The 144179-nt window shown below is 43.0% G+C and overlaps 1 protein-coding gene across 1 annotated transcript; it reads right to left on the bottom strand.

Moving 5' to 3' along the window:
• Positions 1-24786: 24786 nt before the first annotated feature.
• Positions 24787-103257, bottom strand: LOC124616407. The gene is made up of 4 exons (XM_047144711.1): positions 102937-103257; positions 81640-81861; positions 54509-54814; positions 24787-25161 (listed from the first exon to the last, which is right to left on the bottom strand). The coding sequence occupies exons 1-4, from the start codon at positions 103255-103257 to the stop codon at positions 24787-24789; spliced, it is 1224 nt and encodes a 407-aa protein (XP_047000667.1).
• Positions 103258-144179: the final 40922 nt, after the last annotated feature.

Below are 144179 nucleotides of genomic sequence, written 5' to 3'. Positions count from 1 at the left end.
AGTTCATATTCACTTTCGTTGAGGGTAGCAACGTCTGCCGCAAAAGTTTGTAGTTGGTCTCCTTTTTCCCTGAATTTTAATCAGATTCTCGAACCATTACTTTATTCCTGTTAATGCTTCTTCGGTATATACAAAGAATTGTAGGGGTGTAAGACTGCATCCCTGTCTTATACCATCTTAAATCCGAGCACATCGTTGGTCTTCCATTCTTACTGTTCCTTCTTGTTTCTTGTACTCAATGCACAATACCCGCCTTTCCTTTACTGCTGTGTTTTCCACAGTTTCGAGTATCTTGCTTCTTCTTACAACGTCAGACGTGTTTTATAGTTCCGCAATCCTATGTACGTATCTTGGTTTTTCGTGAGTCTTGCTTCCATTACCATCAGCAACTTAAGAATTGCATCTCTGGTGCCTTTAGGATTCCTTAAAGCCGTACTAATCGTCATCTAAAGACCGTCAATTTTTTTCCCTTTCTTCCGTATACATCATCTTATATCCTTTTTTTTTATTCTTCTGTTTGATGATTGTGTCTTACCATTTCCTTTTCCATTTATTCACATTTTTCTTGCAACATTTTACATTAGCTTCTCTGTGTATCCTACATATTGCATCCTAAGTGATTTGTATTGCTGTATTACAGTCTTATACTGTTTTACTTCTTTCTTTGTGACGTTATCCATGGTACCTAGGCAGTTAAGTCCCTATTACCGACATTAGTAGCTCCAAAAATTGTGATAGCTCTTTTTACAGCTGTCCATTCAGTTCAAACTAATCGCTTATTGTGGTATTCATTGCCGCAGTATATATAGCATTAGAGAACTTCAAATGAATCTCATCAGTCTTCGTAAACTTAAAACTCCGTCCACATTCTCATCATTCTCGTGTCATCGTCCGCCACTTGCGTCATTGGATGTGGTGTGTGTGTGTGTGTGTGTGTGTGTGTGTGTGTGTGTGTGTGTGTGTGTGTGTGTGTTTGGGGGTGGGGGGCGGATGGGTGGGGGGGGGGGGGGGGGCGTTGGATCAGCACGCCGTCCTCTCTGCCGTTTCAGTTTTTGCGACCTGGAGCCGCTTCTATTCTACTGAGTTGGTGATCAGTTGCTATCATGAGGCTGAGTGCACACTGCTCAAGCTCTCCCACCACGGAAAGACCCCTGGAAGTAATAGCAGTGGAACTCGAGATCTCCCCAAGGCAGTCAGCCGCGCTGACCACTCAGCTTCAGAGACGTACCTCATCTTTTGTCTGCTATTTACTGACGACGGTATACATTCCAGCTATCAAATCTGCCTCTGAGGCGTATTCAGCGCATAGTGAAGTTAGCTGAAAGCAGCACCTCAAGGCACAAGAATACACGGACTGAACGGGCTCGATAAAGCAGAACCAAGAAATTTAGGCGACACAGGGCCAGGGCAGAAAACAAGTGGACAGAGTCAGAACATCAAGAACTGCAAAAACAACAACATACAGTCACACAACAATAAACTGATGTACGGCGTAAATTCGTTGTCTTCTTTTAGTGGTGATGTGGAGTGTGGTTTATTATCCCCGAGATCTGTATATCTTCCAAAAGGTTCAACTGGCGGCCTCTTGGCACAGTGTATACGACTTGTATGTTGTAATGTATTTTGTTTGCAGTAATGTTGTATTCAGTCAGGTGTTATCCAAATGTAGTTTTTCTCTACAGATGTGAATGCCCCCTAAGCCAAATATATAACTTTCTGCCTGTCTATTCAACATAAAATTTATTACAGTCATCGTAGTATATTTTATGGATACGTGAATTTCGAAATTTATTATATTGGTCACCTATCTTGTGTGTAAGCCGCAGTTTCAGTGCTCTATTTATTTGAAAGCCGCATCCGATGGTTGGTTTCTTCAGTTGCTTCTCTAGCAGCTGAAAAGATTGTCCATAATAGGCTATTCGGACAATTATTTTTTTCGTTGCTTCCTGTTCTCTATGGTGTTCTTGTTCTCCTCTTCCCTTTACCTTATTGTTTGATCGCACGAAAAAGCTATCTGAGTAGGCATTTGGTTATTTGTTTGAATATGTGTAGTTCATTATGTATTGTTTGACTGTATAATGGCTGGCGAATAAGTCGGTAAATCATGGAAGTAATGAAGACTCTTTTATACCGTACTTCGTGACTGGATTTGGCGTGAGTAATGTTATAAGTGGAGTTAGTTTTCTCTATTTATGAAGTAGATTTAATTTTAGGATGCATAGAATAAAACCCTTGCGCGAAGACATCGATCTCTTCTGCGCTACCTTTTAGCATCACCAGGGTCTCGCCTACATAAGGTGTTAGCAGATGACTTGATCTCTGCACTCAGAGAATTTCTTTAAAAAGTTTGTTTCTTAGTCATAAATAAAAATGACAGCCAATGCACCAACTAAGTTACTTCCCATCGAAAAGTGAAATACCTGCAGGATAGCACGAATTCAAGCATCTCAACGAACTCTATGGCTTCTGCTTTCCTTGTGAGACTTGAGATTACGTTTCATAATCTCGATAGTTTCAATAATGGGGCATTAGTGTAAAAGTTAGTCATAATGAGTGATGTCAAAATTGCATTATTTTAGAAATAGTCACGTCTTTAATAGCATCAGTGAATTCACAACTCTTCTTAACTCCGAAGTTTTCGTGAAATTTATATGCTGCTTTAATATTGTGTTTACTATATTATTAGATTTATAACTAGGGCTTAACCCGTTGTTCACGATCTGACGGATTAGGCTGCCATTATTTTGTATTTTTGCTTGAGACCTCGGTGATACTATGGCTCATCATTTTAAACGCGTCTCTATCTTTCTCAGTAAGTAAAAATGTGTAATTCGTAATTTATTATGCATGTCTGCTTGGAAGTTTTTCTTATTATTGTTGAGGCACATAATGACCCTGTTTTTTGCAAAAAAGTTTCAATTTTGACAATGCTACCGTGATATATTATGACAGTGCCATTGCCTTATTGGCTGTAGTGTCTATAGTGAAACGCAATAATTTTTCATATTCAGGCGTCTGTGAAGTACGTTGTGTTGAATTTAAGAATTCTTATGCTGTAGAGACTGGCAGAAATTTTAATATTAGCGTAAGATGTATGCACATGACCACAACAAATCCTCATTTGGACAACAACTGACTGAGCACAGCCACACAGTAAACAAAATAGATTACATCAAGCAAGTCGTAGACACTGCCCGAAATTGCCGCCTATTGAACCTATTTGAAGAAATACAGATCTACGGGAATAAGTAACGCTACTCTACAAAACTGCTGAATGAATGGAACGGATTAACGCCGAACGGAAATTTATCATGGTATCTCTCGAGGAGGCAGTTGCCACCTGGTGCTCCATAAGAGATTCGATCCCGTTGGTGATCCAAGATTCGTTACAGGAGAAATGAACTTTCTTTCGTTGCTCCTTTACTAATTCTAAAGCCGAATTCAGCGGCGTTCTGAGCTGGTATCCTGCTTCCCCGTTGATCAGGTTCTCTGTCATCTCGATTTCGAGAGACTCCGTCACCACACCATCCCAAAATCTGGGGGACTGAGCCAGGATCCTGGTTTTATCATAACGCATGGCGTGCTCAAGTTGCAGGCAGTGCTCTGCTACCGATGGTTCAGCTGTCTGCCGCAGCCTGCTATGTCTGTATGTCTTTGGTGCTCTTCATACTTCATGTCAACTGTTCTGATGGAGTGACCGAGTTAGGACACACCACATTCATACAGTATGAGGTAGATACCGGCATTCCTCAGAGTATCTTTGATCGTTACAACGGTCTGATCTTTTTTGGCGGACAGAACACACTTCTGACTTTGTGTACTATTTTCCAGAATCCTCCTGATCTCAGCAGATACCGGCTCTACATACCGTAGAATGGTTACCCTTCAGGTCTATTCTTCTTGTTCTTCACCCGTTCTTTCAGGTTGTCTGGTGGGATGTAGCGCTTTGCGGGCGTCCGTGATTGAGTACCCCTTGTCTCTAAGTTGAGTACCTGTTATCTGTAAACGCTTGCTGTAGATGTTCTAACTCTGCTGTCAGACTATCTGAGTCGGAAGTGTCTTGGCTCGGTGTAAAAGTGTTATCAGTTCCCCATTCTTTTGCGCCGGATGATGGCAGCTGTCAGCCTGTAAATAAAAGTCGGTATGTGTTGGTTTCATATACACAGTGTGACCTAATGTTCCGTCTTTCTTCGTTTTCGTCAGGATATCCAGGAACGGCAGCTGATCATCAGTACCCCGTTTGAAGATATTGGGGTGTCTCGAGTTCATATGGTCAAGCAACACGTCCAGTCTCTTCCGACCACGTGGCCAAACAACGAATGTGCCGGCAACATACCTGATGAAACACGTCGGCTGGCAGGCAGGAGTCGTAAGTGCCTCAACCTCTAATCTCTCAGTAAACAGATTTGCCACAATCGGAGGTAAGGGACTATCCACCGTCAGTTCATAAAACTGGCCTCCACACAGAAAGTAAGTCGATGTTAAAATATGCTTGTAAAGGTCCAGCAGAGCTCAATCGAATCTCTCAATGATTAAACTGTCTCCCACGGTCCATAAAGAGGGTATACCACTTCACCCAATCGTAAACAATATTGGTACAGCCACCCACCTTCAGAATATATTAGCAACATGTGTGGGAAAGTGCGCCTATTACATCCGCAACTCCTTGCACTCCTTTGATGTTGCGTTTCTGCTCAGCAGGTACCACTTCAGGACACATTGAATCATGGCTCAGAACCCCAGATTTTAGGGTAGTGGTATTACTGGATCTATCGAAATCAAGATGACAGAGAACCTGATCTACCAGGAAGCAGAATACCAGCTCAGTACGACGTGAAATACGGCTTTAGAATCGCTAAAGAAACAACGGAAGAAATCCCTTGTCCAGTGACGAACCTCAGACAAATAGGGGCGTTATAAACGGGTCGAATCTCTTGGAGCACCAGGCGGCAACTATCTCCTCGGGAGACAACTGAATCGCTCACGGACAAGAGAGGGAACAACATCAATCTTCAGAAACATGAGGCACCACACAAGAGTGGACACAGTACAGAACTCCAGACGGCGGCCACCGCCAAGTGATATTGCTTCGTGGTGCACGGACGGAATATGCAATTCCCACAGCAACCTGATTCGGCAGGAAGCGCACCTTGCAGGGGCGTACCGAACCCACAAGGCCTGGAGAATGACAGGGGCACTATAAAAAGCCGTAGCGGTTCCCAACAGCATTAAAAACGCCTGCAGCTTGCCGACAGAGCTGGAAATGCGCCTCGCGGGCGCGGACCCAGTACGGAACGCCTTTCCACTGCCGCCACCAGGGAAAACAGCAGAAACGGGAGTGAAAGGAAGACGGAACCTCTAGGGATGAACAGCACCGCCAGAAACAGCCGCAAGGGTCGCGGACAGCGTGTGGAACACCAGACACTTGACAGGCATAGATAAAGGACAGGATCAGTTTGTCAACCAGTCGCAGGAAACATCTGATGAAGGCGCCGAGTTATGCCGTCGAAAAGTTGTGTTGGGAAGACGCAGACTACCGGCAGTACATGCAATTGCACGAGATTACAGGTAGGTTGTTTGCTATTTTCTAAGCAGTAGCTGCTTAGAGTGTTGTTAACTTCTCAAAATCCTCTTCGTCTTAAATATTTTCGTCCGTCTTAGATCATTCTGAAGATTATCAGTGCGTAGAAAACCGGTAACAAAATAAAGCAAATACTTGGGATCAGACGCCGTATTGCTTCTCACATTTTGTCACAGTAGGTAGAATAGCACGAAAGAATTGTTAATGCTCCCAGATCATACAACAGCATAAAACTAATAATGAAACCACAGGTAATCTCAATTGAGGCCTGTAGTAGAATAATTGCCCCTTTGCTGTTATAAGACACAGTGACGCCGAGTACCTCCAAAAGCGATAGAAAAATAAGCTGATGGTGTTTAAGGGAAATCTCACGAGAAAGATTTCTTGGCCAGTGGAGCCTGAAATATAAATATATGCTATGATGAATCGGCACAATACTGTACAAAAAGCAAAGCTTGAACAACTACAATGAGATGGACTGGTGCGCTGATGGTAGCTGCTCCAAATGTAGTGCTGGGTGGAAGACCACAGGAAATGTGCTCCCGGGAAAGACCACGAACAAGATGGGAGCGTGGAGCACCGTGGAGTACCTGCAGTATGAAGGATTTACAGGAAACTGAATGAAGGCTTCACAGGACAGGATTGGCTCGATGCAGGTTGTAAGGTCGGGGCATCATTTCCTAGGTCACAGATCGCCAGTTAACTAACTTCTTTCTTTCTTTTTAAATTCAATGTATTCTTAATTTTAAAGTACATTGTGAGAAAATTTTTCATTCATTGTAACTGAAAGAAAAGAAATAATATACTAAATTCCCTCACTCTTACAATGTATGAAAGTTTCATCTTCTTTGCAAATCTATATAAATAAAAAGTTTCTGCGTCATCACCCGAGTACGGCTTGACCGATTTGGCTGATTCCGCTTTCTTGGGTCCATCACTGTCAGGACAAGCTTTGTATTAAAGAAAAATTTCGGAAAATCCTACAGAAAAGTCTGAAATTAACGTCAATGTCGCATGTATGAAATCTCACCAATTAAGAGCGACTCGATAGATTTGTTTGTCTTTGTTGTGTTCGTAAATATAAAAACAAGGTTTGTATTAAAGAACATTTTTAGAAAATTCACCGAAAAAATCGGAAATTAGAATCACTTAAGAAAGATAGTTACTTGAGAACGGATCGATCGATTTGCTGCTTTTATTCGTTATGGAAAGGAAAATTTAATAAATTCTGTGGTCAGTTTGACGGTTCTGCTGTCACATATTTTCATAAAAAAACTGTTTGTCAATTATGTGTTCAGGGTGCCTCATTTCAGAGCAAATATCTTTGGAACAATAGGTATTGAAAAACGACTTCCACGGTACGAATGTAATGAGGGGTTTCATGGAAGTAAATAATACAAGCAAATATTATTTTCAACACAAACATGAGTTTTAAAAGGACACCCAGCGTAATTTCTTACGCCATCGGTAACATGATAAATCACAAAAAGAATGGCATAGTTTGCATCACAGTACGTCAAATAACTCCCAAGAAATTGCGAAGCAAAGCTGACGCTCGAAATAAAGAAAACGGGATGCCATTGCACATCCCGAGATGCAAATGTGTACCCCACGTTGGTCGCAACCGCGATGTGTTTGACATAGAAGTGTGTTTGTTTTGTATTTACTACTGTCCGTTTGTATTGTCATTCCATCATTTGCAGAAGTCTATTTGTAACTTAGTCATTAAGAACATTCAGTGACACGTCGTGTACATTTCACGCCACATTACATAATTGATGTTCAGCTACGTACAACTAGCATCTATCATTCTGTTAGATCTTACGTCAGCCGTTAATTATGTTTACCATTGTCGGTGATATTGGGTATTTCGTTACCGTTATACCCGTTCTAGTAGCGTAGTAAAGATCAATAAAGCACGGACGAGTAAACCCTTTCCTTATTTTTCTTTATGTGTGACTGATCATTTGTACCGTTTCCAGTCCGCATAATAACAGTGCAGCGTTTGTCGTGTCTCGGTACATCAGTCACATTACCATTATAAACTACGTGAGGTTCACGCTTGCATCTTGGGATGTGCAATGCCGGAGCGTTTTGTTTATCTGAAGCGTCAACTTCGCTTTGCAGTTTCTAGGAATGTAATTCTCGTATTGCGATGCAACCAACGCCATTGTCTTTGAGATTTTTCATGTTATTGAATGCCTAAGAAATAATACTGGGTGTCCATTTAGAAAAACATAAGTGTGTGTTGAAACAAATATTTTCTTCCGTTTTACAATGACTCAAAGGATTTACTATCATGAACCCAATCCTTACATTCATACCCATGGAAGTCGTTTTTCAATATCTGTATTCGTTCCAGAGATATTTGGGCTGAAACGCTTAAGTGGGCCACTCTGTATAGTATATAAATAAAAAACTAAGCTCAGTACTAACAGATACTGACAGACCACCGTGTCATCCTCAGCCTATTAGTCTTACTGGATTCATATATGGAGGCACGTTTGGTTAATACACTGCTCCTCCGGGTGTTGTCTGTTTTTGTAACCGGAGTCACTCAAGTGGCTCCTCAATTTACCTCAAAATGATGAGTGCAACCCGTTTGTGAACAGCATTTGACAGATCGAACGATCAACCACCCAAGTGCTAGCCAAGACCGACAGCACTTAACTTCAGTGATGTGACGTGATTCGGTTTTACCGCTGCGGCGGTATTACACATATGTAATATATACAGGGGAAAAATTGTTACCAGAAATCTCGAAAACTTCTTAATCTATTTACTATAAATTTTTACACGACACTCTAATGAACGTTCGGACGACAGTGGCCTATATATTTTTGTACTATGTGTAAAATGTATATAAGTAGTATATAAAAGGGAAGCGTAGTTACCATAAATCTCGAAAAGTTCTTCACCGATTAACTTCCAATTTTTACACGATACTCTAACATTCGGACAAATATAGTAAGACAGGCTTTACATTTTTACGTGAGAAGACGCACAGAGAGACAGGGGGGGGGGGGGGGGACAAGGAATTTAGGGTGTATACGCAGTTCCTATACATGTTTAGAAGTTGCGACGCATTGCGTGTTCGCATGTTTCTGAAAATAAAAATCGTCTGGACCTCTTTGACAAACCTGTTGGCAGACTGTGATTGACTTCTTACGCCGGAAGTCATCGACCGACATTGTGGAGTATTTTTATTTAGAATGTAAGCAGTAGGTGGGTGCGAAGCAAGGAGCGAGGGCGTTTAGATTACTAGCCAAATTCACTAGCTCAGGCCTCGGGTGCTTCCAGAATTAGGCTTCTGTATCTACCCAAAGCTGATTTTGGCGCATTTGCTGATGGTTCTTATGAGTGGACATGCCTCTCTGCTGCGAGGGGTAGCCGCGTGATCAGAGGCGGCCTGCCACGGTGCGCGCGTCTGCCCCCTTCAGAGGTTCGAGTCCTCCCTCGGGCATGGGTATCTGTGTGTTGTCCTTAGCGTGTTTAAGTTAGATTAAGTAGTGTGTAAGCCTAGGGCCCGAACACCTCAGTATTTTGGCCCGTTACGAATGTACTACCACCCCCTTCCCTCTGTTTTCTTGATCTTGCTGAGCTTTTAGGCCGTTTTTTACCCTTTATTGGTCGCACAAATTTTTGTAACACCAGTAGTCACGTGGTTGACTCTGTCAACCAGCCATCGTTTTCATTACAGATGTGAAACGTTCTACCATATTATACCTGCTTCTGAAAAATAACAAGTTCATTTTGCTTTTTTAATTAATAAAAATACAATTTTAAATATTTTAACTCTATTATTTCTAAAGATACACTTACAAAATCTTATTAAAGAATCCTAGTTTTCCATTTAACAATACATTCCTAATACACAGGATAAACTTAAATCACATTCGACCTGCATTTATTTTTCATTGCATGTTACTCAAAAGTATTTATGGGATTATACTCTCTTTATTGAACATGACTATATTGTTTCTACGTAAAACCAGAGTTTACTCATCTTGCTTCTGTACCTCATCCACAGTGCTACATGCACACTTTTCACACACAACTGCATAATGGCAGGCTGCTGTGGCCGAGCGGTTCTAGACGCCTCAGTCCGGAACCGCGCTGCTGCTACGGTCCGAGGTTCGAATCCTACCTCGGGCATGGATGTCTGTAATGTCCTTAGGTTAGTTTGGTTTAAGTAGTTCTAAGTCTAGGGAGCTGATGACCTCAGATGTTAAGTCCCATAATGCTTAGAGCCATTTTTTTTTTAACTGCTGAATGCTTCTTGTATACAAACATCTTACACTGACTACAACGAATTGTGGTGACAACATTGTTTTTTCTGCCACACATAACGCAGTGACTCTTCATTTGTTTGGAGGTTCTTCTGGTTCTTGAGGTCCTTGCAATTTATAAGGCGCCAAAAATATTTCGAGATCATTTGGAAGCATCGAAATGTGGGATCTAGTAACTAAATGATCTTGCATAAGTTGTTGTATAACTGTTTCCAAAATAGCCTGCTTGATTCTTTTGGGTTTTCTGCGTTGCAGTGAAACGGTACTTGGGCATTGATACCATTGTATGTGAGGGTGCTCTAACGAGCAACCGCAAGACTAGCTATCACCAAGCATGCGTATTTTGTATCTATAGAAATAATTTGTTGTATGTAACTGTATTTTGGGTGTTTGTATGGAAAATTACCTTGTTTGAAGGTTTTTGTTGTATTTCTTGTAAAGATTTATTGCGTTGCATGTGAAGACTTTTTTTGTGTAAAGTCCCAGCCGTGCGTGGCCCGTGTTCCCCCATCATGTATTTCACACCCTGTTTTTAACGTACAGGGTGTTTCAAAAACGGCCGGTATATTTGAAACGGCAATAAAAACTAAACGAGCAGCGATAGAAACACATCTTTTGTTGCAATATGCTTGGGATAACAGTACATTTTCAGGCAGACAAACTTTCGAAATTACAGTAGTTACAATTTTCAACAACAGATGGCGCTGCAAGTGATGTGAAAGATATAGAAGACAACTCAGTCTGTGGGTGCGCCATTCTGTACGTCGTCTTTCTACTGTAAGCGTGTGCTGTTCACAACGTGCAAGCGTGCTGTAGACAACATGGTTTATTCCTTAGAACAGAGGATTTTTCTAGTGTTGGAATTCCACCGCCTAGAACACAATGTTGTTGCAACAATACGAAGTTTTCAACGGAGGTTTAATGTAACCAAAGGACCAAAAAGCGATATAATAAAGGATCTGTTTGAAAAATTTCAACGGACTGGGAACGTGACGGGTGAACGTGCTGGAAAGGTAGGGCGACCGCGTACGGCAACCACAGAGGGCAACGCGCAGCTAGTGCAGCAGGTGATCCAACAGCGGCCTCGGGTTTCCGTTCGCCGTGTTGCAGCTGCGGTCCAAATGACGCCAACGTCCACATAATGTCTCATGCGCCAGAGTTTACACCTCTATCCATATAAAATTCAAACGCGGCAACCCCTCAGCGCCCCTACCATTGCTGCACGAGAGACATTCGCTAACGATATAGTGCACAGGATTGATGACGGCGATATGCATGTGGGCAGCATTTGGTTTACTGACGAAGCTAATTTTTACCTGGACGGCTTCGTCAATAAACAGAACTGGCGCATATGGGGAACCGAAAAGCCCTATGTTGCAGTCCCATCGTCCCTGCATCCTCAAAAAGTACTGGTCTGGGCTGCCATTTCTTCCAAAGGAATCATTGGCCCATTTTTCAGATCCGAAACGATTACTGCATCACGCTATCTGGACATTCTTCGTGAATTTGTGGCGGTACAAACTGCCTTAGACGACACTGCGAACACCTCGTGGTTTATGCAAGATGGTGCCCGGCCACATCGCACGGCCGACGTCTTTAATTTCCTGAATGAATATTTCGATGATCGTGTGATTGCTTTGGGCTAACCGAAACATACAGGAGGCGGCGTGGATTGACCTCCCTATTCGCCAGACATGAACCCCTGTGACTTCTTTCTGTGGGGACACTTGAAAGACCAGGTGTACCGCCAGAATCCAGAAACAATTGAACAGCTGAAGCAGTACATCTCATCTGCATGTGAAGTCATTCCGCCAGACACGTTGTCAAAGGTTTCGGGTAATTTCATTCAGAGACTACGCCATATTATTGCTACGCATGGTGGATATGTGGAAAATATCGTACTATAGAGTTTCCCAGACCGCAGCGCCATCTGTTGTTGAAAATTGTAACTACTGTAATTTCGAAAGTTTGTCTGCCTGAAAATGTACTGTTGTCCCAAGCATATTGCAACAAACGGTGTATTTCTATCGCTGCTCGTTTAGTTTTTATTGCCGTTTCAAATATACCGGTCATTCTTGAAACACCCTGTACTTCCCCCTCACTACGTTAATTTAAATTACTACTGTCACTGAGTTGCTGCTTTGCCTAACGGTGACCGGGGCTAGCAGCGCATATCGATATATCCCCTCTCGTAGTATCTTTGCGCTACTGCTATTACTTCCCGGTCGTTGTCTGTCGTAAGCGAGTTCGGGTGGCGAGTTCGGGCTGCCAGTCAGTTGGAACGCGTCTGGAGCGCAGTCTGGACCTACCAGTCGGGGCGTTAACAACGCGGCACTAGTGCAGTCGGGTTGGAGCTGTGAACTCTGCGCCGAATGGCTCGCCCGACCTCTGCCGCCACGCATCACTTGAGCCGGGTCACGGTCTGGCTGGATCGTCGGTCGGTCGTCCTACCGGACCTCTCGTTTTGACTCTTCGATAGTTCATGAGTCGGCTGTGTGTGTGTGTGTGTGTGTGTGTGTGTGTGTGTGTGTGCATCTACTCGCGATTTGTCTTCGTGCGTGCTTAGTTACTGTTGGATATCGTTCAGGTCTTCGTTCAGTGTTTGTCAGGTTGTGTGTAGTTGGTGTTATTTCTACTGACGACTATTTTAGATGTTGTCGTCATTCTGAGACGAGTGAGTCAGAACGTGCGAGGAGGAGAGTTCACGGCTGCAGTTCGGGTCGTGAGTTGTGCCCTGGCAGTTAGTTGCAACGCATCTGGAGCGCAGCCCGGGCCAGCCAGTGGCCGGCTTGCAGCAGCAAGGGGCCCTGTGTGGACATCGCCTGCCCGACCGTTGACGCCACGCATCACACAAACCGAGCCTGACTTTTGGCGGATTGTTGGTCTGTCGGTCCGTGACTGTCCCTTGGTTGGGTTCTGACGAATTAAGTGTAGTTGGACTCACCACCTTTCTCGCCTGAGTGAACGAGGGCAGACCAATCCACTGGAGACTCCTGAATGCCGTTCTCTTAATTATCCTTTTGGCAGTGTTAATGTTGTTGTAATTTAACTGTATTTTCTATTTTTAATTTGGCAAGGTTAGTTGTGGGCCTTCAGCCTTGGAAACATGTTCTCAGAGTTTCCTTCAAGTCCAGACATTATCGCCTTCTGCTCTTGAAAGGTTATTGTAATTTCCTCTGATAGATTTTACAAGTTAGTGTGGGCCTTCCGCCGTTGGTGTTGCAAAAAGGAAATTTTTACACTCAATGTATTGTTTTTACCGATTGTTGCAATATATATTTCCTTAATTTGCAGAATTTAACTTTGCGGCCTTCAGCCATCTTATGAAGTTTGTTTATCTCTTTCTATGCACCTTGTGGGCCATCAGCCATTTCAGCATCTTAAAACATTGTGGTCTTCTACCTTCAGTAATCATCATAGTATATTTGGAATTTTGAAGATTTAATCCAGCGGCCTTCAGTCACTCCTCATGCTGATGTCATCTTATTCGTAAATTTAACGCTGTGTCATGTCTTTTCAAAATAGAACTTATGCTAAAGCATCTGTCTGGAGGCCTTCAGCCGCGAAGCAAATTTAATTCTTTCAAAAGTGCATTTGTGAACTAAATGATAATAAATTACAATTGTGAAATGAATCCGACCGCAATTCCCTTGGCCCTTTCCACAACCCTAATTACCTGTTAGCCCTGCGTGATTTAGTGAGCGTTTCAGAGTCGTTTGCTGTGAAGTAGATTTTAGTTTCAATTCTTGTATTGATGGATAGTGTCAGCTGCGTGCAGTCTTTAACGGAAGAGTTCTCCATGGAATTACAAGCGTATCGGATAGCATCAGCAACAATTGCGTTGCCAGTCATCCAAGGTACTAAAGCTATAGCGAAATATGGCCGAAGTAGCGAAATTCGCAAGACAGAATCGTCATTTGCACAGAGCAGTGAAAATTTAGAAAGCATGGGAGATATCCCACTATGGGCAAAGCACATGCTAGAAGAAGCAGAAATAGACGGGAGAAAAGCAGAAGAGGGATAGACAGAAGAAGCAGACAGGGGAAAGACAGACGAGAGAGATAGGAGATGCAGACAGGAGAAAGAGAGAACGAAGAGAGAGAACGGCAGCAGCTGAAAGGAAAGAAAAGGGAACAGACACAGAAGTTGACAGAAGAAAACCAAGAGAAAGTGATGGGATAGCCGATTCAGACTTGGAAAGGCAGGAGCAGACGCAGAGGCACACAGAGAAAAGAATGAAGCAGACGGAGAGCAGTTTACAGAGAAGATGACGTCGCTGCTTGAAGAATTTAGTGACAGAGCAAAACTGTTGAGGAGAAGTCTGTTGAGATTTTAAAGATAGTAGTAAACAATGTGCCCGACGGCCTGAGGCAAATTTGAAAATGTAAAAGTGGCAAACACTTCAATTCCTGGGAGAATGCTGTCTTTGCAGGAACTAAGTGCGCCCGAGAACACAGAACCACTGCGATTTCCCCAAACTGAGGAGTTAGTCACTTAAACAAAGTATGGAAACCACAATCAAAGAAACAGAGTGGCCGCGAGTCATGGAGTCCTTAATTCTCCTAGCAGAGAATAGAATACAAATAAATAATGTGCAGCATATTTGTGCGAATGCATTTTCTATTGGTGCGCCGTCAGCCACACAAGACAGGGTTCCTGCGAGAAAATCCTGTCCGACATCGTGATCTGTGTTCATTAGTCGGGACATTGATACTAATCATTTTGCTCCCTGTGAGAATTCCCCAGCTATTCCACTGGTACATCAAAACATGGGTAGGCCATTTAGAGACAGTCTGCTTAACTTTTCGCCACTACAAAGAAAATTAAAGTCTATGAGTAGTCATATCAGTGGAGAGATCACGAGACACTGTATCGTCGGATTAAAAACAGAAATTATGAAACTATACTGGCCGTCCACTGAAAGAAATAGCGTTCGATTTATAATGGAAGTGTCAAAGCTGGTAGAAATGCTCTTTCAAATATACCCACAGTATCCAGACGAGCTCATAAAGTGGAATCAGCATCGCATCCATCCGTACACTCGTGGAGAACTGATTCAAATTTTCATCACTACAATGACGCAATGACAACTGAGCACAAAAGATTCTTGATTTGTTGTAGAAACAGTGATGTGGATGCTTTTAAGCTACTGTTCATTGGCCTCAGCCAATACGTATGAAAAGATAGGAGAATGAGCTCTACTTGTGACAGGAATCAGTAGAGAAATTCACGAGAGAAGTAGTGGGCAAATGGCAATGTCAGGGAAAGCAGTAACTGTAAGATCAGAGTAGTACTTGGAATAACCAGACACCACAGCATTATGAAGAGAGGCCACATCTAGGAAACTACGTACAAATACCACCAAGAGACCGGAACAACACGAGAATAGAAATTATTGACATAAGAAATCCTGCCCAATATCGTAGTCAACATGTTTGACTATTTAACGAGCAGAAAGCTAGTGGAGGTAAGGGCCAAATCCTCTCCCTAAGTGTAATTACAAGTACCATTAGTGATTAGTATTAAGTATATTTTACTTCTTTGATTAACTGTCAGTTTTCTTGCGGCTACCGTTTCTGTGCATATGTATGTAGTATTTTTAGCTGAGACCTAAACGTGTAAACGTGAAGGGTATTGGAGAGAGACACGTCTAGCAGAAATCACTTTCCTTCGGTAATAGTTAGAGTCACAAACGATGGCGTTCGAGATTAGGCTAGTTCTGCCCGTCTACGTCACGTATTCTCCGACAGCCAATGAGTCCTCCGCTGTGGATGTCGTATCCAGTGAGAGCATTAAATGCGAGCGTAGCGCGTTATTTAGTGATTTTTTTTTAAATTACATTTGTTTCATGGGTGATGATGATGTTGAGAGACAAATCCTACACAATGAAGTGAGAGACATAACTGCGGGATACACTCTTTCATCAATCGAAAAGCACGTGTATGCGCGTACCGCAACTGTCGCTTGGGACCAACAACGATGCAATGGACGTCCGTTTCTACACCTGCGCAAAATGCCATATTTCGTATATCGGAGTGTAAAAGTGCAGACACACGTCTGCCTGTTGGAAAACCTTCTTGTGCAACCATTCAGTATTGCGCAAACATAATACTTACATTGGAAGTTTTCCAGAATAAGGTGCATCCAACATGAACGAAAACCAATAGCAGATCTCTACGTAATATGTTTCAGTTTTCTTTCAGAAGTGCCTGTGAGGTAACAACGCACTGTATCATTCCTCTAAAGTGTCATTTTGTATGTCGTTCTTTTGATGTCTGATCCCTGTCCTGTCTCATCATAATTTTAATGATGGGATGGCAAATTTTCTTTGTGGAAAGCTTTTAGTTTCTGCACTTTTGTTGGTTTGAAATGATTTAGCAATATTTGGAAAAGTGGTAGGATAATTTCGAGTACAGCTTGATAAGGAATTACAGTCTTCTCGTGTTTCTGCGTAGTCAGTATATATTACCGATTTTATAGTTCTGGGTGGAGATTTTAATTTGCCGGACATAGACTGGCAGACTCAAACGTTCATAACGGGTGGCAGGGACAAAGAATCCAGTGAATTTTTTTTAAGTGTTTTATCTGAAAACTACCTTGAGCAGTTAAACAGAGAACCTACTCGTGGCGATAACATAGTAGACCTTCTGGTGACAAACAGACCCGAACTATTTGAAACAGTTAACGCAGAACAGGGAATCAGCGATCATAAAGCGGTTACTACATCGATGATTACAGCCGTAAATACAAATATTAAAAAAGGTAGGAAGATTTTTCTGTTTAGTAAAAGTGGAAAAAAGTAGATTACAGAGTACCTGACGGCTCAACACAAGAGTTTTGTCTCAAGTACAGATAGTGTTGAGGATCAGTGGACAAAGTTCAAAACCATCGTACAATAGGCGTTAGATGAGTATGTGCCAAGCAAGATCGTAAGAGATGGAAAAGAGCCACCGTGGTACAACAACCGAGTTAGAAAACTGCTGCGGAAGCAAAGGGAACTTCACAGCAAACATAAACAAAGCCAAAGCCTTGCAGACAAACAAAAATTACGCGAAGCGAAATATATTGTGAGGAGGGCTATGCGAGAGGCGTTCAATGAATTCGAAAGTAAAGTTCTATGTACTGACTTGGCAGAAAATCCTAAGAAATTTTGGTCTTATGTCAAAGTGGTATCTTATGTCAAAGTGGTAGGTGGATGAAAACAAAATGTCCAGACACTCTGTGACCAAAATGGTACTGAAACAGAGGATGGCAGACTAAAGGCCGAAATACTAAATGACTTATTCCAAAGCTGTTTCACAGAGGAAGACTGCACTGTAGTTCCTTCTCTAGATAGTCGCACAGATGACAAAATGGTAGATATAGAAATAGACGACAGAGGGATAGAGAAACAATTAAAATCGCTCAAAAGAGGAAAGACCGCTGGACCTGATGGGATATCAGTTCGATCTTACACAGAGTGCGCGAAGGAACTTGCCCCCCTTCTTGCAACGGTGTACCGTAGGTCTCTAGAAGAGCGTAGCGTTCCAAAGGATAGGAAAAGGGCACAGGTCATCCCCGTTTTCAAGAAGGGACGTCGAACAAATGTGCAGAACTATAGACCTATATCTCTAACGTCGATCAGTTGTAGAATTTTGGAACACGTATTATGTTCGAGTATAATGACTTTTCTGAAGACTAGAAATCTACTCTGTAGGAATCAGCATGGGTTTCGAAAAAGACGGTCGTGTGAAACCCAGCTAGCGCTATTCGTTCACGAGACTCTGAGGCCCATAGACACGGGTTCACAGGTAGATGCCGTGTTTCTTGACTTTCGCAAGGCGTTCGATACAGTTCCCCACAGTCGTTTAATGAACAAAGTAAGAGCATATGGACTATCAGACCAATTGTGTGATTGGATTGAAGAGTTCCTAGATAACAGAACGCAGCATGTCATTCTCAATGGACAGAAGTCTTCCGAAGTAAGAGTGATTTCAGGTGTGCCGCAGGGGAGTGTCATAGAACCGTTGCTATTCACAATACACATAAATCACCTGGTGGATGACATCGGAAGTTCACTGAGGCTTTTTGCAGATGATGCTGTGGTGTATCGAGAGGTTGTAACAATGGAAAATTGTACTGAAATGCAGGAGGATCTGCAGCGAATTGACGCATGGTGCAGGGAATGGCAATTGAATCTCAATGTAGACAAGTGTAATGTGCTGCGAATACATAGAAAGATAGATCCCCTATCATTTAGCTACAAAATAGCAGGTCAGCAACTGGAAGCAGTTAATTCCATAAATTATCTGGGAGTATGCATTAGGAGTGATTTAAAATGGAATGATCATATAAATTTGATCGTCGGTAAAGCGGATGCCAGACTGAGATTCATTGGAAGAACCCTAAGGAAATGCAATCCGAAAAGCAAGGAAGTAGGTTACAGTACGCTTGTTCGCCCACTGCTTGAATACTGCTCAGCAGTGTGGGATCCGTACCAGATAGAGTCGATAGAAGAGATAGAGAAGATCCAACGGAGAGCAGCGCGCTTCGTTACAGGCTCATTTAGTAATTGCGAAAGCGTTACGGAGATGATAGATAATCTCCAGTGGAAGACTCTGCAGGAGAGACGCTCAGTAGCTCGGTACGGGCTTTGTTAAAGTTTCGAGAACATACCTTCCCCGAAAAGTAAAGCGGTATATTGCTCCCTCCTATGTATATCTCGCGAAGAGACCATGAGGATAAAATCAGAGAGATTAGAGCTCACACAGAAGCATATCGACAACCCTTCAATCCACGAACAATACGAGACTGGAATAGAAGGGAGAACCGATAGTGGTACTCAGGGTACCCGCCACCACACACCGTCAGGTGGCTTGCGGAGTATGGATGTAGATGTAGATGTAGATTTTATTAAGAGTTTTTGGGTGTACCGACACCTTCTGAAAATGCCCTGCGGTATTTACTAATATGTTTCGGGTTTCTAGACACTGCTTTTGTCGAGAGAGCTTTGAACGATTCTGACTGTGTGTATTTGTTTGTATGATAACTTGCCCATGTGGATTGATAATACAGATTATCTGTGGTACGAAAATCACTTTGAGCTTAATGCTGATCTCACTTTTAAAAATGGTTCAAATGGCTCTAAGCACTAAGGGACTTAACATCTGAGGTCATCAGCCCCATAGACATAGAAACTACTTGAAACTAACTTACCTAAGGACATCACACACATCCATGCCCAAGGCAAGATTCGAAACTGCGACCGTAGCAGCAGCGCGGTTCCGGACTGAAGCGCCTAGAGCCGCTCGGCCACAACGGCCGGCGATTTCGTTTTTAAACATGATGTAGGTAGACATGTTTTAGTGCAGCAATGTAATCTGTTAGACTTAAAAGGTTTAGAGGTAACAATAGTGTTTAATATGCGAGTAACGAATTTTTTAGACGCATGTGTAAGCAAGACATATGTTAGGTTTGAAATTAACTTGTCAATAGAAACTGTGATAAGTTTGAACTTCTTTAGAAAGAAAATAACTTACAGAAAATATTCTGCTATTGCCCATATTCATTCATATTAAATTTCACTATAGAGTTATCTAGAGCTTGCTAAAGAGGTTGTACAGTCACAAAGCTTTACTCATTGAAGCTCACGCCCGTTATAGAAGCGGACTGGCCAAGGCAAGAAACGACAAACTGTCAGCTAGGCAGGTATAGAGCGTTGTCTATTCTTTCTCTCTGGTGAATGTGCCGATGTCAGCAGACATACTGAGTCATATAAAGACAGCAGCAAACTGCACTTGCTCGTGGCAGACGTCCTGGTGCCTCACAGGTGTTCTCAGGCACAGGAGTCAGCGAACCGAACACCACAGGGTGGCAACCTGTGCGATACAGTGTCGTTGTCTGCATCAACTTAATGCAACTGTGCCACCCATCAGAGATAAGGAAACTTCTCGTGGTCAAAGGGCAACGTGAAGTCCTGCGAAGATATTATACACTCATGCTCATAAATTAAGGATATTGCTGATACATGGTGAAACAACGCTCTGGTGGGCGGTTTGCGGGTTTGAATCACCTCGGGGTATGACTATGATGTGCATTTGAGCGCGGTCGTCGCACGGTGGTGCTGGCAGCAGTCCACATACGCAGAGGTGTGTTGGTGCATGTCAGAGTACGATGCGGCGAGTAAGTGTGCAGGCGTTTTCAGACATGCTAATGGTGACTGTGTGTTGAAAATGTCTCAAAGAAATATTGATGACGTTATGAGGGCGACTGGAGGCTGGTCAAATACAGCAGGTCGTAGCACGGGCCCTTTGTGTGCCACAAAGTGTGATCTCACGATTATGGCAACGATTCCAGCAGACAGGAAACGTGTCCAGGCGCTACAGTACGGGACATCCACAGTCTACAACACCACAAGAAGACCGATATCTCACCATCAATGCCAACAGACGGTCACGGAGTACTGCAGGCAGCCTTTCACGGGACCTTACCACAGCCACTGGAACAGTTGTCTCCAGACACACGGTCTACAGACAACTGAACAGACATGGTTTATTCTCCTGGAGACCTGCAAGGTACATTCCACTGACCCCTGGTCACAGGAGAGCCCGTAAAGCATGGTGTCAAGAACATAGTACATAGTCATTGGAACAGTGGTCCCAGGTTATGTTCACGGACGAGTCCAGGTATAGTCTGAACACTGATTCTGGCGGGGTTTTCATCTGGCGTGAACCAGGAACCAGGTACCAACCCCTTAATGTCCTTAAAATGGACGTGTGTGGAGGTAGTGGTTTGATGGTGTGGGGTGGAATTATGATTGGTGCACGTACACCCCTTCATGTCTTTGACATAGGAACTATAAACTGTAAGGTGTATCGGGACGTCATTTTGCACCAGTATGTCCGCCTTTTCAGGAGTGCAGTGGGTTCCGCCTTCCTCCTGATGGATGATAACGCGCGGGCCTAACGAGCTGCCATCGCGGAGTAGTACCTTGAAACAGAAGATGTCAGGCGAATGGAGTAGCCTGCCTGTTCTCCAGACCTAAACCACATCCAGCACGTCTAGGATGCTCTCGGTCGACGTATCGCTGCACGTCTTCAAACCCCTAGGACACTTCAGGAGCTCCGATAGGCACTGGTGCAAGAATGGGAGGCTATACCCCAGAAGCTGCTCAACCACCTGATTCAGAGTATGGGAACGCGTTGTGCGGCTTGTGTACGTGTGCATGGTGATCATATCCCTTACTGATGTCGGGGTACATGCGCAGTAAACAGTGGTGTTTCGTAGCACATGTGTTTCGGGACTGTTTTCTCAACTTATCACCAATACCATGGACGTACAGATCTGTGTTGTGTGTGTTCCCTATGTGCCTATGCTATTAGCGCCACCTTTGTGTAGTGCCCCGTTGTGTGGCACGAGATTCTGATGTTATCCTTACAGTATGAGAATGAGTCTACTTGTAGATCTTCTAACTCAAACACATGGCAGTAACCAACACTTAACAATGAAACTTGATGCTCACTTCTCTGTAGTCACTGCAATCCATTTTTGAATAATTTGTTTTGTTTGGTGTCTTTTAGTGATCTTGCTATGGTATTACTCCTTAGATAGTTCAAGATACACTTGTTGGAATTGCCAAGACATCCCAATGTGGGAACAATTTATAAAGTTTCTAAAGGTCAGTTTCTCTTGTTTTTTTGAAATGAACCATTCTATTATATTAACTTAATCATGATATGCGGATGTAGGAAAAGATTATTCTTAGTTCTCATAAAAAGAAATAGTTCCTATATCTGTATTTTCTCCATTTGAATCTCCTTTTTTTATTATGCATACAATATTTTCTTCAAAGAAGGAGACGGCATATTGGTTATTAACTTCATACATAATACTTCATAGTTGCTAGATGCCATTTAGATTAATTTCCTCTACAATGACATTAATGTACGAGCAACTCAAGAAAAAATGTTTCTGTAGTTATAATACGCGAAAGTGTGAAACATTTCTTTTATTCTGCTAATCAGAAATAGTTGGTATGTCAAGTACTCTCAAATACATTTGTATCACTCACATAAATTCTGTTTGATGAAACGTGGAAAATTATTTAGTTAATTCAATCAATACTGTGTCACTGTATCAAGACTACGCTGTACCCAGACTAAGAAGAGTTAATACTGTAATCACTTTTATGGGATGCAGATTCCTACTATGAAGTTGCAGTTGTTCGTTAATACGCACGCTCCACGTACGAGGTTACACTATCATGTCCATCTTCATATTGTGTTTATTAACTAGCAATCAATCAGCCAAAATTATTTTTTACCATGCCCATGATCTTGAAGGAAGATGGAGTCACTTTATCGGTTATGAGAATGTGTGAATTACTTAATTTTCTGGAATATGAAATCCATGTGGTTAATAGGAACTGCTGCTAGGGAGTTTTCCTTACGTTTTGAGTCAGATAAGAGGGTGATGTGACGACACAACTGTCACATATCACAATGCAGTATCAGTTTGACCACTGTTTCGCTGTTACATTTATAGGCACTGGAAATCTGTACCTGGTGAATAAGCTTCACGATCTCCTAACCTCCAGATGATTCACAGTATGGTCTCGGGTCCTCTTTGTCAGTCTGAAAATCTCATTGGGTCACTTTTCTGATCTTGATCAGATGTACGTTTTGCAAGCCGTGATGTAGTTGTCCATCATTTGAGCAGCTTTCTTCTCCTATGTTCCGGGTATTTGACCTGAGTTTCTAATTTAATTCCAATTTGCATTTCGTTTTATTATTTATATCTGAAATCTGCACAGATCGCGATATCTCGGTTCTTCGTTCTCCCTGCAATCTTCCTTCCATTTCGTACCTCCTACAGTACTAGAGCCACTTTTTGCTACCATAATTGATAACTGATTTCTTATTTTCATTAACATTTTTGAAGCCTAAATGTAAATTTAATTATTTTAAAGGTAAACTTGGCCTCTAACTCGACATCCTTAACTTTTACTGCAGCTTTCCTGTTTAAGTGACCCACTAAAAAATAAATATAACCTGGTATATTTGCAAGTAGTGCTTTGCTGTGTCGGGATTGTCCTTTGTGTACAGTGGCCTGATTAGACGAAAGGTTGTTAACTACTTCGTTTTGTAATAGAAACCATCATGGCATTCCATTCTACATCACGAAGATATTTGCTTCAGAATGTGATTAGAGCAATGCGAAGGAAGGAAGATGCTTTAGTAGTACTTACCTGAAAAGGTATTACGGCACGGTGAATATTGCACTCAGTAATTATTATAGTACTAGCAATTTAAATTTTAGGAATAAGGTAAGAAGATCAGGATATTTACAAATTATTTGAAGTGAAAACTGTATTCTAGATCGGCGTAGAATCGCACATCAGTTCCAGTGGTTGGGGAACTACCAGATAGGAAGCTTGAACATAGGTGTGTGTGTGTGTGTGTGTGTGTGTGTGTGTGGTGTGCGTGCTTGTGTGTTTTAAATATGCCAGTACTTTCAGAACATGTCGAGAAGAGATTTATAAAATCCACCTCTATATCTTAAAAGGTGGTATGACACACTATTACATGTAGCCTTCATTATGTCTGTGATAATTACTATTAACAAAATGTCATTTCAGCGCATATATGATAACACAAATAAGATCTATTAAAAGTGGCTTCCTCTTGATTGTACACCAACCACGTTGCAAAACAAATGAAACTGTGTCCACTGGTATTTTACGTCCTTGACATGTCTCATTATGCCGTGACAACTTCCACCGAAGGCGATTATCTCAGCTACAATGCATGAGCAGTTTTCCAGTGGCGTGTTACGGCACTCTGCAGAAAAATACTGTGACGACGTATGGCGTACGGGAAACTAGACGTACGCTACAAAATGGTTCAAATGGTCTGAGAACCATGGGACTCAACTTCTGAGGTCATCAGTCCCCTAGACTTAGAACTAACTAACCTAAGGGCATCACACACATCCATGCCCGAGGCAGGATTCGAACCCGTGACAGTAACAGCAGCGGGGTTCCGGGCTGAAGCGCCTATAACCGCTCGGCCACAGTGGCCGACTACGGACTCTACAAATCATATACTTACCCAATGCTTTCAATTAAGGGTTGCCTGTTTTAAAGTCCACAGCTATCTCTATACGTTTCTTACACTACTCAGAATACCATTGCTTGTATTTCTTGCATATGTGTGCAGAGTATACATTTCTTCTTTGCCGATAAAGTTCAGTAACACGTCTGCAGTAAGTAACTCATCTACTGCCACTACTGAGTTGACAATATTCATGCAACTTGCTTAAGAATGCAGTTAAAGTAGGAAAACTGCCAACATCGTAACAATAAAGAGTAATGCAGCATATAATGTTTTGTGTAAGTGTCACCGGATCAGCAAAAATTCATTGATTCTAGTGGGAGCTAGCTTTGACGTTGGCTTCGGTTAACAAGTAGTATCGGGTCATTGATAATGAGTAGTCCGTTGAAAGCAACAACAGCTTATGTGTGTGTTATCTGAAACAAACTTTGTAGTGAATACTAGCGAAGAGCTAAGGAACGACACAACTTATAGCATTTCCGTGCGTGACAGGGGAACATTGTTCGACATTACGGCTGTTGAAGTTTGTATTTTTAGTTTTTTTCCCTAGATCGTAGATAGAAATAGCCAGTATGACTCCATTGAAAAGGAAACAAAAAAAATTTCCAATTTTTTCCCAGTCCGTGCCTGTCCTTTTCCATTGACCTCGTCGACTATGAGATGTAAAGCCTTAAATACTAACAACACGATGATCAAGAGCACTTGTAACAACTTCCGAAACAATGGTCTGTGTTACGAGCTCTTATGCGCAGAGAAAGCTTTTGGAAACAGACGACGGTCACGAAAGACTAGCTTTCATGCAGGTAATAGTATGTTGCGACGTCGGCTATTTCCAGTCCAGAAGCTCTTCAATATCTTCCGTGAGGATTTTACTGTAGACGGGATCAGAAAGGAAGACGTGGCGCAACTCCTGGTCGCGGTCGCGGACCATGAAGTGCTGGAAGTCGGCCGCCGACACGTACTTCCTGGCGACGTCACCGGTCATGGCGGTCAGTTGATGGTGGGCGGGCGCCATGACGACCCCACCGAGGCGCAGCTGCCGGTAGCTGCTCACCAGCTGCGGCCACGGCAGCTCGCGCGCCGCGTCCACCCCGCCAGCCGCCAGCCGTGACGTCAGAGCGCTGTGATACTCGCGCAGCAGGTCCTCGAGGTGGGCGGAGCGCAACTCGCGGGAGGTGGACAGGTGCAGGAAAAACCCGATCTGCGGGACAAACAGCTACGTCACACTCAGACTGTCAGAACCCTAACCAAGCATTGCTCACGGATATAAGTCATTCATTCGTTAAGAACTGAATAGATTACTCCGTTATTTATACTTTCTGTCGATCTTAATTGCGGCCTCTCGAAGTTATATGGAAAGAGCCAACATTACATTCACGGCACACATTCTGAGCAAAAAATAAGCCGATACACTCATATGACTTCTAAAGGTTTTTTTCATGTATGCAGTGATTAATATTTCGTTTATTGTATTTCTCTTATCCTCTCTAACACACGTACGCAACTTTAATACTACGAACTTAGTAATTCGATAGCGTAAAAGAAGCTCTTAGGGAGACAGAATATCTGTTTGCGTTCCAAGATAATTCTATCATCCATTAACTTCTTCATATTACTGGGTAGATGGCCAAAAATCCTTTCTCGTTACAATTGTATGGGGTGATTCAGTGTGTCTACCTACGGCCTTTATGCAAACCGCAACAGCTTTAAGTGTGCTTGTATGTGTGTGTGTGTGTGTGTGTGTGTGTGTGTGTGTGTGTGTGTGTGTGTGCGTCTGTGTGTGTGTATTCCCAAGAGACCAAACTGCTGAGATCATCGGTCCCTAGACTTACACGCTACTGAATCTAACGGTCACACACTCATGCCCTAGGGAGGACTCGAACCTCCGGCGGGAGGGGCCGCGCAGTCCGTGACATGGCACCTTAAACCGAGCGGCCACCTTTAAGTACCATGCACATGATTTTCATATTTTCTCACTAGACGCAGACTATTAGCCCTACAGAAAAAAAATATCAATGAGAACCTTTTTGTAGGACATTTCATGTAGTTAAGTTTTGTTATAGGATTCGTTTCCGCTGGAGGCATTTATTTTCGAATTATTCATCAAAAACGTTCAAAAGTGCTCTTCAAACACGTTTTCCTTGAATAACTTCAAAACGGCGGCCTCCAGCGCAAACTTAGCCCAGTACAAAATTTAACTACCTTAAATTTCCTACAAACTGTTTCTGTTCATTTTTTCTGTAAGACCGATAGTTTGCGCATAGTGAACAAGAGAAAATCAAAATCTTGCGCATCGTTTTTGAAGGTGTCGTAAGTCGTGAGTCGCGTAAAACCAATAGGTAGGGGCAGCTGACTCACCTGTACAGTATGTTTCAGGAGGAAAAGTAAATTTTTTTCTTGGTGTTAGTATAAACTACTTCATTAGTCGCCCTATTTAACATGTGTATAATTTTTATCACTTGCTATGATGCTGCTATTGAACGTAACCCAGAACCTATTCTCACACAAGTTGATAAACAGAGCAAATAGAGTAAGTCATTGCCGGCTGGGGTGGCCGAGCGGTTCTAGGAGCTACAGTCTGGAGCCGCGCGACCGCTACGGTCGCAGGTTCGAATCCTGCCTCGGGAATGGATGTGTGTGATGTCCTTAGGTTAGATAGGTTTAACTAGTTCTAAGTTCTAGGGGACTGATGACCTCAGAAGTTAAGTCCCATAGTGCTCAGAGCCAAAGTAAGTCGTTGTTTCTTTTCATGAATTCCACCTCCGACGTTAATTCATTTCTAAATTTCCTTGAAAAAAAAAAAGTTTTCTTCCTTTGGAGCCGTGACGTTCCATTTTGAGGCCAGTACTATTCATAATATGAACGACCGATTCGTCTTCTGTATCTACGTTTACTTTGTTGAGTTCGCCTTCCAGTCACACTTGCAGGCAAAACTTTACTGGAATAATGTTCGGGGACATCGGTGGCCAAATATTGTGATAACTTCTGTATAATGGTCTTGTAGGGAACATCAGAATGTAGTAATCAACTGGTGACTAAAATGTGCAGAGGCTCTCTCATGCTGGAAGAACGTACCCATCCTTGAGGCCAAAGGAGCTCCTCCCAAGAAAGCTGGGATCTCATTTCCAAGGTAGTCTAGATACCGGGCCTACGTAGGACGATGTCGTGAGACATTAGTGACAGTCCCCATCATACCACGTCACACATTTACAAAGAAACGTTCTGCGAAGTGTTTCTCCACAAAAACGTGGGTATTTTCATCGGACCACCAATGTGAGTTAAGAGTGTTATTGATGCCGTCATAAGTGAAAGTGACCGTCAGTAAACATTGTCAGTGATTCACCAGTGATTTCCGATTATCCACCTGTAAAACTGCAATCGTCTACTAACATCTTTGTCTTGAAGGCACTGAATCCGCTATAAATAATGACATACCCTCATATGTGCCATCCGCCGTATTATTGTAAGTGGGATACCGTTATATAAACAGATTTTGCGTGTGCCTGTTGGAGGTCCGTATTCTAACAACAGAATAATTTCATCAAATTGATAAACAATTTGCTCATGTGCACATTCAGATGAGAAGTAACTGCTGGGCACCTCACAATCCTCTCTTCAGTCTGGTACTCATCAATTATGAAATCGTCTACAACATTCTCTTCAAACAGTAGCTGCGTTCCCGTTACTAAGACCACGCAAATTTAACGTCGCGGTACACTCGTCATTTATAAACACGTGTGCAAATAAGAAGATGGATATTTCACGCCCAGCCAGGCATTCCCCAGCAAGCTCTACAACAAATACAGGAACACCTTAATGAAGCTTCAGAAGACAATTCTCAATATACAGTTTAATAAAAATTTCCTAGCAAATAATGTATTTCCAGATTATATCAAAAACTCTGTGAATAGCATGTAATCTGCACCAAAGAAAGTGAAAAAAAGTGGAGATTTTGTGGCTAAAGCAAGAAATTAGGGAATTATATGCTAAAAAGCAATCGCTCAGGATGGCCAATAAATTTACAGTACCAGCTCACTTTGATTAAATACAAGAGAGAGAAAAGGCATATATTCAGAAAGTAATGCAAGAAAAGCAAGAGAAACAAAACAGAAAACTCAACAGAATAATCAACAGCATAAACACACCCACTAAAAACAATCTCAACCAACAATATAAGTTCCATGACAGAATCGTTAACCTAACTGACATAATTCTTATCAAACAAGAAAAGACCCTACTAGAAAAAGGGCCAAAACACAACATTAACAGCCGGTCGGGGTGGCCGAGCGGTTCTATTGGCTACAGTCTGGACCTGCGCGACGGCTGCGGTCGCAGGTTCGAATCCTGCCTCAGGCATGGATGTGTGTGATGTCCTTAGGTTAGTTAGGTTTAAGTAGTTCTAAGTTCTAGGGGACTGATGACCTCAGAAGATAAGTGAAATAGTGCTCAGAGCCATTCGAACCATTTGAACAACATTAACAGAAACATATCACACAAAACAATAGAAAACCTCATGACGGAATCAGAACACATTATTCAGGAGCAAGAAATACTGAGCACACCAAATTTTAATGTAAAGTTGACAAGAGAATTAGTAGCTGCAGAAACAACACAGATAATCAGAACACACTAATCCACAATTATCTCCAATCATAAAACATCACAGGAAATCACTGCCAACAAAACTTAAAGAAAAATTAAAAGAGAACAATCCCGTAGTAACAAGAGTAGAGAAAGGGAATATTACTGTAATTATGGATGGAAAGGAATACATAGGGAAAACACTAGATTTTCATAGAAACAACAACATCACAAAACTGATCAGTGACCCGACAGCAAGATACCAGAAACACATTCAACAGACACTGAAAAACATCAATAATACATTCTCAAAAGGCCAAATAAAGAGGATGACACAGAAAAATCCAAAAGGACCCACCCTAAACGCACTACCAAAGGTCCACAAGGGTAACGTCCCATTAAGACCCAACATTAACTTCTGACATGCTCCATCCTTCCCACCTAGGCCAACAAATACACACACTACCGAAAAAACTCTACACGTTTGATAACAACGGGAACCTGGAAAACTCAAAAGAGTTATTAGGCAGAATCAAGAACATACACACACCGGACACAGCAACCCTCATATCATTCGATGTCACATCAATGTACACTTGCATTCCAATAAATGAAACAATCAACATCATCACGTTGTTGTTGTTGTGGTCTTCAGTCGTGAGACTGGTTTGATGCAGCTCTCCATGGTACTTCATCCTGTTCAGCTTCTTCATCTCCCAGTACCTACTGCAGCCTACATCCTTATGAATCTGCTTAGTGTATTCATCTCTTGGTCTCCCTCTACGATTTTTACCCTCCACGCTGCCCTCCAATACTAAATTGGTGATCCCTTGATGCCTCAGAACATGTCCTACCAACCGGTCCCTTCTTCTAGTCAAGTTGTGCCACAAACTCCTCTTCTCCCCAATCCTATTCAATACCTCCTCATTAGTTATGTGATCTACCCATCTAATCTTCAGCATTCTTCTGTAGCACCACATTTCGAAAGCTTCTATTCTCTTCTTGTCTAAACTATTTATCGTCCACGTTTCACTTCCATACATGGCTACACTCCATACAAATACTTTAAGAAAAGACTTCCTGACATTTAAATCTATACTCGATGTAAACAAATTTTTCTTCTTGAGAAACGCTTTCCTTGCCATTGCCATTCTACATCTTATATCCTCTCTACTTCGACCATCATCTGTTATTTTGCTCCCCAAATAGCAAAACTCCTTTACTACTTTAAGTGTCTCATTTCCTGATCTAATTCCCTCGGCATCACCCGACTTAATTCGACTACATTCCATTATCCTCGTTTTGCTTTTGTTGATGTTCATTTTATACCCTCCTTTCAAGACACTGTCCATTCCATTTAACTGCTCTTCCAAATCCCTTGCTGTCTCTGACAGAATTACAATGTCATCACACAAAGATTAAAACAACAAGGGAACATACCAGACACACAAATCAATGAAATAACAAACATACTCAAGACCATAACATCACAAAATTAGTTTGCATTCAACAAAGAATTTTATTCTCAACACGAAGGACTCCCAATGGGATCACCTGTCAGTGGCCCCCTAGATGACATATTCATGAACAACCTGGAGAGCTTGATTTTCAGAAACATAAAATAACCAAAGAACTACAAAGTTATATACTGGTACCGATATGTCGATGACATAATATGCCTGATTGTTGAACCACATACACACACAGAACAGCTACACAATGAAATAAACAACTTACACCCAAAAATTAACTTTACATTAGGAACAGATACTGACAACACACTACACTTTCTAGATCTCACCTTACAAAAAACAAGCAACACACACAACTTCACAATATGCAGGAAACCGACTACCACAAGCATCACCATTCACAACCTATCAAACCACCCATTGACACATAATCATGCAATCTTCAGATTCATGCTCCACAGATTAAACAGAACACCCGTGAACAAACAGAACTACACACAGGAACTAAACACAATAAAACAAATAGCAGTAGAAAATGGTTATACTACCCATATGGTAAACAAGTTAAATCAAAAAATATGCAAACAGTACAGAAATGAACACATCACACACACATAAATCCTCATCCACCACAGACCAACACAAAACACAAACAATGACCACACACAAGACACAACAGGGCAACAACACACACGCAAAACGAAATGGTACATACTCACCTACGTTAACAAGATTGTTCCCAGAATAGGCAACATATTAAAGAAACAGGGACTCCAGATAGGATACAGGACGGAGAACACAACACACAAAAAGATCAGAACACAAGAAACACCCATGGATAAATTTTACAGGTCAGGAATATATCAAACTCACATGCAACACTTGCCAGTCAGTATACATAGGACAAACATGCAGAAACTTCAAAGCAAGATATTCGGAACATGTCAGAGCTTTAAAAAGCAACAGCTCCCACAGCACATTTGCTGACCACCTTACCAACAACCACCACCCAAAGACAATAGAAACAGACTTAAGAATACTAAAACCCAGCCACAGCCTATACAGCAAACTGACCATTGAGGAAAACTTCCATATATAGAAGGCAATAGCGGAAGAAAAACAGGTCTTAAACGAATACATTACACTCTGCTAGGGCACACCTTTTAACACATTAAAGGAACTCTACAAATAAAAACAGCACAAACAGATAAGGTCTACACACAAGCACACGCACGCACGCATGTACACACACACACACACACACACACACACACACACACACACACACACACACACGCACGCACGCACGAAAAATAAATACACTAAAATGTGCAAAGACGCACCATTTGCTCACAAATAGGAATACCATATAAAATACAACACACACAGCTAAGAAACACACAGAAAACACGCACACACATTCGCGCACATACTCACACACACACACACACACACACACACACATAAAATGCAAATAAAATTCAAATTTGGCGCCGAACTCCCTGGTGAACAAATGAACACTGACAGGGCTTGGACACAACAAACCACATTCACTCTGTGTTCTGGTGTAGTGAAAAGCGTTTTACTACGTTATTTGTGGAAAATACTTGCTATAGCTACGTATGCATCACAACCAACATCTCAGCATGATGCGGAGAGTGGAAGTACTTGCCACACTAAAACGTAAGTAAATACGAAAATAGGGACGAAAACGTTGCGAGAAGCAAAAAAAAAAAAAAAAAAAAAAAAAACAACTTTCTCATCAACATCGTTTGGTTGCAGATGACCAGCTACCTGTAATAATTAACACAAGAGTGGTCCAGAAAATTCATGCTCACCAGATGTATAGGAGATCTGTTGTTTGAACAAAAAATGCTCATAATTTTATAATCATGTAAGACAAATGTTCACATTGCAGAATAAATAAAAACGAAAACCCACAGATGATGGCACAGTGGTGCCGAAACATGTTTGGGTACTGAGAAAAACGGTGTTTTGCGTAGCTGGCGGAACACAAATCCCAAAAATTTTAACTGCAAACACGGCCAATACAAAGAGCTGCAAATCAAAAGATGGATAATACGTGTGACATGCTCAAGAGATATTATATAAACGTCCAACAAATCAGAATCACCGCTGAAAAATACAACATCACAGTTTGAGTCTAAAGACAATAATGAGGATCAATAAATAAACTGGAATACTAAAACGCGAACTGAATACAGCAATCGCTGTATCCATGTAACTAATAAAATTAAACCACATTATCGGGGAAGTTTCACTCAAATTGGTCACCACTAACAAATCTTAAAGTATTTACTATTCCTCCTTAAATGCCATGTTTATATGAATGTTACTGTTGATTTCAAACTGTTATGATTATTAACAGCAAATTTAAAAGTACGTGGTTCCTGAAAAAGAAGCAAACGCTGGAGGTGTCATGGATGAAATACAATAATTAAATATACTATGCACAGCCGTTAACTGGTTTTCTGAGTGTGCTTCTAAGAATGCTGTAAGCAGGATGGCTGTGTAGTTTCCAGCACACATATTGCGCTCCAAACATCTCCAGATGGGATCCTCAAGCCTCCCCCCTTCCACATACACACACACACACACACACACACACACACACACACACACACACACACACACCTCCTGTATTTTATGCCAAGTTCAATGGCTTCTGATCTACCTGTATTGGTTCAAATGGTTCTGAGCACTATGGGACTTAACATCTTAGGTCATCAGTCCCCTAGAACTTAGAACTACTTAACCCTAACTAACCTAAGGACATCACACACATCCATGCCCGAGGCAGGATTCGAACCTGCGACCGTAGCAGTCGCACGGTTCCGGACTGAGCGCCTAGAACCGCGAGACCACCGCGGCCGGCTTACCTGTATTATTTAGCAAAAATATATAAGCTTCACCTCCAGTGCGTAAATTGGCATCATGTTCAAAAGTATTTGACTAACATGAATACTTTTGGCAACATTCTAAAAAGTACCCAAACAATCAAAATTATTTATCTGTAACACAGAAGGATATTGACAATACCATAGTACACCCACGTATAAAAAGCATACGCTTCACCTGATTTGCATAATGCAGCTCCATGTTCAAAAGTAACCAAATAATCTGAATTGTGCATCTTAAATCGAATGTAACAAAAGAATCAAAAATGGCTCTGAGCACTATGGGACTTAACATCTCAGGTCATCAGTCCCCTACAACTTAGAACTACTAAAACCTAACTAACCTAAGGACATCACACACATCCATGCCCGAGGCAGGATTCGAACCTGCGACTGTAGTGGTCACGCGGTTCCAGACTGAAGAGGCTAGAACCGCTCGGCCACACCAGCCGGCAACAAAAGAATCCAAAGGGCCTCTATTATCAATTAAAAGTACAAAAAAACGCTTGTGTCAAATTTGATGTAGAACTTTATTTCACCACACTGTGTTTTAAAATATTTTATTTACACAGGTTTTTGCTAGTGAAAATTTATTTTTACACATTTGGGCAAGAAAAGTAATTTAAAACACAGCCTGATGGAGCAATCCTCCTTCAGATTTCTCGAGGTTATGGGGCCTACAGAGAAATCTCATGTGTACACACAGCCTCAAAGAATACCTAATGGATGTAACGTACAACATTTCTACATCTTTATTAAACGATCCAGTTACTTCAATGTGATCATTGCCTACATTCGATGTTAACGTACAACAACCACATACAAACAGCAGGGGCCAGCACTAGCATTGAAGAATATATAAAGTGTATCCAGGGGGACATGGAACACAGTCATTAAGGTAACGCTGAAACGGAGCGATTTATTTGACGTCCAGAGGGGCTGGAATATTGGTTTTCGGACCATGGATGGAGGCATTACCGAAACGGCTAAGTTTGTAAACGGTACGCATGCCACCGTGGTTAAAATATACCGTGCGTGGAAAAATGACCTTATCCAAAACAGGCGCCGAGGCAACTGTGGAGCATAATGGAGAGCTGAAGAATGGCTGTGGAGATACACGCAACTGTTGAGCAACTGACCGCCCAGGTGAACCAATGGCGACCGTTAAGCGTTCGCTGCTACCTATGGGCCTCTGCAGCAGGCACCTAGTTCGTGCACACAAGCTGACTGCTGTTCATCAGTGATGAAGGCTGGGATTCCCACGCCAGTAACGCAATTATCATTCCGCTGAGTGCCGACAGGTGGCTTTTTCAGATGCTCCATCGTACAGATGGGCGTTGGTGTGTACGGCGTGAAACGTCTAAGACAAAACACCCTAAATTCGTTATCATCTGGAAAGTCTTTTCATAGCTTTCGTCATTCTGGGAAAAAAACTGTTTACACCCATCCATCCTTGGCGACCATGAAACCCATACATGCAGCTTGTTCTCCTTCGACACCATGGCATCTACCAGCAAGACAATACAACATGTCACATGGCTCGTAGAATACACGAGTGGGTTTGAAGAGCACCAAGATGAGTCTGAGGCACTCCACTGCCCACGAAACTCCCCGGACTTACACCAAATAAAGAATCTGTGAGACTACCTGAATCGTGCTGTTCGTGCCTTGGTTTCTCAACCGAGTAGCGTAGTGCAGTTGGCCAAGGCAGTGGAGTCGACACGGTTCCACAACCCTGTCGGTATCTTCCAGTACCTCCTGCACACTCTTTCTGTGCGTATCACAGTGATCCACGCTGGAAAGGATCTCACAGTGATCCGCGCTGCCATGGGCGGTGATTCAGGATTTTGACAAGTGACCACACTCAAGTGACTGGGTAATGTATGTATTAAAAATTTTTAATTACCTAAAATTAAGGATCACCATATGTCATCTTTTTATTTCTGTTTGATACTTAAGACTCGTTTATTTCAAATAGTTTACTGCTTAGTTGGCAGTGACTTTGTGTAAGAGTACAAAACGCATCTGACTTCAAATAATACGCTAATCAGGCAGCTGGCACTTCATTTTAGCCTAAATGAGGCTATGTTAATAAAAAAAAAGCTTTGGAGGAAGGCTGCAACATTCACTGATTGGAACTATGGTAACAAAGTTCTCTAAAACCTTTATAGATTCTGTTCCCTTTCCTTTCCATAATGAACTACCAAATAATACGAAAATATAAATTTGTTATGTTCTAAATACACCATGTAATAGCATAACATTGAAAAAGAAAATGATAAAGAAGCTTTGACTTGTCGAAAACACGACATCTGAAAAATTCGATCTTTGCAACGTAGTAAAATTATGTATCAGAATAAGTAAGCGTTTCAAGTGCAAAACACGTGTGGAACTACAGTTACAAATTTAGCTGTAACGCCCCTATGTATGGGGAAATTCATTCAAAAACTGCTGTAAGATGGCGACGTACGTGTATTATTTATTGTGCAATAACATATATTAACATTATCAGCAGAAGATGACAAACGTTTTTCACTGCGAGATAAAGTTTTGAGTAGTGCCACGTGTGTTTTGGCAAAAATGAAAAAATCTTTAATTTCCTTATAATGCAGTTCTGTAATCAAACTATGCCCTTCGACATCCGTCTCTCCCTATGGCTTACCCCTATTTTTGTCAGAATTTCGAACATTTTGCGGCATTTTATATTGTTGAAAGCTTTTACCAGATCGACAGATCCTATGAATGTCTCTTGATTTTCCTTTAGTCTTGCTGCCATTATCAACGGCAAAGTCAAAATTGCCTCTGTGGTGCCTTTACGTTTCCTAAAGCCAAACGGATCGTCATCTAACACATATCTAATTCGCTTTTCCATTCTTCTGTAAATTGTTCTCGTAACTTTGATACTTGATCTGATAAGCTAATTGTGCGATAATTCTCTCACTTGTCGGCTCTTGCAGTTTACGGAACGGTGTGGGCGATATTTTTCCGAAAGTCAGATGGTATGTCGTCAGACCCATACATTCAACACACCAACATGAGGACTCGTTTGGTTGCCACTTCCCACAATGATTTTAGTAATTGTGATGGAATGCCATCAATCCCTTCTGCCTTATTTGATAATTAAGACTTCCAACCCTCTCTTAAATTCTGATTCTAATATTGGACCCCCTATCTCTTCTCAATCGACTCCTGTTTCTTCTTCGATCACATCGGATAAATGCTTCCCCTCTTTTGGGCCTTCAACGTACTCTTCACACCTACCTGTCCTCTCACCTCTCCATTTAACAGTGGAATTCCCGTTGCAATCTTAATGTTATCCTCCTTGCTTTTAATTTCACCGAAGGCTGTTTTTACCTCCCTATTTGCTGAGACAGTCCTTCTGACAGTCATTTCTTTTTCGATTTCTTTACATTTTTCATGCAGCTATCTCGTCTTACCTTCCCTGCAATTCCTTTTTATTTCATTCCTGAGTGAATTGAATTTCTTTATTTCCGAATCTCCCTGAACATTTTAGTCCTTCCTCCTTTCAACGATCAACCAATGTGTTTTTCTGTTACCCGTAGGTTATTCGCAGTTACTATCTGTGTACCTATTTTTATCTCTGAAAAATTATTATTTCCCCTCCTTAACTGAACTTCCTACTGAGATACACATTATCGCAGTACCTATAGCGTCGTAGAACCTCAAGCGTATGGCGTTATTTCTTAATACTTCCGTATCCCACTTCTTTTCGTATCGATTGTTCCTGACTAATCTCGTAACCTTCAACTAACTCTTCCTCACTACTAAATTGTAATCGGAGTCTATATCTGCTCCTGGGTAGAGCTTACAGTCCAATATCTGATTTAATCTACATCTACATCCACATCTACATGGATACTCTGCAAATCACGTTTAAATGCCTGCAAATGGTTCATCGAAGTACCTTCATAATTTTCTATTATTCGAATCTCGTGTAGATCGCAGGAAGAACGAGCACCTATATCTTTCCGTGCGAGCTCTGATTTCCCTTATTTCATCTTGGTGATCGTTTCTCCCTATGTATGTCGGCGTCAAAAAATATTTTCTCATTCGGAGGAGAAAGTTGATGATCGGAATTTCGAAAGAAGATTCCTCCGCAACGATTAACGCCCTTGTTTTAATAATGGCCATCCCAAATCCTGTATCGTTTCAGTGACACTTTCTCACCTATTTCGCAATAATACAAAACGTGCTGCCCTTGTTTGAACTTTTTCGATGTGCTCCGGCAGTCCTATCTGTTAAGGATCCCACTCCGTGCAGCAATGTTCTAAAAGAGGACGGACAAGTGTAGTGTAGGCAGTTTCTTTAGTTGATCTGTTACATTTTCTAAGTGTCCTACCAATAAAACGCAGTCTTTGGTTAGCCTTCACCACAACATTTCTGTGTGTTCCTTCCAGTTTAGGTTGCCAGTATTTGTAGTTCTTAGTTATTTAATTGAATTTACGGCCTTTAGATTTGACAGAAGTTTAATGGATTCCTTTTAGCACTCATGTGGATGACCTCACACATTTCGTTATGTAGTATCAATTGCCAATTTTCGCAACGTACAGATATCATTTCTAAATCGTTTTTCAATTTGTTTGGGTCTTCTGATGACTTTACTTAGTCGTCAGAAGATCAAAATAAATAGCAGAACGACTTAGAAAAAGTTTTACCTGTTGATAAACGACAGCGTCATCTGCATAGGCCTACAACCTAAGACGGCTGCTCAGATTGTCTCCCAAATCTTTTATATAGATAAGTAACAGCAAAGGGCCTATAATACTAGCTTGGGAAACTTCTGTCTTAATCGATGACTTTGTGTCAGTTACTACGAACTGTAAATCCCTGACAGGAAATCACGTATCCAGTTAAATAACTGAGATAATAGTCCATAAGCATGCAATTCCACTACAAGCCTCTTGTGTTGTACAATGTCAAAGCTTCGGGAAAGCCAGAAATACGGAATCCATTTGAAATCCCTTATCAATAGCACTCAACACTTCATGCGAGTAAAGAGCTAATTATGTTTCAACGGGCGATGTTTTCTAAATACGTGTACACTGTGTGGCAATAGACGGTTTTCTTCGAGGTAATTCACAATTTTCGAACTCAATGTATGTTCCAAAATCCTGCTGCATATCTATGTTAATGATGCGGGCCGATAATTTAGTGGATTGCTCCTATTATTCTTGAATATCGGTGCCACATGTGCAACCTTCCAGTCTTTGGTTACGGATGTTTCTTTGAGCGAACGGTTGTATATAATTGTTAAGTATGAAGCCGTTGCATCAGAATGCTCTAAAGAGAACCTAATTGGTATACAGCCTGGACTAGAAGACTTGTTTGTACTGCTTTAAGTTGCTTCATTACTCCGAGGTTGTCACTCGTGTTACTCATGTTGGCAGCTGTTCTTGATTCTAATTCTGGAATATTTATTTCGTCTTCTTTGGTGAAGGAATTACGCAACACCGTGTTTAGTAACTCTGCTTTGGCAACACTGTCTTCCATAGTACCTCCGTTGCTATCGCGCGGAGAAGGCACTGATTGTGTCTCGCCGCTAGCATACTCCACATACAACCTGATTCTCTTAGGATTTTCAGCCAAGTTTCGAGACAATTTTCGTTGTGGTAATATTATAAGCATCTTGCTTTGAAGTCCGTGCTAAATGTCGAGCTTCTGTAAAAATGTGCCAATCTTGGAGAGTTTGCGTCTGTTTAAATTTGGCATGCTTTCTTCGTTGTTTCTTCAACAGTGTTCTGACCCGTTTTATGTACCGTGGGGTATCAGCTCCATCGTTTGTTGATTTATTTGGTGTAAATCTCTCAATTGCTGCCGATACTATTTCTCTGAACTTAAGGCACCTCTAGTCTACACTTACGTTCTTAATTTGGAAGAACTGAAGATTGTCTCTCAGGAAGACGTCAAGTGAATTTTATCTGTTTTTTTTAATATGTATATATTTCGTTCATTTTTGGAGGATTTGGGGATTACAATATTCAATCTCGCTACAACGCCCCTGTGTTCACTAATCCCCGTACGCGTTTTGTTGCTCGTTATTAACTCAGGGATATTTGTTGCTAAGAGGTCAAGTGTGTTTTCACAACCGTTTACTACTGGCGTGGGCTCATGAACGAACTGCTCGAAATAATTTACAGAGAATGCTTTTAGGACAATTTCGGATGATGTTTTATGCGTAGCTCCGGAATTAAAGGTGTATTTTCGCCTAAATAAGTCACCAGCAATTACAACTGTGTGAATCGGGTACGTGTTTCAAATCAAACTCAAATTTTCTTTGAACCTTTCAGCAACTGTATCATCTAAATGGGGAGGTCGGTAAAAGGATCCAATTATTATTTTATCCCAGTTGCCAAGAATGACCTCTGCTCGTACTAACTGAGGAACTATCTACTTCAATTTCGCTACAAGATAAACTATTTCCAACAGCAACACACATGCCACCGCCAATTGTGTTAAGCCTGCCCTTTCGGATACCGTTAGGTTCTTCGCAAAAATTTCGGCTGAACGTATCTCCAGCTTTAACCAGCTTTCAGTGCCTATAAAGATTTCACCACAAATGCTTTCTATTAGCGCTTGGAGCTCTGGTGCTTTCCCAACACTTCTACGACAACTTACAACGGATGGTTCCTCTATCTACATTCTTCCTGTGTTTGGCCTACACCCTTTGTGACTGAATCCGTTTTTTCTGGAGACCCTCTTTCCTAAAAAACCGGTCACTCCACGCCACACAGTCCTTCCTAACCGTGTAGCCGCCATCTGCGCGTCGTGGTGTCCTGACCTACTCAGCGGAACCTGAAACACAATCATCCTATATCGCAGGTCGAGGAATCTGCAGCCTACACAGTCTCAGAACCGTCTGAGCCTCTGATTCAAACCTTCCAGTCGGTCTTTGCAGCATAGTCCTCTCCAAAGTGACACACATCATTGGTACCGACGTGAGCCCTGTGCTCTTCATGTCATCCAGATGGACCCGTTCCCCGTCTGGACTGACTCCACCCGGTATGCACACAAAAAGCACATGGTCTTCTTTCCCTTTCGTGGGAGCCATGTACCTAAGGACCCTCGTAACGCGCCTAACGTTAGAGCTTCCAACTACATCCCACCATCTGTGACTGCCCCGATCTTGCAGGCTGAGAGGTTTCTTCCGAAGCAGGATAGGCAACTGCATTTGGCTGAGCGACAGTGTCAGCCAAAGACAGCACCTGGAAGCTGTTTGTCAGACTAACCGGGGAGGCCTTGCGTTCGGCCCTCTGGGAAGTCTTTCGCCGCCTGCCACGATCCGGGGTGACCTCACACTCGACCACAGATGAGGGTTCAACCACAGTGCAAGCATTAATTATACTAGCTACCGGTGAGGACCGATCGGAGGACTCAGACGTGCTGTACGTCCGTTGGATCCCCACGGCCAGCCCACAACGGTGGTGCCGATCCACTGCAGCTTCAAGCTGTGTAACCGAAGCCATAGCAGTGTGGAGCTGAAAGTGGAGTGTCACCAACTGTGTTCGCATCCACACAGAACAAACACAGTCTCTGTTCATAATAGAGATAGTGGAAAACTAAACTACTGAGATATACGGACTATCAGCATGTGTAGTGGCAATCTTCTGTAGACCCTGATGGAAATTGTGTCTAATTCATTAGATTGATACGGAGAGATTCAAAACCCTAACTACCAAAGCACTCAGGTGAAACCAAATAATTCACCCCGGGCTAGGAATTTGCAGTATGTCACAAAATCGGTTTACTTTCTGACACAAATAAAAATGCGAGAATTGTGCAAGATAACTACTTTCTTTTTAAATCAGGACGTCAATAAAAATGTCAGGGTAATGTTAATCAGAACAGATGAGAAGTTGTGATCCAAACGACAGTAGATTTATTCTTTCTTAACATCACAAGACAAGAAAAAAATAACTAAAGAAACGTCATGCAAACATTTTCATTCACAAACGCTTTCACTGATATGGGGTCTATGGTGGACAAAGTGATCAGTTGCGGATCGACATACGACACTAACCAGAACACTAATCGCTCTATCTGACTTAATACACGTGAATGCGGGGTATGGCACAAATACTACCCCACAATCAAGCATCTATACTCTACTACTCCAAGATATGCGTTCAGCGAATGAAGTCATGGACAGCCGCAATCTGTTATGGAAGTATGCAGTCTCGCAAACGGTTAATTCGTAATGCAGGTACTTCCCTTTGAGCATATGAAACCCCAATGGATTCCAGTGTGCAGGTGGAACCGTTTGATGGTCTGCCAAACCAATTTTACTCTGTGCCACGACTATGCGTGATGGAATATGTCAAATGTTTAGACAGTCGACTCAAGACAAATAAGTACACCCACACATCACTCGTCATGTGCGTGATGCTAGAAGCAGTACCTCTGAAGGTTCAGAAGGTGACTGGCACTGGCGCTAAGTGGCACACAAGCAAAAGACACACCGTATAGGTAGACACCTGTAGTTCTTTACAAGCAAAGTGCCAGTACAAGAGAGATCTTCTCATTCTGTCCTCTTTCCTCCTCATCTCGGTAGCAAAGCACATTTACATCTTAGACTTCCCCCACTTTAGCACAAGCCAATCACGAGCTGGAGCACGGCATTTAAAGCTCGGAGAGCGCCCCTTGCTCTCTTTTGACCAATCAGAGACTTTAAAGTTAATTGGAAGAAAAGGAAAAAAGTTTCAGCTTCCCAGCCTCTTTCCCACGCATTATTTTGTTAACAGCATGAGCAAGATGGAACCACATCCCTCCATAAAAAGCTTATCCCCTCTGTTGCATCCGTTTAGAAGTTTCCAAAGAATGGCCATAAACTCGCTAAAAGACTCATGCTTTCACCACTATGTTTTGTAACAGAGTCTGGACGTCTGGGCGCCATTGACCTATCCCACGGAAATGCGGAAAACGCTCACAGTTGTCTCGTCGGCTTCCTGCCTAACAAGGGCCCATCCTCTGCTTTATTGACGTTCTACAATGCGCTTGGCATTGCAGCGGCGACTTCGCAGCGCTAGTCAGTCTACCTGGACACAGATGCCGACTTATTGGTGCCAACCAACGTGTCTGCACAATCAGGCTGCGGAACTCAGCCGTCTGGAAATGTTTCCACCCAGCTTCCGCAGAAGAAATGCGCTTCCCTCGGCTCACAGTCGCAGTGCGCCTTTACTGCAGTCGTTTAAATCAGCACCCTATTCCTTTGAATACAGGTAAAGCTTACCATTATTCCTCCCTAGAGCATGCAAGCAAGAGCATTAACTACTGCCCTCCATTTCATGTATGATGTCAAATCGTAATAAAGATAGTCTTCCCTATGAACATGAAGTGGTATAACACCAAATCAGAAGTGAGAGTCCCCTGCAATCTTTCAATTGTTGCAATTAAATATTAAATTAACAGGCAGAAACTCAAGAAACTAAACTATCAAAGCACACATACGAAATTATACAATTACCGCCTGGTTAGCAACTCATTAAAGTCAAAAAAATGTTACTTCTCTGTTACTGCGTCTATCTCGGGCAGTCGCTGCTGCCTAGTTCGAAATCTCTGCCTCACCATTATGTAATCCAACAAATCTTCCCGTATCAACCGACCTTTTGCAAGTATACCTCCTCGTGCTGTGATTCGTGAACAGAGTATTCGCTATTACTAGCTGAAATTTATTACAAAAGTCAGTTAGTCTTTCTCCTCTCTCATTCCTCGTCCCAAGCCCATACTCTCCTCTAATCTTATCTTCTGCGCCTTCCCCTACAACTGCATTCCAGTCTTCCATGACTATTAGATTTTCATCTTCCGTTACGCGCTGTATTACCCTTTCAGTACCGTCATGTACTTTCCCTATCTCTTCAACTTCAGCTTGTGACGCTCGGTGTGTATGCCTGAGCTATCGTTTTCAAGGTTGGTTTCCTGTCGATTCCGATAAGAACAATCCTATGACTGAACTGTTCAGTGACGTACTCCCTGCCCTACGTTCCTATTCATAAAGAATCCTGCTCCCCTTTATACCATTCTCTTCTGCTGTTGACATTACCCTATAGTCGTCTGATAACAAATCCTTGTCTTCTTTCCATTACACTTCACTAATGCCCACTATATGTAGATTGACCCTTAATATTTCCCATTTCATATTTACTATTTTCCCTACGTCATTCAAAGTTCTGACATTCTGTGCCCGACTCGTAGAATTTTATCATTTAGTTAGTTATTCAATCTTTTCTCTATTGCCTTCCACAGCCATTTGTGCCGTGAAATAATATTAAAAATTAAGTGGGACACAGAGGATCAAATGAAGAAGTGCTAAAAGCAGTAGGCGAAGACAAATGGCTGTTGAAGGCAATAGACGAGGGATAGATTAGTGACATGTTTGCTACGGCATCCAGGGAGAGCTACGATTCCTCTGGAAAGAAATACTATGCCTGCTCAAAACAGTGAAGCACCAAAATATATGGACGGATGTCAATGTAGCTTGATACACATACACACCATTGGCGGTTATGTAATAGATTATACACTGCTGGAAAAAAAAATTACTGCACATGGAAAGACAACGTCGACTTTGATCTGATGACGGCATATTCCACCTGGAATATAGCAGATGTACTGATAACGGTTTCAACGTCGTCCCACCATGTAGCGTAGTGGCGTAGCTATCAGGGCGCAATGTATGTGTACCCTTTAATACGAAATGCTCAAAGTCAGATTACTCAGTGTGGTGCAAACGTGTGAAACAAGCGGGCAACCATCCAAAAGAGACACAGTAGTGCTTTCTACAGCCAACTGAGTGAGTTTGAAAGAATTCAAAAATTGTAATCTTCTGTGCGTCGGGAGGGTTTTTTGAGAGAATTGCCACACAAGATGGACGTGCTGCGTTAGTTGTTAAACAATGCTGGTATGAGTGGTCACGTGAACATTCTCATACCCACAGACGAGGTTTTGGATGTTCAGTCAGGACAGACACCTTTCAGAATCGTCGTATTGTAAAGTCAGCAGTGGCAGATTGTACAGCTAGCAAGGCGTGGATGATAGCGTGTGTGAGACCAGATGTGTCAACACGAAACTGTTGCGGTTATTAGTAGTGGAACGACAGCCACGCACACTTCTAGCCTGCCTCCACTCAGGCCACGCTACTGACATACGCGACTCGATTGGTGCCGTCGGGGCATTACCTCGAAGATGGAAAGGCGCGCGGTGGTCTTCAGCGTCGAAAGCAGATTCTGCCTGCACCAAAATGATGGTCGTTTGTTTGTACGACGTAGACATGGAGAGCGCTCTCTCGAAGAGTACATTCGTCCAGGACATCCAACCCCAGGCCTTATTGCCGGCGTTACGATAACCTACAACTCTGATTCACCGTTAGTGTTTCTAAAGGGGCGCTAAAGAGCGCTCGGTACGTGCAGAATGTTGATAGGCCCGTTTCTTTTTTGCCGTTATTGCAACAGGACGGTGATATGTCGCTGCAACAGGATAATGCTCGCCCACACACTGCCCATGAAACTCAACGTGCTTTGAAAGACGTGCAGCAATTTTCCTGGTCGGCACGATCTCCGGATCTCTCTCCAATCGAGCACGTTTGGGATGTAATGGGACTGGAAGTAAGTCGTACGACTCGTCAACCAACAACTCTTCCAGAACTGCGTGAAGAGGTCGAGCAGGCGTGGAATAACGTATCCCAGCACAGCATTCGCCATCTGTAAGACCGACTGGATGCCAGAATCAGCGCCTGCATTGCCGCCCATGGAGTCTACTCCACGTACTGATATGGCTGTTTCAGCTTCGGTCAATACCTTGTGCCTTTGAAGAGTTTGTGCTACTGACCTGTAAATGTAACCAATTCCTGTACTCAACATGCACTGTGAAACGTCCCCTTTGAAAAATTATGAATTACTGTGCTGATAAACCTCTACGCTATTTGATTTTCAAACAGCTGAGCAAAACTGAACGTATTCAGACATTACTCTCTTTACTTATTCTGATCAACACTAAACTGACACACAATATTTTTAGCGCAACGCAAACTGACTTTCAAAAATCAATACAAAAGAATGGCCCTGATTAACAATAACCTATACCTTTCATGAATCACTTACCTCACAAAAATCTTCGTTACTCGAACTACTACAATACAGCGAGCGCCAATACTGCCAGCTAAATAAAAGATTCTAACTACTGAAGGCACTAACTACTGATAGGCATAGTCGGCAAATGAAAGATTTTGATAGAGAACAAACAATGTATTTACCTTAATAATGTTCAAAAGTCATTATATATATATATATATATATATATATATATATATATATATATACACTCCTGGAAATGAAAAAAGAACACATTGACACCGGTGTGTCAGACCCACCATTCTTGCTCCGGACACTGCGAGAGGGCTGTACAAGCAATGATCACACGCACGGCACAGCGGACACACCAGGAACCGCGGTGTTGGCCGTCAAATGGCGCTAGCTGCGCAGCATTTGTGCACCGCCGCCGTCAGTGTCAGCCAGTTTGCCGTGGCATACGGAGCTCCATCGCAGTCTTTAACACTGGTAGCATGCCGCGACAGCGTGAACGTAAACCGTATGTGCAGTTGACGGACTTTGAGCGAGGGCGTATAGTGGGCATGCGGGAGGCCGGGTGGACGTACCGCCGAATTGCTCAACACGTGGGGCGTGAGGTCTCCACAGTACATCGATTTGTCGCCAGTGGTCGGCGGAAGGTGCACGTGCCCGTCGACCTGGGACCGGACCGCAGCGACGCACGGATGCACGCCAAGACCGTAGGATCCTACGCAGTGCCGTAGGGGACCGCACCGCCACTTCCCAGCAAATTAGGGACACTGTTGCTCCTGGGGTATCGGCGAGGACCATTCGCAACCGTCTCCATGAAGCTGGGCTACGGTCCCGCACACCGTTAGGCCGTCTTCCGCTCACGCCCCAACATCGTGCAGCCCGCCTCCAGTGGTGTCGCGACAGGCGTGAATGGAGGGACGAATTTAGACGTGTCGTCTTCAGCGATGAGAGTCGCTTCTGCCTTGGTGCCAATGATGGTCGTATGCGTGTTTGGCGCCGTGCAGGTGAGCGCCACAATCAGGACTGCATACGACCGAGGCACGCAGGGCCAACACCCGGCATCATGGTGTGGGGAGCGATCTCCTACACTGGCCGTACACCACAGGTGATCGTCGTGGGGACACTGGATAGTGCACGGTACATCCAAACCGTCATCGAACCCATCGTTCTACCATTCCTAGACCGGCAAGGGAACTTGCTGTTCCAACAGGACAATGCACGTCCGCATGTATCCCGTGCCACCCAACGTGCTCTAGAAGGTGTAAGTCAACTACCCTGGCCAGCAAGATCTCCGGATCTGTCCCCCATTGAGCATGTTTGGGACTGGATGAAGCGTCGTCTCACGCGGTCTGCACGTCCAGCACGAACGCTGGTCCAACTGAGGCGCCAGGTGGAAATGGCATGGCAAGCCGTTCCACAGGACTACATCCAGCATCTCTACGATCGTCTCCATGGGAGAATAGCAGCCTGCATTGCTGCGAAAGGTGGATATACACTGTACTAGTGGCGACATTGTGCATGCTCTGTTGCCTGTGTCTATGTGCCTGTTGTTCTGTCAGTGTGATCATGTGATGTATCTGACCCCAGGAATGTGTCAGTAAAGTTTCCCCTTCCTGGGACAATGAATTCACGGTGTTCTTATTTCAATTTCCAGGAGTATATATATATATATATATATATATATATATATATATATATATATATATCAGTTCATAATATCCAGTATTACAAATTTACTCTTTCTGGCGGACACACGTCCAGATTGTCCGCTCTTAAAATTCTGCCAGCTCTCTCCCCACATCCACCACTGTTGGCGGCTCACCTCCAACTGCGCAACGCTACGCGCTGTTCACATCCAACTGCCCAACACTACAATAGAGAATATTTCAACAATGCCAACCAGCTACAGACTGCACACAGCACAGTGATTTTCATACAGAGCGCTACGTGACGTTACTGACATAGAAACCTAAACAGCCTACTTACATATAAACAGCCTACTTACAACTGTTGCAACAATATATTTGAGTGAATTGGAAACATCTAAAAGAATGTAATATTTCTTCCGGCATTGTAGTTCTAGTTCTCTGTGGCAATCAGAATGGCTATCAGAGAGCATTAGCAATGTTCTGTTTAATGCTGTGAAACTTGGAAATTTGCGGTCAGGTCTTATGGGACCAAACCTCTGAGGTCATCGGTCCCTAAGCTTACGTACTACTTAAACTGACTTACGCTAAGGACAACACACAGACCCATGCCCGAGGGAGGACTCGGGCTGTGAGCGGCGCCGTACGGTAGATGGTATAAGGGCCGTGAACAGCGTAATATACAGTCTGATCACTGTAAACTATCGTTGCTACCTCTGGATCACGGGGCCCTCGGGTTCGATTCTCGGCCGTGTTGGGGCATTTCTCTGTCCGGAGACTGGGGTGTTTGTGTTTTCTGCATCATTTCATCATCATCATCATCATCATTCGTGACAGTGGCTAAATTGGACTGTGAAAAATAACTGAACTGTGAAAAATTTGGGACTTTGTACGGGCGCTGATGAGCGCGTATTTGAGCGCCCCACAAACCAAACATCATCCACTCTGATCACTGTGAAGGACACAGAGATGCCACCTACTCATATAAGACAGCGGCATCAGGAACTAAGAGAAACATGAACAGCTGATGACTGGCGTCGCACTGTGTTTGTTGATATATCTCAGTTCTGCTCTATTCCAGATGACCATCATTGTTGAGTATAACGGCGACATGGGTAGAGGTTCCATTCATACAATGCTTCACGGTGTTGGAAACCATTATGTGCTGGTAGTGTGTGAGGAAACTATAACAGCACAAGAAAACGTCACGCACAACCGGCGTCTCCATGTGTTACTTCTCATGCGATAGCATCGTGGTTCCATTTATCATGGGGAAAGTTCTCGTCAGACATGGCAGTGGTCTGTGTAAAGACATGGCAGTGGTCTGTGTAAACCACCTGTGAAAAATAAATATCGTGTGACTAGGGCCTCCCGTGGGTAATTGACGGAAAGTCATCGAGTAAAACAGAAGTGATTTCTGGCGTTGCCAAGGTAGTGTTATAGGCCCTTTGTTGTTTCTTATCTATATAAACGATTTGGAGACAATCTGAGAAGCCGCCTTAGATTCTTTCCAGATGACGCTGTCGTTTAGCGACTAATAAAGTAATCAGAAAAACAAAACAAATTGCAAATTGATATAGAAAAGAATCTGAATGGTGCGAAAATTGGCAGTTGACCCTAAATAACGAAAAGCGTGTGGTCATCCACATGAGCGCCAAAAGGAATTCCTTACACTTCGGTTACACAATAAATCAGTCTAATCTAAAAGCCGTAAATTCAACTAAATACCTAGGTATTACAATTACGAACAACTTAAATTGAAAGGAACACATAGAAAATGTTGTGGGGAAGGCTAACCAAAGATTGCGTTTTATTGGCAGGACACTTAGAAAATGTAACAGATCTACTAAGGAGATTGCCTACACTACGCTTGTCCGTATTCTTTTAGAATACTGCTGTGCGGTGTGGGATCCTTACCAGCTAGGACTGACGGAGTACATCGAAAAAGTTCAAAGGAAGGCAGAACGTTTTGTATTCTCGCTAAATATAGGAAGGAGTGTCACAGAAATGATACAGGATTTGGCTGGACATCATTAAAAGAAAGGCGTTTTTCGATGCGACGGAAACTTCTCACGAAATTGCAGTCACCAACGTTTTCCTCCGAATGCGAAAATATTTTGTGGACACCGACCGTCAGAGGGAGGAACGATCACCACGATAAAATAAGGGAAATGAGAGCTCGATATAGGTGTCTGTTCGTTCCTCGCGCCTCACGAGATTGGAATAATTAGAGAACTGTGAAGGTGGTTCGGTGAACCCTCTGCCAGGCATTTAAATGTGATTGGCAGAGTATCGATGTAGATGTAGACCGTTCGCCGGGTGCAAGTCTTTCGATTTGACGCCTCTTCGGCGACTTGCTTGTGGATGGGGACGATGATGATTAGGACAACACAACACCCAGTCCCTGAGAGGAGAAAAACCTCCGACCCAGCCGGGAATCGAACCCGGGCCCTTAGAACTGATATTCTGTTGCTCTGACCACACAGCTACCAGCTGTGTGATGTGTTGAGTTACTACAGTGGCCAGTAAGGTACCCAAAACTGACCACAAAAGAACATGTGTTGGATCATCTCGGACTTAAACTCCGTCTCCGTACCAGTATCCAGAATATAAAGGACCTGTGAGCCGGTTTGCCTCAGAAGAGCATGAAGCGGCCTTATTACACCAATCCGAACAGAATCAGTGCATGCATCAAGGCAAGAGGGGTTGCAACTTAATACTGATAAGTGGGCTCATACTGCCAAGTTATTTGTACATTTAACGTGCTTTTGTTACCACTGAAACAGCACACCCTTCCGATTCGTGTAGTTTCATTTCGTTTCCTCTTCTCAAGGTTGGTACTTAATGTTTTTTGTGAGGCAATGTATTACAGACAGACCAAGATGAGAATATGTAAAACGTGTCATAGAAGGCCATGGCGAAAAAGAGATATGCAGAGAAAAAAAATTCGTGTCAGGTAAAAACAGAAGAAAGGAGAGCATCAAATCTGCCAAGAGACTGAAGAATTATTGAAAACCACAGTTAACTTTCTTCGTTACTGGACTCCTTTGGGTGTGAGTACGTGGCAGGGAGATGGTGCAGTTTTAGAAGAAAAAGTACACAAGTGTGGAATAAGCATCACTGATCGGAGTAGGGCCCAGCGCCTCAGCCTTCAGCGATGCCAGGAAGCAGGAAGGATGTAGCGGCCAGGTGCCCCCCCCCCCCCCTCCGTCCCAGAACTCCACGGAGCTCCGGAATGATTTGTTGTTAATTAGTCCCGCAGCCGTGACGGCCCGTCTCCAGGGCGTACAACCAACTGTGCGCAGCGCTGCAGCTACGCAGCTCGCCAGCAGTAGTGGTCGTGGTCTGCCCTGCACGCATGGAGCCGCAGGTCTTAATTAGGTACACATTTCTCTCGTAAGTTGTCAAACGACGTTTGCACACTTAATATATACATACATTGCGTGTCTCTCCTAACAGTCTTCAGGTGTATTTCCTCTGGAGTTTCGGCAGATACTTGAACCTTTGTTTTTGCATTGCGCAGCTGGAGTGAGCCCAAAAACTACCGCTTTTCACATCTTCTGTACGACACCCACTGACAACAGAAACTGACGGTTTCCCACAGCAAACAAAATTATTTTTGAAACGGAATTTTACGTTTCCATTCGATAGGGTGTGCTTAAGTTAATCTAATCTGATATTCGTTTCACCAATATAAATTAACAGGGTCACGAAAACACTAAGAATAAATAGCAATCGAGCAGCAACTCAGTAGCACTCCATGTTTCGCGCTCGACAACGACAATTCGCAGTGCGATGAACAACAGAACAAAATAGTTCAAATGGCTCTGAGCACTAAACATCTGAGGTCATCAGTCCCTTAGAACTACTTAAACCTAACTAACCTAAGGACATCACACACATCCATGCCCGAAGCAGGATTCGAACCTGCGACCGTAGCGGTCGTGCGGTTCAAGACTGAAGCGCCCAAAAGCGCTTGGCCAATGCAGCCGCCAACAACAGAACAGAACGACCGTGAAATGTGTGGGAATCTAGGCCCCAAGGGCGGCGCGGTTCTATTTACGCCCTTTATGCAGCTCCTAAGTCTTTTCCGTGTCGATTCTGAGAGGCAGTGTGTTTGAAATGTTTTCCTGCGTCACCCATAATAAAACCGCGTGATATGAAACGCTAAAAGTCGTGGTTCTGACCACCATGCAGAGACGTCAAAGGAAGGGGAGGAATGTGTGTACGAGGTGTTGTAACGACCTTTCCGATGTGTGACACGTTCACGGTGGCTTTTGGCACCATTGTCGTGCAATATAGTGCATAAAATTCCGGGCGCTGGCACCTTTCTGTATGCGTACACCTTCGTTTTGAAGCGTCACAGGGGCGAGGGTGACGTGGGAGAGCGTTAGAGAGGAAGGTTCTCGGGAGCTAAGAGCCAAATTTCAAGCTCGGGTGTCGCAATTGGAGATTATTACGGGGCTTCGAAAAGGTGATCTCTTAAATGTGTTGCGCAGTGTATTTGCTGCATGTATTCAAATCTCTCTCTTCCCCTTCAGTCTTTACTCTCTGCCCTTCAATATCATGGTGATTATTCCCTGATGCCTTAACAGATGGTCTATACTACTGGCCATTAAAATTGCTACACCAAGAAGAAATGCAGATGACAAACGGGCATTCATTAGACATATTATACTAGAACTGACATGTGATTACATTTTCACGCAATTTGGGTACATTGATCCTGAGAAATCAGTACCCAGAACAACTACCTCTGGCCGTAATAACTTCCTTGATACGCCTGGGCATTGAGTCAAACAGCGCATGGATGGCGTGTACAGGTACACCTGCCCATGCAGCTTCAACACGATGCCACAGTTCATCAAGAGTAGTGACTGGCATATTTTGACGAGCCAGTTGCTCGCCCACCATTGCCCAGACGTTTTCAATTGGTGAGAGATCTGGAGAATATGCTGGTCAGTGCAGCAGTCGAACATTTTCTGTATCCAGAAAGGCCCGTACAGGACCTGCAACATGCGGTCGTGCATTATCCTGCTGAAAGTAGCGTTTCGCAGGGATCGAATGAAGGGTAGATCCACGGATCGTAACACATCTGAAGTGTAACGTCCACTGTTCAAAGTGTCGTCAATGCGAACAAGAGGCGACCGAGACGTGTAACCAATGGCACCCCATACCACCACGCCGGGTGATAAGCCAGTATGGCGGTGACGAATACACGCTTCCAACGTACGTTCGCCACGATGTCACCAAACACGGATGCGACCATCATGATGCTGTAAACAGAACATTGTTTCATCTGAAAAAAATGACGTTTTGGCATTCGTGCACCCAGGTTCGTCGTTGATTACACCATCGCAGGCGCTCCTGTCTGTGATGCAGCGTCAAGGGTAATTGCAGCCATGGTCACCGAGCTGATAGTCCAAGCTGCGGCAAACGTCGTCGAACTCTTCGTGCAGATGGTTGTTGTCTTGCAAATGTCCCCATGTGTTGACTCAGGGATCGAGACGTGGCTGCACGATCCGTTACAGCCATGCAGATAAGATGCCTGTCATCTCGACTGCTAGTGATACGTGGCCGTTGGGATCCAGCAGGGCGTTCCGTATTACCCTCCTGAACCCACCGATTCCATATTCTGCTAACAGTCATTGGATCTCGACCAAAGCGAGCAGCAATGCCGCGATACGATAAACCGCAATCGCGTTGGGCTACAATCCGACCTTTATCAAAGTCGGAACCGTGATGGTATGCATTCCTCCTCCTTACACGAGGCATCACAACAACGTTTCACCAGGCAACGCCGGTCAACTGCTGTTTTTGTATGAGAAATCGATTGGAAACTTTCCTCATGTCAGCACGTTGTAGGTGTCGCCACCGGCGCTAAACTTGTGTGAATGGTCTGAAAAGCTAATCATTTGCATATCACAGCATCTTCTTCCTGTCGCTTAAATTTCGCGCCTGCAGCACGTCATCTTCGTGGTGTAGCAATTTTAATGGCCAGTAGTGTATTATCCTATCCCTTCTACTTGTCAGCGTTTCCCATATCTTCCCTAGTTCGCCGATTCTGCAGGGAATCTCCTAATTGCTTTCCAGTGCCCCTGATTTTCAATATCAACATTACAGAACGTGACGAAAATTATAGAACGCAGGAATGTACGTCATTTCTACGTTTGGCAATATGTTAACAAGACGAAGAACAGTGCCAGACGAAAGTGGCATACTCCATTATATTGCCTTGTTAACATATTGCGTAATGTGTATCTTGATACAAAATAATTGGTCACCTGAAGATGGTCGCAGCGGATGAAACAAATTGTGAGTTAAGAAGCACACCTACAGGGATTGGACAAAAATATGGAATCACTGCGAGTAATGAATGTTTGAACATAAATACAGATGCTAGCCAAGCCTGCAGATTATGCTGTCGTATTTGACCACCAATGGCACCTTCACAATGTTTTCAATACTTGCAATCAGTCTTGGCCAGAAAAGTGTCCTATGTAGTTTTGAGTCTATTACATCGGAGCTAAGTGAATCCGAACGCTTGCAGTTTGTTCGTGCTGGTGTGGTGGGTGCTTCAGTAGCGGATGTGTTTGGTGTTATTTTTTTTAAATTTTTTATACCAAGTAAAAGGGGAAAGCATCATCCGTTAACACCGAGCGCGGACGAAAGTGTGTGTAGAGTCATCCTGACCGGGGGTTGTAACGAAAAATAAGAGGACGCAGCTGAAATCGTCACTGCGAAACTAAATGTTGTACTCGAGACCCCTGTCAGCACCAAAATAACACGAAGGGAGAATCATAAGTATGGAACTCCGGGGAGAACTGGAAATGCCAAACCATAAATCAGTGATGTAACTATCCATGAGAATACTATGTCATGCTGAAGCCATAAAACCTGGACTATGGAGCAATGGAAGAATGTCTTTTGCTCGTTTGCTCGGATGAGTTTTATTTCACACAAATTTCTGAACGATTTTGCGTCCCAAGGGTGGAACGTGAAAAGGGGGGGGGGGGGGGGAAGAGGCGTAGAGAGCTTCAGAGGTAATTTGGACACCCATATCATGGTATTCCGTGTGCGCCAGAGTTACTTTTAAGTCGCATTACTGTTAAGGACTATCTGACCATTTTGACTTAAGAGGTCAATCTTATAGTATAACGTTTGTTCCCCAATGATGATGCTATGTTCAAAGATAACACTGACGCAGTTCACACAGCCTGTGTCGTCTAGGACTGGTCTTCTGAGCTACAGAATTGATTGTCGCACCTGCCGCGGCCACCAGTCACCAGATATGAATTTGAGTGTCATTGCAGTCCACTTAGAAGTCAAGCTAGCGTGATCGCTATCCAGCTATATTGTCCGCCTCGATAGCTGAGTGGTCAGCGTGACAGAGTGCCGTCATACGGGCCCGGGTTCGACTCCCGTCTGGGTCGGGGATTTTCTCCGCTTAGGTCGCCCAATGTGGCGTCGAATGTAGTAAGACCTGCACCAAGGCGGCCGGACTTGCCCCGTAAGAGGCCTCCCAGCCAATGACGCCAAATGCTCATTTTTTTCTATTATCTTTACCAGAACTTGCCTTGTTTTTCAGAAGAAATGGTGTAATATCAACTCGAAAATCGTAGAGAAGCTTAATTCATAATCTTTATTTATCCGTTGCTACAGTTTTCCTACACCTTATTATGTGTTGTGGTGTTTCCATATTCTTTTCCACTCATTATAGAGTAACAACTATAGCGGTGCTCTTAAGATTCGTACTAATAAGCTGTGTAAGCATAAAATAATCGAGTTGATACCTTGTGTATAGCATGTCAGTGCCACACTGTAAAGCAGTACACCCACCTCATAGGCTGGAGGAACGTATCTGACGAGCTGAAAGTCGATCAGCCGCACCTCTGAGGGCCTTCCCTCACCGTCGTAGGAAAACATGAGGTTCTTCACCCAGACGTCGCCCTCCGTCAAAACGTTCCGGTACTTCGTGGATGGTTGAATAGCATCCAGCAGCTTCCAGCACGTGTCCTCAATTCGTGCCTTGTCTGCGCCCGGTCGTATCAACTCAGCTAAGCTGCAGATTCCTTTCACGCTTGTGCGGAACCACCCGGTGGCCAAGTTCTCCTCTTCGCCAGTGAGAAGGTTCTCCTTACATATCTGGAAGACCAAGTGAATGACCTAAGTAAAGAAGAAGGCAAAAAGGTTGTGATGGCCACACGTTACACGTGCTGAGTGTGGACCAGGGGACAATTATACGCAAGGATACACTTTCATATGCACGGAAGGTATACAAAACTTTCACTACTTTTCATCATTCTCTTTTTCGTCTCTGTTCATCTCTTGCTTGCAGTGTGTTGTCATTGCAACCATTACCTCTACCCCTGGCTATGGCAGACCACCTTATTACCCCATTTTCTCTCTCTCTCTCTCTCTCTCTCTCTCTCTCTTTCACACACACACAGACACACACACACACACACACAAGTTTTACTAAGGCCTAAGAGATTATTATTTTAATTATAATTTTGAAGGTTATTACTTTCATTAACTTAAGTCCTTAGGATATTAAAATTAAAGCTGATGTTGATATAAATCCTATTGTTGAGATTATTACAGTTACAGGAAGAATAATTCTTGATTTTTGTGACTTCATTTTCATTGTTTACGAATTTTCGGTATATGATATAATTAGAGCTTAAAATCTAATTCGTATATGATAATAAAGTGAAATTGTGGTTAGTTCAACTATAATTGTTATAATATTTCTTATGTTGTTTTCTATAAGTGATTGGATAACAATATATTTTGGTAGGAACCGAAGAAATGGTGGTAAACCTCCTAGGGACAAGAGTCATAAGAATATTACAAATTTAAATTGGTTTATAAAGAACAAATTTATTTCTTTGGATAGTAAAACTATAATTAGTAAAGAATAAGTAATAAAATATAGTTCTCACATGTTTTCTCTAACGGTTGGTGGTCTGATTATTCAGCCTAAATGTCTAATTGAGGAGTATGTTATAATTTGTCGTAGCGATGTTTAATTTCAACCTCCTGTGGCCCCTATGATAATACTTAAAATAATAATGGCACAAATAAATGTTCTTAGTCGAATAAAATATATTACTATTATTGGGGCAATTTTTGTCATGTTATTAATATTAAGCAGTTATTTAACTTGAAGCACCTGTGACTTCACAAAGACACACACACACACACACACACACACACACACATTTATATATATATATATATATATATATATATATATATATATACACTCCTGGAAATTGAAATAAGAACACCGTGAATTCATTGTCCCAGGAAGGGGAAACTTTATTGACACATTCCTGGGGTCAGATACATCACATGATCACACTGACAGAACCACAGGCACATAGACACAGGCAACAGAGCATGCACAATGTCGGCACTAGTACAGTGTATATCCACCTTTCGCAGCAATGCAGGCTGCTATTCTCCCATGGAGACGATCGTAGAGATGCTGGATGTAGTCCTGTGGAATGGCTTGCCATGCCATTTTCACCTGGCGCCTCAGTTGGACCAGCGTTCGTGCTGGACGTGCAGACCGCGTGAGACGACGCTTCATCCAGTCCCAAACATGCTCAATGGGGGACAGATCAGGAGATCTTGCTGGCCAGGGTAGTTGACTTACACCTTCTAGAGCACGTTGGGTGGCACGGGATACATGCGGACGTGCATTGTCCTGTTGGAACAGCAAGTTCCCTTGCCGGTGTAGGAATGGTAGAACGATGGGTTCGATGACGGTTTGGATGTACCGTGCACTATTCAGTGTCCCCTCGACGATCACCAGTGGTGTACGGCCAGTGTAGGAGATCGCTCCCCACACCATGATGCCGGGTGTTGGCCCTGTGTGCCTCGGTCGTATGCAGTCCTGATTGTGGCGCTCACCTGCACGGCGCCAAACACGCATACGACCATCATTGGCACCACGGCAGAAGCGACTCTCATCGCTGAAGACGACACGTCTCCATTCGTCCCTCCATTCACGCCTGTCGCGACACCACTGGAGGCGGGCTGCACGATGTTGGGGCGTGAGCGGAAGACGGCCTAACGGTGTGCAGGACCGTAGCCCAGCTTCATGGAGACGGTTGCGAATGGTCCTCGCCGATACCCCAGGAGCAACAGTGTCCCTAATTTGCTGGGAAGTGGCGGTGCGGTCCCCTACGGCACTGCGTAGGATCCTACGGTGTTGGCGTGCATCCGTGCGTCGCTGCGGTCCGGTCCCAGGTCGACGGGCACGTGCACCTACCGCCGACCACTGGCGACAACATCGATGTACTGTGGAGACCTCACGCCCCACGTGTTGAGCAATTCGGCGGTACGTCCACCCGGCCTCCCGCATGCCCACTATACGCCCTGGCTCAAAGTCCGTCAACTGCACATACGGTTCACGTCCACGCTGTCGCGGCATGCTACCAGTGTTAAAGACTGCGATGGAGCTCCGTATGCCACGGCAAACTGGCTGACACTGACGGCGGCGGTGCACAAATGCTGCGCAGCTAGCGCCATTCGACGGCCAACACCGCGGTTCCTGGAGTGTCCGCTGTGCCGTGCGTGTGATCATTGCTTGTACAGCCCTCTCGCAGTGTCCGGAGCAAGTATGGTGGGTCTGACACACCGGTGTCAATGTGTTCTTTTTTCCATTTCCAGGAGTGTATATATGAAAGAGAGAGAGAGAAAGAGAGAGAGAGAGAGAGATGCTTATATAAAAGGACATACACCACTGTTTGATAATGGAACCGGAACGAAGTAATAGCTGTAGCAAGAACTGTTTGGAATGTGACAACAAACGGAAGGAATATATGGTGCTAAACAATAGAAAGAAGGTGGATTTGAGACAGGGCCAGCGGAGATAACTGCTGCAAAGAAAGCTGTTTAATATACACTGTGGGTCAGACCTATTCTTTCGACTTTTGCAGAAGAATGGAGTAGTATCGTAATTTGACATCAATTTTCAGATAGTCTTAAAACGCTAGTAACTCTCTTTTTATTCTTATAGAGCTTAAACAATAGTAGAAAAATAAACACTCGTTGCTTCTACGAAAATTTACCCGTATCTCGATATATTAATACATTTAAATATTAGGTTGGTGCATAAGTTCGTAGCGTTTCTCCATAAGTGTAATAAACACAACATATACACATTACAGAGACTTCCGTAATCTGTAATATATTCTCCTTCAGTACTTACAATAGTCTCCCAAAGCTGAGGTAACTTGTTTCCGTGACTGTAGAAATTACGTGGTCTTGAGGCTAAGAACTCGTCGTGCCAAGTTCTGACGCATTTTCATCCGGAAAGGTAATTCCTTGGAAGTTGTCCGAGAGAGAGCGGAAGATGTGAAAATCTGAGTGCGGAAGAGCAGGTGAATAAGATGCATCACTTGGCGCAGTCTTTCTGTTCGTTGTTCTGGGATTGCGTCTGCAACTCGTCTCATCAGTTGTTGACAATAAGTGTCAGCAGTGATGCTATCACCTCAGGGAAGCAATTCGTAGTATACTGCACCGCCGCTGTTCCACCAGATGCGTTACATTATCTTTTGTGGATGAGCGCAGATCTTCATATGGGGTTTTTCTGCTTTCAGAATGAGATTTTCACTCTGCAGCGGAGTGTGCGCTGATATGAAACTTCCTGGCAGATTAAAACTGTGTGCCCGACCGAGACTCGAACTCGGGACCTTTGCCTTTCGCGGGCAAGTGCTCTACCAACTGAGCTACCGAAGCACGACTCACGGCCGGTACTCACAGCTTTACTTCTGCCAGTATCTCGTCTCCTACCTTCCAAACTTTACAGAAGCTCTCCTGCGAACCTTGCAGAACTAGTACTCCTGAAAGACAGGATATAGCGGAGACATGGCTTAGCCACAGCCTGGGGGATGTTTCCAGAATGAGATTTTCACTCTGCAGCGGAGTGTGCGCTGATATGAAACTTCGTGCTTCGGTAACTCAGATGGTAGAGCACTTGCCCGCGAAAGGCAAAGGTCCCGAGTTCGAGTCTCGGTCGGGCGCACAGTTTTAATCTGCCAGGAAGTTTCATATCAGCGCACACATTCTCCAGATCTCTCACCAACTGAAAATGTTGGGTCAATGGTGACCGAGCAACTGGCTCGTCACAATACGCCAGTGACTACTCTTGATGGACTGTGGTATTGTGTTGAAGCTGCATGGGTAGCTGTATCTGTTCACGCCATCGAAGCTCTGTTTGACACTATGTCCAGGCGTATCATGGCCGTTATTACGGCCAGAGGTGGTTGTCCTGGGTACTGATTTCTCAGGATCTATGCACCCAAATTGCGTGAAAATGCAATCAAATGTCAGTTCTAGTATAATATATTCGTCCAATGAGTATCCTTTCATCATTTGCATTTCTACTTGGTGTAGCAATTTTAATGGCCAGTAGTGTACATTTATTGTACCATGTGTCCGATGGCTAAGAAAAACTTTATTATAAGAGAGATAAAAGAAATATTTTTGTACAAATTATAATGAAATTTTACTGAAAAAAGGCTACACAAAATGTTTGCTTTACTTCGGGAATATTGCGTGACACCAAATGTCGTCAAAAGCTGCAACCACAACAGTTGTGCAGTATGACAAGGGACATAAAGTCAAAATCTAAAATAATAAATACATTACTATATATGTCCAGCAATCGTTCCAGAGTAGGTGTAGTACAATCTGTGCCAAATGCTTTCAGTCTGTGTTTTATAAAATATTTTTTTTATTTTTTTAGATATGTTACGGTGGATAAGTTCCAAAACGCGTCATTTGAACAATAAAGCCCTTCCTTGCCTGATAACTGACTTTTACCTTTGCGACTCAGCCAGACTGAATGCGTAACTCTTGATTATCATAACAGTAGCCGCCTGCCTCCAGCATGCCTTATGCCACATTTATATTATTTAAGAATACTAATAAGGTGAAAGGGTATTTTTTGTTTCGATATTACAAACTACGCAAAACTTTCACAGATAACCTCATTGTCATGTCTATGGTTCAAATGGCTCTGAGCACTATGGGACTTAACTTCTGAGCTCCGCGATGTATGAGCATTTAGGTCCCAAGAAACGCGTTTTTTTACTTCGCAGCGATAGACGCTATTGATGGGATGAGAAGGATCGCCTAGTATACTTCATGCGTATGCCTGCTGGCTTCATTCAACCTGTTGAAGAGGCTCTTGCGGTTGGCATTAAGGGTAGAGGATAGTGCGATAAGCAGGCAATGGCGCACGTTAGAACAAACGATAACTGTCGTCTGGGCGCTGTCCTCATACTTAAGTCATTCCAGCGAATGGCAGAGAAGTTTTGAAAACTACCTTTCAACGAAGCTCACGTTGTCCCGGAAACCGATCTTAGCTGTGGTTACCGATAAATCCCGTTTCTACTTGTGAGTATTCAGCGCCACCATTCAATCTAAAATTCTTGATGTTCGTAAGCTCAGAGATACAAAATGGGTTTCAGAACGGCGTGACAAAAGTCCTATCACCTGATATCGTATTTATTTCATTACTTAACGTCAAATGAAACTAAGACTCTACCTACATTCACTCTCGGAATCAAAGTCTTGCTATACCCGAACCAATGATTTAGTAGCCATTGTGAATGTTGTAACGTGATTCGAATCAAGCTTCTATGACCCCTGTTATTCATACCTTAAGACTGCTATGATTCTAGATAACATAAATTCTTATGGTCTCAGTTCTGGAACGTTACGTTGTGGATTTCGACTACAGTGCCGAAGATTATTTTCATGTCTTGTACTATTTCTGTTTGAAGTCGCTGCCTTATTAAAAGCCTTCCTTTAAAATCTGATTTGTTTTCTCCATTGTAATATCTAGTACTAAACAACTTTCTGATGGGCTGTCTGTACGACACGTTGGCGCTTTCATTTGCGAAATGAAATGAACGATGGATGTTACATACTATTTCTGTTTAAAGTCGCTGCCTTATTAAAAGCCTTCCTTTAAAATCTGAGTTGTTTTCTCCATTGTAATATCTAGTACTAAACAACTTTCTGATGGACTGTCTGTACGACACGTTGGCGCTTTCATTTGCGAAATGAAATGAACGATGGATGTTACAGTTCATATGCCGTTCAGTTGACAGCTGGCTCCTATGCAGTGATCAACTTAAATCCACCATCCCTGTTAAAGCAGAAATGCAGTCCACCAGCTTTCGGTGGTCCCTGTAATATTTTAGCCGTCGAAATATTGCTGTCTGGCTAGGATTTCCCTGTTACTGACGTCTATACGCTGTACGCTCTCTTCTTTGTGTTGCATCCCAGCTAATTTTGGGGAGTGCTCCAAACGCGCATGCGCATATGTTCGTTTGCTCCTTCCTCTATTACTCCATCGATCTATTTCTCGTTTTCTTCTTTAGTATCGACTCTCTAGAGTTCACTACGACACCTTTCTAATATAATGAGTGAGAAAGCTATCAACCGATTGTTGTTCAAGTCGCCATCGGAAAGTTTAATATTTTCAGGGAAAAGGCTGTAAGATTATTTCTCTGGCGTACTGCTGGATGAAACAACCTAACGAAATTCGATGCTATGAAAACAGTTGCTCATTTCTACTCAAGATTTCACAATATACACGGAAGAACAAATTACGTTCACTGTGTATACTTCCTATGCTTCTGATCCTAATGCACGAAGAAATTGGTTAAGACTTGTTAAAAAGTGATAGTAAATATTTCATCGTATTCTGAATACAAAAGACAGTTAACCTTCTCTTGTATCGGAACAGTAATCTGCTTTTATTTGGCACTAGTTAAGCGGCACTACTCTTAAATGATGACATCAGGATCAAGCTGCTGTCGGTCCTAGAAAGGGGCAATATAACATTCTACATCTACATCTACACCCATACTCCGCAAGCCACCTGACGGTGTGTGGCGGAGGGCACCTTGAGTACCACTATCGGTTCTCCCTTCTATTCCAGTCTCGTATTGTTTGTGGAAAGAAGGATTGTCGGTATGCTTCTGTGTGGGCTCAAATCTCTCTGATTTTATCGTCATGGTCTCTTCGTGAGATATACGTAGGAAGGAGCAATATACTGCTTGACTCTTCCGTGAAGGTATGTTCTAGAAACTTTAACAAAAGCCCGTACCTTGCTACTGAGCGTCTTTCCTGCAGAGTCTTCCACTGGAGTTTATCTATCATCTCCGTAACGCTTTCGCGATTACTAAATGATCCTATAACGAAGGGCGCTGCTCTCCGTTGGGTCTTCTCTATCTCTTCTATCAACCCTATCTGGTACGGATCCCACACTGCTGAGCAGTCTTCAAGCAATGGGCGAACAAGCGTACCGTAACCTACTTCCGTTGTTTTCGGATTGCATTTCCTTAGGATTCTTCCAATAAATCTCAGTCTGGCATCTGCTTCACCGACGATCAACTTTATATGATCATTCCATTTTAAATCACTCCTAATGCATACTCCCAGATAATTTATGGAATTAACTGCTTCCAGTTGCTGACCTGCTATTTTGTAGCTAAATGATAAGCGATCTATCTTTCTATGTATTCACAGCACATTACACTTGTCTACATTGAGAATCAATTGCCATTCCCTGCACCATGCGTCAATTCGCTGCAGATCCTCCTGCATTTGAGTACAATTTTCCATTGTTACAACCTCTCGATACGCCACAGCATCATCTGCAAAAAGCCCCAGTGAACTTCCGATGTCATCCACAAGGTCATTTATGTATATTGTGAATAGCAACGGTCCTATGATACTCCCCTGCGGCACACCCGAAATCACTCTTACTTCAGAAGACTTCTCTCCATTGAGAATGACAATTGGTCTGATAGTCCATATGCTCTTACTTTGTTCATTAAACGACTGTGTGGAACTGTATCGAACGCCTTGCGGAAGTCAAGAAACACGGCATCTACCTGTGAACCCGTGTCTATGGCCCTCTGTGTCTCGTGGACGAATAGCGCGAGCTGGGTTTCACACGACCGTCTTTTTCGAAACCCATGCTGATTCCTACAGAGTAGATTTCTAGTCTCCAGAAAAGTCATTATACTCGAACATAGTACGTGTTCCAAAATTCTACAACTGATCGACGTTAGAGATATAGGTCTATAGTTCTGCACATCTGTTCGACGTCCCTTCTTGAAAACGGGGATAACCTGTGCCCTATTCCAATACTTTGGAACGCTACGCTCTTCTAGAGACCTATAGTACATTTTTGGGATAGTACTAAAAAGTTTTCGAATTTTATTATGATTCTGTTACAAGGGTGTTTCGTCTGGCCCTCCAACCTCGTGGACAGGTTTTGTCAGCGCGTACCGCCTCAAAGTTTCTTCTCCTCTGTTCTAAGACTGCTGAGTTTCATCGTTCTTGAGATCCGAGATGCAGAACTTCTTGATGAGTGTGATACAATCCATTCGTTCGACGTAATTTGCCAAATGATATTTTCTATACTTCATCCTGCTCTTCAGATTAAAAATTCCTGACTGCCGCCTGATGCCTGATGAGCGGGTGTGCTCTCTCAAGACATATTATGTAACAACCTCAGTACTTCAGTTTTTCACTTTCATTTTCTAGCTATGCTGAATACACAGTATTCTCATAAGCATATGAGAACAGGCACTGCTTACGCTTTGTAAAATTTTAATTTAGAATAAGTTTCCTTTAATTTATGTCTATGGTCCCAAACTTTTTGTTAACAGATTACCGGTTTCGGTCTATAATCACCATCATCAGATTATCTGATGGTGGTCATTGTAGGTTACCATATGTTACTGAAGTAAAAGACCGAAAAAGCAATAATTCGGCCTAATGATTGAAGGACTATATTTTATACTCAGCACTAAAATACACCTCTGGCCATTAAAATTGCTACACCAAGAAGAAATGCAGATGATAAATGGGTATGCATTGGACAAATATATTATACTAGAACTGACATGTGATTACATTTTCACGCAGTTTGGGGGCATAGATCCTGAGAAATCAGTACCCAGAACAACCACCTCTGGCCGTAATAACGGTCTTGATACGCTTCGGCATTGAGTCAAATAGAACTTGGATGGCGTGTACAGGTACAGCTACCCATGCAGCTTCAACAGGATACCACAGTTCATCAAGAGTAGTGACTGGCGATAGTGTGACGAGGCAGTTACTCGGTCACCATTGACCAGACGTTTTCAGTTGGTGAGATATCTGTAGAATGTGCCGGCCAGGACAGCAGTCGAACATTTTCTGTATCCACAAAGACCCGTACAGGGACCTGCAACATGCGGTCGTGCATTATCCTGCTGAAATGTAGGTTTCCGCAGGGATCGAATGAAGGGCAGAGCCTCGGGTCGTAACACATCTGAAATGTAACGTCCACTGTTCAAAGTGCCGTCAATGCGAACAAGAGGTGGCCGAGACGTTTAACCAATGGCGCCCCATAATACCATCACGCTGGGTGATAAGCCAGTATGGCGATGACGAATACACGCTTCCAATGTGCGTTCGATGTCACCAAACACGAATGCGACCATCATGATGCTGTAAACAGGACGTGAATTCATCCGAAAAAATTACGTTCTGCCATTCGTGCAGCCAGGTTCGTCGTTGAGTACACCATCGCATGCGCACCTGCCTGTGACGCAGCGTCAAGGGTAAACGGAGTCATGGTCTCCGAGCTGATAGTCCAAGTTGCTGCAAACCTCGTCGAACTGTTCGTGCAGATGGTTGTTGTCTTGCAAACGTCCCCATCTGTTGACTCAGGGATCGAGACGTGGGTGCACAATCCGCTACAGCCATGCGGATAAGATGCCTGTCATCTCGACTGCTAGTGATACGTGGCCGTTGGGATCCAGCATGGCGTTCCGTGTTACTCTCCTGATCCCACCGATTCCATATTCTGCTAACAGTCATTGGATCTCGACCAACGCGAGCGGCAATGTCGCGATACGATAAACCGCCATCGCGATAAGCTACATTCCGATCGTTATCAATGTCATAAACGTGATGGTACGCATTTCTCCTCCTTACACGAGGCATCACAACAACGTTTCACCAAGCAACGCCGGTCAACTGCTGTTTGTGTATGAGAAATCGGTTGGAAACTTTGGCTCTGAGCACTATGGGAATTAGCATCTGAGGTCATCAGTCCGCTAGTACTTAGAACTACTTAAATCTAACTAACCTAAGGACATCACCACATCCATGCCCGAGGCAGGATTCGAACCTGCGACCGTAGCGTCGTGCGGTTCCAGACGGTTGGAAACTTTCCTCATGTCAGCACATTGTAGGTGTCGCCCCCGACGCCAACCTTGTGTAAACGCACTGGAAAGCTAATCATTTGCGTATTACGGTATCTTCTTCCTGTCGGTTAAAGTTCTCGTTTATAGCACGTCATTTTGGTGGTGTAGCAATTTTAATGGCCGGTAGTGTACGCGGGGTTTTCAGTAGCTAACGAAACACTTTTTTTTCTTCTAAAACCAGGTTGTTTTTATTGGTGATTCCAATAAATGTTTTTATTCCCCACTCCTTTTTCCACACTGCCCTTTCTTTCAACAGACATAATCAACGTTCAATGCGACGGTGTTACGCCACATCACTGTGACGGCCTGTACGTTCGCACTACTCTACTTGTCGATAGCAGAGTTGAAGTCTTGCTACATCAATAGTCTCCCCATCATCGAAGTAGTGCTTCCACGGAGTGCATCCGTCATTGGGCCAAACAGATGGAAGTCGGACGGATGGAGGTCGAGGGATGCGAGATCCGTGCTATAGGGTTCATGAGGAGGAACAGTCCAATGTAGATGTGTGAGCTTCTCTTAAATGCACAGACTTTAATAGAGCCTCACTTTGTAATGGAGAAGGAGAAGTTCGTTTGCATTTTTGTGGCGGCGGACGTGCTGAAGTCGTTTGTTCAGATTCACACTTCAGGATTAATAGTAGCACGACGAGGGAAGACATGAAAGAGAATAACCTCTTTAGAGGCTCTGAAGACGTCGCCACGACTTTGCCGGTTGTGGCCGCGGTTGTGATCCTTTTCTTCGGACGAGAGGTAGTGTGGCACCAAACCACGGATTGCCGTTTTGTTCCCGGTTCGAAGTGATGAACCCGTGTTCCATCGCCTTTGCCACGATTATATTGCGCGGATGGTCCTTCGTTGCTCTTTATGGTCTTCTTTTAGGCTTCGAGGAACCCAATGGATACACACCTCCAACTGGTGGACGTGTGTATCAGCACTACCAACAGAGACGTCCAGTTGAGCAAGAGAGGGGATTGATTGCGATTTTTCGACCACCTCGAATAAGAGGTCACTGCAGGAGTCACGGCTGCGCGCAGCCAGCCAGCACCCGGTACATGGCACAGACTTGCGCGACCTTGTTGTTATCATGACGGACACCTTGCCCGACTCACCTTCCTGTTGTTCACTCCGGGTATCCGTAGACATTCTGCGAACGCCTGTGAATATCTGCGATGCTGTGGTTTCCCGCCAAATGAAACTCAATGACAGCTCTCAGCTTGGATCGCACCCCCGTTGCAGACGCCATTTTGAAGTCAATGTATAGCACCGTCAACTATCGAAACTTCAAGAAACAAGCGGGAATATTCGTCGATACCCCACAACAACTTCTACATTTTTCAACCGATATTGGCCGAGAAAAGAATGTTTTCCATTACTTATTGAAAGCCCATCAAGCCGTACGTTTGAACCAAACTGTAAAATCTGTAGTAGCGAAACAGCAAGAAGCATGTGAGCTAGATATGTATTTTATTTTAATATTATATGAGTGCTAGTCAAAGAAGGTAATACCTATAGAAGGAAACGTCAGAGAGGCTGCAGAAATCCTCAAGGATGAACGTAATTTCAGCAGAGATGATTGCTGTAGGCTTTCGACCCCGTGGCTTCACCCTATCAAGAAGCAAAAAACAATCACCAGTCCACGTAAGCGGTTTGTTAACAACAATATTTTGATAACGCTCCCCGTGTCTCTCAATAATGGCTATTAGTACCCTGATCAATGTACCATCGGTCACGAATAGTGCCGCAAGAATCTTACCCAACAACTCTGTAGATAAAAATGAGGGAGAGCACTTTTATAAGTGTACATTCTACTGGTTTTCTAGCATCACCCTCATGGCTCCTGTACATGTTCTCAACGCGACTGGAAGACATCACATCCCGATCTTCCTCACAATCCCATACAACATCTGATAGATAATGTCGGCTGTGCTATTTCCCTCCTCCACCCCCCTCGGCCCTCCCACCCAAAAGAAAAATAAATATGACTGTAGACGTATTAACTGGAACGCCTATCGGGGTTCCTTCCATACGCCAATCGGAAGCTAGCTAATTAATCTGGAAAATCCCAGTTACAACTCAATCCATGCTGCCCCCAAAATACCTTGTCTGAATCCATATCCACCTATACCCCCCTCACCCAGTTCCCCTGTCCCCACCTCCTTGATCAGTGGAGGAGAATCCCGTCGTCTGTAACGATCCTGCTGCACATACGAGATAATATGACTCTCAGACTCTCTTGTCAACTATAGCGACACAGCGGTAACCCCCTTTATCCACTGAAACATTGGTACAAGCAATAGGCATGCACAACACTCAGCAACCCACTAAACTTTAACCAATAAGCTCAACTTAGGACTGCAAAACTTTCAACCGCTTCACTGGTACAAAGCCTTAACCACGCCATCATCTCCTCCACACCAACCAAACATTACCATCTCAGTAAGATCAACCTCTCTGCTCTATACCCTGAAGATATCCTCAACGTTGCCAGTGACCCGAACTACCAACACACCGTAGCTCCTTACGTCCACAACTGGTAAAACACAACCATGTCACCTCTTTCTCCAAACTTTAAGTACTTTCACACGACGCAACAAAGCAAGTTAAACACACTACCAACAGCATAGAACAAAGTAACGCTTACCAGCACACCAAACAAAGAAACCGCTTGTGATTCATTTACTATGTACCATGTTACAGAAATTTCCTCCTCCTACATGCAAACCCTAGCAATTCTGTGTAATGCTATTCCATGTGGTGGTTTAAAAACCGAGCTGCAAATGATCTCCAACATTTAATCCTTTGTACTAACGAACCTCCCAGGGAAACCTCCTCCTCCTACGGGCCCATTAAACCGTTCATTCACCTTCAGCATCGTACTTCATTCTCTACAAACCCAATCCATCCACAAATATTTAGAAATGCAATTCCCAGTTCCTAAAACGCATTGTGACTTCCTTACAAAATACTACACGCACAATCAGCTCCAAAAACTCATCCACATATTTTCCTTACATCTGAACAAGCATCGTGCTGTCATATGTGTCTCTCACAACCTTTGAAGAGCCTTTTACAGAGTACAGCATTCCGATCTGTTCAAACTGTAAAAATATGCACTTCCCAATAATAGCTTCCTTTCTCATACGTCAACTACACTCCTGGAAATTTAAATAATAACACCGTGAATTCATTGTCCGAGGAAGGGGAAACTTTATTGACACATTCCTGGGGTCAGATACATCACATGATCACACTGACAGAACCACAGGCACATAGTCACAGGCAACAGAGCATGCACAATGTCGGCACTAGTAAAGTGTATATCCACCTTTCGCAGCAATGCAGGCTGCTATTCTCCCAAGGAGACGATCGTAGAGATGCTGGATGTAGTCCTGTGGAACGGCTTGCCACGCCATTTCTACCTGGCGCCTCAGTTGGACCAGCGTTCGTGCTGGACGTGCAGACCGCGTGAGACGACGCTTCATCCAGTCCCAAACATACTCAATGGGGGACAGATCCGGAGATCTTGCTGGCCAGGGTAGTTGACTTACACCTTCTAGAGCACGTTGGGTGGCACGGGATACATGCGGACGTGCATTGTCCTGTTGGAACAGCAAGTTCCCTTGCCGGTCTAGGAATGGTAGAACGATGGGTTCGATGACGGTTTGGATGTACCGTGCACTATTCAGTGTCCCCTCGACGATCACCAGTGGTGTACGGCCAGTGTAGCAGATCGCTCCCCACACCATGATGCCGGGTGTTGGCCCTGTGTGTCTCGGTCGTATGCAGTCCTGATTGTGGCGCTCACCTGCACGGCGCCAAACACGCATACGACCATCATTGGCACCAAGGCAGAAGCGACTCTCATCGCTGAAGACGACACGTCTCCATTCGTCCCTCCATTCACGCCTATCGCGACACCACTGGAGGCGGGCTGCACGATGTTGGGGCGTGAGCGGAAGACGGCCTAACGGTGTGCGGGACCGTAGCCCAGCTTCATGGAGACGGCTGCGAATGGTCCTCGCCGATACCCCAGGAGCAACAGTGTCCCTAATTTGCTGGGAAGTGGCGGTGCGGTCCCCTACGGCACTGCGTAGGATCCTACGGTCTTGGCGTGCATCCGTGCGTCGCTGCGGTCCGGTCCCAGGTCGACGGGCACGTGCACCTTCCGCCGACCACTGGCGACAACATCGATGTACTGTGGAGACCTCACGCCCCACGTGTTGAGCAATTCGGCGGTACGTCCACCCGGCCTCCCGCATGCCCACTATACGCCCTCGCTCAAAGTCCGTCAACTGCACATACGGTTCACGTCCACGCTGTCGCGGCATGCTACCAGTGTTAAAGACTGCGATGGAGCTCCGTATGTCACGGCAAACTGGCTGACACTGACGGCGGCGGTGCACAAATGCTGCGCAGCTAGCGCCATTCGACGGCCAACACCGCGGTTCCTGGTGTGTCCGCTGTGCCGTGCGTGTGATCATTACTTGTACAGCCCTCTCGCAGTGTCCGGAGCAAGTATGGTGGGTCTGACACACCGGTGTCAATGTGTTCTTTTTTCCATTTCCAGGAGTGTATTTCGTCGACAACACCGATACTCGAACCCGAATCTTCCATCCATCTACAGGCATGCCTCTCTCCTCATCACTTTTCCTCTGGCTCTCGTATGCGGCTGAGACAGAGTAGCGCATCTGCCCCTAGTTATCAAGCAATAATAGAACGTACCTTTATTTGCTGACGTGTCAGACACTTCCATTTCACCGCTCGTAGCAATCCCATGCGTCTTAGTTATAGTAAAATGCCCATGACAGTCAACGGCAAACTGACTAAAAGGCCATCACAGACTAAATCACTAAAAACCACGAACTTCTGAGTTACATCCTCGCACCGTCATCAACACCGATAAAACTTTAGACAACCCCTCCTCACCTTTCCACGTAACATGGATTTCCACATCTTCGAAATTTTATTAGTCCTACAATGGCGTAAATTCCATTCCACCAAAAGTACCCACCTTCCATTTGTTACAGACTTCTGTACCAGTGGATTTCTGCTGGCATCTCTCCTCAGATTTCTCGAACATTTTTGCAAATATACGTACCGTAAAGTCGACGGTCAAAACCCTCCTTCTCCCCAATCCTCTCCAGTTATGGGCTGCTGCCGCACCTATACCGGCACGTCTCACCCTCTTCATTCACATTCTCCATATCGTATCCCATGGCAATTTCATTACGCTTTTCCTCACACAGAAATCCGACCTGCAACCTTGCATTCTACTTCCTAGAGCACCACACTCGATATATTTTCTTTAGATCAATGCTCCAGTAGCTCTACCAGGCTTCTGACACACTTCCCTTACTTTCTGCTCCCGTCTCAACTTGCTCACTCCACGTCCCAGCCCGCAATCATCCCCTTCATCACAAACCTAATGACGCATCTTCTGAGTCTCTCGTTTCCCCTCATCCCTCCATTCCCTCTTCTTGCTCATTCATCATTTACTGGAAGCTCACCTATATGAACTTGTCGGGTGCAACATCGTCATCATAATCATCCTAGCATCAGACACACTATCACAATCACTTTTGATGGTAAATCAAGTAATCGTTTTGATTTTATTTTGATCCTTTCATTACAAACATTTTAACAGAAAAAAAACACTATGTATATATTTTAACATCGTTTGATTCAAGTGCAGCAAGATGGCTACTGCCGGTCCGTATTCCCCCACCCCCTTCACCATGAGATAAGGAATTAAATTATAAAGAAACATAACGATAATGGTTGTTACAGTACGCAGAGGCACTATCTCGTAAATTCAAAATTTAGAATAATGGCAAAATGGCGGTAAGTAACCAAAACACAAACAAGCAAATGATGAAGTGTATAACTTGTATGTGCTACAAGAAGAAAGTTTAGCAGCTCTTTATGAAAATGAACTTTCTGAAAATAGACTTACTTAAGGGAAACATCCACAGATAAAGATGTGAGTAAAGGACGGAAAAATATAACACAGGCTGTATGTAAATTAGAAAATGAAATTTTAGGAATAAAAGAAAAAGGTTAGCAATAAAAAGTGTTTGAGAATACGGAATGCAAAAATAGAAGAAGCAACTAGAGTAAAACTGATGGCTTACAAGGTACATTAGCGAAATGAAACAAATATTACTTTTGAAGTATATAAAAAGGAAAGAACAGGTGCCAAGAAAATAAACAGAAAGGCAACCGAGGAAGCATAGGATAAGTTTATATGTGAGTTAGGGCATAATGTACATGGGAGGCGGCTGATTGTTTGTAAATTAATTAATGAATGACTATAAATTAATTAAACACAGGTGCTGAAAAATTAAACGGAATACATGAAAAAAATGGATAAAACGTTATAAAAAGTTACGATATAATGAGGATTTGAATGAAACAGAAATGGATAGCTCTCAAGAAATTAAACATTACCAGGTACATACAGTATTAAGGCCCGTAAAAAAAGGAAGGCACCTGGATTAGACAGAGGTGAATATATAACTTTTTAAATATAGTGGTATAACGTGTAAAGTAAGAATTTCACATCTACTTCTTAAATATTGGGTCCATGGACCCAGTCCATTCCATGTTAACGCAGCCCACAGCATTATGGAGCCATCACCAGCTGACACAACGCCTTGTTGACAACTTGGGTCCAGGGCTTCGTAGAGTCTGCGCCACACTCGAACCCTACCACAAATTCATATCAACTGAAATCGGGACTCATCTGACCACGCCACTGTTTTCTATTCTCTAACGTACACCCGATATCATCACCAGCCCAGGAAGGCAGCTGCAGGCGATATCGTGCTCTTAGCAATCGCACTCGGTTGTCTGCTGCCATAGCCCATTAACGGCGTATTTCACCGCACTATTCTGAAGGATAGGTTCCTCGTACGTCCGACATGGACTTCTGCAGTTATTTCGTACAAACGCTGATGTCTTCAGTAGTTAAGTCGAGGCCGTTGACCACCGTTTTGAGGTTATGCTTGAAATTTAGTACATTCGTCACCCTCTTGAGGCTGTAGATTTCAGAATACTCAATTCCCTAACAATCTCCGAAATGGAATGTCCCATACATCTAGTTCCAACTATCATTCCGCGTTCAAAGTCTGTTAATTCCTATTGTGCGGCCATAATCACGTCGGAATAGTTTTCACGTGAAACACCTGAGCACAAGTGTCAGCTCCGCCAATGCACCGCCCATTTGTGCCTTGTTTAGTAATACTACAGCCATTTGTTTATGTGCATATCGCTATCCCGTGACTTCTTTCAACTCAGAGTAACTCCAAGGTTGTAAAATTCATCCTCCATTTTAAGAGACTTTTTCATTTCTATGTGCGGTATGTAGGCCGTTATCTTATATTCATTGAAGTGCATGTTAGTTACATATTCTCATCAACCATACAAGATAACAAGAATTTTGCCGGCCGAAGTGGCCGTGTGGTTAAAGGCGCTGCAGTCTGGAACCGCAAGACCGCTACGGTCGCAGGTTCGAATCCTGCCTCGCGCATGGATGTTTGTGATGTCCTTAGGTTAGTTAGGTTTAACTAGTTCTAAGTTCTAGGGGACTAATGACCTCAGCAGTTGAGTCCCATAGTGCTCAGAGCCATTTGAACCATTTTTTAACAAGAATTTTCTGTAAATGACTGGAGGAAGAAGACCGGAGGCCAACACCAGAAACTGAGAAATAGTCCCTGTAAGATATAACCAGTGCATTGAAATGCAAGATATTTATGTCGGTTAAATTTTTGTTTCGATTTCTGTACATGCTTTCGCCAGATGTAACAGGATGCTATGTGAAGTCCTCCGCATCTTAATAAAGTGATAACGTGATAATGGTTGAACTTGTATTTAATATGTAGTCTAGTCGTCCTAGTTTACTAGAATTTATGGTTCCACTGAGAGAGTATATGACTTCTGAGCCCTCCACTGAGAGATTATATCATTTGAATAATGACTTACTCACCACTATCAGTGAATTTCACCCTCAGTGTCATTTTTAACTTGTGAAGATGGGGTGAATACTGTACATCCCTTGAATACTGTAAGAAATTGTATTGCTTTTCTAACATCTGTATTATAAAATTCGACAGTTTTTAGAGTAGACACACAGAGCCATCTAGGAGTGGTTAGAAGCACATTCATAAAGATGTAGGCTCGTATTTAAGCATCATATTGTAAGAATCCTAAGTGTTAAAACATGGAATTGATATTATTTATATCAATTACTTAATACTGTAAATTTTTTCTGTACAATATGCGATTTTTTAACCGGGGAAGATATGTATTGATAAATAGCTAATTTGTGATTTTACAATAAGAGAAGCCATTCTAATGCTCGCCATGATAAATTGTGACCAAAACCAATTATGTAGCGCAACAGAAGTGGAATAAACGTATGCTTGGTGGAGTAAAGACCGCTACATCAGTCCCCATCCGTCGGCTAGGATTTCTTACCATCGCTGTTCATACAGTATGTTACATTGGTTCAAACCCCCTTGTAGCAACGTTGGACACTGTGCTTTGGTAGACAATCAACTGGATGAATTCAGTCACAGTGTGGTACGAAACAAACCATTGGAATGTCACTAGGTGTGTGTATTCATACGATCATACAATACTATAAATACATGGTACGTAAATACAATGATATAAAATTCCATAGTAATTGAAAACAGTGTCCGTAGTAGGCTGTAACGTAAACGACCTTTATTCAAATCGTGGGATTTGCTAATTAGGACTACTTGTAATTTTCAAGCACAGATAGTCATATGGTTAGGAAGAGCTACGAAATTTCCAGAAGCACCTCAACCAGCAGCACAGCAGATGGAGATGGAAAAGAGTGGGTGCCGCCTTTCCTCGACGTGGAAGTTTACAGAAAGCCTAATGGTAAACTGGGCCATAGAGTATTCAGGAAGCCACCCAGTGCTGACAGGTGCCTGCATGCCCCTTCCCATCATCACCCTATGCAGAAGAAATCCACCCTATACACTTTAGCCAAGATAGCTCGCAGGATCAGCGACGATTAACATCTAAAGGGTGAACTACAAAACCTCAAGTCCATTTTTTGTGACACAGGTTATGGAATGAATGTAATAGATAAAACCATGGCAACAAAGAATGAAGGCAATAGAGGAGAACATAAGGAAGCACAAAACATCGCTCTATTACCAATTGTTCAAGGTGTCAATGAACGGGTGGGCAAAATTCTCCGAAGCGCAGATATCAAACCTATTTTACGAATCAGCAACAGAATGAAAGATGTTCTTCGCACAACAATAGATTCACTTGACAAACTACATGCTGCTGGAGTTTACGAAATCAAGTCCGAATGTGGCTTAGTGTATGTAGGCGAGACGGGGCGACCCATCAGCACATGGATATCTGAACACGACAGATACATCCGATTAAGACAGCACACCAAGTCAGCGGTGGCAGAACACCAGGATGAGTGCGGCAAACGGACTGATCTTTGTGAAGCACGCGTACTGGCGAAGCAGCCATTTACTCTGAGGAGGAAGATTAGAGAGGTAATAGAAATAGCCAAGCGACCGGACAACATGGTTTAAATGGTTCAAATGGCTCTGAGCACTATGGGACTCAACATCTATGGTCATCAGTCGCCTATAACTTAGAACTACTGAAACCTAACAAACCTAAGGACATCACACAACACCCAGGGCCAACATGAACGGAGAAGACAGGTACCGACTTCCGACGTCTTGGCTGCCGCAATAACAGTGCTACGGGACGATAGCTCACGTGAAGCAACACTGACAGCCGCGAGGTGGGGGGGGGGGGGGGGGCGGATGGGGTTACAGGGGGGCGGATGGGGGTACATCGAATACTGGCGCGCCTCGGCCGGCGCTAGGAAGTAGGAAAACAACGCCACGTCACAGATGCCGCCTGGTTTTCTTTTCGCCGATTTCCACCTTCACAAGCAATAATGAAGACACCAATAAAAACGTCGAGTTTCCACCAATGACAAGAAATAATGAAGACACCAATAAAGACATCTAACATCCCTCCCCTTCATCCTGAACAGCCTATCACAGTTAGAAAACAGCCATGTCTGCAGGTATATAAGAAACAGTTTTCTCGTTCAGCCTGACCCCCATAGGCCGTCCTCCTCCTTCGTGAATCCCGCCATCTATACCGTGCATTCCTTCACGCGCAGGACCGGGACACACTACAACGCCACCGGCAACTCCAACGACACATACGAAATTTGCTCGCGACCAAGAAACGCCGGGACTGTCGACAGACATGTACACGCCTTAATGCTACCCTGCTTATTAACTTGTCTAAGTACTGGTCAGATGAGTATCGAGTAATATCAACAGCAGCACAAAATGGTATAACAGGTGTAGGATTCGTTATGAATAGGAAGGTAGGGCAGAGGGTGTGTTACTGTGAACAGTTCAGTGACCGGGTTGTTTTAATCAGAATCGACAGCAGACCAACACCGACAACCATAGTTCAGGTATACATGCCGACGTCGCAAGCTGAAGATGAACAGAGAGAAAGTGTATGAGGATATTGAAAGGGTAATGCAATATGTAAAGGGGGACGAAAATCTAATAGTCATGGGCGACTGGAATGCAGTTGTAGGGGAAGGAGTAGAAGAAAAGGTTACAGGAGAATATGGGCTTGGGACAAGGAATCAAAGAGGAGAAAGACTTATTGAGTTTTGTAACAAGTTTAAGCTAGTAATAGCGAATACCCTGTTCAAGAATCACAAGAGGAGGAGGTATACTTGGAAAAGGCCGGGAGATACAGGAAGAATTCTATTAGATTACATCATGGTCAGACAGAGATTCCAAAATCAGATACTGGATTGTAAGGCGTGCCCAGGGGCAGATATAGACTCATATCACAATATAGTAGTGATGAAGAGTAGGCTGAAGTTCAAGACATTAGTCAGGAAGAAGCAATACGCAAAAAAGTGGGATACGGAAGTACTAAGGAATGACGAGATACGTTTGAAGTTCTCTAACACTATAGATACAGCAATAAAGAATAGCGCAGTAGGCAGTACAGTTGAAGAGGAATGGACATCTCTAAAAAGGGCCATCACAGAAGTTGGGAAGGAAAACATAGGTACAAATAAGGTAGCTGCGAAGAAATAATGGGTAACAGAAGAAATACTTCAGTCGATTGATGAAAGGAGGGAGTACAAACATGGTCCGGGGAAATCAGGAATACAGAAATACGAGTCGCTGAGGAATGAAATAAATAGGAAGTGCAGGGAAGTTAAGACGAAATGGCTGCACGAAAAATGTGAAGACATCGAAAAATATATGATTGTCGGAAGGACAGACTCAGCATACAGGAATGTCAAAACAACCTTTGGTAACCTTAAAAGCAACGGTGGTAACATTAAGAGTGCAACGGGAATTCCACTGTTAAATGCAGAGGAGAGAGCAGATAGGTGGAAAGGATACATTGAAAGCCTCTATGAGGGTGAAGATTTGTCTGATGTGATAGAAGAAGAAACAGGAGTCGATTTAGAAGAGATAGGGGATCCAGTATTAGAATCGGAATTTAAAAGAGGTTTGGAGGACTTACGGTCAAATAAGGCAGAAGGGACAGATAACATTCGATCAGAATTTCTAAAATCATTGGGGGAAGTGGCAACAAAACGACTATTCACGTTGGTGTGTAGAATATATGAGTCTGGCGACATATCATCTGACTTTCGGAAAAGTATCATCCACACAATTCCGAAGACGGCAAGAGCTGACATGTGCGAGAATTATCGCTCAGTCAGCTTAACAGCTCATGCATCGAAGCTGCTTACAAGAAGAATGGAAAAGAAAATTGAGAATGCCCTAGGTGACGATCAGTTTGGCTTTAGGAAAAGTAAAGGAACGAGAGAGGCAAATCTGACGTTAGGGCTAATAATGGAAGCAAGGCTAAAGAAAAATCTAGACACTTTCATAGGATTTGTCGACCTGGAAAAAGCGTTCGACAATATAAAATGGTGCAAGCTGTTCGAGATTCTGAAAAAAGTAGGGGTAAGCTATAGGGAGAGACGGGTCATATACAATATGTACAACAACCAAGAGGGAATAATAAGAGTGGACGATCAAGAACGAAGTGCTCGTATTAAGAAGGGTGTAAGATAAGGCTGTAGCCTTTCGCCCGTACTCTTCAATCTGTACATCGAGGAAGCAATGATGGAAATAAAAGAAAGGTTCAGGAGTGGAAGTAAAATACAAGGTGAAAGGATATCAATGATACGATTTGCTGATGACATTGCTATCCTGAGTGAAAGTGAAGAACAATTACATGATCTGCTGAACGGAATGAACAGTCTAATGAGTACACAGTATGGTTTGAGAGTAAATCGGAGAAAGACGAAGGTAATGAGGAGTAGTAGAAATGAGAACAGCGAGAAACTTAACATCAGTATTGATGGTCACGAAGTCAATGATGTTAAGGAATTATGCTACCTAGGCAGTAAAATAACCAATGACGGACAGAGCAAGGAGGACATCAAAAGCAGACTCGCTATGGCAAAAAAGGCATTTCTGGCCAAGAGAAGTCTACTAATATCAAATACCGGCCTTAATTTGAGGAAGAAATTTCTGAGGATGTACGTCTGGAGTACAGCATTGTATGGTAGTGAAACATGGACTTTGGGAAAACCGGAACAGAAGAGAATCGAAGCATTTGAGAGGTGGTGCTATAGACGAATGTTGAAAATTAGGTGGACTGATAAGGTAAGGAATGAGGAGGTTCTATGCAGAATCGGAGAGGAAAGGAATATGTTGAAAACACTGATAAGGAGAAGGGACAGGATGATAGGACATCTGCTAAGACATGAGGGAATGACTTCCATGGTACTAGCGGGAGCTGTAGAGGGCAAAAACTGTAGTGGAAGACAGAGATTGGAATACGTTGAGCAAATAATTGAGGACGTAGGTTGCAAGTGCTACTCTGAGATGAAGAGATTAGCAGAGGAAAGGAATTCGTGGCGGGCCGCATCAAACCAGTCAGTAGACTGATGACCAAAAAAAAAAAACTGGTTAGCCTTCGGCCGCTGTACCGGGTCTAACCCCCCCCCCCCTACTACCCTCTCCGTCATGATGACCACCCGTTTCCTGATAACCATAGTAAGACCAACCATTTTGCTTTCTACCTATCCAATACCTTTACTATCCCTAATGAGCCCCAGTTCGATTACACCCTCTGGCCTGATGTCCGTGATCGAACTGACACCTCTGCCTCCCCACTTGCTCCTGGCTTCCAATACTTGGACAACATTACACACACTGAACTGAACACCCCCAATCGCCACAAGATATCATATCCATACTGCGCAAGTAACACAACACCGCTCCCAGTCACGACTGTGTTACCTACCGTCACCTCCGTGAAGCTACTGCCTCATTCCTCTCCACCCTGGTCAGTGGTATTGTCCACTGGCTTCTACCCCGACCTGTGGAAAACCTCCCGGATCCTGATGTTCCTGAAACCCGACAAACCACCTTCTGCTGTTTCATCCTACCACCCCGTCAGCCTTACCTCGGCCTTCAGCAAGGTCCTGGAATCCATCCTCAGCCGACGCATTTACCGTCACCTCCACCATCTCTGCCTACTTCCCTCTACCCAATGTGACTTTTGGCCATCCTTCTCTGCCGATGACCTTCTCCTTCATCTCACTCACCACCTCTCTGAACAATTAAATTCCCGTAGCCCCGCCATCTTCCTCTCTCTCGATCTTGAGCTTGCCCAGACCGTGTATGACGTTCTGTTCTTCTCTTCAAGCTCCAAACCTCCGCTCTTCCTATTAACCACGTTCGTCTGATCGCCTCCTTCCTTTCTCACCGTCTTTCCTATGTCACCGTACGGACTCCTACACTTTCCAAACCTCAACTGGTGTGCCCCAAGGTTCCGCCCTCTTCCCTCTTCTCTACCTTCTATACTCGTATATCGTGGGCATGCCACCGCCTTCACCCCCCATCCACCTTCTCCAGTACGCCAATGACACTGCCTTCCATGCCCTCACCCCCACCCTGCAACGCTCCCAACACCTTCTCCAATCCCATCCTGACCGGTTAATCACTTGGTGTATCCAGTGGCTGCTCAGAGTTAATCCTTCCAAAACCCTGGTAATCATTGTAGGCAAAACCATCACTTCCTTCCGCCTCCTTGATTTTTATGTCACCATCTATGGTTTTCCAAATCACCTCACTCCCACCCTCAAGTACCATGGTGTCACCCTTGACCATCTCTGGACGATCCAAGCCAAGGCACGCTCCTGACTCCACCTCCTCAAACACCTCTCTGGCCGCACATGGGGTCTGGACCCCTCCACCATCCTCCACATTTATAAATCCCTCATCTGCCACATCCTCTGCTATGCCCATCCCGCACCTCTCATTTACTGTAAGTCCCTCAAAATCCTTGAACGCCACGCATTTCGCCTCGCTTATCCCAGTCGTTTTTCTTCTCATCTCCCCTTCTTTCCCCTCGTGTGTCCAGGTGCCACCGCCCCCCCCCCCCCCCCCCGCCCCACGCCATCTGCCCTTGGCTGTGAGTGTTCAGTGTTGTGCATTTACGAAGTGTTGCAAACGGAAATCATACTGTCGCTGGGTGTGATTTATATGTCTCTTGCGGACAGAAACCAGTCTGTAGCCGTGTTTTTTAATTGTCTGTCTTCTATTTTACCTGTCTGCTTCCTGTGTATTTTATTAGTATCGCCAACCCTTTGTTTTGTGTTTTAACTTTTCACAATTTCGCAGTTTTACAATTTAAGTTTCTGTTTTATCGTTTTATTGTTTCTTATCTTCTTATGTTTTAAAAATTCTGTAGGCTGAAGAGCAGCACACTAAGCTGCTGCCAGCCCGCCCACTTCGAGGGGGAATCGAAATTCAATACAGTGACCGAAACGTCAGTAGTTTTATATACATTGGCAGTGCGGTCACAAACACAGAAAGATTTTATTGAGTACACATACATTGTCCCAAAATGTAAACCAAATAGCTTTCCAGGCCACTGGAGATGCCTTACGGAGAGTAAAAGCAAAACGGGTATGACAGAAAAATTGTGTTTGAGAGCGGTTCTAGGCGCTTCAGTCTGGAACCACACGACCGCTACGGTCGAAGGTTCGAATGCTGCCTCGGGCATGGATGTGTGTGATGTCCTTAGGTTAGTTAGGTTTAAGTAGTTCTAATTTCTAGGTGACTGATGACCTCATATTTTAAGTCCCATAGTGCTCAGAGCCATTTGAACCATTCAGTTGTAGTTAGACCATCACCCAGTAAATATTAACAATATACCGTAATATTACAAGCAGCTGAGGAAGACAGGACTACTGAAGTTGAAGATGTCAACCCTTCGTTGGTTATTCAATCTTTTGTCATGGTCACCTCCCTTTGGCAATTCCCTCCAGGAGATCTGAATGGGGGACTATTCCGGATTCTTTTGAAAATGGCGAGACCATGTTGACACTTTTCCAATTAGCGGCCACATGTCCTATGGATACACGTTACGCATCTTTAATGCAATGGTCTCCGATACCTTTTTCATCCTCACGCCCTTCATCGTTGCTGATTCTTCCACCTTTAGGGGCAGTTTCCCACCCCAAGGACCTCTATTCAGTTCTCCACAGTCTTTGTGAAGGCCGTTGACAGAATGAGGATGACTTATTATGCCGGAAGTCTTCGTCCGCCAGCGCTGACTATTAATCAAAATTTATGTGATGGCGGGTTTCGAACCTGCGACCGAGAACCTTTTGATTACCAACCGAAGTCCCTCCCCCCCTTTTTTTTAGTTTTCTTCTCATTTTGTTCGTTGTTGTTTGTTCTATCTGCTCAGGGCAGACGTCCCATGACGCTTGTTCAAGTTCATCGTTTATCCATTAACTCAATTTTTTTATTACACAAGGCCGTTAATCGTCTGACCGAACATATTGAGCTACCGTTCTGGCACCCCTAGACCACTTGTGATGTTACACGATGCCATGGAACATGTTTTTCTTTAGTAAACATATGGAAAAGGTGAATCTCCACAAAAAAGGAAAAATTAAAGAAATCCCACGGCTTTATCTAAATATGTCGCTGATTCAAATAGCTGAGAGTCGAGACAACTTACTCAAATAACATAAGAGTCTCAGCCTGATCATGTGATCTTGAGAACGATATTTATTGTTACCGAGTGGTTATGATTGACACAGGAGGAATATTGGTTCCGATTTTTACCACCAGGTAAAAATGTTGCTCTTTGAATGCAAGGAAAAACATATAGAAATGTTTATGTATTTAATGGACTAGGAACGGGACACAGGCAGAAAGTCAAACAAGTGAGAGAGGCATAGTTTGGATTTTATTGTTAACGATTACTTACACAATTTGTTCAACATCAGCACCAGGGTCGTCGACGCGATTCTGTACAGCGCCAGATTTGCACCTGGTGACCAAAATTGGAACTAACTTTCTTCCAGTGTAAAGAAGCTCCTCATTAAAGTATTTGCATACCTGCCAAGTTTCGCAGCCGTACGATAAGTACAGTCCACATTGGACATCTGTGAGTGTCTGCACTTTAATTATAACCACCCGATGTCAGAAAATTAACCCCATCGTACATACAAGGGTACATTTGCACAAAGCAAGTTTCTGACACTACCGAACAGGAGACTGGAACTTACCTCTGGGAAGAGTGTGTCTAGAGGTACTCCAGCGCGGCGTTCCAGCAGGATGGAGGCGGCGTGGAAGGCGGCTAGTGTGCGCAGCGTGAGGCAGCAGTGTTCCAGGTCCAGCGGCGCGCGGCTGTCGAGCACCTGGAACGCCTGGGCCGATAGGTCCTCGAGCAGCACCAGGTTGGGCCGCGTCAGTAGGCACCGAGGCGCCCACGCGGGCGAGTCTGCCGGCTGCGGGCAGGCAATAGCGTCACGGGCAATGAGCGTGCTGAATCATCACCGGTCACTGTGTTGCCAGCTAAGCACGAGCCCCCGAATGCAGAAGGAGCGTGGTGTTTGCAATCTGAATGGCATACCTTGCAGTGCAGAGTGGCTGTTCTGAACAAACTGATATAATGTGTAATTCTCTTTCAGAAGACCTGATGTTTTTGTTGCTATTTGAGCCGTGGTAAAAATTGCTGTTTTGAAGAGCGCGTAGCGTGAAGCAGTCGCCCTCCGTTTCTGGCGGTGGCACCGCTGTGCCAATCGCAGCTTTGGTGTCTCCCTCTGGTAGGAAAGAGGAAAGGAAGCCTGTTCACGTGCACTTTTAAGGGGCGCTATGAGCTCGTCAGTAAGCAGTCTGGGAAAGTCTCTCGTCTCCAGCTTGCTAGTCTGCCTCTCGTCCACAGTTGTGAGGCAGTTAGTGTCTGTCTGTCGTCCGGAGTGCTAGTATGTCATTCGTTCGGATCAACCTTTAAAGCCGGCAAAATGAGAGTCTTTCCACACTGCCAGTAAGAGAACTCAGCGTGTGGTCGCCCGGTTGGGGCTTAGTTCCCGCATCTGAGTCTGCGCTTTAGGCCGCCAGTCTGCTCGAGTTTACTCAGGCAATGGTCATTGGCAGTTGGATCGATCGGTTGGTCGGTCGCGCACTGAGACACTAGATGATTTGTCCGCCTTGAGCGTCGGCGCATGTGAGGTCGCCACGTGAGTCCAGTGGGCCCCGCCGTATAGTGAGGGTTAGTGGCTTCGCGGTCGACACGACAGCAACGGGAGTGAAACCACGACATCGGGCTGCCCGGGGCGAGCTGCGACGCCGTGATGCGGCAGACCGGCGCGCCTTCCTGCGTCCGTTGAAGCCGCTGGCAGCGGACGGTTCGGGAGAGCGATTTGGGGGTTCTGCGCCAAGTCTTCTCGAGAGATCTCAGTTTTTTTTTTTTTGGTCATCAGTCTACTGACTGGTTTGATGCGGCCCGCCACGAATTCCTTTCCTGTGCTAACCTCTTCAGCTCACGGTAGCACTTGCAGCCAACGTCCTCAATTATTTGCTTGACGTATTCCAATCTCTGTCTCCCTCTACAGTTTTTGCCCTCTACAGCTCCCTCTAGTACCATGGAAGTCATTCCCTCATGTCTTAGCAGATGTCCTATCATCCTGTCCCTTCTCCTTATCAGTGTTTTCCACATATTCCTTTCCTCTCCGATTCTGCGTAGAACCTTCTCATTCCTTACCTTATCAGTCCACCTAATTTTCAACATTCGTCTATAGCACCACATCTCAGATGCTTCGATTCTCTTCTGTTCCGGTTTTCCCAAAGTCCATGTTTCACTACCATACAATGCTGTACTCCAGACGTACATCCTCAGAAATTTGTTCCTCAAATTAAGGTCGGTATTTGATATTAGTAAACTTCTCTTGGCCAGAAATGCCTTTCTTGCCATAGCGAGTCTGCTTTTGATGTCCTCCTTGCTCCGTCCGACATTGGTTATTTTACTGCCTAGGTAACAGAATTCCTTAACTTCATTGACTTCGTGACCATCAATCCTGATGTTAAGTTTCTCGCTGTTCTCATTTCTACTACTTCTCATTACCTTCGTCTTTCTCCTATTTACTCTCAAACCATACTGTGTACTCATTAGACTGTTCATTCCGTTCAGCAGATCATTTAATTCTTCTTCACTTTCACTCAGGATAGCAAAGTCATCAGCGAATCGTATCATTGATATCCTTTCACCTTGTATTTTAATTCCACTCCTGAACCTTTCTTTTATTTACATCATTGCTTCCTCGATGTACAGATTGAAGAGTAAGGGCGAAAGGGTCACAAATGGCTCTGAGCACTATGGGACTCAACTGCTGTGGTCATAAGTCCCCTAGAACTTAGAACTACTTAAACGTAACTAACCTAAGGACATCACACACATCCATGCCCGAGTCAGGATTCGAACCTGCGACAGTAGCGGTCGTGCGGTTCCAGACTGTAGCGCCTTTAACCGATCGGCCGGCAAGGACAAAAGGCTACATCTTCTTAATACGAGCACTTCATTCTTGATCATCCACTCTTATTATTCCCTCTTCGTTGTTGTACATATTGTATATGACCCGTCTCTCCCTATAGCTTACCCCTACTTGTTTCAGAATCTCGAACAGCTTGCACCATTTTATATTGTCGAACGCTTTTTCCAGGTCGACAAATCCTATGAAAGTGTCTTGATTTTCCTTTAGCCTTGCTTCCATTATTAGCCGTAACGTCAAAATTGCCTCTCTCGTCCCTTTACTTTTCCTAGCGCATTCTCAATTTTCTTTTCCATTCTTCTGCATATTATTCTTGTAAGCAGCTTCGATGCATGAGCTGTTAAGCTGATTGTGCGATAATTCTCGCACTTGTCAGCTCTTGCCGTCTTCGGAATTGTGTGGATGATGCTTTTCCGAAAGTCAGATGGTATTTCGCCAGACTCATATATTCTATACACCAACGTGAATAGTGGATTTGTTGCCACTTCCCCCAATGATTTTAGAAATGCAAAAAAATGGCTCTGAGCACTACGGGACTCAACTTCTGAGGTCATTAGTCCTCTAGAACTTAGAACTAGTTAAACCTAACTAACCTAAGGACATCACAAACATCCATGCCCGAGGCAGGATTCGAACCTGCGACCGTAGCGGTCTTGCGGTTCCAGACTGCAGCGCCTTTAACCGCAAGGCCACTTCGGCCGGCATAGAGGCTTTCAATGTATTCTTTCCACCTATCCGCTCTCTCCTCTACATTTACCAGTGGAATTCTGGTTGCACTCATAACGTTACCACCGTTTTTTTAATGTCACCCAAGGTTGTTTTGTCTTCCCTGTATGCTGAGTCTGTCCTTCAGACAATCATATCTTTTTCGATGTCTTCACATTTTTCCTGCAGCCATTTCGTCTTAGCTTCCCTGCACTTCCTATTTATTTCCTTCCTCAGCGACTCGTATTTCTGTATTCGTAATTTTCCCGGAACATGTTTGTCCTTCCTCCTTTCATCAATCAACTGCAGTATTTCTTCTGTTACCCATTATTTCTTCGCAGCTACCTTATTTGTACCTATGTTTTCCTTCCCAACTTCTGTGATGGCCCTTTTTTGAGATGTCCATTCCTCTTCAACTGTACTGCCTATTGCGCTATTCCTTATTGCTGTATCTATAGCGTTAGAGAACTTCAAACGTATCTCGTCGTTCCTTAGTACTTCCGTATCCCACTTTTGTGCGTATTGCTTCTTCCTGACTAATGTCTTGAACTTCAGCCTACTCTTCATCACTACTATATTCTGATCTGAGTCTATATCTGCTCCTGGGTACGCCTTACAATGCAGTATCTGATTTCGGAATCTCTGTCGAACCATGATGTAATCTGATTGGAATCTTCCCGTATCTCCCGGCCTTTTCCAAGTATACCTCCTCTTGTGATTCTTGAACATGGTATTCGCTATTACTAGCTGAAACTTGTTACAGAACTCAATTAGTCTTTCTCCTCTTTCATTCCTTGTCCCAAGCCCATATTCTCCTGTAACATTTTCTTCTACTTATTCCCCTACAACTGCATTCCAGTCACCCATGACTATTAGATTTTCGTCCCCCTTTACATACTGCATTACCTTTTCAATATCCTTATACACTTTCTGTATCTGTGCATCTTCAGCTTGCGACGTCAGCATGTATACCTGAACTATGGTTGTCGGTGTTGGTCTGCTGTCGATTCTGATTAGAACAACCCGGTCACTGAACTGTTCACAGTGACACGCCCTCTGCCCAACCTTCCTATTCATAACGAATCCTACACCTGTTATACCATTTTCTGCTGCTGTTGATATTACCCGATACTCATCTGACCAGAAATCCTTGTCTTCCTTCCACTTCACTTCACTGACCCCTACTATATCCAGATTGAGCCTTTGCATTTCCCTTTTCAGATTTTCTAGTTTCCCTACTACGTTCAAGCTTCTGACATTCCACGCCCCGACTCGTAGAACGTTATACTTTCGTTGATTATTGAATCTTTTTCTCATGGTAACCTCCCCCTTGGCAGTCCCCTCCTGGAGATCCGAATGGGGGGGACTATTCCGGAATCTTTTGCCAATGGAGAGATCATCATGACACTTCTTCAATTACAGGCCACATGTCCTGTGGATACACGTTACGTGTCTTTAATGCAGTGGTTTCCATAGCCTTCTGCATCCACGTGTCGTTGATCATCGCTGATTCTTCCGCCTTTAGGGGCATTTTCCCACCCCTAGGACAAGAGAGTGCCCTGAACCTGTATCCGCTCCTCCGCCCTCTTTGACAAGGCCGTTGGCAGAATGAGGCTGACTTCTTATGCCGGAAGTCTTCGGCCGCCAATGCTGATTATTTATCAAAATTTAGGCAGTGGTGGAGATCGAACCCGGAACCGAAGACGTTTTGATTATGAATCAAAGACGCTACGCCTAAACCACGGGTCGTTCGGATCTGCCTCTGTCATGTTTGTCGGATTTGGTGTGTTAACGAATTTATTGCTTGGAGTGTAATGGCCTAATGCCTGAAATATGTTTTGATCTCTCCTATCATCTTGAGAGGCGGTATCTGTGTACTGCAGAGCATCTTAACTTGTTTGGCCAATCTTGTAGAATTTTATATAAGATTGTATTTCATGGACTTTTATTTAAATGATCATTTTAGTATATAAAGTTGCCACCCTTTCACCGTAAGACTTTTCTTAGAAGTTAAAATCAAGTTGCACGTTTGGTGGCAAAATTAATGTTTTAATTGTTAGTGTTTTGTACCATTTCCACCCCTCCTGCGGGGGTGCATAGGTTGTGTGCTTGTGTAAATTGTTAAAACTTTTAGTTTAAAGCAATCTGGTGTGTTGCAGATTTGCACCAGTGTAGTCTTTCAGAGGGTGTGTGCGGTCGTAACTACGGCCGTGTCAGAAGAGAGTGGCAAGGCTCTGTGCCCCAAAGCTCATACAGTCAAAACTTGTTTCTTTCTGCCTCTGAATAAATTGTAACTTGATATTTAGAGGGTGCTTTCTGATTATAATTTTAAATCTTCTCCTTTAAAGAAATGCTTTTAGACACTATTAAAGTGAATAAATTGCCATTTGTTAAAAGGAATTTGATTAAATGGCTCTGAGCACTATGGGACTTAACTGCTAAGGTCATCAATCCCCTAGAACTTAGAAATACTGAAACCTAACTAACCTAAGGACATCACACACATCCATGCCCGAGGCAGGATTAGAACCTGCGACCGTAGCGGCCTCACGTTCCTGACTATAGCGCCTAGAACCGCTCGGCCACTTCGGCCGGCGGAATTTGATTATCATTTCATCAGTTACTCCCTGGCAACTACTTCCACGCTTACATAGTGTGATTAAATGTGTTAATCTTGCCGGCCGGTGTGGCCGAGCGCTTCTAGGCGCTTCAGTCGGGAACCGCGCGACCGTTACGGTCGCCGGTTCGAATCCTGCCTTGGGCATGGATGTGTGTGATGTCCTTAGGTTAGTTTAAGTAGTTCTAAGTTCTACGGGACTGATGACCTCAGATGTTACGTTCTATAGTGGTCAGAGACATTTGAACCATTTTGTTAATGTTCTTGATGAATCGCTAGTAAGTAAAATAAGTTCTTAAGAATATGCTTCGAAAATAATTCACGGTTCACTATTATTGTTTTGTTGTCATTGCCCACACCGAAGAGTGGCTCATAGTTATTCTCCGCGCTAGTTTCCCCTCTGTAAGCCCCTTCAGTTCTCCTCATTTACTGGACATTCTCTCTGTATTCAAAGCTTTGTCTCTCCCTACAGCTTTTATTTCCACACTTCCACCCATTACCAAATGAAGATACAGTAAGATGTGTCCCATCAACCGATACCTTCTTTTAGTCACGTCTTCCATGTTGTCTCCAATTTCTGCTTCTATCATGTCATCAGACATTTGCTCCGTTTGGTTAGGCGTTCAGTGTCCCTTTTCCAGCTAACCACTCTCTTTGCTTAGGTGTGAAATTGCTCTTGCTTTCTCAATGTTAACTTTACTATATGCTGAATCAGGCTTTTACGTTAATTAAGATGACAAGTTGAGGCACAGCAAAAATAATTAATCGCTACAGTACGATGCAGAGTCATTTGTACCAGGGCTACTCGCTGATTAAGGTCAGAACGATGGCAAAAAGGAAACCACAGTGAATGTCCGATGAAGCTTTCATCAGATGTTTTGGGCAGTGTCTCTGTATGTCTGTCAGTCGCGTCACGTCGCCCTTTAATGAGCACATAAAGACGCGTAGTCTTCCGCCAAGTATGGGTGCCTGCTGAGAGATTTCACCTGATTTCGTGCAGCCCAAATAACTTAACTGTTACGCATCTCTTTCTTCATGACAGTTTTCGCCCGCAAATTGCAGCTGCAATGAAGTCGCATCTGTAGCGTTTCCGACGAGAAGTGTTCAGTTACCCATCACACCGTCCGGACTTGCCTTCGTCTTAGTTTCATCTCTGCTCACAAGAACCGCTGGCTACGAAGACAACGCCGTGAATACCAGATTAGATAAATGGTGGAGAGCACAGGCAGCTGCCTTCTATGATGATTCTACTGGAAAGTTAGGACAACACTAAGACAGATGTCTAAGCCGGAGCGCAAATGTTTCGAAATATTTTACTTTGCTCATAATGATAATCAAAGCGTGATCTGTGGTAGTACATTGGAGAAGATAAATTATTTCCGAAGATCGTTAATAATAAACTTTATTGGTAATAATTGTAACCGTCTTCAGACCTCGAAAGCGTTTACAGAGTGTGACTATGTACAGAACAATTGTAATATGGAGTATCAGGTACAATATAAATGAAAAAGCGGAAGAACAAGATATCGTGACGGACAGGTTATGGTATATGTCTTAAAATACCAGTACAAGAACCGTTTCTCGTGAACTGGTAAGAACGTAACAAACTAGAAGGCTGATGGAGCTGCACCTCTGGATTAAAACGGGTATAAAAAGAATTATTCGCCACATGTCAATCACAATACAGTACATCATTGCAATCAGGGCGCTGCTAGACCAGCAGGCGGTGACCCGTAAAGAATAAGCATTGTCACTGGACCGACAGATGTCACTAGTGTAACGTGGGTTTCTTACTTGAAATTATTTATGTGATTACATTACAGTGTGCTAGCTAAAGCGAGGACGAACATAAATCTAAAAACATATTTACAAAATTATTGCCATTTAGTAGTTAAGGCAGGCTCGACTCTGAAGAGTTATTCTTATAGCGTTAATTACGCAATGTACCTATGTAGAAATTGAATTTATATTTAGTACAGTTACCGCAAACCAATAAACAATAGACTAATTAAACAGGATTTAACAATTTGCAAAAATCACAGACATATGGTCAACAGTTCTAAAATAGTCGTAGAAAAATTTAAAAATGTACAACTCTTAAAACAGAGGTGTGAAATTACAATCTGTCATTAAAGTAACACCGTAATCCGTTGCTAAATCCGAAATAACGACATTGTACTCAAATGATAACATAGTAAAACTTTTATTGTAAAAATGTGGAAATATAATTATCAGACGTTCTTATACAAAGTCATTTGCATACTCTAGACTTCTATCATGTCATTTAAGCAGCAGGTAAGCTGTAGTTTCGTCCAAAGTAACAACGATGTTCGCAAATGGTAACATAGTAACAGTAAATTAAAACCATAAAAAAAAATTGAAAAGTGCGAATATGTAGTTCAGGGCTTACACATATCTATTGGGTAACTATCCATGCTGGAAGAAAACGTAAAGGAATTATACCCTGTAAGCGTAGGCTTCCGCGGCCGTTGTCTTCTTCAATAAAATTCTTCGGGGTATCAGACCGCATCGTCATAATTTAAAATGCGCCAACGTTTCGGCCAGCGTTGCAGCTAGCCTTCATCAGGGCCTTACGATAACTGCTAAATGAACACACTTGGTTCCTTAAATAGCTGCACGAGAAAACCGTGTCGTTACTTGATTGGCTGTAAAAGGAGGAGGAGGAGGGGTGAAAGGTATGCTTTATTGGTGTTTCCTTTATTATCTGTCATTGGCTGATATAGCTGTTTTCTATTGGTCTTTATATTAATCCACCCCATTGGAGGAGACGGACGAATAGCGAACAGGTGATGGCTGTGACGTCACACTGTTTCCATGCTGCCCAGAAGCCGGCTGCGGCGTCCAATTGCTTTGTGTGCTCGCGACCAGTACTGCGGCTCTCCACGTGTCTGCATGGGCCGCCACGGCTCTGCCGCCGCTCCGTAGCCCTCGGAAGCTTGTACCCGTCCTCTCTATTCATGTTGGCGGGTATTTTGGCTATTTCTATCGCCTCTCTAATCTTTCTTTTGAAAGTGAGAGGCTGTTTCGCCAGGACGCGGGCTTCTTGAAAGAATATTGGTTTCCCGCACTCGTCTCGGTGTTCCGCCACTGCTGACTTAGTGTGTTGTTTCAGGCGGACATATCTTTCATGTTCCGAGAGCCTTGTGCTAATCGGACGTCCCGTCTCACCTATGTAGACTAATCCACACGCACAACCAATTTCATACACGCCAGCTGTGTGTAGTTTGTCAACTGCATCCTTGGTAGAACCGAGCATGTCTGATACGTTCGGTGACCCCTTGTACATATGGTAACACAGCAATGCTATGTGCCTCCTTCTCCTCTTCCCTATTAGTCTTCTCCCTTGTCGACATGGTGCTGTCTATCATCTGCTTCCCATAGCCATTAGTTCCGAAGATGGACCTGAGGCGTTCAAGTTCTGTCTTCAGATGTTCTTCGTCGCTTATCCTGTACGCTCTCTTCGTTAGCGTGTGCAGGGCGGACTTCTTCTGCGTGGGGTGATGGTGGGAGGAGGCGTGAAGGTACCTGTCCGTATTGGTTGGTTTCCTGTACACTTTGTGGCCAAGTTTACCATCAGGTTTTCGATAAACTTCCATGTCGAGAAAAGGCAGCACCCCATTCTTCTCTGTTTCCATTGTAAACTGAATTTTCCTATGCTGTTGGTTAAGGTGCTTGTGGAAGTTCGGTAACTCCTCCGTGAGGCCAGATGACGAAAGTATCATCGACATAGCGAAGCCAACAATTTGGATGTAATGGTGCGGACTGGAGGGCTGTTTCCTCAAATGCATTGCTGTGTTACCATATGTACAAGGGATCACCGAACGTATTCGCAAAATTCTACGAAAAGCCGACATCAAACCAATTTTCCGAAGCAGAAACAAAATATCTGACATGCTCGGTTCTACCAAGGATGGAGTTGACAAACTACACACAGCTGGTGTGTATGAAATTGGTTGTGCGTGTGGATTAGTCTACATAGGTGAGACGGGACGTCCGATTAGCACAAGGCTCTCGGAACATGAAAGATATATCCGCCTGAAACAACACACTAAGTCAGCAGTGGCGGAAACCGAGACGAGTGCGGGAAACCAATATTCTTTCAAGAAGCCCGCGTCCTGGCGAAACAGCCTCTCACTTTCAAAAGAAAGATTAGAGAGGCGATAGAAATAGCCAAAAGACCCGCCAACATGAATAGAGAGGACGGGTGCAAGCTTCCAAGGTCTTGGCTGCCTGCAATAGCAGGGCTACGGAGCGGCGGCAGAGCCGTGGCGGCCCATGCAGACACGCGGAGAGCCGCAGTACTGGTCGCGAGCACACAAAGGAATGGCACGCCGCAGCCGGCTTCTGGACAGCATGGAAACAGTGTGACGTCACAGCCATCACCTGTTCGCTATTCGTCCGTCTTCTCCAATGGGGTGGATTAATATAAAGACCAATAGAAAACAGCTATTTCAGCCAATGACAGATAATAAAGGAAACACCAATAAAGCATACCTTTCACCCCTCCTCCTCCTATTACAGCCAATCAAGTAACGACACGGTTTTCTCGTGCAGCTATTTAAGGAACCAAGTGTGTTCATTTAGCAGTTAACGTAAGGCCCTGATGAAGGCTAGCTGCAACGCTGGCCGAAACGTTGGCGCATTTTAAATTATGACGATGCGGTCTGATACCCTGAAGAATTTTATTGAAGAAGACAACGGCCGCGGAAGCCTACGATTGCATTTAACCAGCCTGTATGGGCAGGAAATCCACGGAAACATCAAGAAGTTAGAAGCACTGCGTTTAAAAAGATGTAAACTGCTGAATGACCTTGCTTTTCTGAAGAGATGCAGAGACACGAGTGTTGTGCCATATTCTTTGCGTTTGACGTCTGACATAAAAACGAACAAGGCGAGGAATATCTGTGTTAAAGCCAGTAAAGCATTGCTACGGGAAAGGATCCGCCACATCCGCATAAGTCTCGATGCTCACAACAGGAATTTGTGTGATCTGCACCTATTTCTGGCCGGAAAACTTCAGATGGAAGACTGGGATAAAGTCAACAGGTTAACCTTTCAGCAAGCATCAAGGACCAGCAATAGTATTACTAACCGCCAGATGAGAAAGTACGACAAACTGCAACAGAAAGCCACGGACGAAACATTGACGCTGGACAGGCGGCGGACAGTGGTCAACCTCTCCAGCCACACCTTGAGCGAAGCAACCACAGAAATTCTGGCCAAGGGGATGAATTTCGCAGTCGCACCTAAGCGAGTTCCAAAAGAAGATATCATAGAATCCATAGAGGCTTCGGTACGACATCTGCCACAGGCCGAGGCGGAGAAGATCCGGCAGGAAACGGTCAGAGTTCTGAATAAAGCAAAGCCACCGAAGCAAAACATCAACGCTGAGGAATACCATGCCATGAAGGAACTCAGGGACAACCCCCACTTAGTAGTGGTACAGGCAGATAAGGGGAACGCCACTGTAGTCTTGGACACAACTGATTACAACAAACGAATGGAAGATATTCTCGCAGAACCTATCTACAAGAAACTTCAGGGAGATCCGACGGCCATGGTTATCAAAACGACGCAGGGATTGCTCAAGCACTCTAGAATCAACTTCGACAAGGCCAGAAGATTCATCCCGCAAGTGACACAGGCACCAAGGATATATGGTGTACCGAAGGTACACAAAACCGACTTCCCCTTAAGGCGCATAGTAAACAGTATAAATTCGCCGACCTACTACCTAGCGAAAGAACTGGCACATAGGCTCCGACACCTAGTGCATCAAACCGAGTCCTACGATAAGGATTACACTCACTTCGTGTCTCTCCTAAAGGAAATCCGTGTTACGGACCAAGATCTGATGGTTAGTTTCGACGTCAAATCCCTATTCACGAATGTCCCAGTGTCAGATACTGTGAACATCCTAGAAGAACGCGTGGCACCTGATGTATGTGAGCTTGTGCGCCACTGTCTGACGACCACCTATTTCAAGTGGAGAGGTCAATTTTATGAACAAACTGATTGTGTAGCTATGGGCTCACCCCTATCGCCTATCGCAGCGGAAATTTTCATGGAGGCATTTGAGGAAACAGCCCTCCAGTCCGCACCATTACGTCCAAATTGTTGGCTTCGCTATGTCGATGATACTTTCCTCATCTGGCGCCACGGAGAAGAGGAGTTACAGAACTTCCACAAGCACCTTAACCAACAGCATAGGAAAATTCAATGGAAACAGAGAAGAATGGGGTGCTGCCTTTTCTCGACGTGGAAGTTTATCGAAAACCTGATGGTAAACTTGGCCACAAAGTGTACAGGAAACCAACCAATACGGACAGGTACCTTCACGCCTCCTCCCACCATCACCCCACGCAGAAGAAGTCCGCCCTGCACACGCTAACGAAGAGAGCGTACAGGATAAGCGACGAAGAACATCTGAAGACAGAACTTGAACGCCTCAGGTCCATCTTCGGAACTAATGGCTATGGGAAGCAGATGATAGACAGCACCATGTCGACAAGGGAGAAGAATAATAGGGAAGAGGAGAAGGAGGCACAGAGCATTGCTGTGTTACCATATGTACAAGGGATCACCGAACGTATTGGCAAAATTCTACGAAAAGCCGACATCAAACCAATTTTCCGAAGCAGAAACAAAATGCTCGGTTCTACAAACTACACACAGCTGGCGTGTATGAAATTGGTTGTGCGTGTGGATTAGTCCACATAGGTGAGACGGGACGTCCGATTAGCACAAGGCTCTCGGAACATGAAAGATATGTCCGCCTGAAACAACACACTAAGTCAGCAGTGGCGGAACACCGAGACGAGTGCGGGAAACCAATATTCTTTCAAGAAGCCCGCGTCCTGGCGAAACAGCCTCTCACTTTCAAAAGAAAGATTAGAGAGGCGATAGAAATAGCCAAAAGACCCGCCAACATGAATAGAGAGGACGGGTACAAGCTTCCGAGGTCTCGGCTGCCTGCAATAGCAGGGCTACGGAGCGGCGACAGAGCCGTGGCGGCCCATGTAGACACGCGGAGAGCCGCAGTACTGGTCGCGAGCACACAAAGGAATGGCACGCCGCAGCCGGCTTCTGGACAGCATGGAAACAGTGTGACGTCACAGCCATCACCTGTTCGCTATTCGTCCGTCTCCTCCAATGGGGTGGATTAATATAAAGACCAATAGAAAACAGCTATTTCAGCCAATGACAGATAATAAAGGAAACACCAATAAAGCATACCTTTCACCCCTCCTCCTCCTATTACAGCCAATCAAGTAACGACACGGTTTTCTCGTGCAGCTATTTAAGGAACCAAGTGTGTTCATTTAGCAGTTAACGTAAGGCCCTGATGAAGGCTAGCTGCAACGCTGGCCGAAACGTTGGCGCATTTTAAATTATGACGATGCGGTCTGATACCCTGAAGAATTTTATTGAAGAATTATACCCTTTTGGTTCACATGCTTTTATGTATATTTCTGAAAAAAATGGAAAATAAAAAGACGGCCTACGACTCTTCAATGTTTGTGTCAACGTGAATGCGCGAATACTGTCCGAACTCTTACGGGACCTGGATTTGCGAGTAGTGAGTTTAATGGACGATGAAATTGCAGCATACGATAAGTAGAAAATTTGAGTCGCTGAACGACCGTGTCCGGATGACCGAGGCGGGAAATCCGGGTTCGTATCCCGGTCCGCGACAAACTCTCAACTTTCGTCATCGCATTAGGATAATGTTCTGCGCGGCCAGACATCACCATTTCCCATCCATCCTTTCGCTTTCCTTCATCTTCCTACATTTCATGTGTACTTATTACCCAGGCATGTGCGGTAATGTAATGGAGGAGGAGATTATTGTTTAACGTCCCATCGACAACGTGGCCATTAGAGACGGAGCACAAGCTTGGGCTATCAGTGGCTGGGGAAGGATATCGGCAGTGTCCTTTCAAAGGAACCATCCCGGTATCTCCCTCAAACAAGTTAGGTAGATCGCGGAAAAACTAAATCAGGATGGCCTGACGCGCGAGTCCAGTGTGCTAACCACTGCACTACCTCGGTCGGTCGTACAGTGGCAAGATATCCGTACTATCCAGAGTGGTCAGAAACATTTTCAAATGCTTGTACCGATGTTGCAATGTGGGCTGTGCTGACAGACAACTGTTAAAAAGAATTTCGATAAGTTACGCTGATTTCTAGTTAATGATTATTGAAGTTAGCCAATCAGACCGATGAGCGTCCAAATTCAAGCGGCCCGCCAGGGACGTTGTCGGCAAACGTGTCCATCGTTAGTTTTCCTAAAACAGAACGCGAAAGGTACACAAAAATTGAACTTGGGTCGGTAGTAAGAATCTAATGCAAGCCAAAGGCTGACCAGTCTCACGCGCTACCATCTACTACGTTATGTGAATATCTGACGCTAATCAGTTTCTTGTGTCTCTGCTTTTTTCGCGCCAAACGGCCTGATATTCTAACTTCAGTGCTAATTAAGTAGGAAACGGGGCATCGTAGCGAGTTTTCCTCTTAAAATTATTTCACAGCACAACCGATCATGCAACACCCTTACAATTTTTTAAAAACTTTTTCCGACCACCACGTATTTGTCTTCATAGTCCGCTTGCCTTCGTCTGGTTCCCTAAAATTTAATTATGTCGCAGGATTGTTTCTTTTCTTTAAAGTGGTCCAGTTAATCTGCTCTGAACATAAATTTTAAGTTAAGTTAGGAGTTTTAAAATTACTTTCTCACGTGTAGTACCTAGAGGAGTTTTGATACTTGTCGCATCTTGTCAGATTGTTCATTCGTTGAAGTTGCACGTATTTGGAATAAATTGCATGTAAGAGACAGTACTGTTTCCGTTAAATCTAGTAGTGTTCAGCGCTACGATCCTTGTATACTGGGACTTTAGTTGTATGGCATAGGGTTTTGCTAAGTATATTTTTCCTGGCCAGTTTTCATGGTCCAAAATGTTGTAGAGATATTCAAGGAATATGTTACTTTCATGTCTTTGAGGTTAGTTTGGGATATCAGGGGTGTATTACTTGTCTTCTTTTCTGATTGTGTATTTTGAGCCTGTGGTGTACTTCTCCCTTCTTTTCAGAAACAAATCTGAAGGGAGGTAATGAGAAATAGCTACTTGACATTTTAAGTGAATTGTAGTGTAAAAACGGGTCAGAGAGCGTAAAGAGACAGTCTGTATCATGCCGTCACAGCCTAGTGAGCGTGGTCACAATGCAAAATTAGATCAATGAGTAATTAAGAGTATGACCACAGCAAATGTGGTAGAGTTTGTAGTGAGTTACTATCTCAGTAAAATTAAAAGAAATTTCTCATCTTCAAGCTTAGAATACGGAGTACTACTATATGTGTTTAGCATAATATATATACTAGATAAGACATTAACATAAAAAATGTACTCAAGTCGAATGCGGTGCATTACATTGTTGCTGGAGAAACTACAATTGTACTATCTCAGTAAAAGACTGAGCTTTTCTGCGTGATTTTATTTTGTATCTAACGTTAACTTCCCGTGCGGGGTCGCTGGTCCCCAATCGGGTGCCTCCCCAAGTGCTGATAGGGGAATGTAGTGTAGTGGGCTGCATTCCTTCGCCACAGAGAAAGCAATCAGGCTAGTTGAAGGGAAACCCCAAATCCAAATGCGCTAAGGATAGATAGCGTTCTTAAGTCACGGTGAAGGTAGCCTGTCTAGAAAAAGGACCTTCGAAAAGAAACCGGTTGGTCCAGACCGCGAAGGTGACAGTTCCACCACTGGGCTCGAGCTCAGAAGGCTGATAACCTACTAGCTTTAAATAATGTTATAAAAGAGAGTGACAAAAGGAAACACAGGACAGATAATACTGTGGTTGACAAACACTTGGTTAAGGGCCTACGAAGCGGTTTTCGAATTGGAACATAGAACATCAGATTCCTCTTCAAAGCCGGAATGAAACGACTGGAAGACGCGCTCAGCAGCTACAAATGCGTCGTGGCGGCTCTCCAAAAAACTAAAGTTCTCCAAGGGATCATGAAGGTCGGTAATAAATACACTCTCTTTAACAGTAATGAGTCACGCCAGATTGGACGTAAGGAGTTGGTTTCGCCGTCCATAACGAAGTATCTATAGCTGTTACCAAGAGGATACCGAAAAGTGATCGCATCTCTATATAAAATTTGCATTGTCAATTGCCATTCACCAACAGAGCACGCAGGTGATGAGTCGAAAAGCAACTTTTTTGCTGAGTTGGAGGAAGTCGGAGACAGATGACCAGGACATACAGCACGCCAAGTCTTTAATGCATGAACTGGGAAGGTGGAGCGAAATTGACCGATTATCGGCCCACGTAGTCTACGTGAGGAAAGCATGAAAATTGTGCCCTACAAATCAATTTTGCTGCCGACAGAAGAATGGCCATTAACAGCACGTATTTCTCTGGCAAAGCGATACATAAAATTGCTTGAATATCACAAAATGTCTAAAATAAAAATCAGATTCATCACATTTTCTGGATGCGAATCACCGTGGGTTTGTTGAACAAGTAAGGACATTTCGCGGGGCTGATATGAATTCCAACCATCTTCTAGTGATTCTGGAACTGCGACTGAAGCTAACCACCAAATGGCTACAGAGAAATGAAGCAGTGGCGCGACATGACAAAGACATGCTTGCAAATGAACAAGTGAGACGATGCTATCAAGAAATGTCATGACTTGTCTATCGTCCAGGATCACAAGTGGAGTGGAATAGAAGTGGCGGTCACTACGAGGGGCTATCATTCAAAGGGCAAGTGAAGAAGACAACTAAAGCCAATGAAACAGGCATGGTTTGATGATGAGTGTAAAGAAGCGGTGAAGACTAGGATGCAAGAAGATTAGAATTGCTGAATAATCCCACTGACAACACAAAGGTACCATACACGATGGAAAGAAGACTGACAGACAGAATCGTAAGGCAGAAGAAACGAGAATATGGCAAACAACTACTGAGGCTAACCGAGGATTAAAGTAAAGCAACCAGCGCCTTGTTTCGGCGAACAAGGTTTGCGATAGATATTTATAGACCGTAAACTTTAATCTTAATAGATGATGAGGAAAGAGTGCTTCCTCAGTGGAGCAAGCAGATACCTTTGGAAGATGTTTTGCAAGTTACTAAATCATGAAGAAGTTCCTGAGCCAACATCGGATGAGATAAAAACCATACTGGCGGCCCTTGAAAACGATAAGGCTCCAGGCAGTTGTGACAGCAATGCGGGGGGAAGCGACAATAAAAGGACTCAGACAGATTATGGCTGAAATATGGTCGGCAGAGGAGATCCATGCGGATTGGAAAAAGGCAGTCGTATACCCTATTTTTTTAAAAAAAGACCATGTCACAAAAGTGCGTAATTATCGACGGATCTCACTGCTGGAGATAGGATTCACCACTCGAATTAGTATTCACCACTCGAAGAGATTGTAGGCACATACCAGTGTGGATTTACCCTTGGACGTTCAACTACCGACCACGTCTTCACATTGAGACAGATGATGGAGATGTTCTATGAATTCGATAAAGACCTACACCTTATATTCTTTGACTTCCGGTAGGCATAAGACAGCATTAATCGGACCGCCCTCGGGCGGGATTTTAGCATACGAGTGAAGTACATTAGGCCGATTACAGCTTGTTACAACGGCTCATGTTGCCAAGTATGGTCGGCAAATCAATGGTCGACACCATTCAGACTTAAGAATGGATTGAGACAGGGTGATCCTCTCTCACCAGTTCTGTTCAACATAGCGCTGGAAAAAGTGAGACTTGCAATTGGCCATTATAGGGTGATGGATATGGTTGGAAGTGATACGATCCTTGTGTTTGCAGATGATGTGGTGATTGCGGGCGAAACTTTGAATGAAGTGACAGCAGATACCTTTCAATTTATGCTAGAAACGAGCAAACTATGGTTACTGGCCAACGATGAGTAAACAAAGTATGCGGTAATCTCTCGTCGACAGAATGATTTGGACGTCAGCAGTTTAGACGGTCATAGCTTAGAAAGAGTTGAGAAATTCAGCTCCTGGGGTCAATATTGTCGAATAAAAGTGAGATAGAGAAGGAAATTCGACAAACAGTGAGAACCTGGAGTGCTACAGTTTAAACCACCTAAAAGTGTTGCGCATCGTATCCCAGGAAAGTAGGATACACCTATACATGTCACTAGTGCTACCGGTTGTATTGTATGGTTGTGAGATGTGGACAAGTACATAGACTATGGAAGAGCGCATTCGTACGTTTGAGAGGTAGATTTGAAGGAAAATGGAAAATTTATGGTCCGGTGTACAATGCAGAAACTGCAAGATGGGGAAGAAGGCACACTGAAGATCTGTATCGGAGGTTTAAGAAAGCTGATATTGGGAGAGTGATTGCAAGAAGAAGGCTACAGTGGACAGGACATGATCTACGGCAGAGGGCACTCTCAGTAATGGAGTATTTCTAGATCAGCCAACTGATAGACGTCCAAGAAACCGTCCGCAAACGAGGTGGACAGACAGGACCTTAGTGACCCCGGAAGAAGTAGATCCAACAGCTAGCACTGATGGCGCCAGAAAGAGAAGTAAATGAGCAAATATGTAATAACTTTCTGTGACGTTATAACTATTCTCAACTATTTTATCATGATTCGTGGAATTGATGAGTCAATAATTTCATTATGTATATGTATTTGAATATTTATGTCTTCTGCGATGGGTCTAAATGGCCGGTGTATGTGCAATAAATTACGATCTAAAGTTAACTTTTCATAATAAAAACCAAATGGCTGAAGCTGACGCAAAAGTGTGACTTCTCTACAACCTGAGGCAAGAAGAATATTATAGCAGAAGCACTGTGGAGTTTTTTTTCTCTAAATACCAGTCATCAGCCTCCGATAAAATATGTACATCATCCAGCAAGAGGAGTACGAATGCAATTACTAGTACTTCAAGACGATAATGTGCTTACCCGCAAATGACTGTTACTATATGAAGCCACTGTTCGAGCACCAAATCTGAGCTCTTATTTCATCAAACCAGATATAAAAAGGCCATACGGAACCATTAATTATATGTATTCTAGTTCGTGACAGGGCGGAAGAAAACTTTCTTTCCTATTTTGAACAACATAAATATAATATTATAAAATATAATCAATATAAGCTATTTATAAAGACAATCCTTTCACTTATCTTTGCCGTGGTAATTGAAAGAGTATAGTAGCAAAGAGTAAGTAACTGTAATATTGTTGTTACAGAAATAATGTTAATAAAGGTGCACATTTCAAATAAGTTAAATGACTGTTGCCTATCTTTATAGACGAATAGTGATGGTAGATGAAGTTTAGTTGATTCACTAATCACATGTTGCTAGTTTTGCAAGTGGATACTTTGCTTAAATAACTTGTTACATTCGAACTGATTGTTAAATTTAAAGCTTACACATTGATTTCAGCTAAAGAGCATTGAATTTGCTACAAAAAATACAGTAATTATAGTTTCTCGATTTTTAAGAATGCCTAACAGCTTTCCACGACAGTCATTGTTAACGCTTATTTACGCAGAATTTGTATTCCTTTCCGAATTTAAACTACTACAATCAGGTCTTGACACTGTCAAGTTTTCAGATCAGGCTTGCACGATATCATGAGCCTCATTAAACATTCAGATTAGCTTTAGACAATCAATTTTGACCTATGGCATAGTCTCCTAGGAAAATGCAAGTTAGGTAAGGAGTGTGTTTATTTTATAAGAATACGTATTAAGAAAAGCGTGACTGTAATAATCGAGCACCTTGCAGAAGATTTTTCAGGTGCCTGCGGATTCACGTGCTTACATGCTGATACGTGTGTTCCGAACGGCATTTAGACTAATAGCAAGGGCAAATTTAGGATGCACTGTGCGATTTACAACCACAGTGCTAGATTTATAAATAATTTCATACAGGCTACGAATCCTTATCTGAGTTTCATAATGCAGATTTATATTCTGACGCTAAATTAAGCGAACAGCTATGGCCATAAATAGAGAAGATAAATCCTCAGATATCCAAAACCGAAGTTAAACAACACCGCTTTAGCAACTCCTATAATACATCAGAATATTTGCACTCAGGTTGTGATGTCTGTATTAAAGAGATCTTGTCTTTGTAGTATGCAGTTCGCTGACATAGTTCCTGTGACGTTAAATAATTATTTATTCGAAGTAATACAGAAAGGCAGCTACTGAGGACAAGAAGACGAGTAGAGTGCCTTTCTTTTTCAAATTAGGCACATAATAAGCATAAAAATTTTCCAAGAATTCAAAAAGTAATTACCATAATTATCTGTGTGGGCACATTTGCTTAGTAATAATTTATTATCAGTATACTTCACAGAAGTAGCCTGTTACAGATACATCTCTATGTAAATAACGTTAATTATTGCCTTGCCTTAAACGGCCTCATTCATGGTCAGATTTGTTCAAATAGTTCAAATGGCTCTAAGCACTATGGGATTTAGCATCTGAGGTCTTCAGTACCCTAGACTTAGGACTACTGAAACCTAACTAACCTAAGGACATCACACACATCCGTGCTCGAGGCAGGACACGAACCTGCGACCGTAGCAGCAGCGTGGTTCCGGACTGAAGCGCCTAGAACCGCTCGGCCACTACGGGTGAGATTTGTAGAGCACAGTGTGTAGATGACTGAATGAATGAATAATAAACAGCCCAACAGTGACTTGCCTGCATGTTTCGGAAATACCTACATTTCATACACCCGAATAAAGAGCCACTACATTTTGTAAAACGTATGTGGAGCGTGTGGAGCTGACTGATGAAGACTATCTTGACTGGGTCATTCTTCTGCGCTGATGTCACAGTGACTACGTAACTGAAGTAATAAAAGTCATTCGGATCATGACCACTGATACTATAATGCGGAAGAAACATCAGTTATATCACTTGATATTATTTGTTCAAGTATCCTGTTGGCTTGCTGCAGAGACCGCCTTCAGATCTCGAAACTGGGAAGAGAAATGGATTGTTGACGGTAGTAAAAGCATGATGAGATTAAAAGACATACAAGCACCGTAATAAGATAATAAAATGCTACGAAATAATTTGTACCTAGTGCTGTTAAGGGCAGTTCGTTAACGAGGCGAGAATATTTAAACTTGAGAAAAAGAACAGATACAACTAAAACGAGAATTATATGGCCAGCTATAACATCATATGTCAGTTTTTTCATGCAAGTGAAAAATGCATGACTTGATTAAATACATTTGAAATTGTAGCTTAAGTAAAACTACATATACTAAAAACACATTAATCCATGGTTTACTACACGAAATGAGTGAAAAGTGCCATTTTACGTGAGAATAGGTAGCGACAGAGTGTTTATATATATATATATATATATATATATATATATATATATATATATATATATATATATCCCTCTCGACACCGAACGCCATTAGTATTCAGAGCATAATGACTGTGGTTTCCGTAGTCCACACATTGACGTGCAGGATTTGAGCCGTATCATTCGGCTCAAGGAAAAAGATTATCCTGTATGTGAGTGAAAGTTACAGACTGTCGCCCAACATACAGACTACGAAAACAAAGTAAATGCATTCCTTGGTAGCCACTACTATTACATTCATGTCATTTTATATGTGTTTTACTTTATGTAATGCGGAACACAAACTCACCTGTGCCTCTACCAGCCGTGGGGCCACAATGTCGTAGAAAGCGGTCTCCTTCTCGAAGCAGTGTATGGAGTTGATGAAGTCCGTGTGGAACGAAGAAGCCTCTGACGGCATACTTTTGGCAAAGAACTCCAACTGTTTGACTTTACGTTCCTCGCCAAGCCTAACATTAATGCTGACTTTGAGGTGCGACCCCAGGAAACCACTGACCTCGTCACTCAAGGGCCGGACCTGCACGTCCACAATTTCGAAATGATCGTCGGCCAGCCAGCTCTTTACGACTCTCTGGCACTCTTCCGAGCTCAGAAGATCAGAAGGAGCCATGGTATTCCGGCCGCTACTGCGCTTCCGCAGACGAATTGGGTGCTGTCTGCTCGCTGCCCGCGTTACGTCACCGGGGCGAGAAGCGCGCACTGCATACAGACATAATCTCGACTGAAATATAGGCCCCTCATAAAAGCAACAGCCGGCCCACGTGCCCTTAGAGGCAGAGGCAGATCCTAGGATCGTTACACGAACTGTGCTTCCAGTTGCTACGAGACTTGCTCCAATGTATTACACACTTTCTCCGGATTAGGAGTACAGGTGTAAGAATTATAAACGGCTGAAGCCCTTCCTCTTAAAAAAACAGATACTTTATCACAAGTGAATAAAGTTAAATTATGTTGGCACCGCTTGATGCAACAACTTGTAAATATTTTCACCTGTTGCTTACATGAACTCATTGTTGTAGAAGACGTCATAGTCCTCTTTTTTTAAAATTTATTTTCAGTTCTGCAATTTCGGACATATGGCCATTGTCAGATGGTAGCACATGGCAAAATCTAAAAATCTTCTGAGACGTATACTTGTCATCGCCGTATATACAGTTATGGCGATGACATGTATATATGACAGAAGTTTTTTATCCTTTGGTTTTCCCGTAGTACGGTTACACCACTTGATAATGGCCACGTGGCCGAAACTGCCGGAGTGCACATATATAACTTTTACAATCAAAGAGGCCTACGATGCCTTCCACAATAATTTTGATAATTGTGAAAGCCAACAACGAGAAGTTAATCAATTTATCGTCGCTTTACAGCTGTAAGGAAATGAAAAACCATACATTTTTTCAGCTTAGTGTACTGAATTTTAGTACTTGTAAATGCTAATAGATATATACTGACAAGCCAGAACATTATGACCACCTGCTTAATAGCTTGGATCGAAATACATCACTAGTTCTGCGTAGCAGGGGTCTGACAGTTTGCTGATGAGTTTGTAGAGGTATGTGGCATTAGATGTCTACGCACAGGTCATGTAATTCTCGTAAATAACGGGCCGCTCATTTGTGTACGAGGTGATGGCGCAGGTAGAGACACAGATGGGTTGCATAGGATTTACATCAGGCGAATTTGGTCAACGAAACATCACTGTGAGTGCACTAAAATGCTGCTCGAACCACTGTAGCACGGTTCTGGCTCCGAGACACGGACAGTAATATTGCTGAAAAGTGAAGCCGCCGTCGGTGAAGACATCAAGCAGGAAGGGATGCAGGTGGTTAGATGCTGTCAACGTGTCTTCGATTACAATTACATGTTCCATGCAAGCGCAGGAAGTTGTCTCCTATGGCGTAATACTACTCCCGCCAGCTTGCATCCGTGGCGCACTGCACGTTTCGAGCCGCCGTTCACCTCGATGACGGCGTTTGTGGAGACGACCTAGGGTACCAAAAATTTGAGTCACCCGAAGAGCTGACACATTTCTATGGATCAATGGTCAAATTTCGATGGTCTCGTATCCACTGTAGTGCTAACTAAAGACGTTGGGTCAACATGTGAACATATAGGAGTAGTCTCCTGCTCAGATCCATTTTCAACAAAGTACGATGAACGGTGTGTTCCGAAACACTTGTGCATGGACAGGCATTGTGCTCTTTCTGCAAAGATGCCACAGATCACAGCCTATCCTACTTTACAGGGCAGACAAGCATCCGAACCCTACGTTCTGTGAAGAGTCGTGGACATCCAATCATTTAGTGCCTAGTAGTAACTTTACTGCCGTTCTACCTCTTTTCGTAGATGCTCACTACGGTAGCAAATGAACGTTCAGCCAGTTTCAACATTTTCGAGATACTTGTTCACAAGTTCTGCGTAATAATAATCTGAACGACATATTTAAGAGAACTGTCACCAGGTTTGTGGCCTTTATGAAGGTGATAACTTGATCTAGCTGTGGTAGTAGGGGAAGGCTTCACCTAGCCTGCTATAAACTAGGAGACTCGAATCGTTATGAGTAAGAAGGCACGTTTTTGTTAAACGTGTTATTCAACCATTACCTACAACAATAAGCAAGAGAGCCAGTTAGTTAGGGTAATACTTCGAACTCCTGGGAACGAAAATATTCAATATTCTCTATCAGTGAAATCAATAAACATCAATCCCTTAGAGTATCAGGGACTAAAGCTATTGAATGGTAATGGAAACAGGCGTGTGTTTCTTCTTATCAAAAGTGTCAGGAAAAAGACTGCAGACCAAATTACCAATGGGTGATATCCAGAATTATAGTACGTGCACTGCGATTCATTCAGTAACGTACAGAGAAAATCTGTTGATGACGTAAAAACTGAATAGCTCTTAGAAAGTACAATGTTATCTGTGAATCTGAAGAAAAATTCATAGACCTGGTCTTAGTAAAATTGAGTACACGTATCAAAATACCACTCCGGTAAGCCAATGTCCACACTCGTACCTAACTGCTGGATAGCACAGAGAACCAAAATAGATTCCTGTCATCCTAAGATGTTTCATTGAGCACACTGCTACTGTTTCTTCCAAATGTGATATGATCTTCATAATTACTCGTCCTTATTTTGGTACCGACTCACAAGTGGTGCCAGACTCTGCTACCCATCAATTTCGACAAGCTTCATCATTCGAGTCGGCCACACTCTAAAAGAACACGTGCGAAAGAGTTTAGGTCATTGCGCTTCCGTTTTCACAAAAGTAGTGAAAGAACGATATGTTTATGATCTGGTGTACTGCTACTTCGTAACATGCGTGGAACTAGCTCAAATAATAAGACAGCAGCGTTGCCGAACACTTTCCCTTCTTCAGGCGGTGTCCACACAAACCTCTGCCCCAATGTCCATCCGCAAGCAAACACGTAACTCAAGCAAATAGTAACTAGATAACAGCCCTCCCGCAGCGTCAGGGGGTGCTGACACCAACCACTGCCCTACTTTCCCATATGTAAACAAACGTGTAACTCAAGTATTGTTCGTGTGTTTATTAGTTTGGCCGGCCGGGGTGGCCGAGCGGTTCTAGGCGCTACAGTCTGGAACCGCACGACCGCTACGGTTGCAGGTTCGAATCCTGCCTCGGCCATGGATGTGAGTGATGTCCTTATTTTAGTTAAGTTTAAGTAGTTCTAAGTTCTAGGGGACTGATGACCTCAGAAGTTAAGTCCCATAGTGCTCAGAGCCATTTGAACCATTTTTTTTGAAATGCATGTAATATAATAGCAGCTGTTACAGAATCCACATGTCACCTTAAGACAATTTCCGTGCGTACGTACGATCAGCAAGAGGAGTGTTCTATGCATCTACTTCAAAAAATGGTTCAAATGGCTCTGAGCACTATGCGACTTAACTTCTGAGGTCATCAGCCGCCTGGAACTTAAAACTAATTAAACCTAACTAACCTAAGGCCATCACACACATCCATGCCCGAGGCAGGACTCGAACCTGCGACCGTAGCGGTCGCTCGGTTCCAGACTGTAGCGCCTATAACAGCACGGCCACTCCGGCCGGCGCATTCACTTCATCAATAGCTTCACTCCAACGAACTTCAAAATCGGTTAACCCCCTCCCAGTGGTGTCTATGAAAACTTCAAAGTGATGTGGCGTTTGTGTGCAATATTTGTTTATAGGTGAAACAATGCGTACAAACAATTGTCAAATGTACTTTCGCAATATGCACTACTAGTTAGTGTGAAATCTCCTGTGGCTGAGAGACGTGGATAAAATAGTTTGGTCTGTCATGTGTGATGCAAGCTCTGGAAGAATCGCATCAGTGTTCTCTAAATGGCCACTAGTATCTACAACTGTAAACACATGTAGAAACACCAAGAAACACAGCACATTACCATACTTAATACGATGTAGGAACCGTTGGCAATCAAAACAGCTTCCAGTCGTCTTGGGGTGGATAAATACAGGCCCCGTAAGGTTTCGGCAGACATCTTATGATTCCTCCAAAGTTGTGACCAGTTAAGACAACGAAGATAGAGGTGGATAGTGATCACGCACCATTCTCTCCAAAGTAGACAATAAAGACTCAATAACATTGAGATCTGGCAGCTATAATGGTCACGGGATACGCGACAAATCATCGTCATACTCACAAAACCAGTCCTGGACGATGCGAGCTGTGTCAAAAGGGCACCTCTCTTCTTGGAACTCAGCATCACTATAGGGAGCGAACACTGTGTCCTCGAATGTACCTCACCAGCAAAATGGCGCTTGGTAGTAATGTAATCTTTCAGATTATCCATTGGCCCTTCGAATATCATGATATGGCAGTCCAAATCATCACAGAACCCAAGCCATGTTCCACTCCAGAGACGTAATCTCGGCCAGAAGTTGAAAATAATGTGAATCAAGACTTATCCAACCTAATGACATTCGGCTACTGCTCCAGGTTTTATGGCTTCGGCATCGTGTTTCCCTGTTATTGGCATTTCCGTCACTGATGAGTAGCTCTGGAATACCCGCTTGTCCTGACATTATCTGCTTATGGAGCTACCCTCGTGTTGTTTTGGTGGTAATATTGCCATTCAGTTCTGTAGTGACTTTTGCTAAAAATGGTTCAAATGGCTCTGAGCACTATGGGACTCAACATCTTAGGTCATAAGTCCCCTAGAACTTAGAACTACTTAAACCTAACTAACCTAAGGACATCACACACAACCATGCCCGAGGCAGGATTCGAACCTGCAACCGTAGCAGTAGTCCCGCGGTTCCGGACTGCAGCGCCAGAACCGCTAGACCACCGCTGCCGGCATGACTTTTGCTGCTGTCGTCCGTGGCGATCTCTAAACGCATGCATTCGTGTGCGTTGTGAATTGGCAGATGATGTTTCTCCACTTTCCCTGTATGCGGCATAGGTCTTCTTCATAATGCCTCTTGATACATCAAAAACTTCTGCTACCCTGCTTATGGAAGCTTCCAACGCACGAGCACCAACAACTTGCTCCAACACAATGTACTCATCACTATACAGAACCACGGCTGACACTTGCAACGTACTGAGGACATTATAAAGAAGCCGTTTGTGTTCAAATACAGCACCACAAGCTGCAGACGTGGCTAGGATCTACTTTTATGTTCAAGCAAGCATTTTTCGCGGCGTTCCATCACTTTGTACACTCCCTGTACGCTGCTGGCGTTACTGGAAGACATTCCACGGTGCGTAAGTCAGTCCATATGGTATCAATATGACGCACAGGGAATTGCAGAACTTTTCATTGGAATAGGAGTTCATTGGTCTAGCCGGTACGCAGACACAGAACGAACTTCACACGCACCACAAGTAACGTATCTGTTGTTTATCCTGTGGGAAAAATAAAAAAAAGAATTGCTGTTTTAGCCGGAGGACTTCCAGTGCTTTTCATACCATTGACCTATGCCCGGATGAAACTCGGCGTGAAATATCGTCTGTCTGCAATTGTTTCACAAAACGTATTAGTGCTCAAGGTCGACACATTGAGCACTTAAATAAATGCAACTCCATCTTGATAAGGAATGCAGGACAGAGGCAGGTCGGTGGAGTTTATTAATGCATACAAATAGCTGTTATTTCGATATTGTTTTATTAAGCAACCAATTTCGACGTCAAGCTCAGGTCAGCTTCAGACCAGTCGCATGAATGTCACCAAGTACGGCTCGTGCGTGCAGAAGAAAAGGCACCAATATTCGTATCGTGTTCTTAAGATATCCACACTTCACGAGCATGTCAGCTTTGACTGTTCGTTTGACAGTTTCTGTCACATGTATGAAGAGCTAATTTTAAGTGACTGATCAGGAAGAATCATTTCACAGGGATGTGGGATACGGAAGCACGAGTACTACGGAATGAAGAGATACACTTCACGTTCTCTGAGGCTATAGGTACTGCGGTAAGGATTAGTTTCATTGGGAGATCATTTGAAGTGCAATGGACATCTCCAAAAAGTGCAATCACAGATGTTGGAAAGAAAAAAATAGGTAAAAAGAAGGTAAGTACCAAGAAACTATGAGTAACAGAAGGAATACTTCAGCTGATCGGTGAAAGAAGGAAGTAAAAAATTTTTGGGTCGATTCATTAATACAGAAACACAAGTCACTTAGTAATAAAGTAAATAAGAAGTGCTGGGTAGCTAACGCAAAATGTCTACATGAAAACTATGACGATATAAGAAATCATTCGATATATGAAATCATTGTCGGAAGGACTGACTCAGCATACAGAAAAGTCAAAACAACCTTCGGTGAAACTAAAAGCGGAGGTGGTAACATTGAGAGCGTAACGGAAATTGCAATGTTAAATGCAGAAAAGAAAGCCGATAGATGGAAAGAGTGCACTGAAGGCCTCTACGATGGTGAAAACGTGTCTCATGATATCGTAGAAGAATAAATAGGAGTCGATTTAGAGGAAACATGGGATCCAGCATTAGGATCAGAATTCGCAAGAGCTTCGGAAGACTTAAGATCGAATTAGGCAGTAGTGACTGATAACATCTGATCATAATTTCTAAAATCGTTGGGAGAAATGGCAAAAAAACGGCTGTTCACACTTGACTTTCGGAAAAACATTATCCACACAATTTCGAAGACTGCAAGAGCAGACAAGTGTGAGAAGTATCGCACAATCAGTTTAACAGTTCATGCACCTAAGTTTCTGACAAGAATAGTAAGCAGAAATAGGAAAAGTAAATTTATTCTGTCTTAAAAGACGATCAGTTTGTCTTTAGGAAAGGTAAAGGCACGAGACAGGCAGTTAGAACGTTGCGGTTGATAATGGAAACATGGCTACAGAAAAACCAAGATATGATTAAAGCATTTGTGGACCTGGAAAAAGCTTTCGGCAATGTAAATCGCGCGAGATGTTCGGAATTCTGAGAAAACTGGGGCAAGCCATAGGGAAAGAGGGTAATGAACAATATGCACAAGAGTCAAAGGAGAAAAATGAGATGGAAGAGCAAGATCGAAGCGCTCATATTAAAAAGGGAGTAAGACACTGCTATAGTCTTTCGCCTCACCTGTTCAATGTGTACATCGTAGAAGCGATGACGGAAAGAAAAGAAAGCTTCAAGAGTGGAATTAAAATTCGAGGTGGTTGGATACAATAGTGACACTAGCTGATGACATTGGTATACTCAATGAAAGAGAAGAAGAATTGCAGGATCTGCTGAACGGAATGAACAGTCTAATGTGCAGAATGTGGACTGAGAGTAAGTCGAAGAAAGTTGAAATAATGAGACTTAGCAGAAATGAGAACAGCGAGGTACTTAACATCAAGAAGAGTGATCGCCAAGTAGATGGTATTAAGGAATTTTGCTATCTGGGCAGCAAAATAATCCATGACAGACAGAGCAAGGAGGACATATAGCAGGGTAGCACTGGTAAAAAGGGCATTCCTGGGCAAGAGAAGACTATTAATATCAAACATAGGCCTAAATTTGAGGAGGAAATTTTTGAGAATGTACTTTTGGAGCTGGATTGATTGTAAGTCTCGAAGTAGTTGTCAGATTTGCCAAATTACTTGAAAGATCAGATCAACAATATAGATAGCGTTTTGAAAAGATGTTTCAAGGAGAACTTAAATGTAGATTCACAGTAGCACGAAAATGGTTTATGAAACAAAAGAGAAGTTTGTTAACACCGAATATAGAGTAAAGCGATAATAATTCTATTCGGAAATTATTTCCTACAGTATAAATTTACGTGGGAGTGGAACGTGCATGAAAAACACTACAGACAAGAGAAGAACAAACTGATCTGAAAAATGGTGCTGCAGAAGAGTGCTGAAGATTAGATGGGTAGATCCGTTAGCTAATGAAAAGGTACTGCGTCTAAGCAGGGAAAAAATAAATTGTAGCTCACTTTGACTACATAAATAGACAAATGGTAATCCATCGAGGACAGTTGGATACCAGCCGGACATGAAGTACTTGAGTACCGATAATTGAATCAAAGAGCTGTATTGTAATCCAACGTCCTTTCTTCAGAACATACTACCAGTTTCGACCCTATAAAAGTCATCTTCAGGCCCTTGTATATGGAAACATTCTTACCATGATAAGAAAAGTTTGGGTGTACACACAAAAAATATCACAGTTTGTGACTAAAAGTGAGTAAATCACTTCATAAAATTCCAATATAAAAATTTGCTATCGTTATTGGTACAAATCGAAATTCAGTATCGAATTCATATTGGTTTTTCTTTTTGGGGCAGTAATCCCGAACTCCAATGATGTGAAGTACTGTAGAGGTACCATCGCGTACAGCGAATTACACCAGCAAAGCAATCGAAGTCACATATATCCCCAATTGGAACAATATGGGATATATCAAATACTAATATGGGATATATCAAAAACAGAAAAAGGAACCAAATTTATAACATGATACCAAATGGCTGGAGTAAACAAAGTGGCCTAACTATCACGAATTTTGGCGACGAAACTGGTAGCATGTTTTGAATAATAGACGTTGGATTACAACGGAGCTACTGGTTTCAATTATCATTATTGAAGTAAATAAATGGATTTGTCAAGGCATCAGTAAACAGTTTATTTTGTAATGTGTGTGTGTGTGTGTGTGTGTGTGTGTGTGTGTGTGTGTGTGTGTGTAGTTATGCAAAGATCAAAGGAACAAATCAATTTTCGAAATTAAGACCACCATATCAGTGAAACTTGACTGACACAAAATTTTCAAATACCTTTTTGCAGTTTATTGGTAACTGTTTAATTTTTTTTACTGGTTCATGTAATATCTTCGTCTTATTAAATTACACTATTATTTGCGTAAATCGATCTGAAACAGGGAGTAAATGAAAGAAGTGCACCGAAGCGTGTGGTTTACTCATCGGAAACTATACATCTCTAAACTTAAATTTGTATCACTGACTGTTTGTACCCACAACAACGGCTGTCAGCTGCCAGCTGTAGAATCTGGAAAAAATTAGACAATAGACTGTGTGGTATATGGAGCCACTATTTGCTGTGATTTTTAAACATGTGCATGGCAAAGGAATAACACTGCGAACTCTATTACGTTCCCTGTTATTCGATTTACTCCCGTCTCTTCTCTGCTGGTGTGTGAGGTTGGGTTCAAGAAGGAACAGATTGTGCAGAGATCCCCCTTAATGTTACAGCCACTGGTCACCGTTCTGCAGTCCTCCTCCTTCCTGCAGCCCGTATTACTGGAACACTCGCAGACAACTGAGGTCGACAACGATGCTTTGCGTGGGATTCCTGAGGAGATTTTAGGACTGTGTTAAGCATTGCTTACGAGGAAGAACTGAACGGCATACGCATATGTTATAAGACAATTTATTCAGGAGACACGGCGGCCTCTAAAATCCTTGCATGACAAATGATAATACAACTTCGGCGTATTCTGTGACTTGGACCACATCACACATTGCCAACACTAAACACTTTAAAACCAGAATAAACTTCTCCACATATTCTGCAGGAAGCTGTGAATCCATAGAAAATTTACATTTCTCGAAACCAAGAGCATGAACTTGCTGCTGCCAATTACAATATGTGAAGATGTTTTCTGCCACATAGGTTATGAAATATAGTGATCTGAACACCGTGCGACCCTATGGCAAGAGAACAATATTACGCATCCACAAGGCGCTCTATACTGCAGTCGTGTGGTTATCAGCAGTTACAACACTGATACTGAGAAATGAAACTGAACAACCCGAGGGCACACCGTGGGTGCAGTTACTTTATTAGGGGAGACGCGAAATTTTCAATGTGTATTTCCACTTTTAACCACATAATTCACTAATACACCTTTAGTAAGACTAAAATCTTGAAATTTATTTCAACGGTGACGACAGTTCGCCCTTTGAACTTCGGCAACCAGAGAGCGTGAGAGCGAAAACAACTGGTGCGTACTGTGTGCAGGCACTTGGCGGACATCCATGAGTTTACTGCCGCCCGCCGGCAAGCGCAGAATCCCCACTTCGAGCGTGTCGTCGCTCTCATACTTGTAAACCATATTGCGTCTTACATCATGCCCCTTTATCACGTCTGGTAAAACTTCAGACGTTTGTAACATCTTTCCCAGATGCGAACCTATTACATGATTTATTCTGTTTTCAGTACGGTAGAGTGTTGTTTCTGGGAGGTACAGATGATATTTCCTGGTCGGTGTTATAGTCTAGTGACTTATTTTAGAGTCACATGAAGGAACACCCGTTGCAGACCGCCATAAGCAGTTTCTGGGATTTTCTACTGTTTTTCTTGTTGTGGAGACATGTACTTTACGCAGAGCTTGTAAGTATTATGAGTTATACATATTTAAGTGGTGTATAGCATATTTAAGTTATTTTGAGTATATTGTTATTTGCTAGGTTTGCGAGCTAACATCCGAAAGATGTTCGGGCTCACATGCGGTTCCTCTTCGTCGAAATGCCTTGGCTCAAACTCGTCCAGGGGTTGAACAGCATGTGTCGCATTACACGCCCTAAATTACACAGACACTTGGGATCCTTTGTTTAAATTGTCTGGCTGATGGAAAGTTTGCGAAATACAAAGTTAACATAACATATAACAGCAGTAATAATAATATGGGGAACTAAATTAATGACCCGTCACTGATGTAGGCCACACAGTGCGATTTGGTTAGAATAATGTTTATGCAGAAAGCAAACTAATAGCAAAAGTGGTCGTATTTAGAATTACTATTACACTCGAGCGCATATCCGTTTGACACAGTTCGATCATTCACAATCTCGTCGTGAATTAAAAGTCCAACACTCCACCTCGTTAACTACGCGAAAAGTTAGAATTCACACCAGGCTGGCGGCGTCTGACCGCTCTTAGACTAAGTCCCGCGATAACAAACAACGCGAAATTTTCTAAGTCGTTTCAGTTCCTATCTGTCCAAAGACCGACTGTCCGCTATCGCGTCTCAATCCGAACTGTACCCTTTGGTGTTTAGACCAGTGCAGTAAGAGTTATATGTGGTGTGAAATCAAGAACATCCTGCAGAAACCTGTTTAGGGAAATTGGAATACTAACTGCTGCTTCCCAATATGTTTATTCCTTAATGAAATTTGTCATTAAAAATATATCACTTTTTCAAACCAACAGCTCAATTCATGGAATCAATGCTAGAAATAAGAATAATCTTCACAAGGATTTAAAGTCACTTACTCTTCTACAAAAAGGTGTGCATTATTCAGGAACACACATTTTCAATAACTTGCCAGCATCCATAAAAAGCTTAACCACCAATGAAATTCAGTTTAAGCGAAGCCTAAAGGATTTGTTGGTGGCCAACTCCTTCCACTCCATTGATGAATTTCTCAGTGGGACCAACAATAATATCCATTACATAGTAAACGTTAAATTCTTTCACATAAAACCAATACAATTTCCTTCTTAACTTTGAATGTAACGGCCAGTAGCTTTGCACCAATGTGCTTTCTGATAAATAAATACAGAACAAAAGTAAATATTGTGAACTAAACCTTACAACAAATATTCTATTACCTAATTATTCAATAAGGTGTCATGCTCTCATCATTCAATGTGTTTTGTGTGGAGGAAATGATGATCTGATGCTTAACTGAAAATACTGATAATTTAAATTTACTATATCTTTTAAACAAATGAAGTTACAGAGTTGATATTTACAACATTTGTCCTTTTAATGATGCACTTCTTTATGAAATGTCGATCGTTAAGGTCGAATAAAGCGATCAGAATTTAGCATTCTGGTCTATGTTACAAAACTTGTGAGTTTCACTTTAACAGTAAATCCTAAACTATTACAGATATTATCAATATTCAAGCTTTTATTGGGATCACCACGAAAATTTATGGAGGACGGCCGATTAAAAGTACTGTGGCTTGATTCCCTGCATTACTACAGAATTAAATATTTTACATAAATGTTTTCCTTTATGGCCGATCTTAGGTCCGCTATATTTAACACTGCTAAGTCTCCTTCGCGCCGGCCGGAGTGGCCGAGGGTTCTAGGCGCTACAGTCTGGAACCACGCGACCGCTACGGTCGCAGGTTCGAATCCAGCCTCGGGCATGGGTGTGTGTGATGTCCTTAGGTTAGTTAGGTTTAAGTAGTTCTAAGTTCTAGGGGACTGATGACCTCAGCAGTTAAGTCCCATAGTGCTCAGAGCCATTTTTTCTCCTTCGCCCAAACGCCTTCTACTGGGTTTCCCTATGACGTAGGTTCTCGTCTGTCTCACTCGCACACTACAGCGCTTAGGCCTCAGTAGACAATAGACGCCTGTGAGTTTCCCCATCTCGTGGTGAATCTGCGCCTTTTGTGGCACGCTGACCTTGACGACAGGGTTCGTTTCACAATTCCTGTTGGCTGACTCTTTCGGCCATATATTTAAACGAGAGCGAAATGCTCGTTAACTCACAAGTTATAGACTTTTATGAGGAGTTAAATTCTGTGTATTTTATAACTAATTACATAATACGTGGACGGTTAAGCCATACCTCGTTAAGCGTGTACGATCTCGTACCTTGAAACGAAAGGTCTTCTTATCATGAAATTCGGGATAATTGCCAATGACTTAGAATCGTTTATTATCTTAAAGTTTCTTTGCTCCCAATTTCTGTTAGCTGTCATTAGCTCCTATCCAAAATGTTTTAACTTCTACGTCGATTTTGATAATACAGCATTTTCGATTTTACTTGCTGATTACTGGGATGCAGTAGAGGAATATTGTAACGCAGACTATAAGGAACGATATTCACAAGATTATCTCTCATTTTAATTTGAATAGAAAATTTACTGCTAGCTACTTGACTAAGCAGTACTTTGAAACAGTTGTTCACGTTTCGAAAACGCTTAATTTTCCGGTGTAATTGTTATAATTTCTGTCTGAAAATCATTCCACCCCCTAATGTACGAAAACATAATTTTCTAGCGCAACATTTTTCATTTCACCTCCACCCAAGTCAGATGGACTGGTCGATACTCTTCGCTGAAGGGCGTCTTCAATGGTTTAATGCATCTTAATACTTCTATAAACTGGATCCTCAGTTAACCTGAATATTCTAGAAGAGTGTCAAAAGCTTCCACACTGCTGCATCCCGATCGCGCGCTGACTGTATGTCTGTAGCTCTTGGAAGTGTGCGCCTTGTACGTCATTCTCTGAGATTCGTCGACCGTACAAATAAGAAAGCCAAAATGTCTTCTCGGTGGTTCCTTGAGATACAGCGTCTTCTGAATTTTCTTGAATCTGATTACCAGACTACTTCAGTTGTCACAAAGAAAGAATCACGACATAAATCGACCCAAAAAAGTACTCTTTCACAGAAAAGTAAATGAATTGTTGCATCTATATTGACACCAATATGATTTATTAGATGTGGAACGGAGTACGGACGCCAAGATTGGGAAAAAGGCCAACTTTTCAAAATCATCGAGCTGCCACGCTTCAGGTAGAGTGGCGAGTAGTTCACAAAATACAACATTCTGATGGAATGGAACTATATAATAAGAAGAGAAAGCTATACTTCAGCAAAAATTATTCAGGAGGTGCATTAAAGGCCTAAATTGAAAAAAAAATGCACAATACAAGAGATGGTACTCTTAAAATTTAGATAAAGAGCATTTCATTTTCCATATTATAGACATCAAACATTTTTTACTGATGTTAGACAGAACTGCCCTTCAACACTGTGTGTTTATTTTTCTCAGTTGTTATTTCACAAAGAAAGTGCAGTACAGACAATACATTTATTATCGTAATTGTCCGTTTCTAAACTGTTCTGATCTGAAAGTATAGAAAAGGAAAACAAACGTACTATTATCAAAGCTATTCGAAGCAGGTACATATCGTGAATATTTCATTCCCGTATTTTAAGTAGCGTGGCACATATTCTTGTATACTTATAATATTTATTTTTTGAATAACTTAACATTTTTTTAAATTTTCCTCTGTTATTCTTTTACTTGTTATACCTGAAGATAGACTGATTTGACCGAAATTGGGCATTATTGTAATACGTGATGTAGACTGTGTTTTCTACCTGAAGTTGTAAAACACGGTCAGTGTTTCTCTGGCGAAACAATGCAGCCTTTCTGTCATTTTCACTTGGTTTAGCGTTTCCACCACTTCCTGCTGTGAAATAGCAGAACGGATCCCTTTTTGCCAAGAACAGAAATATAAAAAGTTGAGGTTCAGTTGTTGGATGTGAAATACGTACTTAAGCTATAGTGTACGTGGTGGTCACAGACGTGTTATAAACATCCCGTTCATATTCCATACGGATTACGTAAATGTTTATGTGTAGTTCCTAGTGTAGACTGCCGGATTATTTTACGTGTCACATATTTTTCTGAATGTTGCATAGGGATAATTTGTATACTGCTTCATAGTAACTGTAGTGTCGAAACTAACCAATAGCAAATAAACTGAATATTATGCAGCTCATAACGAACAATGTTTTCTTTCGGACCATCTAAAGCCGTTGTGGTTCGCTGAAAAAGGCTGGCAGCAATAATAATTAATCTTTGACAGATCGTTTGAAGTAGTCAGTATTATCCCGTGAGTTCCCTGAAACATCAGCTTATACACAGACTATACACACATTTCAGTAACACATAAAAAGAAAAGCTCTTCGTGTATCCAAATTCAGGGAACATTCACTGAAGACTGTTTCCGTTCGTTTTTCAGGTCACGACATTAAGCAAAATCTTTTACGAAAGAAATGAAAGAGCCGGAATGTTTTCTATATAAAATCACATTGTGGTTCCGGAACGAAGTAAGAGGAAGTTTTGCTCTGGACCCTTTCCGCCCGGAGGCCACTTAACCCTGATTCGTGCGAAAGGAACGCTCTGATGTTCCTTTTTTTCCCCAATTTCGTGTTCGTTTCCCATCAGGCGGGGCGCGGTACCCCGCGGACAGAAGGGGGTGCAGGGCAGGCAGAGAGTGCCTGCCTCAGCCGCAGGCTACGTGCGCTTTGAACAGGTGGGCACCGTGAGCAGCGCTCTGCCGCCTTGTGCAGGGGGGAGGTGGTGAGGCGTAGGTGGGGGAAGGGGTCAGGGGGGGGGGGGCAGGCCGCAGGGCCTTCACAGCCAGCGGTGGACCGGCTTCAAATCTACTGGCCGCGGCCGAAGCCGGCCATTAAAAAAATTGCCTGCAGATAGTGAGCTAGCGAGAACGGCGTGCATTCCGTCTGGTGCTGAGTACCCGGTGTGCGGTCCCTGGCCTTCGCTCGGATTCCAAACGCGTTCTCTACCGTAAGGCCTGCTGCTTCTACATTCAAAGTGAATCTGTATGTTGCATAATATACATGGCGTCCAAGCAGGAATGTCCATCATTGCTTGAGGTGACAAATGACCTGCAGACTGTGACAAGAAAAGAATACCTGATTTAGTTACCTGAAAAGCTTTTTCTGCTTTATAATTTATGGTTGTATGTTACGTTTTGTTTGTTTTTTTGCCACATGCGTTCCGCTTCTTTTATTTAAGAAGCATCTTCAGTGGCTGCAATATGTTTGATTATACACATCTTACAAAAATAAAGTCAAAATTATGTAGTAGTGAGAAGTATGTTAGTTTTGTCTTATTTTCTCTTGCCCTTCTTTGTTGTGCGACCGCTACGGTCGCAGGTTCCAATCCTGCCTCGGGCATGGATGTGTGTGGTGTCCTTAGGTTAGTTAGGTTTAAGTAGTTCTAAGTTCTAGGGGAATGATGACCTCAGAAGTTAAGTCCCACAGTGCTCAGAGCCATTTTGAACCTTCTTTGTTGTTTAAAGTTAGTCACTCACATTTACCGCAACACTTCATTTTTCACTTTTTTTTATTGTATTTTGAACGTATGTGTAGTTACAGTGTGTAATGTTGCCTACTGCTACTGTGTGTTTCTTTTTCGTCTTTGGTTCGTATTCTACGTGTGGTTTGATATTTATTCTTTTGGCATACGTGCATGTACTGGTGTGTGTCTGTGTGTGTGTTTAGTTGAGTGTGAATGTGACATTCTTAGCGAGATTTTAATTCATTTATTTTTATTTTTTATTTATATATATATTTTTTTGTGACTGTGCTAGTCTTCACGTGAGTAGATATCATCCCCCCCCCCCCCCCCTCTCTCTCTCTCTCTCTCTCTCTCTCTCTCTGTGTGTGTGTGTGTGTGTGTGTGTGTGTGTGTGTGTGTGCGTGTGTATGAGAGAGAAAGGAGAGAGAGAGGGAGAGAGAGAGAGAGAGAGAGAGAGAGGGGGAGAAAGGGGCGGGGGAAGGGAGATTCATTATTTGTTCTACTTAAGTGTCTCGTTTTTAAATGTCACAGTTCTTTATGTTATTGTTTTATTGATCTGGTCGTTAATTACCTTCTTTTTCATTGGAAGGGCTCTTTCTACACGTGAAAGTTTTCCAGCAATATCAGGAGTTTTTACTGTAATTGTTTACTCTAGTAATTTTCCTCTTCTGTATGGATATTTCAGGTCCATGCTTCATCAGGTGTTCATCGCAGGTAGAATGGCTCGTTTCATACTTCCACCTTATTATATATTCTTTATACCTGGCTTTGAAATTCCTGCCTGTCATCCCCGGATATACTATTTTGCATTGTTGGCAATCTAAGTGGTATAAACAGGTTGACAGTTATTGAACTACATGAAGTAAAATCGTCATGGCTTCTGAAGGGGTTCCGTTAGAATGTTCGAACTGCATGGTTGGCCGCGAGACAGGGTGGGAATTAGTATGTGCAAGCATCGTTTTGTTTAGCGACGAAGCCCACTTTCATTTGGAAGGGGTTCATCAATAAACAAAATTGACGCATCGGGAGACTGAGAATCAACTTTTCGAGATCGAGAAATTCCTTCACACTCAGCAGGGGACTGTGTGGTGTGCAATATCCAGTCACTGAATAATTGGTGTGAGATTCCCTGATAGCACGTGTGACTACCGAACGCTACGTGAAGGCTTTGAAAGATGATTTCATCCCGATTATCCGAAGTGACCCTGATTTCGACAAGCTGTGGTTCATGCAAGACGCAGCTCGACCCTTTCGATGCAGGAGAGAGGTTGATGTCCTGGAGGAACACTGGGGACCCTGTTCTGGCTCTGCGATACCCAGAAACAACAGGCATGGGCCTCGATTAGCTGCCATATTCTCCGAATCTGATCACAAGGGACTTCTTTTTGTGGGGATGTATTAAAGACAAGGTCTACAGCAATCATCCCAAAACCATTGCTGAGCTGAAAACAGCCATTTAGGAAGTCATCGACAGCATCCATGTTCCGACACTTCAGCGGGTCATGAGAATTTCGCTATTCGTCTGTGTCACATCATCGCCAATGATAGTAGGCATATGAAACATGTCATAACCTGCATCCGAAATATGAATGTCTGTAGTGACGTTTACATGTTGCATAAAGTGTTTGTAACTAATTTACATTTTCTTTTTCATATAGTTCAGTAACTATCACCCCGTATCTGCTCCTTGATACTTACCTGGTTTGTCTATTGTCTGTAAATGTGTACGCAGTGTTCTCTCACAAAGAATGACACATTCACACACAACAAAACACACACAGAAATATATACATGGTCACACAAACAAGAGAAATGAACAACTGTCAAAACATTAACATACAACACATACAAAAGACGGAAGATAAACACACAACGACAGTTGGCAACATTTCAGGCTGTTAATACACATACGTTCAAAATACAACGAAAAGTGCAAATGGAATTTTGTTATAAATGTGGGTAAACGCCGGAAATCGGACATCTGGAGTATGGGGACCGAGTAGACACATCTCCAGGACCATCCATATGGACTAGAACCAATGGAAATCGTATGTAACACCAAACAATACTCTAACCTTACGAAACTTGTGCCACAAATTTGTTTCTCACTTTACAAAAAAGATAAAAGCATGAGTGACATACTTGTAACTATTGCAAAACGGATTTGTTATATATATATATATATATATATATATATATATATATATATATATATATATATATATATATAAACTTTTGTTACATGCCACTGAAAATAAGAAAAGACAATTGCATATGGTAAAAAATACAGTGCCTTTCATTAAGCTGCAAAGATGAAACACACCTCCACGAAATATTTTCACGTGAAACTCTTGAGTTCCAAAGAAGGCAGGTGCTAACACGAGCTGTGATCTTTAATATGTTATTATTATTAGTTAGTTAATTAAAAATATTCTTTATTTACTTATTACTGTAAATAAATATTCTTTATGTTTGCTTTTATTTTAATTATTGGTTTAGCTATTGGTTTCATTTGGTTTAGCTCAGTTCCTTATTTCCCTTTATCTTTGCTCTTCTGAAAAGCTGAAATTTTTGCAAGTTAAAGTTTGAATTCAGAGATAATCTTACGACGAATTCTGACCCTGGAAGATGCAGGTTCGCACTGTGTTCCAAACTTCACCTCCGTAAAATCTGTACTGTGATAATTAATTAATTCCGGGATGGAGATATACACACCATGAATACTTGATGTCAGTGATTGGATTTTATTTTGTGTAAAAAACTATTTGAACATTTAATTAGTATCGTAATGGCCTCTCGAAACACAATCAATTTCCTCCTCTCACACGTCCGATCTCTCCATGTTTTCACAAAGAGTCCAAAATGCAAAATCTTTGGTTCGGTAAGACACAGAGATGCGTTCGTAGCACGGGACGTCCGAATCTCGCAATCCGTATATGCCGTTCACCGCAATACCAATTTGTCGCACACAGATCAGAGTTTTGCATACATTGTTAAACCACATGGCCCCTCCTGAGCGCGAATCTCATTTCCTCAGACAATTCGGGGCAAAAATTACAATAAAAAGGACTCTACTGTCTTACCACAGTATTGCTGAGTGGAATGTGCTTGCGGTGGTGTAAACGGCAAATGTGGCCATGGACGTCCGATCAGAATAGCCCTCCCATTCGGGCAAGGTTTCCTAAGGGAAACCGTGGAGAACCTGGAACAAGGCTAATTTAACCTTATGTTCCACCCAGTAATTTACAAAAAATATTTAAAATTTTAACTGACAGATTTGCAAGTGTTTTTGTATAATGTCTTCTTGGATTGGTGGAGTCAGGTGTAAACGAATGTGAAGAAATCAAGGTAGCAACGTCAACGTGATGTCTCGTGGAAGATGCTGGGCAGGTGTGTGGAGAGACGGGGGATGACCCTCTTGCTGCTATGTGTGGGACGGTAGCGATGGCCGGCCGCTGTGGTCAAGCGGTTCTAGGCGCTTGAACCCGGAACTGCGCGACCGCTACGGTCGCAGTTTCGAATCCAGCCTCAGGCTTGGATGTGTTGATGTGTTTGACGTCCTTAGGTTTGAGCAGCTCTAAGTTCTAGAGGAATGATGACCTGCTCAGAGCCATTTCAACCTTTTTTTTTTTTTTTTTTTTTTTTTTTTTTTTCTAGCGATGGCCATGAACAGGGTTGATCATCAGGTAGAAGAAAGGCTGGGTCCGACCCTCATATCGCCATTCACAGGGCGGTGATATGTGAACATGTAACATACCCTGTAACAAGTATCAGTGGTAATCATTACTGATGGTAAAGCGCTGTGAGAGAACGGAATAGTACATATAATTTTCGTTCTCACGCTACTGGTCTGAATTCAGAGATTCTGAAAAAGTGATATCCAATTTTATTACACAGAATTCGCGTAAACTTTGGTCATATTTACCAATGTTTTTCTTTATATAGTCACTTATGAATATCAGAGTACCATATCAACACACAAACGTTGTCCGTGCTAAACTCTGGTGATAATTCTCTTTAGTGTCTTCATATACATTTTAATGCAGCTCAGTAATCGTTATAGTATATGCCGCACTTGAGTTTCTCTTTTCTCTTTAGCACACAGATAATCACTCTTGCCTCTCTTCACTAGTAGCTTTCTATGACACTGGACCACCATGGTTCAAATGGCTCTGAGCACTATGGGACTTAACTGCTAAGGTCATCAGTCACCTAGAACTTAGAACTATTTAAACCTAACTAACCTAAGGATGTCACGCACATCCATGCCCGAGGCAGGATTCGAACCTGCGACCGTAGCGGTCGCGCGGTTTCAGACTGTAGCGCCTAGAACCGCTCGTCCACCGAGGCCGGCGACCACCATGTGTTCATAGCTTATCTGGCACCTGGTAACACACAACACTTCGTTGGAAGTTCGCTGTTGTTCACAGTATACATAACAAATATGTACTTCTGTCAGTCTTCAAAACTGATTCTAATTTTTACAGAATTCCATTACAAATTTATTTACTGCCCCCGAATCTACGTAAATTCAGCCCAGTCGGTTCTCTTAATCTGTTTTCATAACTCTTATTTTAAATAATGACAGTTTAATTTCAAACACCTCACAACGATGGCACATATCTTGCTCAACCTGCTCCAGCAATGTCCTTCCTCATATCTTCGTTTGTAATCTATCTTAAGCAAATTTCGTAAAACCTCCACCAAGTGAACTGACTTTTGTCTTTAAAATATTTAATCATCCGTATTCATATGGCATCGGCGTACATATATATATATATATATATATATATATATATATATATATATATATATATATATATATATATATAATGCTCTTGACGTGAATATTCTCATGTACCTAATACTAACAATTTCATAAAATACTGAAACCGATATCCACTAATAACTATAATATTAATTGAAATTAAGTAACACCATACTAACTTTTCCATAATGAACCTTAAAGTCATGTTGCTGAATCAAAGCACATATATTTACATAACCACTATGAATCATCTCTTATGCATTTCTGTTGAATCATTATACGCTTATCTGAAATTATAAAAAAAATGCTTATATTATTCTTAGTAAACATATTCTTTCTCTGCCATTCCTTCGTTCCTTAAGGAATGAGACTTTTTAAAATAGTAATGGAGATATAATCCCTTTATATTTCTTGTTTCAGGATTTCATAATAGATATGCTCCTTGATTTTGTATCCTAATTGCCCCAAATGGTCCTTGGTACATTAACTGCCATATCTAATTTTTTTTGTTTACTAATGACGCACATGGAAGTGTACATAATACTACTCTTTCCCCAATGCAAAAGGATTGTCTTCGTAATATCCTCTTGTCAAAATCTGTCTTCCTTTTTGTTGCCTTTTCGGTGAGTCCCTTACAAGTCTACTGCTGGAGGCCCTCCCATCACACTCTCTCTTACCAACTATCCACCTTTTGAACGTCCCGCCGCCCTTCTCTTACTTCTGCCATTTTTCCTCGAACTGAGCTACGTCCGTACTGCGATACTGCCAACGCACTTGACATCCACGAAGACGATCCATCGATCCATGGCCTTCTTCAGCAGCACAAGTCACTGAACGCGGTTGAGGGGAAGCATACTCAAGTCGACTGGCGTGCCGATTGGGGATCGGTATGCGCTCCTTATCTTGACACTGACGTCCAATCACCGTGGTACCTTACTGTCAATGGGAAGCAGGTATGCCTCTCACACCATCAAGGGATTCTCCTCGCAGACACGCTTTTGCATGTCGCCTGTGATATTTTGGACTCGCATCGTCTGGTGTGCGTATCGGACAAAGATGGTGGCCCTTATTACCCGCATGACTCTTCATCAGATACCTAATTAATTGCTCCTCTTTCAGGAAGCGTGATACTTCCCGCAAACGAAGTAGACTGGTGAATATGTACACACAACAAAAAAAGTTTTGCATCACCCTGGTTCCCTGAACTCCTGCAGAAATACTTTTACTGTGGATATTGTATCATTGACACAGTCCCTTTGACTGTTCGGAGAAGTAAACAACCATGCATGAGCAGCGGTTATTAGACGGAGGGGGTCCGACAGCCGATCAGTTTCAGTCATTCCACCAGGAAGGCGGAACACGGCTCGTGTTGCCTGTAATTCAAGCATGCCTAGACGGTCAGCACCGTGGTTCGATCGCGTCCGCCTTGTTACTTTGTGCCAGGAAGGGCTCTCAACAAGGGAAGTGTCCGGTGGTCTTGTAGTGAACAAAAGCGATGTTGTTCGGGCATGGAGGTGATACAGAGAGACAAATGGTTCAAATGGCTCTAAGTACTATGGGACTTAACATCTGAGATCTTCAGTCCCCTAGACTTACAACTACTTTAACCTAACTAACCTAAGGACATCACACACAGCCATGCTCGAGGCAAGATTCGAACCAGAGACCGTAGCAGTACAGAGAGACAGCAACTGTCGATGGCATGTCTCACTCAGGCCACCCAAGGGCTACAACTGCAGTGGATGACCGCTACCAACAGATTAGGGCTCGGAGGAACCCCGACAGCAACGCCACCACGTTCAGTAATGCTTTTCGTGCACCAACAGGACGTCGTGTTAGACTCAAATTGTGAGCAATAAGCTGCATGATACGCAACTTCACTCCCGCCGTCCCTGGCTAGGTTCATCTTTGCAACCACGACACTATGCAGTGCGGTACAAATGGATTTAACAACATGCCGAATGGAAAGCTCAGGAATAGCACCACGTTCTCTTCAACGATGAGTGTCGCATATGCCTGCAATCAGACAATGGAGCCAATACGGTCAGGGTGAACGCCGTAGACACACTGTCCAGCGAGTGCAGCAAGGTAGAGATTCCCTGCTGTTTCGGGCTTGGCATTATGTGGGGTCAACGTACGCTGCTGGTGATCACGGAAGGCTCAAATGGCTCTGAGCACTATGGGACTTAACTTCTGAGGTCATCAGTCCCCTAGAACTTACAACTACTTAAACCTAACTAACCTAAGGACATCACACACATCCATGCCCGAGGCAGGTATCGAACCTGCGACCTTAGCGGTCGAGCGGTTCCAGACTGTGGCGCCTAGAACCGCTCGGTCACTGCGGCTCATGGAAGGCGCTGTAACGGATGTACGGTACGTGAATGCCGTCATCCGACTGATAGTGCAACCATATCGGCAGAATATTGACGAGGCATTCGTCTTCATGGACGACAATTCGCGCCCTCATCTTGCACATCTTGTAAATGACGAACTTCGGGATAATGATATCGCTCGACTAGAGAGGCCAGCGTGTTCTCCAGACATGAACCTAATCGAACATGCCTGGGATAGATTGAAATGGGCTGTTTATGGACGATGTGACCCACCAACCCCTTTGAAGGATCTACGCCGAATAGCCATTGAGGAGTGGGACAATGAGGACCAACAGTGCCTTGATGAACTTGTCGATAGTATGCCACAAAGCATGTAGGCATGCATCATTGAAAGAGGACGTGATACTGCGTATTAGAGGTACAGGTTTGTACAACAATCTGGACCACTACCTCCAAAGATCTCGCTGTATGGTGGTACAACATGCAGTGTGGGGTTTTAATGAGCAATATAAAGGGCGGATATGATGTTTATGTTGATATCTATTCCTATTTTCTGTACAGGTTCCGGCACTCTCGGAATCGAGGTGATACAAACCTTTTTCTGAGGTGTGTAGTTCACTACTTGTTTTCTGATGGCGAGATAAATATAATTGATTTTTGGCACTTCCATAATGAACGGCATTGTGTAGCTGTCCGCAATCTCCAATTTCCTTTGCCGTGTGTTCCCTAACCAACCCAAGAACTGGGCTGTTCTTGACATGAGGAACTGATCCCCGCCTCTTCCACTTTTGGAACCGGTATACTCTGGTGATCGAATATTCTTCTTCGAAAATTTATATGTAGATAGTCTCACTGAAATTTGGCGTCTTGTCACATACTCCTCCTTGGTTTCTCACTATTCTCGGTAGTATCAATGTTAATTTTTTAAAAAATAAGTAAATAAAGAAATGAAAACCAATAAAAAATAAAAAGAAAAATACAATAAATAAATAAAACATTGATGTTCGTTGTATCTCTACTTCACATTCGTCTTCTCCTACCCAGGCAGCACAAGAACCCATGATGGACGGAGCAAAGGGAACATAAAAAGCAGATCAGCATTAACAAAGTGGCGATTCCTGGTCAAGAGAAGTCTACTAGTATCAAACATAGCCCTTAATCTGAGTACGAGATGTATGAGAATTGTTGTGACTTGGCAAGACAGCCAAACCACTAGGAGAGGAAGCCGAAAAGCACGCGTTTAAGCTCACGCAGGCTGGCGTGAGGTCTGGAACAGGTAAGGGAATTTATAGTAGCAAGGAACGTAAGTAACTACTGGAATACTTAACTCTAATTCATAATTGGTGAACATCGGTCTGACGGTACATGTATCACAAGATAAATAGCAAATGATAATGGCGCCTTGCTAGGTCGTAGCAAATGACGCAGCTGAAGGCTATGCTAACTATCGTCACGGCAAATGAGAGCGTAATTTGTCAGTGAACCATCGCTAGCAAAGTAGGCTGTACAACTGGGGCGAGTGCTAGGACGTCTCTCTAGACCTGCCGTGTGGCGGCACTCGGTCTGCAATCACTGACAGTGGCGACACGCGGGTCCGACATATACTACCGGACCGCGGCCGATTTAAAGGCTACCACCTAGCAAGTGTGGTGTCTGGCGGTGACACCACAAGAATGTACGTTTGGAACGCAGCATTGTGTGGTAGTGAAACACGCGGGAAAACTGTAAAAGTAGAAGAATGTTGTTAATTAGGTGGACACATAATAAAGAAATGAGGAGGTTAGCGAGGAAAGTAATAGATGGAAAAAGTGACAAGAAGAAGGGAATAACTTCCATTGTACAAGAGGGAGCTTCAAGGTAAAAAATGTAGAGGAAGACAAGAGACTGGAATACCTCCGGCAAATGAATGAGGTCGCAAGTTGGTAGTGTTCCTCTGAGATGAAAAAAGACGGATCACAGTCAAAGTAAAACAATAGGAAAAGCATCCGTCCACCAGGTTTCGCTGCCCATCAGCGCTGCTATGAGAGACTATTGTGAACATTCGAGTATCCTATTCGCTGGAGGAGTGGTAGCTCGTTGTTTTGTGATGGCTCGTAGCGCACAATGTCTTGAACTTGGCGAATAAATCCTACTCGATCTCTTTTCCGCGTTTCGTCATGATGTGGATTGGACTGGCGTATTGTGTCACCCATTTGAGGGCCAGCAGGCGTGAGTGTTTGTATTTGGAAATCAAAAACTGGTGAGCGGACGTGTAGGTCGGCCTTGCTACCCTGTCACTCGCTGCAGCATCTTGATCACTCGCATCAGTCCCTTAGTTCCCGGTCGCACGAAACGAACCGATATTAGGCGCACTGGTGGCCGCGCGCCAGGGTGGAACACGTTGTGGAAGGACTCGACTGCACTTCTTCTAAAATTGGACAGTAGATACGTACGTGATTTCGCCTTGGATACATCGCGGTATTGTTTGTCACAAGTTCCCAGGACGTTAGTTAATCGTAGGTCCAACGAAGGAGTAGCTCGGTCTGTTAGTTGTGGTTCGGAGAAGTCAGTGAATTCGATGGTGGAAACATTTTCCACACAGGAGAGTCAGTCTGCGACTACATTCTTGCTCATGGGTGTATGTGGGACACTGGTGCTGAAGTGAGCAATATACACCAGCTGGTTATGTTGTCTGGGTGAACGATTGTGATTGTTCTGCAAGGAGGCGTACATTAATGGCCTGTGCCCTGTAAAGATAGTAATATCTTGGGCTTCTAGCTGATGATGAAAGTACTTGATAGCCTCGTATATCAAAAGCAACTCATTGTTCCATACACTCATTTTTGTTGGGACGTCGAACATTTGCGCAAGAGAAAGGAACGAGGATATTCCACACTACTGTTGTGTTGCTGCAACATCGCACCCACCACCGTCTGGCAAGCGTCCATTATCGACTCTAACATTACATTTGGCCCAGTGTGTGCTAGTAACGCAGCGTCCGGTATTCCTTGCTTAGTTTCCCTGAACGCAGCAGTCAAGCGTTCTAGACATAAAATTGCTGTGATTTCTTTGCATTTAGGACCTCTGAGCCCAGCTGTTAAAGGTTCTTGTACTTCTGCCACACACAGTAGGTGGCTGGAATAAAAATTCAGCATTCTGAGAATACACATTGATTCATCGATCAAGGTCGGCCAGGAGGTCTGGAGGATCGCTTCTACTTTGTGAGGTAGTGAAAAGGAGCCGGATGGAGATATGTGGTGGTGAACCAAGTCTAGTTGTGGTAGACCAACATACGTTCCGTCTTGTTCAGTATCTAACCGTCTGTTAGCGATACTGTTCCGGCGAGGCTGAAAATACCATTGTTTCATCTAAACCGGGGAAACAGAGGGACAGGTCTTGTAATACAGAATCGATCAACTTCGGACAAGTTTGCACGGTGTTCTGGAGGCGAAACGTCATTAATTTGCTTGCAAGTAGGCCGAAAGGTGTTATAATGGCCATCTTCAAAAATTGGTTCAAATGGCTCTGAGCACTATGGGACTCAACTACTGTGGTCATAAGTCCCCTAGAACTTAGAACTACTTAAACCTAACTAACCTAAGGACATCACACACATCCATGCCCGAGACAGGATTCGAACTTGCGACCGTAGTGGTCGTGCGGTTCCAGACTGTAGCGCCTTTAACCGCTCGGCCACTACGGCCGGCTGGCCATCTTCAGAATAACTTCTTCAGTGATATGTATTTGCGTGTAGGTCTTGGCGCAGTCTAACACACTGTAGAGGCGGACGCCACCCAACGCAAGGTTGTAGTCACGGAGTAACACCGCCAGGTTTCGATCTGGCACCGTACGGGCATTGAGCGCTCTGTAGTAGTTGCACGGCCGACACATGCAATGGTGAAGATCGGGGACTGTTAAATGGCCTGATGATACTTTACGGTATCATACAGTCGAATTCTTCCTCGGCTACCGTTAGCTATCCGGAGCCAACCAACTCGGTCAACAAGATTTTGGTAGTGTCTAAGTGGTCTTGATGTAGTGTAGGGTGTTGTGCTTTACTTCCTTAGGCACCCCACGACTCATCGTCAAAGCCAGAAAATGAGGAAATAGCGTGGTGTAGTCGCCATCTGCAGCTTCAAAGGGCTTGACGGTACTGCGGCGGAGTCCTGAGATCGTTAATCTGCTGCTGTTGTTGACGTCCTGAGTATTTGTTATACCATGTAGCAGGCTGTGGTAAGAGAGGACGTCTGCTCCTATAATCGGCTCAGCGGCGTCTGCGACCGTGAAATCCCAAACGAACGCTCGACGTAGGCTCAAATCCAGTTCAGACCGCTGTGGGCCGTATGTTGCTACTGGGGAATCGTTAGCAGCAGTCAGGAAAATCGATGTTGGCCGCCTACAACGGCGTATTATGGTATGTGGGCAGATACACAGATCGGAACTCTGTCCATTAAATATTTCCAACCTGTGCGCCGGTCGCTTACGAACAGGCGTTGCGACGTAAATTGGCAGTCGGATGAGGCGCGTCCGTTCGACTGTTGCCGGCATTTGGGTATGTGCAGGGCAGGGTACAGTGTCACGCCTGTTCCCAAGATCTACTACGTTGCCAATAAATTCCTCGTTGTGGTTCGGCCACTGGTGCAGAAGAGGTAGGTGTCAGTCAGCCACGTGAGTGTCTTCGGGGATTCGGGCAGCCTCGATCACTACTCGCTTCACGGCGAGACAACAGTTGACTGATCTGCTAGGTCAACAGTTCATCTCTAGCCGGCAGTGCATAGTCGTGAGGAGCGAAACGGTTACTCGTGCACTTCTGATGTGCTTAGGGGATTCTATTATCGTCCTGATGGGTGTTGGCCCACGGCTGCTCCAGATAGTTCCTAGCAGGGCGTCTGGAACCGAATCAGCGTCGATCTTACTCCGGAGGTGCCGCAAGTACTGGGATGGTTTGTGGTCCCCAGTGTCATCCGCAGTTACGCTCAAGCAGAAGAAGAGTGCGTCGTCTTGCACCATCTAGAGGGCGGTATTGTGTGACAAGGAGTCTGGCGGTTGTACCGCGAGTCCTGCCACAGTGAGATTCGACGCTGCCGGGCTTTTGTCATCCATGTATTGTCTTCGATAGTAACATGCCAATTACGTGGTTTACACCGGCAGATAAAGTCGGGGTCATCACTTCATCCGTTCAGCTGTAATCTTACTCTTTTGCCTGTAAATTCAGTGCAGAATTAAGATTAATTTTCAAGGACGACGTCTTGGTTCTCAGGCAATCATATCTATACTCGTTGGTGAAACTAGACAATACAGTGCTACTCTTTAACGTTGCAGATGCAAATATAAGTGCTAGTCAGGTACCAACAAAACTGCTGTATTTACCATGACTAAAACGACGCATCACAATAACAATTCTCGGTAGAAAAAAATTCACAAAGATGAAGCTTCTATAGGTCTAAGAATAAACAGAAGACAGAAAATATAATAGAAACACAGCGCTCCTTGTGACGGGAGCAAAAACTATATTTGGTAGCATGCTGTTCATAAACACATGCGTCACAGCACATGCGCATCACACAGCACAAACAGCGTTGGCAGCCGTGGTGACTACAAAATCTCCAGTCAAACATGTAAGGGATATTTACAGGGTATTATTACTCTAGAAAAACACACGGATCTAATAGGAACTGGCTTGTTTCGGCAACTGCACACAGAAAAAGCGGGTAAAGCTTAACATTGGCCATAGCGGAATTAGTTTCTAAGCTAAAACGACATAACTGTCTTACGTAATATTTCATCCTATACTATTCAATATTTTTTTCTTTTCTCATTTATCAACGCAGAATTGTGTCAAAGAACAGCATATTGTTCCCTTATCTTTATTGAATGATCTTGTATGTTACGGTTATCACTGCACCTACTAACAATTACAGATTCCAAAAGGAGCTTGTCGTCACATGTGAATCGTTAGCAAATTTTCCATATAATTGCAATGACACATATACTTATAGCTGTATTGATTATGGGTGACATCAGGTGACAGGATATGTTATAGCACCTGCTGCACCGAGTGAGCAATACTGATAAAATACTTCAAATTATATGCACTATTCACTTAGTTAATGAGATCTGAGATATACACAAATTGTGTGTATACACCATACTATCATCACGTGACTAGCCCACTTTAACTTCGTAAGTCAATCTTGTATAGGACATCTCATTACACTACTGTTGCGATATACTGTTATTTAAATTGGAACACTTTTTGGTAATGAATGATGATCAGAAAGCATATCATAATGCAGGACGAAAAGCTTGATGACATGTAAGGCATTCGTTGGCACCGTGTAGTGTACATGTTATTGCAATAACATGACTTTACACTATTGTTTAACTACCATAGTTATCTAAAAGTTATTAATGAGAAAGATTATTATCGCTGTATATAACATATGCCATTGTATTACAGACTGTGGTACATATTACTGCACTAAACATGTGAGTGATAAGTGTTACATTTGAAGATGAAAGTAATAATCATTACATTGATTCATGAATTTTGGGTATAGAATTGTCTTCAATGAGATGCATCAACGTTACTAGGTTAGGTTCACATTTTTCTGTACAAGATTGTAGTTGATACTGCGTTTCAAATTTATCTTTATGTATTTCTTTCTATGTTCCCTACCTGATGTTTGTTTGTTGTCAGTCACCTATAAAGTGGTATGTTGTTCTATGTAAGTGCTCTGGTTGACAGAAAAAGCAATTCGAAGCGTCATTTTCCAGGACAGTACGATACGTCATATGTTAAAAACGACGTTTACCTTTTGTGATGAGAGGTAGGAGACTTCGTGAAGCAGGAAAATCTTTTTTAAAGAATGATGTCCTACATGTCTCATTTATGTCTACTACTTGCAGTACTATGGTATTCATTACAATGTAACTGTATAATATTTCACATACTACTTCATGTGTACATACTTATATTTAAAATTATTTATCAGATTTAAAGTTTGTACTGTTTACCTCTTCTGTGTTTGGTGGATAACCTGGAAGAGTTTTGCCCGTCCTGTGTTTTGTCCGTCCTGTGTACTGTCCATCACGTAGACTCCTTTGGGGAGTACTGATCCATAATGAACCAGTTTAAGAGGCCAACTGCATCGATCAATACCACAACTCTTAACCGAGACACCAATCAGTGTAATTATAATGTACATATTTTGATGACAGCAATAATTCCTACTTTTTGGCTATTAAGCAATTTATATGATATTGAAACATCAATTCACTAAATATATAGAACTCGGTTAATTGGTAGGAACATATAAAACTGTCATATTCTATCGCAATTAGCAGATACTGAAATCGTGTATCAACGAGTTGCTGATTTTCAGGTATCAGCCAAAATACTTAAAAGTTTGGGTTATCTTGTGTACAGCTATTGTACATTTGTTTTGTACATGTATCTAATGATGGTCACCAATTTCCGGAATATTGTCAATCAGAAATCATGAAAAACTACTAAGACTTACCATCTGTTAATACTGATGAAAATGCCTGTTTAATTAAATGCCGAAAATATGACAGGAACGCAGTACCTAATTTACTTAGTGTGCAATTAACAGAACTGGAAAAATCTTTGTTGATACTGCATATTTCATGTAATTTCATATGATAAAAACGAAATCAGGCCAATCCGCTTATATGAATTGAGCTGTTGTTACATTTCCATCCGTATGATAACTTAACAAGGTGTCATGATTTTTAATTGTAACTCGTAAAATCTGTACTAACAACAACATAACTGCCGGCCGGTGTGGCCGTGCGGTTCTAGGCGCTTCAGTCTGGAACCGCATGACCGCTACGATCGTAGGCTCGAATCCTGCCTCGGGCATGGATGTGTGTGGTGTCCTTAGGTTACTTAGGTTTAAGTAGTTCTAAGTTCTAGGGGACTGATGACCACAGATGTTAAGTCCCATAGTGCTCAGAGCCATTTGAACCATTTTTTTGAACAACATAACTATTCCCATGAATTGTATATACGTGATCGATTTTTGGATGTGGGAGGTTTGTAAAGCATTATCTATGCCACTGGGTGAAATAAAACTGCAGTGAGAAGTATTAAGGTATACCTGTTACTTAATTCACATTGCACGCAGATTGAACCTAAATAGTGCGTCCGGTTTTCGATAGTATCTTCAGGGCAATGACCAGATCTCAAGTTCATTATTCTACATTACTTAGTTACACCACCCACATTGATTTTTTTCATTTCATCTACCTAATGGTTGCAATAACTTAACGTCATTTACATTTTCGTTTAAAGAAGAATACATTATGTCTTTAAGGGATCGGAATATTAAGTGCTGGAATGAGCTGGTATCTGAGATAATGATGTACCAAGTGCTAATGTTGTTTCAACTTCAACGTATGTCGAACATACAAAGATGAGAAAATAAAATAAAAAATGAAGCCTATGACTCATGAATTATGTCTGTGGATCGAAATGCTGGAGTCAAACCAAGTAGACAGAAAGTTAAATTTTAAAATGAAAAACAGAGGTATGATAATCAACATGGACCTCGCAACAAACAAATAAGTACTTTCAAGAATCGCGTATCCAAGCTGCGGATCCCCAAATCGTAAAATCATATAATCAATACTATTTACTTTGCGCAGTGTAATGTGTTTAGGTCCTGTGAAAATATTTTGATTAGGTTTGTTCACTAGTAACTTATAGAAATGAGTATCTTGACTTCATCGATCTGGAACAGGTAGTAGATCATAATTTACATTCAGAAAAGAACTGTGTTGAAGAAAAGGATTAGTGAGCAATGACAAACTATATTTTTAATGTTGTGGAGAGTCAGCTGTAGGCGAGGACTTGAGCAGTGAGTACTGTTCTTTTATTACCATATTTCATTTAAAGAAGAATATGTTACTTCTCAGAGTGACTGGAATATTTGTCATCCAAACTATATAGTAATGTAACAAAGTACAGCAATACTTAAGTTTTTAAGAAAAGCTAATTCGTCACGACACTCGTTACATATCACGCCATATCTCCTAAACAACGTGCCATACAAACACTTAATTTTAGAGTTCCCATCACCATTATATGCCCATAACGTCTGGACACTTTCTGGTCGAAAGAAACAACTGTAGTGAAGTAATAGATTAAAATCTTAAGTGTGACGTGGAGCTTATAACAAGCAACAATGGAAATTTAGTAAACGAAAAACTTTTCCTTGAGATGTTTTCAAAAGGAGTGAGAGGGAGGTGCGTGGAGGGGGGAGAGTGATAAAGTTTCAAGAAATTTGAATTTATTTTGTAGTTTGTTGGAAGCTGATGAGTGGTACAGTTTCTTCTAAACGAGAGTAGTATTGTCTGTATTACAGGCGGAAAGTGTTTTTCCAGCATATTGTGAGAAATATTTTGAGTCCATGTAGCTTGACAGTAGTAGCGATGAATGCAAGCTGTTACTTGCTTAAATCATAAATATATCTCCGAGTGATACCAAATATTATTCTCTTTACATAAAGAAATGTATTATCTTCTCTATATCCTTCAAATCGAAAACTACAACCGTAATACTTTTATTTATGAAATTCGTGAATTTACTCACACCACTTTTGTTGCCTATGTCGGCGGTCACTTTCAGAACTAAAATTAATAATTAAATTAACTAATTTAATAAGAGTGAAACTTGAATTGCTGGTGTACCAACGTATTATCACAAAAAAAAATGAAAATGATGAAGTATGAATGAGAGCAGTGGCGTAGTTAAGTCTACAGAGATAATGGCAAGTATTTATTAATCCTTTTTATAACTACAATGAGCTGATAAATCTTACAAAAAAATGACAAACACAAATCATAAAAGGGCTGGTGACTGACTGGCAAAGCATACATTGGTGCGGAAATTACCCATATTCTACCCTGAAATAGTCCTTTTTACAAAGCAGTCTGACTTTGTTTACAAAAATCCACTGTGGGGCAAATTATATTCAAATGGAATCAGCTACGACCAAGTACACCAAAAACTTTGGTTCACCAGAGAACAGGGAGCTGTGAATATCATTTAACAACCCTATGCTGGTGCTGCAATACTTTACCCTTTCACCTTGATTTAGACGGAAGCAGAAAACTGCACGATGTGGGCAAGGGGAGGCGTGCTGCGGGAGCTGTAATGTTCTGACGCAACCACGAAAATCAGAAAACAACACGGATTGGCGTTCTGATTAATGGAACACGGGAAACTTCCCTATCTGAAACCCTGAGATCCTGGCAAATTTCAATGTGAGGTGTACCTGTTGGCTGGTCTGGCCAAATCAATTTGACTCACAGGCACGATAGTGCGTGCTGGAATTGTCAGACATCAGATGGCCAACTCAAGACGAGGAAGTTCACCCTCGTGACACACAATATTTCCGAGATGGTATGCACTTCCACTGTCGGTACAATTGGAAACGGTCACTGGCTCTTAGTCCACCACAAATTGCAGACCACAAGTCTCATCCACTAGGGAAAGATCTGAATTTTTCCACCAGGGAAGGACCAGAAGACGAAGAAGGGAAAGAGTCACAGTAATTTTCCACCAAACTCCAGTCCATGAGCCAAATTAGCAAAAATAAAAACAACCTCCACGTTGTAAATACCAATCAAGCTATCCTCTACTCATTGAATCTCTCCTCTTGATTATTCTGCTGGCCTGGTAGCCAGTCCAGGCACAGCACCGGAGTTCTCAAGCTGGGGAAGCAAGCCTTTGCTTTGCATATCCTGAGAGGACCCAATCAGCGACTCGAAATCTCTCTTGCCCAAAAAAAGAAAATTTTGTAATCCTGAGGTTTCGTTCTCGCGGTAAAAATGGCCACGTTTCGGCAAAAGATGTCTGCCTAGACAGGACCATAGTCCCTCATTTATGGAGAGATCTAATCTTTCCAGGCCAACAATTTAAATTTTCTGAAAGAAGGCTATTGAGCTACTCAGACAGTACTGCTCTTGTAATATATTTTTTTGTCGCTCGCTGAAAGAACGTAGGGACTTCCTGGCGTTAGAGGAGTTACAGTCTTGCCTGCACTAAACACGTGCACCAGCCGCTCTACTGAGTCGCTCAGCTGCTGACATGCTTGGAGTCTTATGACCGTCCCACAAGTTGCACAAAAGCTCAGATTACAACAGACTCTCTTAAATGGCTTCCTCCACCCACTTTCCGGCAACTTGCCACCTTGGTGACAGTCTAACACCTGGTCCAGGTAAAATGTTTCGTGAACTGGCCCCCTCCTGCTCCAAAACTAAGGGGGAGAGGGGAGTGCCACAGCCCAAAGTCCCTCTGCAGGTGCAATCCACAGAGTGCTGCTTCCCAGAATCACTCACAAACTGAGGTCGCTGGAAGCAGCATTTATGGTCCACAGTCCATCTTTTGCCCTAATCTTCGTTGCCTCCACTACAGCCCCTCGGATACAAAATGGTTCAAATGGCTCTGAGCACTATTGGACTTAAGATCTGAGTTCATCAGTCGCCTAGAACTTAGAACAACCTAACTAACCTAAGGAAATCATACAAATCCATGCCCGAGGCAGGATTCGAACCTGCGACCGTAGCAGTCACGCGGTTCCGGACTGAAGCACCTAGAACCGCTCGGCCACAACGGCCGGCCTCTGGGATACAAACTCTCTTAAGGCTACTCATGCAGTTATGTGAACATTATGCTCACAATGGTCCCATGTAAAAAGTCAGAAACCCATATACTAAATGTAGTACTGGGGAACACTGAGATCACTACCTAAAATATCAGTACCAATGTGACTAACACTGTTCTTAAAGTGAGTGAGTGGCATGCCACTTCTCACTATCTCCTCATTATCAATAATTTCTCTGTCTGGAGTGTCACACTTCACTAAAGACGTTAGTGTGATATGAGCAGAAGAAATTGACATTGAGTCCCTGAGAGTGACATGCCAGAGCATGACAGCTTTGCAACCAAAAACGAAAAAAACTGCATCCCCTCTTGACCTCATTCAATCAGGGCTCATACACACATTCACTGCTGCAGGCCTGCAAATGTTTTGTGATTTACTGGATGTGAGAATTATTTCTATGGGCCCTCAGGTCTTTAACATTCTCCCGTGACCATAAATACAATGATTCGATGCAGTTCTTCAATTAACCAAATCATGCTGAAACTGAGGTCAGAGATTATTGTTTTTCCTAACCACAATACAATGTCGTTGAGTATTGAGTATTCTGTTCCTCAGAGATTTCGTTCCTCAGAGATTCAATTTCCCATAGAGACAATAAGACGACAAGTTCTGTCCCAGCATCCAGCACTACTTGTTCTTCTAGTACTACAGTGTAAACACCAAATAAACCATATTTAAATGACATGTGCAACATAGTGATACTTTACAGAAACGACAAAGACAAAGGAAATAATGAGCCACTGTCAAAAGGTGGTTTGATGTGTCTCGTCTTTTTTCAGTCTTAACTGTAGATGAGAGCGAGCCTCTACCCCAGTACACATCTAAAAATGATATTGTCTCTTAAAAGATTACCTTTAACCTAACAAAATATGTACCGCAAGGGCATAAAACTAGGAATTAGAAAACACAAAAACGTATTTTAAGCCTCCTACTGTTCTCTTCTCAAGGATCTTTAGGGAGACCAAAAATTAAGTTTAACATTAGACAGAGAAGCAAACACAGCGCTGCACTCAAGAGGTGTGTAACAGGTGAATTGGTGCTAAGAAAGGGGTTAGCCCTTTAGTTGACATCATCAGTGGTGGCAATGGTGTTGGGACAGGACCTGTCTCCAGTCCTTGGGAGAAATAGGTAGGCATCTGAACTACCGACAAACTAGAGATGGAACAGCAAATGACAAACGGTTGCTCTTGCTGAAGACAGTCCTCCAGCAGCGGTTGTCAGTGTCATGGCAAGTGCTTAGAGACATCAGTCCCGTGGTTCAACGCTCTCCAATCCATCCTTTCTGGTCGGCAACGGCATTAAATTCAGGTCAGGTCCATCGAGACTCTTGTGTCAGACAGCGGTGGTTCCAGGTGGTCCCATGATGTCAGGGGCGAGCCACCATTACCTGCTGGCTGCAGGCGAGGCACCGATGTGGATGCTCCCACTCTCCATTGGCACAAGTGAAAGGGACGATTGGTATCTGTTCGCAACTCCATCGTCCTTCAGCTGCCTCAGTGTCACCACATCCACTGGCGGTGTCCGCACCTCCATCGTCCTTGAGCTGCCTCAGTGTCACCACACCCACAGGCTTCCTGCCCTGTCACCTCAGGGTGAGGGGGATGGGTCACCTGTAGCTCACAGCTGCCGATGTTGTCCTGCAGTGACATTACGTCAGCTGGTTTATCGCTTAGTGATGCCGCTCCTGATGTGACGTCGCGCAGGCAGCCGCACCCAAGGTCTCTCTATGACACTCGAGTCCAGCGAGCCATATTGTGATAGGCACCCCTGCACTGTGCCGAGCCACAGCCAGCCACATTCCACTATCCAGTCTCCATTCGAAATGCCACAGTTCTCTGCACAGTCCTTAGCACATGTTTTAGTGCCGTGTTTTTACAATGAATGTTTACAAAAATACGTAGGAAATCATAACAAAAATATGAACTGATGGTCATTAAAATTTACAATATTTTTTATGGAAAAAGTGCCTTACGGCATTCTTTCATTTAAATAATGTACTAAACATCAAGATAATTAATCTATTATCCAAAAAACATAAATTAATCAAACTTCCTGGCAGATTAAAACTGTGTGCTGGATCGAGACTCGAACTCGGGACCTTTGCCTTTCGCGGGCAACTGCTCTACCTAGGTTTTTTTTTTTCTTTAAGAATCTCATTTTGTACGATTTCGTTCGTTGTATCTGATCGGGGCGGATGTCGCAAGACAGCCGTTTCAGTTCTTCGTTGACCCATTAACTCAGTTTTTTTTTATTACAGAGGGCAGCTAACCCTCTGACCGAACACGCTGAGTTACCGAGCCGGCAGACCAACTGAGCTACCCAAGCACCACTCACGCCCCGTCCTCACAGCTTTACTTCCGCCAGTACCTCGTCTCCTACCTTCCAAACTTTAAGGAAGTTCTCCTTCAAACCTTTCAGAACTAGCACTTCTGAAAGAAAGGATATTACGGAAACATGGCTTAACCACGGCCTGGGGGATGTTTCCAGAATGGGATTTTCAAGCTGCAGAGTGAAAATTGCATTCAATAAACTAATCATTTTCTACTTCTGAAGCCGTGTTGCTGTTGTGTATGTCAATGTTATGTGTTTCCTAACACCACTCATGCACCCCAATGGGCTAAGCTGGCACTTCATATTTCAAGAACTCTCATACCATACAACACTTACTTATAATTATTCTACCCATTACTAAGTTTAGCTACCTCTAACCGTTTCTGTTAGGCTACTCTGGACTCTGATACTTCTCCTGATGCCAACTTATTGGATGGTGACGCTTATGTGGTTATCTGGTCCAGAACCTGTGCAATCAGCATAGATCAGACATGGGCAGAAATTCACCTTTCGCTCTCAAAAATCGACATCCAGATATCATCAATTAGCAGTCGCTGCAATAACATAAAAGTACCAGGTATTTTTAGTTTCTTTTTTAATGCAGAAGGATTTGCATCTTCCGTTTTCTTCTAGTCCCATTCGCCATTTCTTTCCAACCCATCTAAAAACGTGCTACTGTGACACGCACTCAACGTGCTCACGCCACATGACACAAAACTTTGTCAGTGATGCACCTCTGGGCTGGTGGTCCACAATAGAAATACCTCAGGCCAAAAATCATCGCACGATAATCCATAAGCGATAACCACAGACGAAAATGTACCACCAGCGGAAAATATCGCACCATAGGCAATTATCCGTAAGTGTAACCACACTGGAAAAACACCAGCGAGGAAACATTGCTGTACTGGTGATAACCCTAATCGAATCACAGCGAGAAAAGTAACCGTACTCGAATGACAACATGCCTCTGTCATGGAAAACCCACGTCCACCAGTATCTGTGGCATGATCCAAATCATACCAAGATCCACTATCAGATTACAAATCGACTCCTGTGGCACCAATATCGCCTCCTCACTCCGAATGATGAAACAGACCGTGTATACACCTGAAGAAGAAACCAAACCATTATTACGTTCCAAGAAGAATTCTGAGAATAATTGTGTCTCCAAGACTTTTTGAATTATTTATGAACCAAAAAAATATAATTTTCACGTTGTTCCAATACATACCTTTGCTACGGCATGACAAGTTAGTAATACACGAATGTTCAACTGTTGAACCAACCAGTTTTGTCATGAGCCTGAGATATTTTCGCCGAGAAATCGACACATTCCTATCCACGAAATAAATTTCTATCCGTGAAACATGAGAGGATACCAGTACATTACCAATTTGCGGTACATAAAAAGTGAAAATGCTAGACAGAAAACTACAAATTCCAAACTTATTGATCAGAAGTCACAGGAGAAGATCTTGAAAGGCAGCTTCTTGGGACTATTCAATTGACTGAGAATGCTGGCAAAATTTAATGTACTAACAACATTTATTTTGCCAAACAAGACATATAGATTGAAATCCCTAAACAACTAACAGATGATTAAACACTCCACTGGGTGGCGTCTGGTTGACAAAGACAGTTTAACTAAGTGATCAGTGAGTCGAGTACCCTGGCCCTAAAAATGTGGACATCGCAAGCTGATCTAACGCTGAGCAGACTTTGATTGATCAAATTTATTGAAGTTTCTCTACATAAGTGCAGTTCAGAGTAAGTGGCAGTTGTGGTCTCTACACCCTTACAATGCTGGAGCAGCAGTACGTTACCCTGTTTACTTCGTGCAGCGACGTGACTTGCAACCGGTAAAATGTGTGTGGTTGAGGAGGGGAGACGTGGAGGCGACAAATGTAAATCGATCGTGGCCATGAAATAAATCCAAAAATCTCACAGTCTAGTGATTAGACAGACAGATCGCAATTTACTCTCTATCAGAGCCCTGAAACCACAGTAGATCTGAGTGTGTGACACACCCGTTCACTGGTCGTACCAAGGACCAATTTCGCTCACTTATACGACAGAGCACACAAGGATACCAAACGTCAAGACCGATAAACCAAAAACGAATAAGTTTGTCCTCAGGAAACGAATGGTCCTAGACGTTTGAAGTCACACTGTTTCGTACAGTACGAACTTCACTACAGGCTCACTAGTCTAAACTACTCGCAAATGAAGTCAGTCTCAGCACAGGTCCCAAGTACCAACCACACATGCCAGAGCTTCGACCAGACGTTTTTACCAGACTTAAGTCCTGCACCCAAGAGCTTCACATCTATCCAGAAAAAAAAATCCGTTTTCCTGCAAAGTGCACGAACGACACCACCTTCACACCATCGTGAGCCAATCACAAGGTTCTAGATGCGCTAAATCTCTCCTCCCATATGACAGCACAAACTCAGGGCAGGAGTTAAGAAGCCTGCATCTCTGAAAACCTCCAATTACTGGTTTTTTTAAGTTTTCACAGAGGGGGAAAAGATGATTTTCTATAAAATCATGTCCCTCCCCATGGCAACAATCAGAAACATCTCAAAATTTTTTATCTAAATCATATGTGCCTTGGAGCATGTTAGTCCTAGCTATGAGATGTAATAAAGATCTCATCTCTAAACGTTTCTTAGATGCCAGAGTTTAATTATGCAACAGGTGCAGCTGAGGGAAATAGCTCACTGGCCTTCTTGCTATATCAGTGAACATGAAAAGATGTGAATTTTCATTACATGTGGCTCTGCACCCATTGCCTGGCTTACGACTCCACTGTGTACACACATTCCTTTGGAATGTCACCCCTGCCCAGGCTTCTGCTAGCGCTGCAGCAGGTATCGTGGCATTGTTCTGCTGGAGCCGTGTCCCAACAAGGGGCTGCCCAGTTTGACGTGTACAGCTGTAGACCTGTCCAGCAAGATTTACTAAGGGAATTATTAAGTAGCCCTCTGAAAATTGACTCTCCGCAAATTTTGAAAAAAAAAAAGTACTGCATTCTGTTCTGTAGATCAAATAGTCACATCACCACTGATGCAGCACATGAGCAGAAGATAGTAAGCAGGGTAGAATGCTCCAAATTTTTGGGTGTAGGTACTAATGATAACTTGAACATGAAAAAGCACATTACTGGCTTCTGAAACAATAAAGTTGAGCTACTTTTGCACTTTGTATAACTGCTAATCTTGGAAACAAACATATCAACCTCCTGACATATTTATCCCTGTTTCCACTCAGTAATGTAGCAAGGAATAATTTTCTGGGTAACTAAGCACTTAGGAAGAAAATACTGATTACACAAAAGTGAGCAGTGAGAATAATACATGGTGTTCACCCACAGACATCATGTAGGTACCTCTTCAAGGAGCTAGATATTTTAACTATGCCGTAACAATACATATTTTTGTTAATGAAATTCGTGATAAATAATACATGACAGTTTGAGAAGATCCGTGATATACATAACTACATCACTAGAGGGGAAAATGACCTTTATTATCCATTGGTAAAGCTGTCAGTGGCTCAGAGAGGAGTTCAATATACATCAATAAAAATTTCTGTTCAGCCGCCCTACAACATAAAATGTCCGAAAGGGAGCGAAGCAAGTTTTAAATCTAATTTAAAATTATTCCTTCAGGACAGTTACTTTAATTCAGTTGACAAATGTCTACTCAAAAACTGATAGCCGGCAATGAATGAAAGTGTATAAGTGCATTTGCTTGAATAGATATAAAATGATGTGTTCATTGATGTTAACAGTGATCGTGTACATATATCATGTAAGCTAACTCGTTCCTCGTCCTTCTGATAAAAGAACCGTTTTAAATAATCTTTGGATAATGTAACTAACAAACTAACTAACAGTAATGTGGTAGAGCCCAGTGTAACTGCTCAGTAACCTTGTACTTATGTGGGGCTGCAGAGTGTCAAATAAAGCCCTTAAAAGTATTTGCATGACTACCGTTAGTCATCCAGTATATTTCACTTTGTAGAATCTCTGTCTCTTCCCAACTCACAACTAAACTAATTAAATAAATTATAGAAAAAAAAGGAAAGTTCAGTAAGAAATAAACATCGCATTTACAGACTTAGAGAAAG

The sequence above is a fragment of the Schistocerca americana genome, chromosome 5 (assembly GCF_021461395.2).
Source record: "Schistocerca americana isolate TAMUIC-IGC-003095 chromosome 5, iqSchAmer2.1, whole genome shotgun sequence".
Classification (NCBI taxonomy): domain Eukaryota; kingdom Metazoa; phylum Arthropoda; class Insecta; order Orthoptera; family Acrididae; genus Schistocerca; species Schistocerca americana.
This window is presented reverse-complemented; position numbering and strand designations above follow the sequence as displayed.

What these genes read in the sequence shown, in the direction of transcription:
- LOC124616407 (XM_047144711.1), bottom strand. Translation starts at nt 103,257, where the DNA reads ATGGCTCCTTCTGATCTTCTGAGCTCGGAAGAGTGCCAGAGAGTCGTA. An exon ending in TAGACACACTCTTCCCAGAG is followed by an intron (nt 54,815 to 81,639) that starts GTAAGTTCCAGT and finishes TTGGTCTTCCAG; the next exon opens with ATATGTAAGGAGAACCTTCT. An exon ending in ACGTTCCTCCAGCCTATGAG is followed by an intron (nt 25,162 to 54,508) that starts GTGGGTGTACTG and finishes TTTGTCCCGCAG; the next exon opens with ATCGGGTTTTTCCTGCACCT.